The sequence below is a fragment of the Rousettus aegyptiacus genome, unplaced genomic scaffold, assembly GCF_014176215.1.
Source record: "Rousettus aegyptiacus isolate mRouAeg1 unplaced genomic scaffold, mRouAeg1.p scaffold_m13_p_10, whole genome shotgun sequence".
Taxonomy (NCBI): domain Eukaryota; kingdom Metazoa; phylum Chordata; class Mammalia; order Chiroptera; family Pteropodidae; genus Rousettus; species Rousettus aegyptiacus.
Window position 1 is genome coordinate 24,308,668 of NW_023416285.1, and position 144,179 is coordinate 24,452,846.

Here is a 144,179-nt window from a genome sequence, read left to right on the forward strand (position 1 = left end):
ATCAGACATGTAAAAGTGTTCTGGAGCAGAAATTTTATCTTAATCTTTTTAATCATCACTTCTATAATCTTTACTGCATCAGAGCAGTTTTAGGGTGATGAATCATATCATTCATCATTTTTAGGATGATGATTAAGCTTCATAAGATACTGGACAACTTTAATGTATACATATACACACATATAAAGATTTAAAAATATATAGCTTGGGGAATGTGTGTGGTAAGGAAGACAGAGAAAGGGGTGTGCGTGTGTGTGTGTGTGTGTGTGTGTGTGTGTGTGTGTGTAGGGGACACATATATGACAGAAGTTTCCAGGTTACAATTGTCAGGACCAAGGATTATTTTACTGGGTAAAGATTATAATGTCCGGTCCTCAAAATTATTTTACACTCTAAAAAATTTTACTATTTTCAATATACAGTAAAATATACTGCATCAAAGTATACTATGAACAAAGTTGTTTTTCCATTTTTATAGTTAGAGATAAGAAAACTTGAGAATGCTAGTCAACTCAAAAACAACCACAAAGAAGTATTAACCCAATAAGACTTAGATTAAAGTCATAGACCAAACAAATTATAATTATTTTTATTTCTGCTAATCGTTGACCAATAAGCCTCATATATTTTGTATTAATTTTTTGGTGGTAAAATATATCTTAGATCACTTACCCCATCCACTCCCACTTTCCAGCTGCTACCACAAACAAGAAACACGTCATCAGAAATAGTGGGAAGAGTGGCATTACCTTTGATGAGACCACTACAAAGTATTTAATAATTCTTATAGATCAGAAAAACTGTTTTGCCTTACTATGCTAAAAAATGAACAAACAAATACATACATGAACAAACAAAAAAGTAAACATGGACACTGGAGTGGCGGGGAGGGACAATGGAGTGGGTTTTGCAGTCCCATAGGGCTTTCAAAAAGAGCCCAGAGAAATCACTGGGCATCACCTTGCTGTTTCTTAGAAGGAACTCCAGGGAGGATGATGTGACTGAGGATTCAAAAAAATCGAGGGGGAAGATGATTGGAAGCTTACAAAATGTGAGAGAGAAGACAATATCTTTGGTCGGCTTAGGGACTATAATGGTCATTTAAAAAATTACCTCCACCCCCAAAAACGATGGTTCAATATTATTTTCACAACCTTCGATATACTTTTATATTTTTACTTTATTTTATGTATGATCTTTTAAAAATATAACTATAAGTGATGCAGAAGACAATTTACCGAGTACTTTTTATGAGCCAGACACTGTGCTAAGCGCTCTTCATATATTATCTCAACCAGTTCTCACAACAGCCCTGTAGAGTAGAAGCTGTTTTTTCATATTTGACTGATGAGAAAACCGATGCTCAGAAGTAAGTTGCCTTAGGCTGCCTGGTTAATGAGTAGCAGAGTCAGGCCTAGCACAGGGCTTAAATCATGCACAGTCTAGCAAGAGGTTTGTTCTCCCAACCACTAAACAAACTGCCACTGTGAAATAATTGCTAGCCTTCTGTATCATTTTCTGCTGATATCATGAGAAAACGCAGTTCATAAAATAAAAGGAAAATATATTAAAAGTGCTTTGAAAAATAATATCGACTAGTTAGTTTATGAGATGAAGTGTTCAAAAAATTATTATATTGATTGAACCAAAGGTAAAGTACTCTTTCACATGTGTTTCAAGGCATATCTTTTAGACTAAAGCAATTGCATAACTTCTTAAGGTATTTTGAAATGCAACATTTTAGAAATGATAACAAAAGGAACAAACTCTTGCTGCTACTAAAGAAAGGATATGCATACACACACATTTATCAGTTGGCATACAATCAAGTGATCTTTTTTGGTCTTGTATATTATGACTTGCTCCCCCCTCCCATTGTCCCTTTTTGAGGCTAACTCTAGATTTCAGCTTAGACATCCCTACACTGGAAAAGGCCTCGCTGAACATCTCGGCATTGCATTAGGGGAAGGTGCCCCCGCTGTGTGCTTCCATTGCCACACCGAAGCACGTAACACACTTCCATGAACAGAACACTTTTGAAAATTATAGGCCAGTTATTTTGTAGGATGTCTCTCAATGTGTGTGTGTGTGTGTGTGTGTGTGTGTGTGTGTGTGTGTGATATTTTCATGTGGTCAGATTCAGGTTACATACGATATTCAGAAACATCACAGAAGTGACGCTGTGTTCTTAGGCACATGATGTCCAGTTATTTAATATTTGGTGATGTTACATTGATGACCTGATTAAGGTGGTTTCTGCTAGCTTCTCTATTGAATTATTACACTTCTCCCCATTGTAGTTAGTATTTCATAAGCTGTTTTATGGTGAGGAACTGAAGCCTTCTGCCAAAAGCCACGTAGGTGAGTTGGAAGCAGATTCTCCAGCTCTTCAAATGACAGCAGCCCTGGACCACAGCTTGACTGCAACTTAAGTTGCTCCCAGATTCCTGACCCTCAAAACTGTATGAGAAAACAAATGTTTATTGTTTTAAGTTTTGGAGTAATTTGTTAAATTGCAGTAGATAACTAATACACTATATATCTATTTCCTCTCTTTCCAAAGGCTTGGTCACTTTTTATCTGTTATAGTCTGTCTCCTCCTTCTTTGCACCAAGAGGTTTATCCTCCTCTCTTTTTTACATTTATTTTAATAGCATTTGAGGGAAAATAGAGATAAGCAAATGTATTCAATGGACATTTTTCACCACAAGTTTAAGGAAGTGAATCTTAAGCACAGATTTGAGGGAGGAAAATGATAGGACGTAGCAGTGCTATGTAAGAAAAACATTTGAGACAGAAAAATATGATAAACACCGAGAGTCAGGCAGAGGAAAACATTTATAGAACGTAACAAGGAAGGGAAAAATATTTTTATTTCATGTTTAATAAATCTAATTCTAATTTTAAAGGTGTAATTTTGAGAATTATGCACTAAGAAGGCTGCGGCATACCAGGCATCGCAGGCACCCGCCCCGACTGCAACTGGCCTGCCAAGAACACGTCAGACGTACTTCTTTTGTCTGCTCAGCACCACTGTTCTTCTTCCAGAAACAGCACTGTCCTCCTTTTGTAGGAACTGCTCCTCTCCTTACTGAAACTGTGCTGCTCTATTGGAGACTGCCAGTTATAGAACCGGTCTCTTTGTTCACGTGAGGAAATATTTGACCTAGGCTGGCCCTTCGGTCCTTTCCTGGGAATTTTAAAATGAAATTTAGAGAAGAAAAGTAGTCTTTTTCAAGGTGAAGAGATGAGATGTCAAAAGCCTGTTCTTCTGGGAAGAAGGTTGCAGTCTCTAGTAAGAGAGAAATCTGACTCAGAGAGAAGCACTGATGAGAGTTGGATGGAAAGAGGATCCTGGTCGTATCCCCATCCCTGTGATCCTTGAGATCCATTTAAACCTATGTTCTTCTTGAGAGTTCGGTATTCAAGTCAGTATAGTTCCTGTTTTCCTCAAGGTAGTTCAAATGAAGTTTTTGTTACTTGCAAACAGAAGAATTCTTGCTTCAAAAGTGTCCCTGTGGCAGGTCCAAGATGGTGGCATGGAAGCTCATTCCCTCCCCAAAAAAACATCAAATGTACAGCTATATTTAGAGCAATTCCTCTTGAGAGACCACTGAGAGTCATTTTGAAAAGCTTTGGCATATCAAACTAGAGAGAGGGAGGGAGAGAAAGAGGAAGAGAAAAAGTGGAAGGGGGCAGGCATTGTAGAGAAGGCTGAGAATAGTGTAAGCTCTCTGGAAGCTGAGAGGACTATCCAGAGGAACTGTTGAGCACCACTGTTTATATTTCCCTTGCGCTTGGATAGCAGACTGGAGCTCTATGCAGGTCCTGCGGCCAATCTGCAGGGCTGCTGGAGCATATCCCTAGACATACCTCTCAGAACTAGATTCAGCAGAAAGAGGAGGGATCTATAGTGCATGAACACTCCAAGACTGATCAAGCAGGTAGGCGGGGCACTGCTGTATGTACCCACTGGGCTACATGTGAAAGCAGGGCTCCGTTGCCTGTTGAGAGTGCAGAATTAGCAATATGCTGTGGTACTTCATGTAGAGCTGCCTGATCAGGAGAAAGTTTGAAGCTAGTAAAGCACTGCCATATTTATATATCTGGCAACTCTGCCCACACTAGGCAACCCCACTGGGAGCAGAAGGGCAAGCAAGCTTGCACACTGCCCTGCCTAGAACCTATTCCTGGACAGGCAGCACACCAGGCTTGGCAGGTACCCACCCCAACTACAACTGGCCTGCCAAAACCATCAGCACACAGTCTCCACAGAGGCCACTTTTTAAGACTGGGAGAGATAGCTACTTCATCTAACTCAAAGGGAGAAATAGAGAAAGTAAAAAAAAAAAAAAAAAAAGTGTGTGTGTGTGTGGAGGGTATGGGGAAATAGAAGAATATGTCTTAAATGAACAACCTCTGAGAAAAGCCCAGCTGAAACAGATAAGAAATTTGCCTGATAAAAAATTCAAAGAAATGGTCATAAGGTTGCTCAACAAACTTGAGAATAGAATAAAGGAAGTCAGAGAGAAATTCAACAAAGAGTTAGAAAATGTAAAAAAGAACCAATAAGAAATGAAGAATACAACAATTGAGTGAAGAATTGTTTGAAGGAATTGATGGCAAATTAGTTAATAAAGAAGATTTGTGACCTGAAAGACAAAATTGTAGAAATCACCCAATCAGAAAGAAAAATAAAGAAAAAGAATTAAAAATAATTTTAAAAAAAATTAAAAAAGAAAAAAAAAACCTCTAGGATATCATCAAGTGCTCTAACATTCACATTTATTCAGGGATTCCAGCAAGAGGAGAGAAAGAAACGGGCAGAAAGTATATTTGAAAAAATAAAAGCTGAAAACTTTCCTAATCTGGGGAAGGAAACAGACATCCAGGTCCAGGAAACATGGAGAGTTCCAAACAAAAAAATGAACGCAAACAAGCCCACACAAAGACATATTGTAGTTAAAATGGCAAAACCAAGGATAAAGAAACAATCTTGAAGGCAGCAAGAAGGAAGCAACAAATCGCATACAAGGGAAATCCCATAAGGCTATCAGCTGATGTCTCAGTAGCAACTATAGGGGCCAGAAGAGAGTGACAGGAAATATTTAAACTGCTGAAGGGTAGAAACTTACAACGTGGAATCCTATATCCAGCAAGGTTATCATTCAGAATTGAAGGAGAGATACAAGACTTTCCCAGACAAGCGAAAATCACCACTAAATCAGCTTTATAAGAAATGTTAAATAGTCTTCTTTATGCAGAAGAGAAAAGGTTATGATCAAAGAAGAGGACATAACGATTGTACATCTCTATCAATCAAAGAAGAAGCTGTAACAATTGTAAATATCTATGCACTCAAGTATATAAAGCAAATATGGACATAAAGATGGAAATTAACAGTAAGTACTACAGTGGTAGCTGGGAATTTTAATATCTCACTTACTTCAATGGATATATTGTTCAGAGAGAAAATTAATAAGGAAATAATGGCCTTAAATGCCACATTAGAACAAATTGTCTTAAAATATATTTATAAAACGTTTTATCTTAAAATTGCAGATTACACATTTTTCTCAAGTGCACATGGAAAATTTTCCAAGTTAGGGGACATATTAGACCACAAAAAAAGCTTCAACAAATTCAAGAAGATTGATATTATATCAAACATATTTTCTGTCCATAATGGCATGAAACCAGAAATTAACTACATCAAGAAAACTGGAGGAAAAAAACCACAAATATATGAAGATTAAACAACATGCTTCTACACAACCAAAGAAGAAATCAAGGAGGAAGTAAAAAACTACCCTGAGACCAATAAAAATGAAAATACAACTTAAAATTTATGAGATGGAGCAAAGTAGTTCTAAGAAAGTTTACAGCTATACGTCTCAAGAAGCAGAAAAAATTTTAAATAAACAATCTAACTTTGTGCCTAACGGAACTAGAAAAACAAGACAAAACAAAAAAACAAATAAAACCCAAAGTAGAAGGAAGGAAATAATAAAGACCAGAGTGGAAATAAACAAAATAAAGACAAAAAATAATAGAAAAGATCAATAAAACTAAGAGCTAGTTCTTTGAAATGATACATAAAGTTTACAAACTTCTAGCAAGACTCATCAAGAAGAAGAGAGAGCCCAAATAAATAAAATCAGAAATGAAAGACGAGAGAATGTAACTGATACCACAGAAACACAAGGGACCGTTAAAGAATATTATTAGTAATCATATACCAACAAATTGAACAGTCTAAATGGAATGGATAAATTTCTAAAAACATAGAACTTTCCAAGACTAAACCAGTAAGAAACAGAGAATCTGAACCGTCTGATTACCAGCAATGGAATTGAGCAGTAATCAAAAAACTACCAACAAACTAAAGTCCAAGACAAGTTAGTTTCACTGGCGAATTCTATAAAACATATAAAGAAAAATTAACACCTATCCTTCTTAAACTATTCTTAAAACCCATTCTACAAGACCAGCATTACTCCAATACCAAAACCAGACAAAGACACTATAAAAGAGAGAGAGAGCATTACAGCCAATATCCTTGATGAACATCAATGCAGTAATTCTCAAAAAATACTAGCAAACCAAATTCAACAATACATGAAAAGGATAATACACCATGATCAAGTGGGGTTTGTACCAGGGATGTAAGTGTAGTTCAACATCCACAAAACAATTAATATGACTCATCACATCAACAAAACCAAGAGTAAAAATCACATAAGCATCTTAATATATACAGGAAAAGCATTTGACAAAATTCAACATCCATTTTGAACTTAGTAGATATAGAAGGAACTTACCTCAGCATGATAAAGCTTACATATGACAGGCCCACAGCTAGCATCACACTCAATGGCAAAAAGCTGCAAGCTTTCCTCAAAGATCAGGGACAATATGAGGATGCCCACTTTCACGACTGCTTTTCAGTATAGTATTGGAAGTCCTAGCCACAGCAATCAGACAAGAAAAAAAATAAATAAAAGTCATTCAAATTGGAAATGAAGAAGTAAAAGTGTCACTATTTGCAGATGATATAATACTATAATATAGAAAACCCTAAAGAATCCGACAAAAAATTAACAAATGAATTCGGTAAAGTAGCAAGACACAAAATTAATATACAAAAATTCATTGAATTTCTATATATTAATAATGAATAATTAGAATGCAAATTTAAGAAAATAATCTCATTTAAGATTGCATCAAAATGAATAAATTAGCCAAGGATGTGAAATACCTATACTCTGAAAATTATAAGACATTGGAAAAAGAAATTGAAGACAGAAATAAATGCAAGGATATATGATGGGCATGTATCAGAAGGATTAATATTGTTAAAATGACCATACTACCCAGACAATCTACAGATTCAATGCAATTCTTATCAAAACACCAGTGCCATTCTTCTCAGAACTAGAACAAATAATCCTAAAGCTTATATAAAGTCCAAAAGAACATGAACAACCAAAGCAATCTTGAGAAAGAAGAACAAGCCTGGAAGTATCATGCTTCCTGTTTTCAAACTATATTACAAAGCTATAATAATTGAAACAATATGATACTGGCATAAAAACAGACACATAGATCCATGGAACAGAATAAAGAGTCCAGAAATAAACCCTCATGTATATGATCAATTTTTCTATGACAAAGGAGGCAAGAATATACAATGGAGAAATAACAGTCTACTCAACACGTAGTGTTGGGGAAACTGGACAGATATATGCAAAAAAAAAAAGAAATTGAGCCACTCTCTTACACTATATGCAAAAATAAACCCAAAATGGATTAAAGATTTAAATGTGAGGTCTGAAATCATAAAACACCTAGAAGAAAACATGGGTAGCAAACTATTTGACATCAGTCTTAGTAATATCTTTTTGGATATGGCCCCTCAAGCAAGGGCAACAAAAACAAAAATAAATAAATAAATAAATAAATAAATAAATAAATAAATAAGGCTTTCCCAAAGTAAAAAGCTTCTATACAGAGAAGGAAACCATCAACAAAACTGAAAGACAGTCTAGCAAATGGGAGAATATATTTGCAAATAATATTTTCAATTAAAGGTTGATATCCAAAATGTATTAGGAACTCATATAATTTCATAACAAAAAATAAACAATTGGATCAAAAATAAACAGAAGACATAAAGAGACCTTTCCCTACAGATGTCCAACAGACATATGAAAAGATGCTCAACATCACTAATCATCAGAGGAATACAAGTCAAAATCACAATGATATACTATCTTACACCAGTCAGAATAGCTATTATCGAAAAATCAAATAACACATGTTAGTAAGGATATAGAGAAAAGGGAACCCTTGTATACTCTTAATAGGACTGTAAATTGGTGTAGTTACTATGAAAAGCAGTATTAAGATCCCTCAAAATACCAAAAATAAATATCCTATAACCTAGCAATTCTACTTCTGAATATTTATCCCAAAACAAAAACACTAATTTGAAAAGACTTATGAACCCCAATATTCATCACATCATTATTTATAACAGCCAGGATATGGAAGCAACCTAGGTGTCCATCAGTGGATAAATGGATAAAAAGGATGTGATTATATACACACATACACATACCCCATATGTGTATGTGTGTGTGTGTGTATTTATATATATATATATATTTATATACATATATATATAAATACACACACACACACACATATAGACTCACACTCTATATATATATTTTTGTACTATACACATACATACACACACACACCATGGAACAAAACTAGCAATAAAAAAGAATGAAATATTGCCATTTGCAGGAACACGAATGGACCTAGAGGGTGTTATGCTAAGTGAAATAAGTCAGGTGGAGAAAGAAAGGCAAATATCATATGGTTTCACTTACGTATGGAATCTAAAACAAAACAAAACAAAACAAAACAAAAACAGACTCATAGAAACAGAGATTAAACTGGTGGCCATCGGCAGGGAGGGCTGTGGGGGATGGGTAAAAAAGGTGAAAGGGAATATATTCAATATTGTGATAAGTTTGCACGGTGACAGGTGATTGATTATTAGACTTAGTGTGGTGACTGCATTTTAAGTATATAGATGTCAAATCACTATATTGTACACTTGAAACTATTATATTATAATATACCAAATATACTTAAATTTTTTTAAAAAGTGTCCTCTCCCCCACCTTCATACTCTTCTCCCCTGGGGAGAGCAGCAGAAAGTGCGTTTGGAGCCATGATCTGAGATAATCTTTTGGGATCCTTAGATGCTTCAGTATAAGTTGAAAAATATCTTCTAGTGGCCCTCTGCTAACATTGCCTGGGAAGTAGTGAGGGAGTGAAGGCGAGTTGTGTACATAAATACACACACACACCCACACGCACCTGTTAAGCTCTCTTTTTTTTTTTTTTTTGCCAACACGATAATATTTATTGAAGGTCTATTATATTTCAGGCACTTTCACAAACATCTGTCCTGCATTAGTCCAAGAAACTAGATTTTCATACTGTTCCTCCTAATTATAGATGATATAATACTTTTCAGATAAAAAATATTAAATATTTGTCTTTATGAAATAGGAAAGTTATGAGTAAAGACTCTCATTCCGTGCACCTTTTCATACCTTCTTCAGGTTTAACTGTCGTAAGAAAATACTGCTGTCGTAATAAAAGTTTATCCCAAGAAACTTGAAATAAGATTCCAAATGAAAATGCTATTTTAGTACTATGTGAATGGCCTGTTTCTAAAGACATTTTGAGAAAGATTATAAAACATGAACAAAAAAATCCAAATCAAACTATAATTAAATGGCGTGACTTGCCTTGAAATCCTAGCTTTATTCATATAACTTTGTGTCCTCCAAAGAAACTGACTGAAACAAGTCAGCCCAAAGCTATACAAACAGACTTAAGTTGGGGAGAGCTGCCGTGATAAAGGCCTTAATTCCACCTTTGATTGTTACTTTGAAACTTGGACAAGTAGTGTTTGTCCAGTAATTTCTCATGTGTTTTTTCCCCCCTTGGTCTTCCACGGGGAAAATAGTTACAACAGCTTAGAGCTCTCTTCTGAAGAAATTTCCACACTGGCAAAGGCACCAACTTTTCCCTTTCCCAGTGGGTGGTCTGACACAGAAACTCCCCAGTGGCTGAGAATCTGGAGCCTGGCTGGGCCTCCCATTAGCTGCAGTATTTAAACATTTTTATTTGTAATTTAAGATGTGAACTGTTAGAATTTTAAAAAGCTATTTAGATTTTTTTTTCATTAGAAAATTATAAGGAATTTCCAGTATATTCTGTAGAGTTAAGACTGCTAGTTTATGTCAAAAATTAAATTTCTTCTTGCTTACTTTTAAAAAACGTGGTATCTGGAATCCTTATTTTGCTCTTCCATTTTTATCCTCTCTTCTATACCTTCCTAATGTTTTTCCTTAATTGTTAAATACACATAAAATGTGATCCATGTTTTTACTTCTAAATCATTTATTTAATAAAAAGTTATTGAACAGTGTTGCAAGACTCTGTGCTAAGAACACTAGAGGATAAAAACAGAATAATAATTCATTAACATAAGTATTTTTTATACTCAACGTCTCATTGAATTATGACAACAAATCTATGAAATAGATACTGCTTTCCCATTTTACAGATGAGGACACTGAGGTGCCAAGAGATTATTTAACTTACTCAAGATCATCTAACTAGAAACTGATAAAGTTTAATTTAAAACTGGGGTCATTTGACTTTCAAAGGTTTTTCTCTTAACACGTGAGCTGTGTTCCTGCTCACGACCCCCAAACGAATGTACAATACTTATCTAACTCATTTCATGATGGTTCCAACTCAGAAACAACTACCTTTAAGTAAAGGAGATGGAATAATACAACCGGTGTTCTCAGGAAGTTTAAAACATAAAAGAGAGAGAGAGAGAGAGAGAGAGAGAGAGAAGTCATGTAGGCATATAACTAAAACCTACGTTAGAATTCAGTGAGTACCTGAGGAGTGCTAGAAGTACCTTGGATGTTCAGAAAAAAAAAAAAAGAGAGAATACTTCTGGCTAGGGGGATAAGATGTCATATTTGAGAGGGTTTTTTTTGTTTTTGTTTTTTTGTTTTTGTTTTTTCAGGTTTTTTTTTTTTTTTTGGCTTTGAAAGATGGACAGGGTTTTAATAGAAGTGGAGGGAGAACATTTTAGGCAGAGGAAAAAGTACAACAGAGACTCAATGGTAGATGTGGGATGAATTTGGTGAAATGAGAATAATCCAGTGGGGAAAAGTAGTGGAAGATAAGGCTAGATTGCTGAATTGTAACTAGACTGTGGCAAACTTTGAAAGCTAGATAAGAAGTTTTGAGTTCATTGCATAGACTCTGAGTGGATCAAAGAAAGATTTTGAGCCATATAATGAATGAATATATGCTGTGCTGTAGCAAGTCAATGTGGGCAAGGATGTGTAACCAAACTGAAACACGAAGTAAAATAAAAAGTTTAAAATGGGGTATAGTAGAGAGAAAAGAGGAGAGATAGAGCTGAAAATGATTGTCAAAAGACTATAATGGGTGAGAAGGTTTATGAAAAGAAAATATTCAGATAAATTTCAAATTTTTGAGTTTATGTGACTGACTGATGAGGCTATTAACCAAAATAGGGAAATACCAGTCATTTGAAGGCATTCTGAATTGGGTGAACAAGAAAATCAATCATGGCAAAGCAGATAGTGAGAAATATAGTTTTAGAATCCCAATATCAGGAATTCCGAATTTTCCTGGTAGAGACTTCACCTACTGACATATTCAACCAAGACTGATCTTATTAAGAAGTCAAGCTGAAGGCAATTTATTATGGTTTGTAAGGCAGCCAAGAGCTTGCCCCAAATTTTTCATGTATTTGTCAACTGTATCAGAAAATCCACACCCTTAGGTCCCTAATATGGATTTAGGCATTGACAACGAAAGGTCCCTAAATGTTATTGGATTGTTTAACTTCTTCCTAATTAAAATAAATCAAATTTTGATTAGATAGATGAAGATGATAAAGGATTTCCCTCTTGAAACACTGGGGGAAGATTCAGTAGGGTTTCAGTATGAGCAAGAAGAACTGGGTACCAAAAAAGTTGGGGGAGGCCATTCATAATCTGTCAATAAATTATTAACCTATTCACCAATTTAAAAATATTTTTTAATGATTTACTGGGCATAGGGCATCTTGCGAAGTCCAATGGGAGAAAACAACAATGACAAAAACATTGTTTCTATTCTTAAGGAATTTAGTAGGCAAAGGATAAGGAATTTATCTTGCCTCATAATTTTTCCAAATACTGGTATTTTGTGTACAGCCCTAGCAATTTCGTTATATGTTTCAGGTTATGGTTATTCTATTCCTAACCGACCATTATGTGTCTGATGTAGGGGTGGGAGAGCAGATATCTTATTTCTTTAGTTCACAGGTCTGCAGATCACGGAATTATTCTAAGGAGCGGTGCTCAAGGAACCACATCCAGAAAGCCTCATTCACATCTGAGCCTCGTTGAGGATTCTAGACATTGAGATTATGTTGTAATGGGATGATGCTTTTGGTGGCCTTCAGAAAGTGTAAGTATACTTTACATGTGGGAAAGAGGTTAGATAGATAGAGGATAGACTCTAGTGCTAGCCTCCAACATGGCCCCTAAATAATCCCTGCTTCCTGGTATTCATGTTCCTGTGTAGTCTCCAGGCTAGATAGGGCTGACCCGTATAACCAAAGGTATATTATGAGAATAGCAATGTGTGGCTTCCAAGATTGAAACATAAAAGATATTGTGGTTTCTGCCTTGCTCTTAGATCCCTCACTCTTGGGGAAGTCAGCTGTCACATCATGTTAAAAGGATACTCAAGCAGCCTTCAGGACAGGTCAGTATCCTAAGGAAGTGAGCTAGCATGAACTCAATGGCCATATAAGTGAGCCATCTCAGAAGCAGATCTCCTGCCTCAGCTGAGCTTTTAAAGAAGTGGCCCTAGCTGAGATTTTAACTGTAACTTCATGAGAGACACTGAACCAGAATCACCCAACTAAGCTGCTCCCAAATTCTTGAGTCACAGAAATTGTGTAAGATAGTACATATTTGTTGTTTTCAGTCACTAAGTTTTGGGGAAATTTTTAATGCAGCAACAGATAACTAACAGTAAATTACAACCTCAGTATAAAGCAACGGTATGAAATGACTACTTAAAAATGTTACCCATTTTTTTTTGACTGCATCAGCTGAATAAAGGTTCTATATTAACTATAGTAATAGCCCACTTCTAGACTTACATCGATTTAAGATATTGTATATAGTTTGGGTCATATACTTTGAAAGACATTGGCAAAGACATCTAGAGCACTAAAGGACAATCAGGATAGTGAAGACTTAACAAAATATAACATGAAGAGTGCATGAGAACAACTGGTAATGTTTAACCTCGAGTAGACTTAGGAGTGACACGGCATCTGTACATGTGTTTAAAGAAGTAGCACAAGAAAGATGTATCCTAGATATCCTACGTTCTTTAAAAGGGGAGAACAAATCTAGAACAAAAGCTTAAAGAAGTTATTAGAATGATTTATAAGATTTAAAGTCAACTTGCATATCACAAAGAACAAAAAAGGTAAGCATAAATCACTTGCTCCACTGGGAATCATTTCATTATCTATTGTTCGAAGTTCACATAGGGTCCATTATGTGACATACATGTAAGTGGTAAGCTTTCGATCAGCTAAACAAAGTCATATGATTGTTGATGACAGAGTTGGAAAAAGAACGGACTATTCTTAACTCTTAATTCTCAAGGTAATATAATTTTGGGTGTCTCTTAGAGATATAGTATTTTTTTCTTAAATATTAAAGTAAAATTGCACAGAAGGTGAATTGATGTCCTCATCCTCAAACATAACTTAGGAATTATTATTAGGATAATATTTTAAATTATAAAAACAATAATATATCTACAGCACTTTACATATTAGATAATTGTCTAATGCAATAATATTTCTTTAAACAGAAATGTGGAAAACAAAACCATAGTCTTTTACCAATTATCTCCTAAGTTATAAAAGAATCTTCTCAGTTTTCCCATCTACAAATTAATATTTATGTTGAGCATATATGAGAGTCATGCAGACATTGATCTGTTATCTACTGTACATTGAAGGTGAAGACCTTGATAAGCATAAACTATTTTTAAAAACTATTTTCACTTTTCAAATTATAACAGTAATCGTACTTTCACTGGAATAATGTACATTTAGGAAGTCAACTGTAAGTGGAAGTAAACTTTTTTTTTTCTTCACATTACAAAGGCTCAGGGTTTTGAGCTCTTACCCAGGAATGTTAAAGCCCATTCTTAAATTGCTTTCTTAGAAAAACCTTATGTTCAAGAACTTTTCTTATCATTGCTCCCTCAGACTAAGCCTACCAAATTATTTTTCTATTATCATTATTTTTATTTTATATTATCAGTACAGATAAAGTAGAAAAATATATAAGGCACAGTATTCATGAATGCATCAACAGTCAAACAAAGATATTTGCCTTTCAAGTATCCTCAGTTAATATGCCAAGATTATCAGATTGTAGTTCAAAGTTCTTAAATTCTTTGCTTTATAACTGAGGAAGAATGTCTGCTTTTTTCACTTCTTACAAAATATTTTCCTAGCTTATGAGCCTCCACCAGTCCCTGGGATCAACCAGGATTAACATTTATAAACTGCAAATACACAAAAAGCCAAAGGCCAAGGCTTTCCAAATAGGTATAAATTTGTTTTCCTTATGGTGGTAAAGTGAGGTAATCTGAATTATCATTAAGGAGAATGGAGAACACTCATTTTCAACATATATTACAATTAAATCTGGTTTCTTTAAAAACTGAATTGGTCTGGGTTTAGAATCTGACAAACTTCTGATAATGATGGGAGTACCTACTTTTCATATTGGATGGCTATTTATGTGTGACAATGTTAAATATTTAAAATACTGAAAAATTAATGTATTTCGTTTCCTTCTCAGAAAGGCTTAGGGCTTTTAAATTCTAAAGCCACTGTTAGACTAACTGCATTTAAAGATTTAGTTATAAGGACATTATAATATAAACTAAGTAAACATTGCCAGAATATCTTTTAATATAGAGTACATTTTTTTATTGTTATGTATTTATCTTCTATGATGGGAGCTAAAATCATACAATTTTAAAAAATAAAATTTTAACTGTAGAATGAATTTCTATTTCTTCAACTGTTTCTACAAATTATATGCCATATCAAAATATCTAATTGTTATTGGTATGTAGAATACTTACGAAAGTTTAATACTCTTTTTCTCTAAGCCATAGTTTAAAGTAGGTTTTTCACAGTGTTTGACTTTAAAGAAAATTAATCATCCTCACAATGTATAATCCTTAGCATTAATATATTTCAATTATGGTTCTTCCTTTGTGGCTCTAGTATTTAATTCATAGAATAACATTTGAAATGACACAGTGCAACAAGGAATATGCAACTTCATTTTAGAATATTTTAGAATACAACTTCATAGACACTTGGACACATTATTATAGTTTATAAAAGTCTATGGTTAATTAAGTACTTGATGACACTGTAGAAATACATACTATTTTAGATGGTGTAATAGGAAAGAAGAGAGATTCAGTGTGGAATACCCTGACCATTACTGGGGAGTCACTTATCTTCTTTCTTCATTTTTAAGTGAACACAAGATCAAAACACTAAATTCAATAACACAAATATTCAGACTGCATTCTTTTGAGAAGTACTTTAGGGAAAAGAGTTTGGAGAATGCAGTTTGGAAGACATCTGGTGCACCAACATCTAAATAAATAGTAGTAAATACTTGTTTCAGAGCTGCCGGAATTGACAATTTATACTCTAAACATGTCTCATGTATTGGAAGATTCTAAAACTTTTCCTTAAACTCTGAGCTGGTTTCCCAGTGTTTAAAAATAAAAGTAGCAATGTCCCTCTTTTTAAGTAAAAGATTTGAGAAAGCTTTTTAAATACATAGGGTTTTCTTTAAGTAATTAAATTATTAAGAAAATTTTTTATTTTAAAAAGATCACAAAATTGTGAACTAAAATGGGCTTTATTTATCTTATACCCTCAGATCCTAACAGTATCCAGCACCAGGTAGAAATTCACTAAATATGTGTTAAATGAAGTATTTCATAAATAAAACTATAATTTAAAGTGTAGCATCTTTGGTATTATTAAATCTGGAATTAATTCAATTAATTAATTCAAACTTAATATAATTAGGCATACTTGTATAAATACTATTTATTAATTTCATAGTAATTTTTGCTTAAAAATATTTTTCTAAGATCTCAAGTATTAAATATGTCAAACAGGATGCAAATCTAAATGAATTGAGGTTATTCACCAACAACTAAAAAACAGAAATGTATAGTAGAAATGTGAATAGGTCTGAACATCTGTCACTTATGTTACTAACTGGAATAAGTATCTTTATTCAATTGAATCTGGAGTTTATTTGCATTTATATCAGACACTGGGAATCTAGCTATTGTTCCTGTGATTGTTGCTGAACTTTTAATGGATTAGATGCTGTGCCAATTTTAATAGGCAGTGATTTTTTTGTCTAAAAGTACAAATGTGTGAAAATTAAAACAAAATAGAAATGCTGATAGATCTTCAGCTTGAGTATTACTACCTTGGACTTATTCTATCCTGTGTTTTCAAGCTTTCTTTTCTCCTCAGATGCTTTAAAGAAAACCTCTACACAACTCTTGAAATAACAGTACATCTTCAGTGAGATCTCTCTCATGTATTCTGCATATTTTTACTCCCAAATTATGTTAAATGTCCAGATCCACAGACTACTAAATATATAGAGCTAAGTACGGTAATGCTAATTTGCTAAACAGAATTGCTCCCTCTAGTGAATTCACAATATTACTTCACTTTTTGGCACTGCTGCACTAAGTAATTTAATAAAGAACATAAATGATGATGACTATTAGGTTGATGATAGTGGTCTGGCTTACTTTTGTGATATTACATTTTAACGTTTTCTGTGCTTGAATATACAGAAGTTTGTAATGACTGATAAGAGCTGCTTGCTGAATATTTTAGAACACTACACTGAAAAAGAAATTAATTTCTAAAACTCTTCAGAAAACTTTTGAAACCCATTTGGTACCATGTTATTTTGAGGGCTATGGTCATGTCGACATTAGCAAAGTAAAGTGGGCTGATTAAAGCAATTCTCCTAATAATGAAAAGTGTTATGGTGGAAATAAATTTAACTGCAAATCTAATTCTTTGCTCTGGTTGCCATATACCTCCGAAGAATCAGACATTATTAATCTTACTTCTCTTTTCTGGTCAGAAATGCTATGCAACAATGATACAGATATAAAAATATTTTGAATTATTTGGAGTTTTATTTACATTTCTATTATAATACCTGAATATAATGTAAAATACTGGGGGTGCTGTGAAAACAAGAGCATGATTTAGTTCTTAATTGTTAATGCAGACCTGGCCTTAAAATAACTCATTTTAAATCGCAGAAAGTGAAATTAAAATTGAGAAGTCTTACAGGCAATTACATTTATACAACTGATTAATTTAAATATGGCAATAATAACAGGCAAAACAAAACGAAATCAATCAGGAGACTCACTCTTTCTTCAAAGCAGGATTCCATTTTCTGTGAAATTTAAATTATCTGGATAATTGTTTCTGTACTCAACCACTTTGCCTGAATAGGCAAAGCCTTTTTTACAATGCAATCTCAGTGAATATAGCAGATGGCATGAGTTACCAATCTCATCAAGTTATTGTTTTTCTGTATCAATAATAATAGAGTAACTCCACCTTCCAAAAGCTCAGCAAATATTAATTCATCATTGTAGCACTCATGAGGAGGTAGGAAATTTTAATAAACATAATTAAATACAGTCTAGATTAACTTATTTGAAAGCGCCTGTGAAAGACAGAAACTCAAAAAAATTAAATGATTATATTAATTATGTGAAAGAAGGTAATATTGTTTTATGATTCATTCGCCCTTGGAAGTAAGTTCAGGAGGAACTCGTGGGACTAAGGGGCCTGCCAAGGTTTAAAAATTGTTTCCACCCTCCTTTCTCAAGTGAAGGAACAATTAGCAATATTTCCATGGAGACGTGACTAAGTCCAGGCAAGGGACAGCGTGCTGGCACATCTCCCGCCAACCGGCCTCCCGGGGTCCTTGGGCTGCTCCTCGCACACCCGCGCGCCTGCAGCCCCACTCGGCCGCTCCCCGGTCCACGTGCTGGGATCCTGGGCCAGAGCCCAGTTAGGTCCTGCTCCGGGTTCCCGTCACCTCTACGCCTGTCCCGAGGCTTCTTCCCTCCCCTCCAAGCCGGATTGCGCCATTTAGACTGACAGACTCGGCGCTCCTTCCCTGGGCTTGTCTGGGTGCATCGCTGGCTCCTGATTCGGAGGCGGAGCGCTTTCTGACCTGGAGAAGACAGACAGGAGCAGGAGGCCGCACCCTGCGCGGAGGCGGGCTGGGGGCTACTGGGCTATAGGGGCGGTCCTGGCGGGCGGAGGCGCCACTCCAGACAGGCATCCGAAGAAGAAGCGGATCAGGCCATCGTCTGAGGCTCCAGAGAACAGGGAAGGGAGGTCACACACCGGGAAGGCGCGCCAGGTTTGCGCACTCACCATTCCACACGTTCCCAAATGGTGGCGCCTGATTAAAAGTCGAGGGTCAGACGAGGATCTGTCAAACTCCGTGCGTAGCCTCCCTCGGGCAGTGATTTGTGTCTTACCCTGGAGTCCCCCAGTTTATGTCACAGCTCTCAGCGACTTTTGCCAAGTCCTTAGCACTTCCGTTTGTGGAAACTTTAAAAAACATCTGCCCCTGGATATTCATAGAGTTTCTGTAGACGGCGCGTGGTGTGGGCATCGTTTGTACCATAGCAGCAGAGCTGTCATTATAGGCAAACCTTACAACCCAGCAGCATTCAAGTTTTATCCACAGGTAACATCAATGTCTTTGTAGCAATAATTGACTAATTAAATAGATGAATAATTATGTATTCATCTTTAATTTCATAAACAGAAACCCAGAATTTGGATGAGTATACTATAGTTCGAAGGAAGGAGAAACACAGGGGCATAAAGCAAAATATTTATCTGGTATGCTCCCAGCCTTTCTCTGGCACTGTTGGAGAAAGGGACCTCTTTTGAAAAGATAAAATGAGATTCAGATAAACTCACTATTTCTCGGGTGGAGGAGATATTTCTAGAGCGGAGGAGATATTTCTACTTTCCTCACAATATTTTTACTTTTGGTCACTCATTCAGAGAGATAGAAAAAACTAAGTGAGAACTGGACTTCATCAAACCTATCTCTCTTCATTTAGGTTTTCGTCAGTTTATTTCTTATAATAAAATACTCCCCTCCGCTCCCCCATCCAGATAATAGCTCATTCTCTGTCTACAAAGAATTCGAGGTGGTTTTAAAACTATACATATTAAAAAGAATACAAATAAAATATAAGTATTAAGAACACTTTAGGTGTGGTGAAATTATGCATAATTGCTGAAGTTGGTTAGTAAATTTGGCTCTGAGTTTCCTTAGATAAAATATACTTTCTTCTCAGAGCAAATACAGTCATGAGGCACTTAATAAGAGGGATATATTCTGAGAAATCCTTTGTTAGGCTACTGTATTATTGCAGAAACATAGAATGTACGTACACAACCTACACGGTACAGCCTGCTACACACCTGGGCTATATGACGTAGTCTATTGCTCTTAGGCTGCAAACCTGTACAGGACATTACTATACTGAATACTGTAGGCAACTGCAACACAATGGTAAGTATTTGGGTATCTAAACATATCTAAGCATAGAAAAGGTACAGTAAAAATACAGTATAAAAGATAAACAGTACACCTATATGGGGGGGTGAATGGAGCCTACAGGACTGGAAGTCGCTCTGGGTGGATCACTGAGTGAGTGGTGAGTGAATGTGAAGGCCTAGGACATTACTGTACACTACTGTAGATGTGATAAACACTGTACACATAGGCTACACTAAATTTATAAAACAACATGAGATTAAATCAAGCACAAGAGAAAACGATGCAATCAATAGACATGGTAAACAGGAAATGTATAGGGCTGCTGCTGGCATAACATCGCATTACTGTTTTACAGCAAGTTTTTTTTTTTAATAAGTAGAAAAAATACACTCTAAAATACTAATAAAAAGTATAGTAAATGAATGGTAGTTACCAAAGGAAAGGAGGGAGCGGGGAGGGCAAATTGGGTAGAGGGGGTCAAATATATGGTAACTCGAGGAACCTAGACCAGGTGGGGAGCACAACATAGAGTACACAGAAGTCAAATTATAATGCCGTATACCCGAAAATTATATAATGGTGTTAATCAGTGTTTCTCCAATAAACGTAATTTTTTAATTAAGAAAAAAGCATAGTAAATACATAAACTAGTTACATAGTTACTCATATTATCGAGTATTACCTACTGTACATAATTGAATGTGTTGTACTTTTATATGACTGGCAGCACAGTAGGTTTGTTTACACCAGCATCACCACAAGCAGGTGAGTGATGCTTTGCACTGTGACTTTAAGGCAGCTCTGACATCATTAGGCAACAGGAAATTTTCAACTCCATTATAATCTTATGGCACCACTGTCATATAAGATTGACCAAAAGATTGTTATGGAGTATATGACTGCAGTAAAAAAAAAAAAAAAAAAAAAAAGTCGAAGGCATTTTGGTTTTTGCAAGGCCATTTTGTAAAATCCTTAACCTGCCACTAGAGGCTGCTCTTAATTCTTAATATGTGAGGATTAATCTAGAGAAGAGAGTTTTTTTTCTCACAGCCAGTGAAGAACTGGAAATTACTTTGAAAATTTCATTGCTTTGCTATTCACATTTTGATATATTTTCCCCATTAACAGTCCATTGCTCTATTTTTATTATTATTTTTGGTTCATATCAGTTCTGTTTGATATTTTGTTGATGGTATCCCAATAGAAGATGATGGCTTATGCCATCTTTGGCTTATGCCTTTTACTTCAGCACTGTATGCAGACCTTGAGTGTTTTTGGTTGCTGTTACTGAATTTCTTTTCTTTTCTTTTCTTTCTTTTTTTTTTTTGCAATTAGAAAGAAAACCTACTTTTTATTACTTCTTAAGTCACAATTCATGACCGAAACTCATTGTCTATCACCTTTCTTATTAATCATCACAGTGAATTAAATGGTTGTTCTCTTTTACCCACTCTCTTTTTAATAAAATAAGGGATATTCAGAAAAGACTTTTCAAATAGACAAGATATAATTAGATCTTAAATAAGCAAATACTGAATCTTTACAGGGTAAAGATTTATGAAAAGTTCTAACAGTTGATAAAGGCTTTACCCCTTATCAAAAGGCATATTGCATTCAAAATATTTTAATATCTGATAGACAATACCCACCCCTTAAGTTTGTATGAAAAGTATTAATCTGCAACATGAGACAAAGTAAATATTCAACCTTCTACATAATATACAAGACCTACCCTTTTTGACTTTTAGGTCTCATTTTAACTTACAAAGGGGATGAATTCTAACATTTATTGAGCTCCTGCTATGTGCCAATTACTGTCCTAGTTGTTTTATGTATAGTTCTCTCATTTTATCCTTACAACAGTCTCGTGATGCAAATAGCACCTTTTTAAAATGATGAAATAGGCTCAGTGAAGTTAAAAGTAACATTTTCAGGACCCAACAGCCATCAAAGGGTGAAGCTGAGATCAGATCTGGTCTGGCTGATGCCATCCTCTTTCTAAGATTCATCACACTCGAAGAATTTTAGCAAGAACAAGGGTACTGTTAAGGAATAATTCATGCATCTGATAAATAGTTATTGAATTTTATTTTCATAAGCTAAATTCCATACTCATTCATATTTCCTTAGGTTTTATCTAATGTCTTTTTCCTGTGGCAGGATTTCATCCAAGATACTACACAACATGTAATCATTATGTGTCTTTAGGCTCCTCTTGGTTGCAACAGTTTCTCAGACTTTCATTGTTTTTGATGACTTTGACAGTTTTGAGCACTGGTCAGGTATTTTGTAAAATGCCCCTCATTTGCAATTTGTCCAATGTTTTTTCTCACGATTAGATTGGAGTTATGGGTTTGGGGAGGATGACTACAGAGGAGAAATGGCATCTCATCACATCATATCAAGAGTACATACTACCAGTATGATTTATCATGGATGTTGACCTGGAGCACCTGGCTAAGGTAGTGTTTGTCAGGTTCTCCACTGTAGAGTTGCCCTTTTGTCTCCCTTTCCACATGGTATTCTCTGGAAGAAAGCCATTGTGCAGGCCCCACTTGAGATAGGGGAGCTGTGCTCCCCCTCCTTGAAGGTGCAGTATCTACATCGATTATGTGGAGTTCTGCACAGGAGATTTGTGTATTCATTCTCATTTATTTCCAGCTCCAGTCTTAGAATTAACCATTTTCCCAAGGAGTCGTGGTTTCTTTCATTGGAGAATAATATTAGAAACCAAAATATGGATGCTAACTGTGCTCGTTGCTTCTAGTTTTTGTCAACTGACAGAGCAAGGACATATATATGTCTACACTGATCTCTATATACACATATCTGTAAATATCTCTATATGTAACCATCTGTGACTATATTAAACTAAACATGAGCTCACATTGATGCCTCCGTTACAACATGGACTATTCTAGCCTCCTTCCCTTACTTATCTCTAACCTCTCATTTCAATTGTGTTATACCTGGATCCCACTATCTGCCATCTATTCGCTTAATTGTTCGGTTGTACCATATGTGCATAGTGGTTTTAGAATTGTTAATCAGAACTTCTTTGGAAAGTAACTTTATTACCTAAAATACAGTGCTTATGTATCATTTCTTCTGCCCTTAGTCTTACAGGCTCCACTAATTTTCACAGTTACAGAGGTCAGCACCTTTTCCTCCATCCCATTCAGTAAGATGATAAATAACTTTGTAAAAAAGTTAAATCGCTTTGATCACATTCTTTATTCTGGGTCCTCTGACCCCTAAATGAGTATTTTTTTCAAATTTTCACTTGTTAATGTTTATTCTTTGTGCTGTAAAATTCAGTGGGTTTTGACAAATGCAAGAGATTGGACTTTAGTTACAGATTTGGAGGCATCCCTCTGTATATGAGAGTTAAAGCCATCCAGGAATGGAGCCCTAGTGGGTAGCATGTGGAATGAAAAACAGGAAGAGAAAGCACAGAATCCTGGGAACCATCAATGTTTAAGGGTCAGATAGAAGAAGACAAAACAAACAAACAAACAAAGAGTAAAAAAGAGTGGTTGGAGATGTATGAGAAACAGCTCTAAAGAAGCCAGGGGAGAAAAATGTCAAGAAGGAGAGTGTCAAAGGCTGAATCGCGACCCTTTCTCCAAGTTCATATATTGAAGTCTTAATTGGCTCCCTTCTCTCTCTCCATACCTTGGAATGTGGGTTTATTTGGAGATAAAGTCTTTACAGAGGTAATCAAGTTACAAAGAGATCATTAGGGTAGGCCCCAATTTAATATGACTATTTTCAGCATATTATTTTCTGTTCAATAAATTTTACTGATTCTGTTATGACTTTGTTAAATTAACATTTGCTACGTGGAACACAGGGTGCCGGATAGTGAGTTGCAGTTCAACAACAGACAACCAGAGAAAGTGAAATAAGGAAGTCTGTTACTCACTGGTCCTGGCGGAAATACATGGTGGCACACCTCGAGGGGCCACATGGGGAGGTCAGGGTAGAGTGAAGACTCAGAGGGAGGCGAGACCTGGAGAACATGCTTTCGTTAGGTCCCTGGGTACAGTGTTTTGGGGTTCCCCAGCTAAGGCCGAATGGGCCAATTCAAACTAAAAGGATGAGGTTTTGGTAAGCCCCACAGGGGTCTCACCTAAGGGCTACACAAAGAAAAAGTCCTGGGGAGCGGGGAAGACTGTTGATCACAAGGGCTGTTGTGAAGTCATATCAGGAACTTAACATTTACTTGCGACTCTGCAGAGTGTTATCTAGCGTATATGTTTGCATGAGCGGGCTAGTGTCAGATTAAGGCTCCCACAGGCCACTTGGCCAAAGAAAATGGATGCCAAGGCAGCAATACCATGGAATAGCTTAGCTAAACATTATTGACAGTTCTCTTAATTGCCTATATGATAAAGTCCTCATGTTAACTATTAAGACTTCAAGTATTCTAGACCCTACTGCATCACTTCACGTTTGCTTTTCACCATTGTGAGCCTGCATTCTGATGCTACTCCCTCACTCTTCCCTACATATATCCAGTTAATAAAAAACTCCAGTCTTTCCCCCACTTCATTGTATCCCTCTAGCTATATGTTACTAATCCTTCAAGGTAAAGAATTAGGCCAGCTCTTCAAATTACTATTTAAGGTCAATTTCTGTTATTAAAATATCACTTGAAAGCTAATGATGTATTTTCACTTACCATTGTACACTTCAAGATATATTTCCAGAGGCAAATAGTGGAAAATCAGGAATTTCCAAATAATGCTAGTCGAACAATCCAGCTTTTATCTAACATCTCCACATGACGTATGTTAACTGATGTGGCTGGGCAAATACAGCTTTGTGCAGCCCCGGGAGGAACTCCGGATCGGTGCCGAGTTTCCGTGCATCAACGATCTGTGTGCCTCCTTGCCCTCAGCTGAAATCTCAAACAACTTAGAGAAAAATAGAGTTATTACCAGTAACAACTAGATTGAAAGACATAGTTTCAATGTGCAGTAATAATAATGAACCCAAAGAATTAGGTTGGCTCTGCACCCTGTCACAGGCCCCTGGCAACTTCATGCTCACCTTCCTTCCCCACAGGGAGCCCGCATGGCTTAAGTTTACTGAAAGCAGATCTGAACATGTGCTTTCTGAACAAGCAGACTCCTGCAAGAGGCAAGAAAGGGAGGATTGACTCATGTATGCCCAGTTCCTATTGCTAAATATGACAGAAGTGAGTAAGGGGGAGGAAAACAACAGTGGTTTAACCCTGTTAGAAGGTACTTTCACACTGAAGGACATAGGAATGGGGAACAAACTGATTCCTAACATTTGAGGAAGAAGAAGAGGAAAGATCCTGCCAGAGGAGTTTCCTAGGAATTCCTAGTACTTGCATTAATATTATGGAAAACTCCAAGAAGGAATCTTTCTCTTCTACCATCTTTGAAATAACCCAAAGATCACTCTAATTCTTTCTTTTTAGAGTTTTAAAAAATTTTATTAAACTTATTGGGGTGACACTGGTTAATAAAATTGTATAGGTTTCAATTATATCATTCTATAATACATCATCTGTATATTGCATTGTGTATTCACCATCCAGATTAGATTCTGATATAGGAAACTCTGAGGACTCGATCACAAAACTGTTAGAAAGAATGAACAGACATAGTAAGGTTGCAAGATACAAAATCAATGTACAAAAATTCATTGCATTTCTATACACTAACAACGAAATGTCAGAAAAATAAATGAAACAAAAACAATTCATTTTGCAATTGCAACAAAAAGAATAAAATATGTAGGAATAAATTTAACAAAGGATGTGAAGGACCTATACACTGAAAACTATAAGACATTATTAAAATCAATTGAAGATACAAAGAAATGGAGAGATATTTCGTGTTCATAGGTTGAAAGAATCAAGACGCTAATTCTTGAGTTTACTTTATAGACACCTATACCCTTGCGTGAATATTCATAATTTCCTGTTATTGACAATGTCTGGTTTGAAAAAGATTGGGAGTGGACAAAACAAGGCTGATGAGAACTATGGCTGTATCCATGAGGTACATAGCATGAAATCACTGTCTGCATCAGAACTTGTATACTTAAATCTTTTCCCTTATTGCCTGAAAATCAAGCTCTCTCCCAAAATATGAAAATAGAAATATTCAAATGCAAAAATCTCAGTGTGGCAATCAGAATCAGGATTTAGTGTAGATTCTGGGGCAGTTATATGAAACACGAATTCAGTAAATGAGGTTAAAAGATCAAATCTTGGTTGACCACTGGGACTCTTAGCTTTATAAACTGAGGCCAACCCCTCAAAATGTTGTAGAGCCCGTGTTGCTCTGTCCCACTCATATTATGACTGCACATTTGATTTTGAAAGTTTAAGTTAAAATTTGATACTTTATGTATAGTCATTGACTAATCCTAGCCTAATCTGGAGTGCAGTTTATCACTTTACATTCAAGAGAGAGAGAGAGAAAAAACAGTACTTATCCAAAATTACCTGTCTATGGTTTACCAGGCATTTTGTCTAAATTTTTATAGCTTCCTTTTTGATAAACTTCAAATTTGGACTTTTCTGAAAAATCAGAGCATGGATTCCCCTTATTATCTTGTTGTGGATAAATCTTTTAGGAAGAGCTTACATTTGTTTGAGATTTTATTGATCTTTAGACCGAGATCTTTAATTCCTTGGATAGGAATCAGTTATACCACTCAGGGATAATCATTGTTATTATGTTGACATAGATCCTTCTAATTATATTACATCTTCAATTTATCTTAAAGTGTTAACTACAAAGATATATTGACTAAAGTTATAGATTTTATGATATTTTATCAAGTGGTTTTATTTCTTTTCCCTAAGGGATGGATGGTGGCTGATGGCTAAGGAAGAACCTTGGCAATATTTTCTTAAAATCTTTTACAGGCTAAAACAACTGGAGCCATGTTCTACATCCTATAATTTTGGGACCTTAATAATCAGCCTATGAGATAAGATAGATGGATGCAAAATCATTTATCTGGGAAAATCTTGCTTTGAACAATGCTTCAACTTTTTGAGTGAATTTCCATTCAGACAGTTGCTTCTCAACTTTCATAAGAATTTGTTAGCATATCCCTCAGTTTATCTGACTATTAAAGTAACAAGGAAGAAATTCACTGCTATTATCTCACTGTTATCTCTAACTTATCAATACTCATTTAAAAATAGTATTTTTGAGAGATCATCTAAAGAACATAGCCTATTTCATTTGTCTAAATATTCTAAAATTTAACTTTAGTTGAGCCAGATATCAATTAGCTGTATACTTGGACACTATTATCTTAGCTTTCTTAGAACTGATTTTGAATTTAGCAAGGTGACCTCAACAATTGCAATTTTAGTGAAATAGTGGGAATGAAAGCCCAGTTAGAATGGGCTCAAAAAAGAAACTTTAGATAAGCATAAACAACTCTTTGTCTTTTATTCTCTGATAAAAGAAACTGCTAGATTCTAGCACAGGTAGATCTTGTCCATAACAAATGCTTTACAAAATTAGTTGAACAAATAAGTGAATATCTCTAGGTACACTCATATAAGGATTTATCTAAAAGGGATCCCTAATGGTGAAATTATGAGATCTGATGGCCTACCATGCAAAATCTAATTGTTTCTGCTAAATTTTTCTCTAAAACGTTAGCATAAACAACTGTTTAGATCAATTTTGCAGTAAAAAGAAGAAAACTGGAAAAAGAAACAGGGTTAAGTGGGTTTTTTTTGTTTTTATTTTTTTAATTTTGGGGGAAATAATAACATATTTCTCTGATGATGCAAAGAATCCAGTAGAGAAGGAAACACCAGTGATGTAGGAGAGAATGTACTTAGCAGTGCAATGCTTTGTGAAGTTGAATAAAGGCGGGACCTAGTGCATTGGCCTTAGCTTGCGGCTTAACCACAATAGTAAAGAAGGTAGAGGATACGGGTGTGAATGCTGGTATTTTATTCCAGGGTATGGGAATATCGTAATTTATTTATCGTCATAGGTTTTTTACTTTGAGGAGCTACGCAGTAAAAATCCTTTCATCCTTCCATATTTAATGCAGAATCTGTAGAATAAATCTCTAGAAATTGTATTGCTGGGTCAAAGGAAAAGTATATTTTAAATTGTAATATATATTGCCAAATCCTGATCCAAAAAGCTATTTCGGCCCACACTGTCACCAATAGTAGCGAGAGGACCATTTCCCCATCCCCTCACCAACAGTGAATTTTACCATTCTCCTTAATTTTGGTTATCTGGTGCGTAAAAATAATATCACCTTATTTTTATTTCCTCTCTCTCTCTTTCTCAGTCTCTCTGCCCTCCCTCTCCACTCATTAACTTTTAAAAACATCTTTATTGAGACAAATTTACATACCATAAAATTCACCCATTTAGAGGGTCAATTAAATTATTTTCAAGATTCATCTACATTGTAGCATGTATCAGAACCTCATTCCTTATAAATACTATTCCATTATATCAATATACCATTTTTTTTCTAACAGTAAGGTATATATATATTATGCGTGTTCACCTCGCATAGTTAGATTTTTCTGTCACCACATATTTGATTCCTTTTACCCCATCTACTTCCCTCCTGCCCCTACTGCCTACCCTCTGGTAACTACTAGTCTATAGTCCATGTCCATGAGTCTCTGTTTGTCCTGTTCATTTGTTGCTTTTAGGTTTATATTTCACATATAAGTGATACCATGTGATTTTCAACTTTTTCTGTCTGGCTTATTTTCCATAGCATGATTATCTCACTGTCCATCCATGTTGTTGCAAATGGCAGTATTTCATCTCTTCTATGGCTGAGTAATATTCCATTGTACCACAGCTTCTTTAGCCAATCATCTATCATAGGACACTTCAGTTGCTTCCATGTTTGGGCCACTGTGAATAATGCTGCTATAAACATCGGTGCGAAATATCTTTTTGGATATGGGTTTTCAAGTCTTTAGGGGTAAATACTCAGTAGAGGGATTGCTGGATCATATGGTAGATCAATTCTTAGTTTTTTGAGGAACCTTCATATTGTTTTCCATAGTGGGGTGCCAATTTGCAGTCCTACCAACAGTGTATGAGGGTTCCTTTTTCTTCGCATCCTCTCCAACATTTGTTATTACTTGTCCTATTAATTATAGCTGTTCTAACAGGTACAAGATGGTATCTCATTGTGGTTTTGATTTGCATTTCCCTAATAGCTAACGATGTCGAGCATCTTTTCAAATATCTGTTGGCCATTTGTAGATCTTCTTGGGAGAAGTATCTGTTTTGGTCCTCTGCCCATTTTTTTATTGGATCATTTATTTATTTTTTTATTATTGAGTCATATGAGTTCCTTGTATATTTTGGATATTAACCCCTTATTGTAGGCATTGCTTGCAAATATATTTTCCCATCAATATACCATATTTTAAAATCCTTTCATCATTTGGGCTGTTACTATTTTTATTGTAAATAATGCTGCTATGAACATCTGTGCACAAGTTTTTGCATGGGTATATGTTTTTATTTCTCTTGGATATATACCTAGGAGTAAAATTGCTGAGTCATAATATAACTCTATGTCTAATATTTTGAAAAACTGCCAAAATGTTTTCCAAAGCACTTGCATCATTTTACATTCCCACCAGCAATGTATGAAGGTTCCAATTTCCTCATGTCCTTGCCAATAGTTATTATCGTCTTTTTTGTTGTTGCCATCAAAGCGTATGTAGAGCGGTAACTCATTGTAGTTTTAATTTGCATTTCATTAATGGCTAGTGATGCTGAGCATTTCTTCATGTGCTTATTGGTTATTTTTATATCTGTGGAGGAATATCTATTCAAATCTTTTGCTTATTTTTAAATTATGTTACCTTTTTATTATTGAGTTGTAAATGTTCTTTATATAGTCTGCACACTAGTATCTGATCAGCTGTACGATTTGCAAATATCTTCTTTTCTGCAAGTTGTCCTTTTACTTTCTTGATAGTATCATTTGCAGCACAACGGTTTTTAATTTTGATGTAGCCTGATTTATCTATTTTGTTGTAGTAGTTGCTTGTGTTTTTTGTGTCATAGCTAAGAAATTACTATGTAATCAAAGGTCACAAAAATTATACCTATGTTTTCTTCTAAGAGTTTTGTTGTTTTAGCTCTTAGGGCTATAATTCACTTTCAGTTAATTTTCATGTATGGTATAATAAAGGGGTCTACATTTATTTATTTTTTTGCATATGGATAATCAATTATCCCAGCACCACTTGTTGAAGACTATTTTTTCCCCCATTTAATTGTCTTGGCACATTCGTCAAAAATCAAAAGACCATAAATGTAAGGATTTATTTCTGAAAATCAAGTCTATTTTATTGACTATATGTCTATCCTTACGTAAGTAGCACATTGTATTGATTACAATAGCTGTGTAGTAAGTCTTAAAATCAAGAAATGTGAGTTCTCTAACTTTGTTCTCATTTTTAAAGATTTTTTTGGCTATTCTGTGTCCCTTACATTTACATATGAATTTTATGATCAGGTTGTCAATTTCTGCAAAATAACAAGCTGGGGTTTCATAGAGATTATGTTGAATCATTAGGTCAATTGGGGGAGTAGTGCTATTTTAACAATATAAAGTTTTATAATCTATTAATCTGAGGTATTGTTCCATCTATTTAAATCTTTAATTTTTTTAAAAGTTATATAGTTTTAGCTGAACAAGTCTTTGGACTTCTTTTGTTAAATTTATTCCAAAGTATTTTATCCTTTTAGGTGGTCTTTCAGTGGAATTGATTTTGTCTTTTTCAAAGTTTTTATTGCTAATATATAAAACCACAATTAATATTGTATATTAACAGTGTATCTTGGAACCTTCCTGAACTTATTTAGTAGTTCTAACAGTGTGTGTGTGTGTGTGTGTGTGTGTGTGTGTGTGTATTCCTTGCAATTTTCTATATTTAAGATCATGTCATCTGATAACAAAGATCATTTTACTTTTTACTTTTTAATGTGGGTGCCTTTCATGTATTATTTTTTCTTGCCTAAATGCCCTTATTAGAATGTTCAGTACAATGTTAAGTGACTAAAGAGAACATCCCTGTTCCTGATCTTAGCAGGAAAGCATTCAATCTTTTACCTATAATTGTGATAATTGTTCTTGTTTCACAGATGCCTTTTATCAAGTTGAAAAAGTTCTCTTATATTCCTAGCTTGTCAAATGCTTTATTATGAAAGAGTATTAGATTTTGTTAAATGTTTCTTCTGTGTGTATGGGATTTATTATGTGATTTTTGTTCTTATTCTGTTAATATCGTGTATTACATTGATTACTTTTCATACATCATAACAACCTTACATTTCTGGATAAATTCACCTGGCACTTGGTCATGGTTTCTGGTATTTTCTCTATCTTGCTGAATTTGGTTTGCTAGTATTTTGTTGAGAACCTTTGTGTCTATACTCAAAAGGGATATTGGTTTGTAGTTTTAGGAGTTTTTTTTCCTTGTGTTTTTGCCTGGTTTTGGTAGCAGAGTAATAATGAATCCATAGAATGAATTGGGAAGTCCTCCTTCTTCTTTTTTTCACAAGAGTTCGTGAGCAATATGTGCTATTTTTTCTTTAAATGTTTGGTAAAATTCACTAAGAAAGTCATCTGGTCCTGGGCTTTTCTTTGTGGAAATTTTTTTTTCATTACTAAGTTAATATCTTTACTTGTTATAGGATTATTCAGGTTGTCTATTTCTTCTTGCATCTGTTTGAAAGCTTTTATTTTTCTAGAAATTTGTTCATTTCATCTAAGTTATCTAATTTGTTTTGGCATACAGTTGCATAGTGTTCTCAAACAATCCTTTTTATCTCTGTAAGACTGGTAGTGATACCCCTCGTTCATTCCCGATTTTGGTAATTTAAGTTTGCTCACTCTTTTCTATTGGTCCATCTAGTTAAAGGCTTGTCAATTTTGTTATCGTTTTCAAAGAAACCCATTCTTGGTTTAATTAATTTCTTCCATTATTTTTCTATTCTCTATGTCATTTGTTTCTGCTTTAATCTGTACCACTTCTTTTCTTCCAGTTTTTTTTCGGTTTAGTTTGCTCTTGTTTTTCTAGTTTTTCAAGATGGAAGCTTTAGTTATTGATGTGAGAACTTTATTCTTTTTAATATAGACGTTCATTGCTATGAATTTCCTCTAAGAACTGCTTTTGCTGCATCCCATAGTTTTGGTGTATTGTTTTTGTTTTCATTCATCTAAAGGTACTATATAAATTCCCTTATGATTTCTCCTGTGATTTATTAGTTATTTGTGAGTGTGTAGTTTAATTAGTACATACTTATGAATTTCCCAAATATCTTTTTGTTTTTAATTTTTAATATAATTCCATTACAGTTGGAGAACGCATTTTATATTATTTTAATTTCTTTGAGTTTATGAAGCTTGTTTTATGTCCTAACATATGGTCAATCCTAGAGTATATTGCCTGTGCACTTAAGAAGAATGTGTATTATATTGTTGTTGGGTGCAGTGTTCTATACATGTTGGGGGCATTCTCTTTCAGTAATCATCATTTTTTTTGGGGGGGGATGGGCTATAAACAACAGAAATTTATTTTCCTCAGTTATAGAGGCTGGAAAGTCCAGGATCAAAGCACAAGCAGATTTAGTGTCTGAGGAGGGCCCACTTTCTTCATCATGGATGACCATTTTCTAGCTGTGTCCTCACAAGGCAGAAGCCATCAATAATCATCATTTTTGATGTAAATAAGGAAGTATTAATGGATAAAAATAAAGACAATAACTGTTTGAGAGGAATACTGACTATGCAAGTTACAAGTACAGAAAGCAAGAGTTATAAGTATTCCCTAAAAACTATGTTGCCATCACCCTCACCTCTGGACCCTCTCCTTTCTTAGATTATAAGATCATGTTCTTTTAGTTAGACAAGTTTGTATCATTATAGAAAAAGGGTAAGAATTCAAGGGTATAGAACAAGATTTTGCAGTTGACCACCTTTATCTTTCTCAAAGAAAAGTAACACACTATAAATTAAACAAAACTGATACCTGTCATAAAATTAAAATTTTCCTTAGGAATTTAAAAATACATAATATAATATGACACATGGTTAAATCAACAAATCAATATTTTTTAGGCTATGTGTTTTATCCCTCTTTATTAAAATTGGTTTTTTTTCTTCATGTAGCTTATCTTCTCCCCTATTTATTCTCAGGTTTTTTTTGGAGGGTGGAGGTAGAGGGGGGACAGGGTGGGAACACATTGCCTCTCTTTAGTGCCTTCAGTTGCTTAGGTTTGGTTATTCCTGAATCAAGTTTATTATATTCTCCAAACTAGTGTCTTAAGTGGGGACTGAGGGATTATCTTAATAGCAACAATAACAGCATCTGCCAAAAGTTCAGAAATAGCTGAGGTAAAACCAATGAATCATAGGAGTAGTAATTAGTAAAAGGTTATTGTGCATACACCAAAAAAAATAGTTCACGAACTGGGAGCACTCAAACCAAAACTTGGACCGAGGCTCGGGGCTATGCTGTTATAAAGCAGCTTACACAGTGACAAGGGAGTGTCTGTTTATTTTTCACAGTGACTGGTTACAATAGAAAAATTTTCTTACATGGTAGGGAATTGGTTAGTGATTGTTTCATATCAACCTTGAGTAACATTTTGTTTAGTTTATGATTTCCAGGGGTAAAAACAAGAAATGACCCAGGTCAAGTTAATCTTGAAAAATAAGATAAATGAATCTCTGCTTATATGGCTAAACTGATTTTATCTGCGCCAATGTTTTTAAGATTGATCTCCATCTATTTTTTTATTTTAAAACATCTAATGTTTGTTGAGTGGTTATTTCCCGCTCATGCATCTTTCACATGCATTTTTGCATTTAATTCTCACAACTAACCATTGAGGTAGTTATTATTTTTATTCCTACTTTATGGATGGGGAAACTGAAGAATAGAGAGACTAAAGGTGCTAAACTACCAAGTAGCTGAAATTCAAACCCAGATCACTCTAAGTTTAAACTGTGAGTTTCAGCTCTAACACAGTGGTTAAGAGCATAGGTTCTGGTGATAAACTGCCTATGTTCAAATCCTGGCTGGTGCTAGATAATACTTTTATGGCTTGGGCAACTTCTCTAACTTCTGTCTCAGTTTCTCCATTTGCAAAATAGGGATATTAACAGTACCACCTCATGGGGTTTTTGTAAAGTTTTAATATTAAAGATTAATGTGTGTGGAATGCTAAGTATTTAGAACAGTGCTTGGTAAACACAAAAGTGCTTATTATTATTGTTGTTGTTATTTAGCAATGTTTTTGAAAGCTCCGTTGGTAATTCTACTCCCCTTCCTTTTGTTCCCTCCTTATCCCTAATCTCCTTTGAGAATTACTATTCTAGATTATTCTTCTCATCTCATATTTATCTGTTTTTGGACTAAACATCACCAGCATGGCGGGCCAACTATAGGAATACCACTGCCTTCAACCCAACTATACGTTTCTACTTCCCAAATTTCTCCGCCTGTCACTTTTACATTCATGGTTTAATTATTTAAACTTCTAGTTTCTGTGGGTCCATAGCAAAGATCTGAAATCTAGGCACAGGGTGAGTAGAGGGAAGGCAGTGATAGTGGCCCTATTCTCGCTACATGACCTTGCTGATCTTTCCTTCCAGTTATGTTTTTGAAGTTGATGGTTTTACTGTGGTTTAATTTTTGAAAACAACACACTAATTTTTCTTGCCTCTGTGAAAACTGTGACAAAATTAAGTCAGTATAGTAGTAAAATGTCTTAGCGCAGGTGTTCCTATTGACCATCAGCCTTTTAAAAACCAGATACTGTTTGAGAAGGGCTAATGGGCTCGTGGAGTTATTACGTCAAAGTGTGCACAGCTCTTCTTCACATGGGGTAAAGAGAACTAACCCATTCATTCTAATTTTAGTGCTTAAAACAAAATGAAATAGAATGACCCATAGACAAATTGGAATCTGTTTTACTGTCTCCCTCAAACTTGTATTTTTCTTTAAAAAACTCATTTATTACGTGAAGCAGAAGGATATCATCCCACTTCTTTATTTGTACACTTGAAACAATACATAGACTTCAAGTGTTGGTTTTGATTGTGGTTAATTTGAAGTTACAGTGTAAATCCCCATGAGCATAGTGGAGTTTTCCTCATGATTTGTAGTGTTAACGTGTTTTTTTTCTTCTGAAGCAATTTAAAATAGTATTTTTAAAGTTTCGGTCTGGAAATTTCTTTTTATCTTTTTATTTTTTTCTTGTCTACATTTGTATTTGTCACTTTAGCTGTGTGAACTGAGGAATGATAAAGGACAGCAATAAGAATGTTTACAAAGTTTGAGAGGATTTGATTAAGGCGCATTACTATGCAAATAAAGTCAAAGCTAAGATTTTGATTGTTTTCATATGCTTCAATTATTATCAAGTAAATCTTAAGTTATCTTATACTTCTGAAGGTTCCAAATAAACTTAGGTTTTCTACATACAGCAGATTGGAACATAGTAATTTATTGTCTTTTCTGCTTATTGAACTTAAATTGTGGATCTAATAGGCATCAAGCGCCATATTAACTATAACTAATGTTTTCAATCAAGTCACGAATATAAATTTGATCCACGCTATTCTGTATGGATTAGGATAGAGGTTTATACATAAAAGTTACTGTAAGAAGATGTAGCCTCAGGATATGCAGAGTCATGCTGGAGACGTCCATGTGTTTTCTCATTTTCACACTTAGATTGCTAGGTTAGTTCGAAGCTAAATTCTAATTCCATTTAGTTTTATAGAATAATCAGCCTTCGCTTTTTTCTGACCAGTTTCCAATTATTTAGTCTTTTCCCTCTAAAATCCATGGAGCAGAGTTAAGCACTATTTTTCCTCTGATTTCATAGCATATTCGAAGGAGCTTTGTGGGGAATGGAACAGGCTGCCACAGTACCAAGCATGAAACAAGGCAGGTTTCTTGAATCTTATCTTTGTCGTGCTAAATTATTTGAGAAACACTGCAGTCGTCATATTCAAGAGTAAAGTGACACTGAAAAACAATATATATTTCTCAAGGTAACCATTCAGATTTATTTTAAAAAGAACAGGAGAGTTTTCTTGTTGATTTTATAAGAGTAAAGGCAATAGTCAGCCATTTCTTTGGCTAATGCATGCGATCCTTGAGTAAAAGTTAAGCCTTGTTACTTTGGAAAGATTTAAAGGAATAAGACATATGTGAATAAAATGATATTAGATCTGTGTAATTCTAAATAATAAAATAAAGATTAAGATGGTAATATTGGTCGCTCAAGTACTGCTATTTAAACCTTGAAATCAATCAAGAGAAAAGATTAGTGGTGTTTCTTTGGTACTAAAAATGTAAAGTTAAGACCAAATTGTTCTATTTTCATAGATTAAAGGTACAAAGAACGATATTTAAAAACATTAAAATGGCTATTAAATTCTCTTGCTTGTAAAAAAATCTCCTATGAAGTACACTTAGAAGAAATCCCTGAGTACATTAACCACTCTATTAGTATCTTCCTTCATAAACAAAGATGAACAATTTTAAAGCTTTGCAAGACATAAAACATAATGCTTAGCAAAAGCAGTATCTGTGTATAAGATTCCCTCCACAGTGCTTATAAATTAGGTTATCAAATGCTTAATAGGAAAAACTACAGATTTACAAAATTAAAATATATTTGAACACATTAACCATTCCTAGTTAAATCAAAAAACCATTCTCTTATACTCTCTCTATTTTGTTTTAGCCACTCGATGTTGTTTTTCACTGTTTCCAGCACTTGCTGCCTAGGTTTTTCTCCTGCTCCAGCTTCTGGATATTTTTTGAAAAAGCTCTCCATCTGTAAAAGAGAGGGAAATAATTAAGAACGTCATTTTTAAGTCCAATTATTCTTCAAGAATTTCATTTACAGAAGTGGATTTGTTTCTTTCTTACCTAGAAATCCAGTATCACTACATGACATTGAGATACATCTCGGTGCATCACTTAGATTGAGCCTATCTCTCAGATTGGTCATAGCAACCCATGGCTTTTGGGTGCCTGGCAATGTGTCAAGCCAAAAGAGGCCCTGACATATTAAGGAAGGAGAGCAGCATGCTAGCAGCTGGCATGCCCATTCTAGTTACTGCCGGATTCTCTGTTTTCTGTACATTCCCCAGGGTGGTCCCTGGCAAATCTGGTCTGTGGAATGATGGCTGTGTTTAGCTTTTCACTTCCGGGGTCTAGAACATTTTAATATACTTGCAGTTCACTTATTAAGAACACATAAAAAAAAATCTGTTAAATTTGATTTTATCTTCCTACTTCCCTCCAAAACTCTCCCCTAAACTCAAGCATAGTATGACTTATTATTTACAAAAATAGGAACTATTTTGTTTCTTAACACACAGAAGAATGTTAACATTCCAATATCTAATACACAGATATCGAGCATTCATATAATGTGTCCATTATTAATATACGTTTTCTCCCCTCTAGGAATTCAGATATTTGAAACCTAAAAGATTTGGGTTTAGTTTTGAAATTCCAAAACTACAAATTCTGAAAAGAATTACATCTTGACCAACTTATTTCGGGGTATTATTTACCAGGAAAGGGGAGATATACTTTTCATGCATTGCTAACCCGAATGATCTCATGCAGACTTCTAAGCTCTCAAGACCTTGCTTTTCTCTTATCTTAAACTTTGTTTCTTGCTTACTTGAATTTTTTTCAGTTTAGAAAAAATAGGTGTGTATTTTATTTTTTAATTGTTAATTTTTTTTTTTGCTTTATTGAGATACAGTTGTCGAAAACTGTACACAGTTAAGGTGTACATCATGATGTTTTGATGTACAGGCGGCCCTTCATATCTGAGGGTTCTGTGTCTGAGGATTCGACCAAGCACAGGTCAGAAATAGTTTTTAAAAATGTTATGTTGTTGCTGACATGTCCTATGTAGTTAAGCCTACAATGATTCTATCTATACTGAACATGTACAGATTTTTTTTTCATCTTTTTTTATTACAGGGATACATTTAATTAGATATAATAATTATTTCTTTCTTTTTGTGTTCTGCGATCTGAATAGAGAAAATACCATTTCCGTTTTTTTGGAAAAGTTTAGTTTTGTTCCTTCTAAGACACATTTAGAGAGGTGTTATCTTCATACCTCCCAGAGCTGTAGTTCAGTGTTGAATGGCTCTGCTATTGTGACAATCCGGCCAAGGTATCTGTCATTGATTGTGTATCTAAAGAGAAATTTAGAGGAGTAAAAAGGAATATAAGTACACAGCACTTTAAATCTTTTCTCGATGCAAACATTTCCTTTTTATTTTGTGGGGGTTTTTTAAAAGTAATTTTCAAAGTAAGCATAACATTTAATCTAAAATAATTCTATTCAGGAGAAATTCTTAGCAAACTCTGCACTTCTTTTTGTAGATAGATTCACACCACTTTCCTGAACGTGGTAGACAGCTTGTTTTATTCCTGAAATCAACTCTCCTTTCATCTGCACACACGAAAACCCAGCTACGGCCTACATTTCTCGGCCTCCTTCATAGCTAGGTGGAGACAGGTGACCCAGTTCTTATCATTGGAACAGGAGCAGAAGTGGTATGTTCAACTTCTGCCTCTTCACTTAAGAAAATTGCTTGCCTTAGATTTCTTTTTTTTTATTCCCTACTCTTTCTCCAAGCTTTAATCACAGATAGGATGAGGCTCTAGGTTTAAAGCTGCAAAACCATCTAACAACTAGGAATACTCCCTTAAAGAGACTAACCTGAGTGAGAAATAATTACTTATATCTTTCTGGCTGCTGCATGTCTATGTTTCTGTTATAGCAGAAAAGCTCTATCACCTTTATGCTAATGCTGTACGCATCTTCCTGCAGACACAGAAATTTGAATATAAGCTATTTATCTTGCTTTCAAAAAGCTTTGTTAGCTACTTGTATTTTTGGGTTATGATCTGTATCAGCCTAGCTAAGTAAAGACACCTGAAGCTAAGTGCAAAGATAGAATATCATCTACATCCTTGTCCCTTTTGTATTTTCTCTCTTAAAGGGCAAGAATCAGAAGTTTCCTTATAGGCCATAACACCAATGATTGGTGATAGGTAAACATCTCATCACTACTAATCACAGTGCAAGAAAAACGACCGTGAAGATATATATAAAATGTAAGCTGTTGGAAGTTTGGGGAAGGATGAAAGAAAATATATCGATAGATAAAGGAGTCAACAAGCAGTAGGAGAAATTTTACATTTAAAATTATCACATAGCAAAGGCAGAAACCATAAAAATAAAAACTGATAAAGTTTATTGCACAAGCATTTTGAAAAGTTTCATACTAAAAACAGCCATAAAATTAAGTTGAAATTTTTTACTTTGTTTTAAAAAGAACAAATATTTTCATTATATAAAAAATCTTTCCAATTAGTGAGAGGGAGAAATATGCAAACATGAAATTTGCAAAATAATGAATTGGTAGTTTGCAGAAGAAATAGAAAGAGAATATACCAATGGGAAGAAGATAAAAAGTTCTAATAATTAACCATAATCTTCAGTGCGCTAGGTCCAATGCTTACTCTTATCACCGACACCACTGAATTTAAATCCACCGTGTCTCTCATCTTTTATGTCTTAGAAGTCTCAAGCAATCACTTTCCCTTACTTCATCTCATATCAGCCAATGTCCAAAAATCTAAGATTCTGAGGCATCTATTCTCAACACTGTCCCTACGATATGTGTACCTCCTTGCCTCTCTGACTTAGCTCCCTAGATCTTCCCACTTTCTTGAACCGTTCAATCTAGTGCTCTGGAACCATCCTTTTACAGGGAACACCACTTCTCACTTGGGGAATATTTATTTTCCCACCTTGTTCATAGCACCAGGTCAGAAATGGAATAAGTGTGCCAAGTCCCACCAATGCTGCTTCCAGACCATTATTCCTCCACTCTCTATAAAGACCTATATTCCTTCGTGTTATTTGTCCTTACCTCGTTTATGATGCACTCTGGCACCTGACTCCTAGTTTTTCTCTCTACTCCAAGTCATTCCATTCTGTGAGGTGATTTTGAGGTGCACATGGGTAATTAATATAACATCTTGGCTCTTTAGTTTTTTTGACCTCCTTATTTCCAGTCATATTTTCCTCACTCTACCTCTGCCACCAATTCCCATGGTTATACCTCACGATTATCCATAAGTACTCTTCCTATAAAATGATTTGCTTATGCACCCTCCATGATGTAATTTACCTTTTAGTTTCCACTCTGTGGTCACTAGGTAGCCAAGTTCTCCCAAGGGAGATCATCCAACTTTCCCCATAATGTCTCACTTTAAATTCATGGATATTATTCTTAAATAAGCTCTCTAACTTGGCAATCATTGTACATTTTCCTGAGAAACTCATTTGCTTCCTCTTTGAATTGTTTTTTTTTTTTTCCAAATGTTTTCATTCTCTTTCAACCTCCAAACACTCCCCCTCTTTCCTTCCTCCCTACTTCCTTGCTTTCACTTCACCGAGAAAATACATAGTAACTCCTATATCTTTTAGCTTACAAACATACAAATGTACCTATTTTCCTTCTATCACCTGTACTGTGATTCCTATTTCTCTCCATTTTCTTCAAAGCTTAATTTAAAGAAATATTTTTTCTCTTACATATTAAATTTTCATTCTTCACTGGATATTTCTTATTAGCCTTTAAATATGTTAAACATTAAAATTTTATTCCATATCAAAAAAAAAAACATTTCCCTCAATCTGTTATATCTCTTAATTTCTTTTCTCTCACCTCCTCATTCATAGTCAAACTTTTCAAGATATTTCTCTGTAGTTCTTGCTTCCATCTCCTCACCACTGGCTCATTTATTGATTTGTTTTAATTTGGTTTCTGCCTCCCATCACTCCACTGAAAAACTCTTTCTAGAATTACAATAGCTTTTATGCCAATAAATCAAATGGGCATTTTTAGTCTTCAGTGTACTCAAACCTTAAGTAGTGTTTGACAAGGGATTTATAACCTTTAGACAATCTTTGTTTTAACATCTCAAGAGACTCAAAGGCATCATATATAGCAAAAGAAACTTAACATTCTCCTTCTCAAAATTATGGCATTATTCTTGACAGCTCACTTTTATCTCCCATTTCTAATCTACCATCTATTTCTAAATGTTGTTCTTATGTCCTTATCTCCATCATTACATCCATAGTCTAATCTACCACTACCTTTTGCAAGACTACTGCGATAGCTCTCTAATCGCTTTCCCCAAATTCGCTTTGGCCACCATCTGTGCTGTATCTCAGCACCAGAGATTTCTTTTCAAAGTAAAATCGAGCATTTCATTTTCTTACTTAAAACTCTTTAGTGGCTTATTGCTCTTAGAACAAAAGCCCAAATCTTAATGTGACTCTGCAAAGCTTGGCTCTTACCTTTCCTCTTTTCTGATAGTAAGCATTCAGCCAGGAATGCTTCACTTCCTGTTTACCTAATTAACTCCTACCTTTCTTTCAGAATTCAGCTTAACCATCATTTTCTTAGGGAAGCCCTTAACCCTCCAACTTCTCTTGACTTGGATAGTTTTTCACCTACACACTTTCAATGTGCTCCAAATTCTTCTATTTGAAATTATTACAGTGTTAAGTATACACATATTCATGTGATTCTTTACTTAATAACGGTTTCCTTTGCTAGACTCTAAGCTCCATGAGCACAAGGAACCAGATTTGTTTCCCTTTACTATCGTATCTTCAAAGCCAAGCACAATGCCTAGCATACAGTAGATGCTCCATGAGATTTACTAGATGAAAAAATTATAATTTAAAACGAGATACCAGTTTTGACATACTCAATTAGCAAGAATATTTTTAAATAACAGCATTTGCAAAGGTTGGAAACATAGGCAAAGTTATTAGTAAAATTTTTTCTGGGCGACAATTCTGCAACATTCATCAGAAACCCTAAAAATGAAATCATCCTTTAACAGAACAGTATTACTTCCAGTATTATTTGTATTTTAAGGAAATTCTCAAGGAATTTCAAAGAATAAAGTGATTCAGTTTCAAAGATATCTATCAATACATCATTTATATAGTGGCACATTTGGAACAATTCTATTGTCTAACAGATGGAGACTGGCTAAATAAATTAAGATGTATCTACACATTGGAACGTAGGTGAGCTTTAAAAATAACATTGAAGAAGCACACTTGAAGACATGAAAAGATGTCCACAATATAGGATGATCTGAGAAAGAAAGATTATAAAACCAAATGTATAATATGATTCTATTTCTGTAAATAAATTGCCATAAAAAATGACTTAAGAAAAAACAAGAGTGTGACAACAGGGGTTATTTCTAGAAAATAGGATTATGGGAGATTTTTGTATCCTTATTTTTGCTTATCCGCATTTTGTGCAAAACAATAATACTTTTATAATAAGAAAATGGGGATTTAAAAAAGGAAATCGCAGTAAGTTGCTGTAATTATATTCTACAGATTCAAAGAAAATCAGCTAATTACAGGTAAGAAAACAATTTTTCTCAATGCCCTTCTATAATTTCTATAATTTTCCTCTTCTATTTTGTTATTAAGGACTAAAAATTAAAGGATATATTTGGGAACTAGCAATGAATAAATTGAATAAAGACTGCAACTACCTGTATAAACACTAGAAGTGTAAGAACAAAATATGTTCATACCTAAGAAACCAGTAGTAGCACATAAAGTTTAGAGCTGAAGGGGAAATATGCTATATATTTATCACATTCATAACTTTTAAAACAAAAATAAGATTTAATTATATCTTAAACATTTTAAAAAGCGATTATGTGAAAATAATCCTGGACTTAATAGTTACATAAGTATGGTTATGTTTCCCAAAATAAATAATTTCGATGAACACAAAGTATTTATTAAATTATTTTGTTTATGAAGTATTGTTTAAATAGTTCCAGTCATGTCCCATTGACTTAATTTTTTCAGCCATAGTCATAAATTAAAACCAAACTTTATCACATCACACTACTAATTTATGAGGTTCATCCAACTTCACAGTTTTATCTATTAGTTTACTGAAATTAAATAGAAGCAAAGAAATATTTCTGAAATATCTTTGGAACTTTGTGGTTAACTCTCAACTGGAAAAGACATTAGTGGTGTTGCCATCAGTTGTCATAAAAATCACATGATAAAAGTTTTATTAAAAAAAGCAGCTTATTCATTTTAGGATGACAATAAATTATTCAGAAATAGAGGTAGTAAAACCACTCATTCTGAAGTCTAGAAAATTTTCAAGAGTTTGGAAATATTTGGATAAAGCTTGGCTCATTTCTATTTAATGTGTCTTATCCAATTTTAATGTGAAAATTCTCTTTATTTAAACTAACCATAATTGATATTGGACATTGTTTGTTTTCTTGTGTGTATGTTGAATATATCATTATTACATAATTTTATGTTTGAAGTTATTTAAAATAATACCTCATGAGAATTAGATCATTAGACTATGAAGAAATATTAAAAGCCTTGGGTGAGGGTTTTGGAACTAGCACTGGAATTAGTTTATCAATTTATTTTTCTTGAAAAAATTTAGTATTATGTCTAATAGATTTATTTTAAGGCCAGATGTTTATGACTTATGACAAGGTAAGACCTGTTTTTTTCCTGCTTCTTAAATTTTAAAGAGGAATAAAAATGAACTAGTTTTTAAAAATGAAAAATGCATCAGTTGTAATAAATTACATTAGAGCTATTCAAATAAGTCTTGAGAAATAGGCTATTTCAGGGGTTTCCAACCCCTGGGCCATGGACCGGTACCAGTCAGTGGCCTTTTCGGAACAGGGTCACACAGCAGGAGGTGAGCGGCAGGCAAGTGAATGAAGCTTCACCTGTATTTGCAGCAGCTCCCCAGCATTAGCAACACTGACTCAGATTATCAGGCATTAGATTCTCATAGGAGCACCAGTCCCTGCTGCCAAAAAAGTTGGGGACCACTGCTGCTCTATTTAATAAACAATAAAGGAATGACCATTTTATTATGCAAAATTAACATTTTTTACTTATCTTTTCACACAATGCAAAAATAACCATTGCTCTTCATCTATATAGGTTTCCTGCAGCGTGTACCAAAAAAAATCATTTTATATTCTTTTCAAATTAAAACAAACCACACAGTATTTGTCATTAAGTATGTATCTTTTAAAATGGAAGGTATTATCTTGCAGAATATGAACTGTTAACCCCACATTTCAACATATTCTGAATAGGTAGATTTATTCATTCTAAAGCAAGCATTTTATTGAAACCATTATAAACAGATGAACAAAGCATCATACCCACACTTGGACACACACACACACGTGCCAATTAATCTTCATGGAGGTGGATGAGCAGTTACACTCAATTGTTGCAAGAGTAGAAAAGGTAAAAATTTATCAAAAATAAGCAAAAGCAATGGAAAATATTTTGGCTGAGAGCTAGAGACATAGTCTAGATCTCAGAAGAATGAGAAATGTGAATCAACATATTGGCACTCTGGTGAATTGTAGAGTAGAAAAGAGAATAGAAATAAAAGTTATCATCATAATTAGTATTTCTGATAAGATAATTAACTAGGTAGTGCTGACAGGAAGACAGAAGAAATTAGGAAGGGATAACAGAGGTTATCCCTGGGTTGGAGATTACAGATGGTAAGTGTCTTTTGCTCAGTATTTTCACATTTGTTTGGCATTTATAACCTATATTATATTTTATACCCTGTCCAAGAAACATCTTTTTAATGAAAATAAGTATTAAATTTAGAGGATTGGGACCAAGAATAGCAATATTTTTTCTGTATGAGACCGAAGAAATAAGAAATTTGGGAAAGCATCCCTTTAATTAATTTACTATTTCCCATTTTAAAATTGTTATTGCCTGGGAAACACAGTTCTTTTTTAAGAGCTTTGCAAAATACCTAAAGTTTAATGATCTGGTCAAGAGAGATAAAATTTATTATCCATATAAGTTCAATAAGCTATAGGGCTAAAATTTGAACCCAAGTCCAGGAATTCTCATTTAGTTTTCATTAAATATTAATTGGGAACTAAAAATGTGCCTGGAATTATGCTAGGTGCTTGCATAACAGGCAGAATTATATTAACTTATTTTAATCAAACTAAAAATAATGTGATTTAGGCATTTCTTCAGATCTCAGAATTCTATAGATCAGGTAGAAATGATACTTTCCAAAATAAGAAATTATGCTGAAAATTAATTAGTATACTGCTTCCCTGGAAGGAAAATACCATGATCCTTTAACTTGTATAAAATGTCATTTCCTATATTGTACTGATGTCAGAAGAAGTACAGTAAAGAGAAAAAGAAAGAACTTGTAGATAGTATCCAACAAAGAGAACAGCAAACCATTCATTATCTGATCATCCCACCTGTTGACTAAATATTCCCAGTTGAGCTGTATCCAATTCCAGGCCATGGTCTTGCCATAGCTGTTATATGAGATATATCGGATGACTGTAAACACATCTTGAGTTTTAATAAGGTTTGAGTCTTTGAGCAAATCCAAATACCTAAGACAAGCCAAAAATTCAAAATGAATTTTAATGTTCACCCTTAGTTAAATTCTAATAGAACATAGCTTTCATTCTTATAATTCGATTCTTGATGCACCAATCAACAAAGTTAGTTAAATATGACAAATGGTAAAACACAATTTAATTTTTTTCAAAAATATTTAACCTTTTTTTTAAACCTATGATTTTGAGGATTACCGAAATATAAACTACAGAAACATTAAATATTGAATTATTTTGAAAGTACTAAAAACAATAAACATCACATTTTTAATATGAATTAAATAAGAAATTGTATCTATTAGATAGAAACACTTTACCAATTTAGCTATGATCCCACTGAACTATAAAAAGGGAGCCAAAAGTTAAGGAAAAGTATTTATACTCATTTTATTATGGAATAACAGTTAAGTCTTATTTGTTCTTCACAAGATTGTAATAAACAACCTTCCAATGTAACCTCTATGGTTAGATTAGTTGTGTATAATTGTAGTATAATGCAAATAAATCCAACTCAATAGATTAAGTAGCCAAATCAATAAATTTTTATTAAATTTATGCCCTGGCTGTATCTAGAGGGAATATTTCAACATGCTCTAGACCATTCAACTTCCAGAAATGCACTAGAGTGGTGGGCCACTGAATTTGTGTGCAATTTATCTTTTACCTCTGGTCCATGTCGTAGGAAGGCATCTAAGCATTTTTTAATTTTCTTATCAGATATAATTAGCACAATGCCATCCAGGTAATGGATTAATGTGATGTTTTGTGGACTGTCAAGATGATCAAGTTCTTGGTAGTCTATCTTAGGGAAGTGAGCAGAACTGACAGATAGCCTTGAGGTAAGATGGTGAAGGTGTATTGTTGGTCCTGCCAGGTGAAAACAAACTATTTCTGGTAGTCCTTACAAATTGCTTACTGCATTGTAATTTATAATTTACATTCTGCCTCTCCCATGCACCTATGAGTTTCTCAAGGATAGATATCATGTCTTATTCATTTTTAGTCCCCAAATCTAGATACTTACACATAGAAAAGATATTATAAGTATTGATTAAATGAATGAAGTAAATAACTCAAAGACCATAACTAAGAAAAAAAACTAATTAAGTCAGAAGTTAGGTGATTTGGGTCATATGTGAGAGTGGGAGCAGATTCATAGATGAGCTTCAAGCAGGCTATACCTTTTGAATGGACTGTAAATGCACTTTATGTGTGTATATGAGTGTGCGCATATTGTGGCAGACACTCCTCTACTGACAGAGACCAGTTTTGTTCAGGTGTTGGATCAAGGTATCTTTGATCCTAGAGAAGGTAGACTCTTATCTCAGCTTCAGAGTATCATGATTGACCCAAATCAGTAAAAGGAATTTAAGTTCCTCCAAGTCCACAAATGATCAAGTGGTAGACTCATGTGATCAAGTGTGACCAGTTCTGGATTATGAGGGAAAGTGGAGGGAACTGACCTCTTAACATAACATACAGCACCCTGTGAGGAGGGACTCTTTGCTCCTGTCTTCCTTCCACTGAACACATATGTATGAAGAAAAAAATGTTTGGAGCTCAGGAAGTCATGAGACATCTAATATGTAGAGATGACAAAACAGAAAGAGCAGGAGCCCAGGCCTTAGATAAAAATGTTGAACCACTGCACACAACTGAAAAGTGTCTACCTCCAGCATTTTTTCATATGAGATTACATGTCTTTATTATTTAGGCCACTATTACATAGATACTTTGTTTCTGGCATGAAAAATAATTTTTAATAGATTTTCTGGAAATATATCATACTTTAATTAGCATCTACAAGAGACTGAAACCATCAAATACCATTTATAGACACGAAAAAAAAAAGAGTTCCAACTTACCTTGACAAAAGAGTAATGTTCTTCACTGATGCTAATCCATACAGCAGTTTTTCTTTTTCTTGAGCTAATGAAGTTTTCTGGTATTGATCAAGAGTGTAGTTCCAAGAAGTCTCATTGCCAGAGGTCTGCATTCCATACCTGTATACCAGGAGCCTGAGATTTACAGGAATCCTAGAAGAATAAACAGTGCTTCAGATATGTTAAGTTTTCATTTCGCAGTTTAAAATCTTCTAGAAAAGAAAACATGGTGGACAGTTACCTTACAGTCCCACTTAGCCACTGCTGAAATAACTCAGAAGCGTTGCCCAAGGCTTCTTTGTCTCCCATTTTGCATGCAAGCCCTAGCACTGAGGTACGGAGTAACCTTAGGAAACAAACACACACAAAGCTGGGTCTTGAACACTTTTCAACACATTTTAGAACACACAAACAGATATTAAATTAATATTAGTTTTAAAAATGTAAAAAATAACTTTGTGAGGTGGTCTCCAGTATCATCCCACGTCAGATCATCTGCAGTGGGTTTCACTTGATCTCTGAAGTATTCCTGAAATAAAAAAATCATGTTCGATGAGTAATAATCCATTATTTATCAGTAGTCTCTCATTTATTATAATCTACAGCCCCTTCTGTTGCAATCATTTTTTTCTACTAGTTCAGAGAACTTTGAGCCTGTCCTCAGGAAAGGGATATATTCAGTTCTCAGCACATTGCAATTTAGTTTCAATCCTGAAGCTAAAACCATTCTGATCAGTCTCCAATGTTTTATAAAACGTTGGGTAAGCCTCTTATAACTTCCACTTCTTACTTAGCATTTTTGAGAAATAGAATAACACCTGACATACTTATGGCACTAATGAGATTGTTCAGGTATTTATGAAATATTAATAATGATAACTAATATTTGTATATTGCCTTTGGATTTACAAAGGACATTTATATTACATGCTCCTCACTATCCCATTACCATAGGCAACCAAGTGCTCACATTCCTATCACATAAAGAAAATTAAGACTCACAAATATTAAATCATTTGTCCAAGTTCTTTCATTTACTAAGTGGAAGAGCTAGACATTTGAACCTAGAATTTGTTTAAAATTACAAATGTCTTCCCAAAGTGCTACAGAAAGTAAAGTATTTAAAATGACTACCTTGTACTAAAATCTCAGTGTGGAAATAACAGCAGTAACAATAATGTTATTGTTGAAATAACATGAAATATAATATGTTTTGGTAAGAATAAATTCATTTTGACTTGGATAAGTCCATTATAAAAAGGATCTACTTAGAATCTAGGGTTTAAAATGTAGTTTTATAAAGAAATATGTATTTTTTATTATTTTATATTAGTTTCAGTTAATTTATGAAGTGATCCCCCCGATTACTGTAGCACTACACACAGCCATTACAATAATATCTACTATATTCACTATTCTGTACTCTACAGTCCTGTGACTGTTTTGTAACTACTAATTTGTACTTCGCCATCCCTTTACCTTTTTCACCCAGCCCTGCAACCCCAAAATGTTGTCCATTTTAAAGAAAACATTAATCTTTGTATGCTTTTTAACACTAAAATATACCTTCAGGCGGTATACTGAACCAGAAATACTGGCACGTTCCAAGTCATTGCACTTTCCTGCAATTGTGTCTCCCAGCAGCAACTTCTCTCAGAAACCTTTCTAGTCTGCTAATGACTAAACATTTACTTTCCTAAGATATATTATTAACATCACCTCAATCATAGGGTATAGCTCTGTATCATCTTCAAACATGCTAATGATATAGGTTATAGCTGAAATGACTCTCTGCCATGGTAAAAAGTCCTTTTCCATTTTAAGATATTTGGTCAAGTTCAGAGCCACTTTATAATCTAGCAGTTGAGCTCTAAGAAAGAAAAAAAAACACGGTTAATTAAAAAACATAGATTAGTTTTCATTTAACAGAAAGAACTAATATGGGGATTATAGAATTCAATGTTAATGAGAACTTTATATTATGTGATTAAGAAAATGCACGGATTGCTGAAGTCCAATCAAAGGGGTTTGTTCACAATGCTTTCAAATATTCAATAGTAAAGAGAAAGAACATAAAGATGTGCATTTGAAAAATCACTGTGGCAAAATTGTTTAGCTATTTGGTTAATATCGATAAATAGAAATGTTTAAATTTTAGATTCATAAGCTAATTATGACAGACAAATATACCATTACAAAAGCATCTTATTTGCACTTGGTATAAAGAAAACATATGAATAACAGTACTCGCAAATCATAAATGCTTAAAATATTCCAACTGAACTTCTTTCCCATTTAAGTATTTCCTTTTTTATACATTTCCCAATAATATGACTAAATAAAAAGGGGGTTTGTTCCTCCAGAAATTCTAAAGTTACTATTGAGATTTCAGTGTTAAAATAATCCAATTTCTTCCTTCCTAGAAGAGAATCTAGAGCTTTTTGAAATTATGTTCTCAGAAATCTGTGATACTTCAAATTTTAGCCCAGGTTTTAGAAGGAATTTTAGATAGGAATCCTTTTTTCCCCAATTACATTTTGAAAGTTTAAAGACTATATTTTAAATTATCGAATTAGTAACACTGCTGCACTGAGTGCTATTATGTTTGACGTAATTTTGTGAGTGAAGAATAATGTAATTATATATTGACTTCTCCCCTAAGAGTTTTGTTAGAGGATGAACTAGTATTGGAGAAATAAATAAGAATAAAAATTTTTGACATTATATGATTTTTACTAATGAGATATGATACAGAGTTTTCTTTTCAGTTCAGAGAACCAATTTTTCCTTTTTCTTAGTTCCTGATCAATTTAGAAGGGTTTATATGTTGGAGCATTCAGCCTTCCTTAATAAAAGTATAAATAATATTGAGAAATGAAGTGTTTTATTGAGTATGTTTAAGTAAAAAAATATTAGAATATTGTGTTGACATTTGAAACTTTATTTATTCAAAAATCTTTCATTTATATAGTGAGAACCTAAGTTGAAAGACTTACACCATAGAATTTTTCTATAATTCATACTGTAGAGAGGACGAGGGCTAAAACTTAAAGAAAGTTCCTACCAAATTCAACGAAGAGGAAAAAAGAGGTCCTATGAGGGAATTCTTACTCTCCTATCTTGGGCTGAGGCATGCAGAAAGTTTGGGAAACCTAGTAACAAAAGATTCTTTTTTGCTTCCTTGTGTTTGACCCAGAAAAACAGCTCAGTCCTTGTTGGAGAAGCCCCAGTTAAGTACAGTGTCTTACTAACATGGCTCCTGAATGGGGCAGTGGAACAGTTAAAAGAGACGCCTACATGGATGGAACTGACCCCACACGCTCATGTCCTGCAAAGCCTTCAGGTGGTGTGGAGAGTTTTGGAAAGTCCTCATATATCTGGTCTCTCAAAGTTAATTTGTCAATTAAGTTCAGATTTCTGGCCTAAAAAGTGTCTTTGCAATCAACTAGATCCCTTTTGATTTTCTCCCATTTCCCGACTTCTTCCTTCTTTTAAAAGGTTGTCCATGAAGAGGTGGGAAAGTTGCTTATCCAGTTCTGTGTTATCCTCTGGTCACCTCTGCAAACACCTATAACGTGGTAAAACTGGTATACCTATGAGCTGCAATCTTGGCATGGCTGATGTTCACCTGGTAGTCTTCTTTTGCTAACCTGGTCCTCACCTTGGATATATCGTTGGAGCCACCGATCCCTGAAACCTGGCTGGAATCCTGTTCGTATTTTTAGCTTAGGTGGTCTTTTAAGCTATCCTCTGTGCCATTCTTCCTTCACCCGGGGACGCCTGCTCCCACCCATGGACTTGTTAGCCAGCACTCTCTGCTTCACCTTATGTTATTCTTCACCCCAATCCTGGCTTTAACACAACGTGGGCTGCAGAGCACAGCATTAGTCAGCTACTGAAAAGGACAAAACCTACTGTTATCAGTGTACAACAAGTAATTCTTTCTGTCTCCGTTTTGGCAAGGCAGAAAAGCTCCTACACTCCACAGTAAGATGCAGGCCCACCAAATCAAGGCTAACGTGGTCAAGGACAGGTTTTGTGACCCTTAGCTGATAACCCACCATCATCCTAATAAAGATACTAGAACAGCTAAGTGGGAGAGATGGACATTTTAGAAGAGGGCTTTTGGAAGTGCCATCGGTGTACACTGTGAGGGCTTTTCCCCTCACATCAAACCTAGGCAAGAGGCTTTTACTGGGACAACTTGAAGAATTTTACCTGAGTATCCTGGAGCTTGAAGGCATAGTTGTCTGGTGTCTGATGCCTTGAGAAATTTAAAGGATGAGAGGCCATGGCTGGCTAGAGTTCTGACCTCAGAGTGAAGAGATGAGACTGCCTGGGGTGGCCTGCCTTTCTAGACATTGTTGGGGGAGAGGATACATGAATGCTTGCTATGCACCAGAAGTGGGTCAGAAGTGTTTGCTTGCCCCTCAAGGGAAAATAAACGTGAAAACACCACACGAGGAAAAGAGTCAGTGTTAAACATCTACAAGGTTCAGAGAGGACCCAAAGTGGACAACACATCAGGGTCTTGGCTGCCCTCACTTGCTCTCCTTGCTTTAAAGCTGGAGGAACCAGAGGCAGCGTAGTGAGTGAAAAGTAGAAGTTCTTAGCAGGGAATGGAGAAGAAATCAAGCACATTCCCACTGCAGGTGGCCGGCCTGTAGCTGGCCCGAGTCGGGGGCTGGGAGAAACTTTAAATAGAGTTGAAAACTGTGATGGTTTCCCTGAGCTGGGCATATCATTGAACAGAGCCTGTTTGGGAGACTGGGTGTACTTTTACTCCTTATGTTAACAAAATGTGTCCAGCTGGACATTCCATCCAGGGCAGTAAGAGTACCAGCTCCTCAGATTTGGGGACAGGGGAATTAAAAATACATTTATTTTTAGATGGGCCTGTTTAGTGCTTCTTATGAAACACAATGGTTACCTTTCTATTTGAACGCCTGAGTAGAACTGTGTAAATCCTGCTCTGACCACAGGCACTTATTTAGCTACACATATCTTCTTTTTTTCCCCTAAAGTTTCAGAGTGGTCTAGGCTCGTCTCTAACCAACACTGGTGGAGTTTGTTCCTCTCTGAGTCCCATTTTTCTCATGTTGTTGCAGAAGGAAATATCTCAGGTTATATCTCAGGTATTTTCCAGATTGGTTGTTGTGTGATTCTGCTTATTTTTTGGTTTTTCAATTTGTTTCTCTTTCTTTCTGCAGCTCTTCAAAATGTTATGGGGCTATGGCCAAGGAGCTGAGCAAATGCGAGAGTCTTTCACTTGCGAGAGTTATTTGCTTTATACACAGTTCCTCAGAGAGAAATGTTCAAGAGGCTTTTTTTCACTTCTCGAAGCAAAAAGAACTGTGCATTGTGTTGTGATGGGAATTAAGCTATAAAGAGATTACAGTTCTGTGTCGTTTTTAACAGCCAAGATACTAAGCTTTGGAAAAGGTCGTTATGCACTCGCAGGAGAGTTTTTCCCGAGGAAAATTCTAAGTGGTTTTAGTATGTTTTAAAATATTGATCATCTTCTTTCACCACTTAATTTCCCAAGTCTATACAGAATAAGTGCTCAGTCAATATTTATTAAATGAGTGACTAACATACTGTTACATAAGGAAAATACAGTAGTTGCCCCTTATCCACAAGGGATATGTTCCAAGACCCTCAGCGGATGCCTGAAACTGCGGATAGTACCTAACCTGAAATATACTATGTTTTTTCCTACACATACATATTTGTGATAAAATTTAATTTCTAAATTAGACACAATAAGATATTAACAATAATAACTAATAATAAAATAGAACAATTGTAATACACTGTAATAAAAGTTATGTGAATGTGGCATTTTTAAGTGAAATAAGGGGTACTTGAATACAAGCAGTGTGATACTGCGACAGTTGATCTGTTAACCGAGATGGCTACTCAGGGACTCATGAGTAGGTAGCGCACATAGTGTGGAGATGCTGGATAATTCACTTCCTGAGCAGGATGAAGTGGGACCGTGCAAGATTTCATCCTGCCACTCAGAACAGCAGTTTCAAACTTATGAATAATTGTTTGTTTCTGGAATTTTCCACCTAATATTTTCAGACTGCAGATGATTTCAGGTAACTGAAACTGAGGAAAGCAAAACCACAAATAAGGGGAAACATTACAATTAATCTGTTATAGATCCGGGAAATTAAACTTGGAGATTCCCTAAAGCAAACCATATTGTTTATTACCTACAAAGGGAAGCTAGATTACAAATTCAGAAGAGGTTTTTGTGATGTAATACAATTTACTGAGCACATATTATAGGCCAGACAATGTTTTGGGTGCTTTATGTGCATTAGCTCATTTATTCCTCGAGAGTCTTATAAGGTCATCTCCATCTTACTAATAAGGAAATTGACCCAGAGAGAGGTTAAAAATCTTACTAAAGGTTATACAGAGTCAAAATTTAATCTGGGTTGAGAACTTGTTTTTTAACCCTATAAATTCTCTCCTTAAAAAGTGTCAAGAAGGTTTTTTGACTTTTAGTAGCCTACCTAGGAAGTCTGTGTAAAACAGTTCTCCCATTAGTGCTATTATGCTATCCTTCTAGCCATATATGCAGCTCATATTTAATGATCATCTTCTACTATGGGCCAGGCACAGTCAAGAGCTGGGGAAGAAATGAATAGGACCATGATCTGGGTGCCTATGTTCATGAAACTTACAGTTTGGTGGGTGAGCTGAAGAGTTAGTAAACAATGACAATATAATATTGTGGGGATGTACAGGGTCCCATAAAAGGGATACCGACCCAGATGAGGAACCATTGGAAGTACATTGTCTCATTCTTGGTACATTGTTTATATCTATGATAAGGCCACTACACAGCCAGCAAAACAAGTTTGCTGTGTCCCTAGCTCCTACAAAAGTGCCAGAAATTTAATACCTGTTGAATTACTGGTGTTAGACTACCTGAAAAAAAATACCTATGGTTACTACTCTTCCATTTCCTCCAATGTTTGGGTTAACTGCAGGCCATGAAAAAAAAAATAGCCAAGTTTCTTAAGTAATATCTTATTTCTGATCAATTCTAGAGCACCATGTTTCATTCTTCTTACCTCAATGATCTAAAGATCTCTAGCCATAAAAGTCTTATAATGGGCTTCAGCTCCCAGAACTGAGTTCATGAAACACATTGTTTGTCTTTTTATTAAATTAAAATTATGAAGGTGAATTTTTAAACATTTGTAAATGTCACTAATTAGTTCAAGGACTCTGATATAGACAAACCGTAATCACTGACAAACCGTAATCACTGTCAATAGGGTAGGTGAGTTTTTGTGAGTACATTAAGAGCTAATGTCAGTACTTTGGCTATATGGTTCTTATGAACTTTTATAAAAAAGTTAAAGAAAACAATGTTATAAACAGGGACTTTGAATATTTTAAACTAAAATGAATTAATTCTTAAATTTTGTCATAATTCATTAAAAAATTTATGACTAAATACACAGTAGTTTAAATGCTCTATCTCATTCCAAAACCCACCTTGCCAAGGCAAAGGCATCATCAATAAGACTTGCCCGATCAGCAGAAGAAAATGCCTGGGAAGAGGAAGAAAAAGAGGTAGGAAACGTGATTATTAATGCAAAACGTGATTATTAAAGGAAAAATTAATGTCATTAAGATGCTGTTCTTAGAACAAAAATAAAATAATTCACAGTTATTGCTACTCTTACCCTCTGATCAGAGGAAAGTATGAAAGCTATCTGGTCCCAAGTTGTTTCTTCATAATTTACACGATAAAACCCGATGTGATCTGGGTTTATTTTGAGAAAAACATTTCCATCAGGATTAGAAGAGCTCAAAGTGATTCCTGTGATAGTAAATAAACTCCGATGAGAAACATATTTGCATATACTGTAAACACAGAGAAATTAGACCGAGGGGGTAAAAAGAAAAGAAATATTAGCTCAAAGAGTCAAGTTTGATTTGGATCCAAATCCCCAAAGCCTAATTTTTATTTAGTTGCCCAACTTAAGAATATCACTATAGTATATAAGCCAAAAAAGAAATGTCATGTAAATAAGAATCCTGTAATTTGTGACTTATATTTCTTACTGGCCAAAGCTTGCCAAATGGTTAAATAATTTTGTGCTTATCAATCCTTCAGTAAAAGAAAACAATGCCTAAAAATAGTGCAGTCCATGCCTTCTAGGGGAAGTTCATGCATTCCTGATCATGATGGATTCATTACATAAAAAATATTTGCTGAGGCAGCCTGAGAGGGGAGATGAAAGTGTAAACATTTAAAAGAATACTTTGTTTATTAAATCAACATTCAAATCGATGGAAATGGCTATTGCTAAGTAGAATAATGATTTGAGAATCAGTAACACTTTAAAAATGTCAAGAAGGCTTGCAATAGAGCTGAAATCCAAACATGACATTCTTTATTTTATAATCTCTTTCATACTTGCTCTTCCAATTTTATTTATCATCGTAAAGTCTCCTACTTCCTTATTTCGATTGATTGCATCAATGCTTTTCCATCACTGCATTTACCAAGTGAAATTTCTTTCTAAAGTAGCATCCACTATTTATATAAGGCTCTAGTAAATACATTTTATAAGTTCAACATTGAAGGAACAGAGATAGGTTTTAGGGGAAAAAAAAACAAAACTTAAAATAATACCTGTGCTCTGACATGACCAGATTCATTAGGATGACTCTTATACATTTTAATTTATATATTATTTTGTTTGCATGGACAATTTAAATAAAAGTGTGGAAATATTTATTATATTTGAGAAATTGCAAATAGTTTAATATAGTGACAGTGTATGATATGATATTGGAAAACGAGAGATGAGGTTGGAAATAAGGGCTGGGGCTTCAGTGCGAAGAGCCACATGTCATGTTAAAGAATCCATCTGCTGAGGATGGTAAGATGGAGAAGATTTTTAAGCAGGGAAAAAACATGTTCAAATCTGTTTTCTAGAAAGATAATTTTGATAGTGATGTGGGAGACATATTGGAAGGAGATTCTAGAGTTCACTGCAATAACCTAGGTCAAGAGAAACTGAGGGCTTACATTCAGATGGAGATGATGAAAATACAAAGGAGATGATGTATTCGAGAGACACATCACAGGTAAAATCAACACAATTCTTTTTCTGACTTGATGTGGACAGTTAGAGAAGGGGGAAATGGCTTGCATGACTGGATGAATAATAGTCATCTTTAAGAAGAGAGGGAAATCAGTCAGTACGGGAGAAAAGATGATTTAAATTTTGGAAGTGTTTGCAAGGTTTGTAAGATATCCAGGACACAGTAGTTTTTTATAATATATTTGTACGTTCTTCAACAAGACCATATGTTTTTTAGGACCATTCAGAGGAGGTACTTGACAAATTATAAACCTTTACCTCACTCACGTAGTATTTATCTTTCTTCGTCATTCTCCCATAGACAAGTTGTTAAAAGGAAGCTAATCTTTTGGCAAGTGTACACTTTGAATGCTTGTATCAGGAGGAGAGCCTCTGGCTACGCACAGAGCCATGTGTTATAGGAAAAGAGCACGAACGTTCAAATCTGACAGATCTAGGATAAAAATCCTCACTCTGTGACTTACTAGCTGTTTGAGCTCAGCCAAATCTCTTGACCTCTCTGTGTCCCAGTTCAGTATAAGGGAAATAGGGATAAAAACCCCTCACAGGGCTATTGTGAAGGGGTTTTTAGGTAATTAAATAAGATAATATAGATAAAGTGTTGGTCATATAGTTATGTGTCCAACAGATGGAAGCTATCTCCATTATTATGAAAGGGAATAGGCCGCCAGTTCTATAAATAGTGAAGCAAATATAAATAACATTGAGAAGTTCCTGGCAATCCATCTAAATACTGAAGTATTTTAGTGTGCTTTATATATACCTAGTTAAGCCTGTCTAGAGTTACTGTGATTTTTCTCACTTTATAGATGAGGAAGTTGAGATCCAGGAAATTAATAGTTAGAGACTTTCCAAGTTCATGCTTCTTTCAGAACAGTTGTCAACTGCAAAAATACTCTTGGGTTGTTTGGTTACATAATGAAGTAAGTAGGACTAAAACCTTGATGCCCATTCCAGATAGAGAATAGAAGTAACATATTTTTATCTTCTGTGTGTGTGCACGTGTGTGTGTGTGTATCTTTCAATATATTCACACTCACAAACACACAATACACATAATGGAAATTTATTGATTTTATGATTAGTAATCTTTTTCATTTTGAAATATAAACATCTTTTTCTTTTATATATGAAAATGTAAATTTCATGGTCACACAATACTCTATCACTCCATCTATAAATTGCTTTGTTTTGTTTCTTGCTAATTTTATGGACAAAGTATTGAATGAATTATTTCCGAGTAAGTGCTCTTTCTAGAAAATTGTAATTTTTTTTCTTTTATTATTTTTTTTGATGGTAGAGAAGACAGATAATTACCTTTTAAAAATTTTATCCATAGGCTATTTAATTTCAAACCAAATAGATTTCAGTAACAGAGCACACATAAGAGTTCTCTAATATATTTTACATAAATAATTATAACAAACTTTAGACAACGAATCAGCTTCTGATAGCCTGAGATTCCTAGGGCAGGAAACATTTTCTTTGGTGATAAAAATGCTGTGTTGCATTAATCCTTATGTGAATTATTTTTCAGTGTGAAATGACAGCTTCTATCTTGCTAAATTTTGTGTATTAATAGTAAAAAGTTGAAGGGTACTTTTTACTAATGACACACAAATCACACTTGCAGAGAGCTATAAACTTCAAGTAGGATGCACTGTCAGGATTTTGGGTCAAGGAAGAAAATTTCAATCTCTGAAACTAAGACTAATGCGAAACATTGTAAAATGGATTGGTTATCCATTTGTGGTAACGTACTCAATAAATTATTTATTCAAGAAAGTATTAATGATTGTATCCCACCTAAAACTCAGCACATGGCCTGGAGGATCTCTCAGAAAAAAAAAGTCAGTATTAATATGTAATATATAATAAACGGGAATCTGAAAAAATGCAATCTGACTACCATGATGAAGGATTATCATTGGTAGTGGTTTTGGTGATTAGGAAGAAATAATTGGGAAGGAGATTTGGATAGTGAAGACCTGTCAATGTGTCTCCGGTCTTCCCAGGGAAATAGGAACCCAAGTATGTTCCAGATCTTTTAAGAGATCAGCTCTTACAGAGAACAATGTATGTGGCAGAGACTTATTAGTTCTTTACCACACTATTCCCTTTTCCTCCTGGGTACACAGATACACTGTTATTTATTAACTTCCCTTGTAGTTAGGTGGCAATATATAATTGAAAACTGGCCATAAATATGGGCAAAAGTAATAAATGCTCTTCTAGCCTGACCTCTCCATTATCTTCCTCTGTTTTCTGTACAGATGCAAAAGATTCAGAAAGGGGAGTCCAAGATTCAGGGGGTAGTACACCCATAAAAATAAAGAAGACAAGATTTCCAAGTAATTATTTGGAGAAGAACCTCCCTGGGAGAGATGGCATGTCAAGAACACTTCCATTGTTGGATGAACGAGAAATTTTCATTGCATGGAGATACTATTGATAATTTCTAAATGCAATAGATTCCCAGTTGATGCAATATATAAGGCTATCCAAACTTGATGACATCTCTGAAATAATCCATCTACCTTAACTCTCTCTTTATTCTAATTAAGTAAACTTTCTTCCTGGAAACAGATAACCTAATTAGCTGACGTGAACATCCTGGTTCACCTTGGCCTGTATATTTTTCTTTGTGTAAATTAACAAATTAACATTCTTATATGTTTGGTTTATGTGAGTAAATCTTCCAAGACTTGGTTGACCAGGGCGGAATTAATGAAACTGAGCTTCTAATCCTGCAAAACTGAATTCATAATGATTCAATTAAAATTCAAACATTCCACATGGTTCAACTTGAAAGAATGAAGTCTCTCACTCTCTGTTATTAAATTTACAAATAGATCTCCATCATTATTTTGATATAAGACATTTAATTATACTATCAAATTTTAGTGGTAGTTAGAATTTGGCTATCTAAACCATCCAGAATGGATCCTGAAATCTGAAAGCATTAGGAAGACAATCATCACAAAGTCTGTACCCTTTCTTATGTCCTAGACCCTATGTGTTTGGGAATGCCTATTTTAATATATTATATTTTAGAAAGATTAGTTATTTGATATCATGTGATAAGTTTCAATTCTTCTAAATGTTAGAGAGAGGCAGATTAAAAACAAAAAGGTGGTGTACTACTAAACGTAGATGCACTGTCAACAGCCAAAATGGTGGCTGATACTAAAGATAGAGGCATAATTAAAGTATACACAGGTAACCTCTAAAAGCACAGCTTTTATGGGGGCAAATAAGCCTTAACTATGCAATGACTTACTAAACTCTTTGTAAGTCTTAGGATGTGCACAGCACCTTGTTGGGAGTAGGGTAGACAGTGGACAAAAACTGTGATGTGTAGTTTCTATCTTCAAGGAGCTTATAATATACTTAAAAAAAAAAAAAAGACAGAGCATGTTAAGCTTAAACAATGATACTGTTTAAAATATAAAGTAATAGTAAATAAAACTGACAGTATAAAATATACTATGGATGGCAAGAGAAGAAATTTCTTAGGGCAAGTTAGAATAGCCAGTGATAAAGATCTTCGTTTGTTATAAATTATATGTTTAATTTTTTTTTAATGTTTAAAATATTACATACAGAACAAATGTAAATAAAAGACCCAGGGGGAAGTCCCACCAGTGCCTGGGAAATTTCTAACTGATGAATCATCAAAGAAACCAAGGGGAGGGAGGTAAGGCTGGTAACCTGAGCTGATCGCTCATTCAATACACTCAGGACTTGATGTCATCTGCGCTCTGAGATGAGAGTTGAAGATGTTCCCAAACAGGAAACTGGGAACTTAGCGCATAGCCTAAGAATGGAGCAGGCACTTTGAAGTAGAAAGGGATGTCTAATTTGCTTTTGGCTAAGTGACCAGTCATGATTCTGAAGTTTCAGATAAAAATAGATTTGTCATCAAAGCTCTGTGGACATTAGAGCTCATTCATTCATTCAATAAACAATTACTAGGTACCTGAAGGAGATAGAGTTAACCACAAACAACAACAACAAAATAAGCTCCATTTTCTCAAGGAATATTCTCTGGGGAGGGGAGAGACAGGTAAGTCAAGAGTTATAGGGGGAAAAAAAGTATCCACTGTAATGACAGAGGTGCTGTGAGAGCCCTGAGCTCACATGCTGCCATTTTCCATGGTAGGGGGCTTTTAGCCTCCTTAACTCCAAGCTTAGATTTCTTCTTATAATCTTCCCTGAACCCTCAAATCTGAGCCAGCGCTTCTCCAATGAGCACCCTTATTTATTCCCACACGAGGCACTTATTAAAATTGCCTGCTGACCGTCTGTACCCTCTCTGGACAGTAATCCACAAGGTAAGGATTGTGCTTTTCCCCCCTCACCATTGTGGCCATACTTCCCCCGGTGTCTGGTGCATAAGTTAGTTCTCAATAAGCACTTACCTGAAGAGCTAGTTAATTTTTGAATTAATTAAGGATTAAATTTGTTATTCAAATATTCTGTCTAATATCTACATAATACAGATAAGAAAAATGTTTATGGTGTTAACTCTTGAAATTTATTTTATAAAGCATTTAAACTTCAGTTATCTGGAAAATTCACTCATGGAAAACTCATTACATAAAAATGCTGGGTAAATTGTGTTAGTGTAGATGTATTATTCGTACTTTTAAATTTGTAAACAGCAAATTGGGTAGGTTCTTACAACCATCAATTAACCAATGGTGACCAACAGGGAAAATATGTGATAATAGTTAAGCCAAACTTACTGAAAATCTCCCAGTTTATCAGTGCTGTTACACATTTTTAAAGGTGTATTTTTTTTCTATCTTCTCCATTTTCCTTTAGCAAATGTGCTTATGAGTAAGAAAATGCTCAGAGGACAGATTGGAGTAGATAGAGCTTTGTATCCAAACACAACAAGACAGAATGACATTGATCTGAGAATTCTGGAAGAATTCAGGAGAATTGTTGAACACAATAATTAAAAATAATTGTTAGCATAAATGACCAAGAGAAAGTTTTGTAAAAGCAACAGAAAGGGGTCTTACTTTGGCAATAACAAAGGTGGTAGAGATTACAGTAAAAGTAAAAAAAACACCAAAGAGTTTATAATAAAATTTTAAAACTCCAAAAGTGAAAAAGTCCTCCTGGATCCACACAAAACCTTATATACAAATATTTGTAGCAGCATTATTCATAATAGCCAAAAGGTAGAAACTATCCAAATGCCCATCAACGGTTAAATAAACAAAAGGTATTATATTAATATGATCTGAAAAGAATTTGGCAATAAAAAGGAATGAAATACTGGCACATGCTATAGAATGGATGTACCTTAAAAACATTATACTATGCGACATCCAGGATAGGAAAAACTTGAAATGTCACTTAGTATAATGTTTTATATGAAATGTCCAGAACAGGTTAACAGCTAAAGGATATGAAGTTTCTTTCTGAGGTGATTAAAATTCTCTAAAGTTGACTGTGGTGATGGTTACACACATCTGTGAATATAATAAGAGCCATTGGACTATACGCTTTAAATGGGTAAATTGCACAGCATGTGAATCAAACATCAATAAAAGCTGTCTTAAAAATAATCTACTGGAAATAGGGTAAAAATTTACTTGCTGGGGTAATATTACTAATTAGTATTTCAAAACGTTTTGCAGGAGCAAATAGGCATATGTAAATAAAGGACTTTTACTCTTAGGAAGCCACAGGTGAAAGTTCATGCCAAATGCTCTTCTGAAGCCAAGTCCTCATGAGATAGAGTGAAGAAGAGCCTCTTTTGTCTTAGATAAAAATGGTTTTGAAACACAAAACAAATACAATGGTTAAAGGATGAAAAGCAGAATTCTTCTGGAATGGGTGCTAAAAATGGCTTATTTATTATTTTTGAGTGATTTTAGGAGAGAACATACGACAAGGTCTCCTTGTTTTTAATACAACTAAAATTTTTCAAGAAATAAAAAGACAAATCAATGAAGATAGAATACAGAAATACATTTCAAATCAATTTAAGTGACTAGAACAGTCACAGCTGAATTTAACACAGGCAAGTGCCAAGTAATTCATTTAAAGAGATAGGTGGATACAGGTACAGATAGTGCCTTGAGCTGTTGGTGACAAGTTACAAATTAGAAAAGATAATTCAGAGTACTTAAATATTCTAATATGCTGATTTGGGAAATAATAGGTCTATGGTAACGACAGCATTTTTAAAATCAGGCTTATCACATAACATTTTAAGAAATTCAATGGCTTACTAATTTAATTTAAAGGAAGGAAGGAAGGAAAGTAGGAAGGAAGGAAGGAAGGAAGGAAGGAAGGAAGGAAGGAAGGAAGGAGGGAGGGAGGGAGGGAGGGAGGGAAGGAAAGAAGAAAACTTATAGATTGATCCTCCAGTGCTTTGGTATGTGACTCTTCTCCTTTGGAAATGGTTATTTATTACTGTGTCAGTCATGGTAAATCATTAAAAAGAATACTTCAAGGTAGAAAATTTCCACTGTTGTAGACAGGAATTTGTACTCATCAATAAATTATTTAAGAGATCTTTTTTAGCTAAAATTCCCTTTATAAGTTCCAGCTTTACTGTTATTTCTTTACATTTATATCAATGTGGTATATTAATCCAAAGAAGAAATAAATCAGTTAATGATATTTACCTCCTGTTTCTGACCTGTTGTAGAATGTAACGCTTGACACATTATCTTCAGTCCATTTAACTGGAATATTCCATGTGTAACTAAATTTTTTTAAAATAAAAATTTAACTTTTATTACTAAAAAATAAAAACATATGCAAAGTAAAAATAATTAAAAACCAACAATCATATTTCTTCATAAGTGATCATCCAGTGTATAGCACACAATTAATACAGTTAACACAACACTCTTTAGTAATGAAGATAAGCCCTGTAACTGCTTTCAATTTCTATACATCTTTACGATTTGGAACTTTGTATCAAAAAATTAGCCGAGGATGAAGATTATTTAAAAAAAATGCCTTGAGGCTTTGGAACAAAGATATTGCATAAATCTAACACATTATATGATAATATTGAGCATTCTCACACAGACTTGCACATACTCTAATATGCTATGGTTTCTGTCAAGGAACACAAAGCAGTCTTAGAATTTAGAAGACAAGCTTAAAATGCTGTAAAGGATACAACACATTTTAGAAACAATATTGAAATTATACCACCACCATCATCTCTTAAATTTTCCCATGCTCTTTAAACATCTCCTATTTAGAATCATGTGAACTGGCATGCTGCAAAGGAAATATCATCGGGCAAACATGTTTCAGAGGTTTTTATCATTTGCTTTAGCTACTTAGTATTTTTTTTTTGTGGAGCAAAGGGAAAAGGTTAGGTTTATATTTTGATGCAATATATATTTAACATTTTAGCCTTGAAATCTCATGAAAGAGGTTTTAAATGACTTTATGATTGTTTTTTTATATCATCTCCTATCAGTCAGAAAATACAGGAGATCTAGGAAGAAGAATTTGTTTTGAGGTTTGGGTTTCAACTAAAAGTTTTTTCTTCCTTCATCTACGATTGTTCAAGTCTCTAACAGGGTGAGAGAATGATATTTCCTGCTTTCAAGATATAAGACAATTTATATAACTCAGGGAGAATATATTTTGTCATCTACATGAAAGAAGTAATCTTTTGTTTTATAACTATTGAAATGTTAAGATTGAGCTTTTACTAGCTCTCTTGGAGGATATTATTGCAGTGAAACTTATTTGGTTTTAAGTTTTATAGAACCAATACATTATTGTTTCTTGGGTCCTGTAACAGACATTGTCAGTGCTCCATCCTCATCCCCTTGAGTCTCTTTGTCATTTTTGTACCCCACCTCTGGCCAAATTCCATTATTCTTTCCCTGCCAATACCCCACACTTGGGGCTCTCTATTAAAGGACAACCCTCTGGCTCCTGAGCAAGAAAAACCAAATATCCCTGGGAATTTGCATACTTGTATGCTGCGCTTAGCCAGTGATGGATGGGCATGAGAATCCCTCGCCTCATCTGTCAGGACCACTCTGAAGGATAGTCTCTAGATGCTGTCTTCTGTAGGACCTGCTTGCTATTGCACCTTTGCTGCTTGATTTCCCTACTTCCCAATCTCCTACCAGTTTTTCCTAGAAACACTTCCTAATGGGTCACTTTTACTTGAATAATCACCTCAGGATCAGCTTTTAAGGAAGATAACCTAAAAGTGATCTCTGTAGCTTCTCAACAGACATTTCCCCATCTGTAATAATAAAACACTCTAAAGTACTTTAAATAGAGCCAGCTACTTAGTAAATGCTCAATAAGCATTGCATATTATCCGTATAATGCTCTTTTAAACCCTGGTGCCCTCATACACAGTGTGGTTTCTGTTTTGAACGTCCTCAACAGCCAACCCCCTACACCAACTGACTCAGCTTAAATATCACTTTTTCCAGAAAGTCCTCCGTAGCCCTAGCTGCCCCACCACACCTTCTGACCCATCCATTAATTAAGGCTCAGCCTGTCAGTGGACACATATAACAGGAGAGAATAATTACTGTGAAACTTCCAAATGGAAGCTTGTTTCGCAAGAGAGGAATACTTATAAATTTTAATATCTGAAAGCTCCAGCAGTATTAAATTCATCCAATCTAATTTGCTAGAACATAAAACAGTAACTAACTATAAAGAAAACAGATTATGGTTATTAAATGAAACACTTTCTGAAACATCTTCTTCACACCCTATAATTCTCCTTCCTCATGTTATTCTAATTGCTACTGAATAATTGATCTGTGATGATTTATATATGTGACTATAAAATAAGGTCAATGAGATGATTAACAAATAGACAAAGCGGGTGAAGGGTCTTCTCAGTGGAGATCAAGCAGTGACGACTAGAGGCCACCTGGAGTGGAGGTTAGTACAAAATTCTCTACCCCAAATGTGTTAAGAAATTGAAAGAAGTGATAATAAAAATTAGCATGAGTGAAATTGGAATGATGTCCAGGGGACAAGCACCACCCTGTATTGATCCCATGTAGCCAGGATCCAGTCTAGGAGAGGGCTCAGCTGGGTAACGGGGGCTGGGGTGCTAACCCCAAAGGGGTACACCCAGGGGCTGAAGGACCTGAGATCCTGATTTTGTTTTCTTCAGTTGGGAGATGTTGTCATTTTAGAAACATATATAAAAATAACCATTTAGTTGTACAGAAATAGATATAGTATTAAGACTTTCGTACAAGTTGCATTTATACAAGCGTAATAAGTTTCTAAATCATCTGTTGTTTTACACATATTTTGTTAGCTTTTACAACATTTGAAATGTTTTAAAAATCTGGCGAATTATAGAAAATGACATATTTGATTTGTAATTTTAACTAAAATTATTAGAATATCTTAATTCAGTAATCACATTTGAATGTCTAGAAGAGTCTGCTTTTTAGTTTGATTCTTAATGTCTTTAAAATACCCAAGAAATTTGACGTACTATATTTATGAATTTTCATTGGTTAGATTCATAAAAGTATATAAGAAGGTTTTTTAAAATAAGTTTATAAATCTGTATCTTTAGATGTTGTATATTGAAATTACAAATGAAATTTAATAAAATCTTAAGTAGTGATGTCCAAAAGTTTCTTATAAATGACATATGCAAAAGGATTTAATTAATTGGATTTGTAATAGCTGTATAAATGCTTAGGAGAATTTCATTTTTGTAAGTAGTAAATAAAAATATCTTTAATCAAAAACTAGAAAAACTCCTGTTGAAAAGCCAGTTTCCTTCTCCGCCCTTCCCACAGGCCAGCACTTCTCAGAAGCATCTCCTTTTAAATGCCCCTGATTTTAGTTATTTTGGTCTAGCCCTGTAACTCTAAATATCTCTATTTTTTTAAAGATAGTATTTATTAACTCATCGATGAGAGAGCATGATTTAGTTACTTATTTACTGTCTTGTCCATTCTTCTTCTGACAGCCAAAATTTAATAAAGTAAAATTATTATTAGACTTTCTATAGGTTACAATTGTTCCTTTAAATAATATACTCATACTGCTATTTTTGTTTCATAAATACTAGTATTGCTACTCTCTCCTAATATAAAAGGAGGATATCCTGTGGAGTGTTGATAATTAACCAGCTTTGGGCTGGAGATATGTCTTATTTGCTGATTTCTATTAATTCACATTATGACCAATTTCAAACTACCACCAAGATGTCACTGAGTCAGGATTAGAACCAGGTCCAGCCCACGACCGAATTAGCATTCCAGCACTTCTTCCACATTTTCTCCCTCTTCCAGCTCCTTTCTTCTGTCAGCTGTTTTTTTTCTTGTTACAATGGTGATTGCTTATATTTACAATCTTTGCCACCATATGAAAATATTTGTTATCCATCAGTCAATTATAAAAGTTAAAAGCCAATAAATAACATTTATGAAATTATACTATATACAGAATGCTGGCCAAGAAGTGCGTTGGAGTTATATTTCCTTCTCTATGGACTGATTTTATGCCCACCCCCCGGGTCGCTTAAATAAAATCCCCCCTCCGCAAAACCCTAACGTAAGGATCAAATGGAATCCTTTTTCTTAGACTTTATCAATGGCATAAAATCATTCTACCTGCATCATATTTTTGAATCATAATTTTTACATAAAGCTTTTTATTATGGTTTTTCTCATTTTCTTCTTTCTAGTTGATCAAACTGATGGGCCTTCAACGCATTCTCAAATTTTTTCATCCTCTCAATCACTCTTTCCTGGAGATTGCCCAGTCATCTGCTCTTACTCACAGCGCCGTGAGCCCACTGGGTTGCTGTCAGCCTGCATTTCCTTTCATGGCTTTCCTAGGTTGGATGCACTATTCCCTGGATTCCATCTCTTCCTCTTTTTTTGATTTATTCATATTTTTATCTGCCCCTCCTCCAACCCCCTTTGAGTGTAGCCTTAGTAATTTTCTAAGTAGTACTATGCAGAAAGCATTTTCTGGCATTGCATGCCTGAAAACGTCTTTTCTGTGCTTTTATATTTGATTTAGTTCCACTGGGTAGAGAGTGAGAGGTTGAAAATATTTTTTGCTTCATCCTTTTAGATGATTGCTCCATTTATTTATGTATTTATTTTTCATTCAATTGCTGTGGAGAATACTAACACCACACTAACTCATGTATTCTTGTTTTCTGAAATTTCATGAGGATGTAGCTAGATATGTTTTTTATTTTTTCCTTTTGTACTGTGCATTCAATGAGGCCTTTGCATTGGAATCCTTATGTCCTTTATTATTTTTTGATATACTTTGCCCCTCAGGTTTCTCTATTTTCTTTATTGCAAGACTTCTATTAGTTGGCTACTATACTTTCTATATTTGTCTTCTCTTTCAAATTTGCCAGTTTTATGTGTCCGCCTTGTAGTTTTAGAGAATTCCCCAAATTTATTTCTAGTTGCTCTATTGAATTTTTGCAACCAAAAATTTAACCTTCCAGAGATCTTTTGTGTTCTCAGTTTTTCCTTTTAGTGATATTCTGCTCTTAATTAACGGGTATAATAGCTTCTTTGATCTCTGAATCTATTTCATAAATTTATTTTCTATTTCCTCAATTATGTTTCTCATAGAGACAGGTATTTTGTTTGTTCTTATAGGACTTTACCTTTTATGCTTTTAGATTTTTTTCCACGTGTTTTGTGTTCCTTGGTTGTCCATTTATATTTGAAAAAGAACTAAATTGATTACTCTTGGCGTCTCGTATGTAATCGCTCTACTGTTGAGACCAGAGGTGTATTTTTGAACAGGAAGCCTGATTGGGGCTCTGCGCATGCACGAGAGGAGCTGGTAGCTCCACCCATCCATCCTGCAAATGCCATAATGAAAAAAGTTTTTTCTAGGTGTCCCAACCAAAGGAAAATCCTTACCTCTCCTCTACTGTTTAGGTCAATTTTTTTAGGAAAAAAAACAAACAAACAAACAAAAAAAAAAAACAAAAAAAAACGACAACTCTTTGTCTTGGGTCTTTGCCAGACTTTTGAGAGCTCTGTATAGAGGACAGGATGGTAGTAGATGAAAGGAAAGTGGAGGGGGAGATCTGAATGGCACAATGTTATGAGTCTAGACTTCAAATTAATTGTCCTGTTTTCAGCCTCACGTCTCACTCTTGCCCTCCACTCTTCATACTAACAATGAGGCAAGAGCCTGTCCAGGGATAGGGAAGGTCAGCTTTCACGTCTACTGCAAGTCTTTTATTGGCTGCACCTTCCTCAATTTGTTTGTTTTTTTTTAGTCAATATTTCTCGTCTGCTTTTCTTCTTCCAGAATTTTATAATGCATATAGCCCCTTCCTTTATTTTCTTTGCATTTATTAGTTTATTTCTTTTAGCACTTATATTCCTTTTTTCAATCATTTCTGGGAAGAATAGGACTTGGATGCATGTGCTCAGTTTACCATTTCGAAGTGGAGACCAGTGAGCTATTTTTGGATGCTTTTGTTTCCCTAAAGATGCCACTCTTTTGTATTATCACCCCTCAGTCATATACTGAAGAGTAGGCACTAAGCAAATGGCCAGTATTGACATCAAATTTCCACTTTCTCTTGAAATGCATTCTTGATCCTTACCCAAGAGCTGAATGTGGCAGAGAAGAATTCGCTTTTGAATCTAACAGAAAGCGTTTCTGTGTGATGTTCCTTATATTTTTCACATTAAGTACAGGATAACCCATCTGTATGGTCCAGGTGTCCATTACTTCTTTCACTGGTAGATTACTTGCCTGAGATTGTAAAAAACATGGAGAATAATTAACAAGTAAGGGAAAATAAAAGGATAATCAGATTTTTAAAAATTGATAAATCATTTGTTAATCAAAAAAACATAATTGGTGATATACTCTTCTTTACCTCTTCAAGTGCTCCCCAAAAATCTGAAGTTCTTGCATTCTTAAATTTGTATTTTTCCAAGTAAATCTATGAGAGATAACAAGTATTTTAGGTGTTCATGTTTGCTTTTCTTATACTTCTACAACAGGAACTGAACCTTTAAACATATTTCACTCTAATGTATAATATAGAAAGTGTACCTAAAATGAAAAAAACAAATGATATGCAAAACATTTTGTAACCTATAAAAACACTATAATAAGGAATAGTTTTTCTTGTTGATGATATAGTTTGTTCTTCTTCTTCTTCTTTTTTTGTCTAATGGAATTGCAAACAAAAGAGTTTAATTTTTTTAGGACAAACAATATAAGATACTTAAGGGGAGTCAAGTATTTAGCAAACAGTCCATAACATTTTTGATCCACTATGAAGAGAGATTCATAATTCTGTGATCTTCACTTAGTGGTATTAACCTGTCCACTACTGCCTGCATCCCCTACTTTATGGTGGTGTTTTCTTATCTCAGACACTAAATGATCCCATCATACATGATTGATTGAGATGATATACAAAGATAAAATGAGTGAGCTTGGCTCTCAGCCCAGGCTGTGCAAACTTTTTCAAATAAAAGCTATATAGTAAAGATTTTAAGCATTGTGGGCCATTTAATTTCTGTCACAACTACTCAACTCTGCCTTCATAGCAGAAAAGCAGTCGTAAATAATATGTAAATGAATGAGCATGGCTGTGTTTGTGCACATTAATATTCAAATTCCTTATAACTTTCGTGTGCCATGAAATAGTCTTTAGATTTTTTCGAACATTTAAAAATTTAGAAATGATTTTGTCTGCAGACCTTACAAAAGTGAGCGATGAGCTGGATTTGGCCTGCAGGCATTAGTTTGCATAGCTCTGCTCTAAAGAAATGAATATATAACCTTTTGAATGATAATGATGAAGAAGATGATGATGATGAAGAAGAAGAAATTGTGGAAATTGTTCATTTTAAAGAATAAAGTCTTCACTCTTCTAATGCTTTTAAAATACAAATTTTGAACTAGAAGTCTTCCTCTTTTGACAATTCTGTTCATGATGAATCTTTACGTACGAGTTTTCAGCTATAATGTGATATATCTTTAGAGAAAAATCCCACTTTTCTCCTAATTTCATCACTGGGTACCACTGGTGGTTCTCTGGGAACCTTCCAAAGCTCCTGCTACATCACTCCTCTGTTACTTTCCAGAATTGCTCCATTTAAAATGTTGATGTCTTTGGTAGTTATAGAAGCTTAAGTATTCTTCCAGCCTTCAAAGAAAAGAACTAGTGGTCGACTGTGCAAGTATCATTTTCCCTCTGAGTTGCTGTAGTTTTCGGGAGGTGCTATACCTAACTGACATTATCTTCTAAATTCCTCTTCTTTTCCGGCATAGAGAGATAAAACAATATTAGCAGGATTGCTCCATGAAACCCGAAGGAATGTGCAGGCCAGTGTGGAATGCTACTTTCGAATTTGTTCTTTTGGTTAGTTCACCACTCAGCACTGCCACTGGAGGGCAGGCAAAGGAAAGGAGAAGAAATGAAAGACACTATGCCAATTTCAAGTATTCATTCCAGAGTTTGCACAAATCTTTCATTCTCTCTTAATAAAATAATTGGATACTTGGAATAGTAATAATTACAACTATAGCTACTTGTTAATGACAATCTCTAGTGAATAATAGCTTCTTAAAATTAATTTAGAGGCATTTATTAGTATATTTACAATGTCTTGAGCTTAGAAATGAGCAATTGTAGAACTGGAAGAGACCTTAAATATTATTTAATACAACGCTCACATTTTGAGGGCGAAGGAAACTAGTGCCTAGAGGGGTGAAGAGATTTGCCTGAGATTACCTTAAAGAGGATTCTAAATACTGAACGAGTTTGTGGGGGTTTCATCACTATTGTTGTTGTTACTGTTTTTTAAATTGCATTTTGTTGCTTCTCTTGAGCAAGAGGTTAAATAGACATTTATATAAACAGTATATTAAAAGGTACTCATTTTATTTTGTCTAAATTAGTATTTCTGAATATTCTATATTAAAGAAGTTTCTTTCTTCACCTCGAATAATCACAGTTCCAGTCATAATTTCACCATGACTTAGGTCAGCCAATGACATCCCTCATTAGTTGGTATTGTTGAACACAAAAAGATAGAAACAATGTCTCTATTACTAGTACTGCAGGAAGGGAAATGGCAATCTTTCCTGTCTTATAAGGGATACTACTGATCCTAGGAGAAAAAGAAAGGATGGATATATTTCTCAGCTTCTATTTCATGACTATATTCATGTGTTCATGACATTGTCACGAACACCCATTATCTATTTTGACTTTTTATGTATGAACACAGCCTTAAAGATTTTCCAGTTCATAGTTTGGCTCTTATTTCCCTTCACTCTGTACCTGCTTTGCTGTCTGCAATGGGGTTTGGGGAAAGGTAATGACATGAAAGAAAACAGATAGCTGGCCATCCCCAGATTTAGCATCATACCAGATTAGCTAATAAAGAGTCCCTTTGGGCAGATAGTAAGTATGTCCAAGGGGAAGATCTTGAACAATGTCATGGCTTGTGGTGATAACTCAAAGAAGGATCCTGTCCCAATTCTTGAACTGTATGTGAAAGAATGTTCCAGTTGGTTTGAGAGCTTATTGAATGTGGCCTATATTGATCATATACTATTTTCAGAGATCAGCTAGTATTTGAAAATTGAAGGAAAAGAGTTAATGTTTCAGTGCTTTTTTAAAAAATTTATTCCAGAGCACTACTATAGTATGAAAAATTAATATCTATTTTTTCTAGTTCAGCTTCTAGTACTACCAATAGTCACAATAAGGGTGAAAGAAGACTGCTTTAACTTGAGAAAAATGTTCATTTTAGACAAGACTGGATTTTTTAATTAATTATGCCACAGATACTGGGCTAAAAGAAATGCAAGAGTATTATTGAATTATTCACTTTTAAAGACTTTGATATGTCTCTAAAAATGTTAATATGGAAAATCTTTTCATTTGAAGATAGCTTTGAAGATTCCAGAAATGTGTTATTCATTAGTCTAATTTAGAATGAAAACTATATAAACTAAATTTTAATTTTCTAAAATAATTTTTTAGGCAAGGCAACCCTTGGTTGACCTCACAGATTGCAAAGACCCTGTCAGTTTACCATCCCTAATTTTTTTTATTTTTTACGCCTATAGCACCTGGTCTTCCTAGGTAGTCTCCCATCCAAGTACTAACCAGGCCCAACCCTACTTAGCTTCTGAGATTAGATGGGATCAGGCTTGTTCAGGGTGGCATAGCCATAGATGGAGTTTAATTTTTAAAAAGGAATTGTCTGTTTATTTCTATATTCTATAGTATTTATCATAGTCTATTCACTCATTCATTCAAGAAACATTTTGACTCTCCTAATGTGTGTAATGCCTTCTTCTAGGCATTGGAGTATATGCAAGGACATGGAGAACAGAGTTCCTCACTAAAGCTGCTTACAGTCAGAGAAGATATGATAAAATTTGAATTTGAAGCTGGTAGGAAACTTAGAAGATGTTCTAATGTACATCTAAGAAGAAGCACACAGTTTCTCCTTTTTTACCTAATGTCCACACAGAATACTTTATTAATGGACAAAAGGAAGAAGAAGTACTAATGTACTCCCTGAACATTTACTAAATTCTGGCCTTATTTCTTACTTCCATAGTCACCTAGGAATTTTAGTATTGAGTAGAAGGGGACTGTTTCCTTTTGGAGTAGCATAGAAAGTATTAAATGCCACATAAGCAGACTTGGTGGTAGTGAGAATTGCAGGACTGACAGACAGGCACTGTCCTGGGAAGTCACTGTACCTCTACTCTTTGGAAAGAATGGCAGGGGCACTGCTCTGACCTGTGTTCACTTCATGAGCTGAACGCCATCAGCACTGCTCTGCCTAACTACCTGGGCTGTCAGAGCAGGGAGGATGGAGACAGAAGGCAAAGAAGAGGAAGACAGTTCCACCTCTAGGCTGCAACGGGCCCACCTGCAGACAGGACACTTGGGAGAGACGCACTGTCACTACTTTGATAATATAAGACCCCTAGAGAATTGGCTTACTGTCTGCTAGAAGAATAAAAATTAAACCAAAACAACTACTGGGAGTAATAAGCTTAAGTGGAATATGTGAAATACTTTAGAATGTTTGTGGTTATTTCCTTTTCCCAAAGGAAAAAGGCCCTCTTTAGCCGCCGACTCCATCATAATAGGAATGTTTATATTAATCATTTTTCAAATCCAGTAATAAGGAAATAGTCTTTTTACAAGCTGTAAGAGAAGATTTGAGTAGATAGATTTAAATATTTATATCATGTTGCTATATACTGAGTTGTTTTCCCCGGAAATTAATACATCGAAGTGTTTTTTTAAAGGCCTTTGGGAGGCCTTTAGTTTTAGATGAGGTCCTGAGGTCAAGACTCTTACTGATGTATCCTTATAAGAAGAGACACAAGATCTGATTCTCTCTCTCCCCTTCCTTCTCTTCCTCCCTCCCTCTCTCCCTCCCTCCCTCTCTCCCTCCCTCTCCTCCCACTTCTCTCTCTCTCTCTCTCCCTCCCTCCCTCTCTCCCTCCCTCTCCTCCCACTTCTCTCTCTCTCTCTCTCTCTCTCTCTCTCTCTCTCTCTCTCTCTCTCTCCCCCTTCCCATATAGGAGGACACAGAAAGAAGGCAGTCATCTGCAAACCAGGAAGACAGCCCTCACCAAAATCTGGATTTGCCAGCACCTTACTCTGTTTAAAATTCTCCATGAAATGTCTGCCAAATGGTAATCACTGATACAATATAGGCACTTAACTGGATGTGCATTCTCTTTTTAATGCTTTGCTATGTTATCTATCCCTAAGTAGAGTAAAAGTAAAAAGGGAATTGTCCTTAATTAATCACATATCTTACAACTCGTCAGCCACGTATCAGTGTAGTTTTAATACTGTTAAAAGTAATAAATCATACCTGACATCCTTTTTGAAATTTCTCTGGTGTTATCCAGTCTTCAAGCATTCTCAGAAGAGAGGCTCCCTAGGATGGGAAAGAACAGCAAATTAAACTAATAAAAGACACGTAAAGGACAAATGTCAGTAATCACTATTGTAAGTATGTCATTTTCATATTTGTGAGCTTTCCTGTAAATGGTTTTGCTAAATTACATGGTTATAGCTCTATGATTTTATGATAAAAATACCACTTGGCACACTATCTATTCCTGTGCTTTTAAAATAACTTAAATGTAAAGGAAAATTGATCAAAAGGCCTGCATTTTAGTGACTTGAGGTTCAAGTAATTATTGCACTTCATCAAATGAACCAGCAGGTGGGGCTTTCCTCATGAAAGAGGCAGTAATGTTTAAACGATGATGTTCTTTTATGAATAAGAAAAGTAGTTTCAAGATCAATTTTGGGGTACTTATTATGTATGTTTTAATACTTAAAAATATATTTTATAGCAGGAAATAGGTATTAGAGGAATTATCTGGTCAAATAGTTTAATACAGATACATAATTTAGGCATAAAATCTTTCTCTTCAAAAGTGGTTTGTTTATCTCATTGGGTTTCCTCTAGTCTGAAGAATCTGATGAATACCTCTACTCTACATTCTTTTTTCATGTTATGAGATTACTATTAAAATTTCCTATTAATAGAATTTTCAGTCAACTTTCATGTAGCTGATCAGAAAAATATTTAGGTTAGTAATTTTACTATAATTTATTAAGTACTATAAATTCTTTTTGTACCTAGTAGAAGGATTAGAAACATCTATTTATTTCTGGCCTAATATCTTAAACCCAAAGGGTATCTGGGACTCAGGAAAAAAAAAAAACTGATTCAACAAATATAAACTTCTCCCCGGATTAGAAACTTTCATTCTAACAGGAAGATGAAAAGAGTTGTTGACAGTATAAAAGAAAAATAAATAAAAGAAGCCTGAAAAAAATGCCATGGGAATAATATGAGAAGAAAAGAATAAAAATATGATGCTATGAATTTCAAATTAATATATAAAGGCCTTTTTTTCACTAAAGCCAATTTTATCTAGTATTTACTTTAATAATTATAATATTTTAATATAAAACTTTAGGTATCACCTAGAATAACAAAATGTATTAGTTTGCAGTGGCTTTTGAGTGAGTTAACATAGTGGGTAAACTCTGAGAAGCTGAGTTGTAAAAGGACAAAACTATGTCGTATACGTTTAGAGATGTTGTGAAAGAAAATGGGTAACATAAACTTAGGGCACTATGGATTTTCCATAACTTTCCATAAAATTATAATGGATAAAAATGCCCCATTTACAACATACTAACAAAGGCATGTTTAAACCTTATTTTTTTTAAAAAAAGAAAAGTAATTCCTTTAAACCGAGTTGGATTCAAATACTTATTAGAAGTATTAAAGCATTCTACTAGAAAAGGTGCCCACATATATGGCATTGTTCTTTGACCACGTGGACAGAAAAAGATTTATTGTCTTTTTTTTTTTTAATTGGCAAAAATTATGACAACACATTCTTTTGGCGGGAATAAAGAAACTTCCATACTTCTCTGGTGGGAATATAAATCGAGAAAATCCTTTTGGAGAAAAGTTTGGTAATATTTAACAGAAATATTTAACTTTTTAAAAAGAAATTTATTTATTTTAATTAGTATCAAGTATACGAACAATCCCCATAATTACTCCTTCTATCCTCTGATCTTCCACCTAGCCAATCTATTATTACTAACTGCATTCCCTATGCAGTGCTCCTCATCCTCGTGACCATCTATCAACTACTAATTTGTACTGCTTTAACCCTTCACCCCATGCTCCCAGCTCCCAACCCCCCTTCCCTCTGTCCGTCACCAAATTGTCCATTATATTTGTGAGTCTGTTTTTGATTAGTTTGTTCTTTTTGCTGATTTACTGTCTTTGAAAAAAATCAAACGTAACAATTTAAAATTTGATGCTTAAAGTTTGACTGTCCAATGGTCAGAATGAGAGCTGTTACAAACAAAAGCGGAAAGAAAAAATTTTGTAAATCTGTTTCAAAATCCTGAGACAAAGATGAGCATTTGTCAGTTCCCCGGAAGAGTAGAAATTATGGAATTCAGCTCTCAGAATAAGTTCCCAAAGCCCATTAGCATAGTCCAACCAATCTTACCATATTTAGGTATCTACTAAAAGAAAAGCCACTCAACAAGAAGATGTTCAAAACAATACCATATTTTCCCCACCTTGCTATAGGATATTCCGTCAAAAACAGATGTTATTTCCGCAGGGGTGGTCACAGTGACAATTATTGGGTGTGACGACATCAAAGAATCTTCCTCTTGTACAGGTAGTACATCTTCAAGTAATAGCTGGTCCCGCTGAAATGACAGAACGAACCAAAAAAAAAAGAACACTTTATGCCAGTTTATATTTCAAAATATCATGTATATAACACAAATTGTGGGGAAATAGATATAAATGACTCAAATTATTTAAAACAAGCACTAAGTGTTCAAATTAATTGTATTTTACACTAGTTGGTATATACCGATTCTACCCCTTTCTACGGTTTATAACTCCTTTGATTTGCCTCTATATTACAGACCAAGAAGACACGTGCATCTGTGAATTCAGACTTTCAGACACATGCCAAACTTTTCAAGCCCTGTTTCCATATCTGTGCAATGAGAGCGAGGATATCACCTCAAAGATTAGTTCTGAGATTTAAGTGAAGAGGCATGTTGATTTGCCAAAAATTTATGTTCAGGTTTTTAAAAAAATGTTTTGGGAACCAATCATTGGAGTTTGGATGATTCATAATTAACTGAAGAAAACATTAATCTTTGTGTTAGTTCTAATAAATAATCATTGTCTCATTCCAGCCCTAAATTTTCTCTAGCAAAATAGCGTAGTTGAGAGGTCTAGCTCTATAATCAGACTTCCTTGGTTCAAAGCTCAGTTTTTCCATGTTCTATACATATAAGTTTAAGTCCCCTCACCTGTTAAATAGGGGTAATGATGGCATCTACTTTTTAGAATTGTACAGATGATTCAATTAATAAATGCATGGTAAGCAGTTGGTAGAGCACCTGACATAGAGTAAAAACCTAATACAGCTGCCATTATTATTTTGATTCTTGATGAGTTAGATATTGAAATCAAACTCTGTTAAATCATTACTAATAAAAAATCTTTATTGGTCTTATTTATTTAAAAATATTAGTTTTTACATTTTCTAATTTTGTGATTTCCTTTTATAATAAACAAGGCATTATTAGTAAGTGATAACTGCCAGTCAAGGTGATTTTGACTTGGACTTTAATTTCTGTCACTCTAAAACTTTAAGTATATAGACAGAATCCTCTTCTCAGTATCAGGAAATTTGACTCTAGTCTTGGTTGTGCTACCAATTGTCTGTGTGACAACGGAAAGTTATATTATCTTTCTGGGCATCAGATTTGAAATAAGGCTTCACTATTGTTGTACTTACTAAGCTCCTTTAAAATAAAATGCATCTTTATTTATCTGTCCCCTCCACCTACAAGACTAAACTGATAACTTCTTAAGAGCAGAGTTCTTTAAATTCAATTTTGGGTACGTTATAGTGTTCACTGAATGAAGCATGAATAAATAAATGAATAAAGAATAGATGGGTTGAATCATGTCATTTAATTTCATTTAAGAACTGCATACTAAATTCTTCTGGAATTTAATTGATGTTTTTGAAAAACTGAAATTGTAATGTTAAAATATTATATATTACATTATATAATAATATTAAAATGTTTTACAGTTACATCTTGATACAAGAAGGATATCAAGTTACTTTATAAAATAAAGGAAAATTTTTTTCATTTGTATAGCTTAATGTTAATAAATTATGAAATCAGTAATTATCAGCATAGATTAGTAGTTCTCGACTAGGGTGAATTTTGTCCCCATGGGGCATCTGGAAATAGGGGGAGACACTTTTAGTTTCACAACTAGGGTGGGAGGGTTACTGGCATCTAGTAGATAGATAGAAGCCCAGGATGCTGGTAAACATCCTACAATACGCAAGACAACGGCCAGCAACAAAGAATTATCTGGCCCAAAATGTCAATTGTTCCATGGTTAAAAACCTCGATGTATATTAAATTTGTAAAGAAACAGTTGTTGCGAATTAACTTTTTTATTTTTAAAGATGTGGAAACCGCAATGGCTTCAAGCATTTAACAATGTCTTTTTATTCTGTTCTGTACAGTAGAGGGCAGTAGTCTATACAGTTGTCTTTCACACATCTACACACTTAAACTTTCATATATACAAAATGATAAGAATACTTATACTATATACATATAAATTAAAAAATAAAAACAGGTCTAGCTTTTTTGGGGGTAAAAATTTGTAGAATTCATAGAGGACTCTGTTCTAGGCCTCTCAGGGACCTATGGTATGATAATAGTAATTATGAGTACATTTGGGGAGCTTTAAGCTTACAAGATAGAGAACAACATTCTTCTTTCATAGAGGAGAAAACTGACTCGGAGAGGATATATAACTTGCTCAAGGTCACACTCCCTGTAAAGAATCTGAGAAATGATTCATCCAGAGTTTGAACTTGAGTCTAACTACTAAGTTTATTCTCTTATCTCTTTACCACACTATTTCAGCAACCTGTGTAGGCATTTAGAAAATTAGACTTAGGTATTTTTCGAAGAGTTAGCACTACGGATACTTTCCTAAACACAGAGTTGGTATTGTCCAAACTCGCTTTTTTTTTTTTTTTTTTGCCTTCCTTGACACATGTTCTTCAGTGATTCTATTAAGGATCCCCTCAATCCTGGTGGTCAGATCCCCCCAGGCCTTGGGCATAGGCTCTAAGCAAGGTACAGTTCAGTGGAGCTAGCTGGCTCTACACCATTCCCACAATGGAATTCCCAATTCACTGCTTCACTTGGCCCCAAACTCGGAATCATGGTTCAAAGGCTTTAATCTGCTTTGCATGAGAAAAATAGGATGTGGGGCTTATATATTTAGTACTTACCATTTGCCATTCTACTTCTGCATGGTTTACTCCCAAGAACTCAAAGAAGGAAGCAAATCCTTCATTTAGCCACAAGTCTTCCCACCAATCCATGGTCACAAGATTTCCAAACCACTGAAATTATAATCAAGAAAGTGATAGTTAAATTCTTATGCCTTTGGTAGAGATACCTAGAAAATTTCAATACATGCATTTGTTCATGTAAATTTTGTCACCTGACACAGAAGTGGCTGGATTTGTACTTAGCATTTATTTCCTGCTTTATTTCTCCTAGTTTTAAATGACATTAAATTCTCCTTAGTTTCTTGCCTTTATTTAGGTATTCCTGGGAATATTTAAAGTTATAAGAAGACTGCCTGTGTATTTACTGAAGGCAAAACAATATCTCTTAAAAGTTTCTTTACGGTAAAATGTTTCCTAGCACTAAGAAATCAAACAGGATTTCTAAATTAGTTATTTTTTATTTGTTAAATTATAATTCTTTCAATTATTCTTATATTAAAAATAACCTTTTAAAACAAGCTAATCTGATACTAAGATTCTATACCTGATGCACAAGTTCATGGGAAACCACAGTGGCCACCCTTTGCTTATTTGATGAGGCTGATTCCTCAGGATCATAAAGCAGGTTTGTTTCTCTGAATGTGATAAGTCCCCAGTTCTCCATAGCCCCAGTGCCAAAGTCTGGAATAGCAATTTCATCTATGGAAAAAGAAAGAGTCCAGTGAGAAATACATTCTTTCCATTTGTTCATGACCTTTCTTACCAAATTAAGTTCTTTGTATGAAAGTTTTTTAAAAAGTCTAAAAATAATCTATTCATGCAAACTTTTCAGTCTTAATGCATTCAAAATTTCCATGGACTTTTTCCTGTTGGTTCCAGATATAAATGTGTCTTTTATTTTTTTAATGGAAATTTTACTAATTACACATTTTTACTCATGGCAATGCTCTTTTCAAGTCCTCTATAATTTTATGTCTTTTGTTTCTCTCTGTATTTCATTTTATTTAGCTTTCTAATTTTTTAAAACAATTTTCACTTAGAGCAGAACATCTGTTTTGGAGATAAGCTGTAAAGAATTAAGAGAATGAAGTTTTCAAATGAGAACTTAAAAGAACAGAGCTTCCAAGTGCACAGAAATATATTTCTAATCAAGGTCACAGAATATAAATTCTACTTTTCCCATAATTCTGTACAATTTCGTCAACCTGATTCTGTACTAATTAAGTAGCTTACCATTCACTTGTATGTATTAAGTTAGCTAGATTAACATGGAATTGACTACATTATCTCTAAATTCCCTTCCAGGTCCAAAATGTTGAATTCTCCCATGACTTACTGTTCCTTATTTTTGCCAGAGCCTATAACCTTAGACACACTAACGGGAAGAGGCTGTGTTGATCAGTTCTGTGTTAAATCTCAAAACAGAAAATACTCAGCTTGATTTCTGGACACATAACAGCTTCTCTAGACAATGAACTATAATAAGAATGTAATTTCTTTACTATTACATAGAATTTGAATGAGGCACATAAATAAAAATAAATTTCATCTAACATATAAGAAAAGGCCCTTTCTGGTTAAAACAAAGATTCTTAAAGTTTTTTATAAAAGAATGAAAATCAACATATCTTAAATAATGGTCAAGGTTATAGCAGTAGTTACCATTTCATGCTATCTTCATTCTTAGATTTGGTTATTTTGTCACAAGAATACCAATTAAAGAATGAAGACGTATTCCCCACAAGGGCCAATATTTTCCATAATGTTATGGAATGAAATTTGTACCTACTCCTTGAAAAAAAGGAACTTTTTGTAATCTAATTTCTTTACTGAGTACTGACATTATAATAAACTCCAGTGCATTTAATTCTGGGGGCTATAATAAATGAAGAAGCCATTTCTAAGAAAAGTCTAAGATAGTCTATTCTCAAAGGGTTGAAATGCATATAAAAAATATGAAGAAGAAGAAGGAGGAGGAGGACAAGGTGGAAGAGAAGTAATTGTAGTAGTTGTAGTAGCAGTAGTAGTCATCATTATAGTAGTTTAGCAGTAGTTTTACTAGAAGTAATAGTGGTGGTGGTGATGGTAGTAGCAGTAGCTGTAGTAGTAGTAGTTGTAGTCATTGTAATAGTAGAAATAGTAGCAGCGATAGTGGTAGTGGTGGTGGTAGTAGTTGTAGTAGTAATAGTAGTTGTAATAATAGTAGTAGTCACTATAGTAGTAGTAGTAGCAGAGAGGGAAAAAGGAAGTGAGGAGAGTAAAAAAATAAATTATAAGATTTCCCTTCACAAGTTATCTTGGGTGTCATAAGATAAAGCAAAAAAAGACTTTAAAATTGATATGCTTAACATTTTATTAAACATTATTCTTATTTTGATGAAAAGGTATTCCTCTTCCTGTTTCTTTCTCTAATAGTTGTTAAGCAATCAAAAAAAAAAAAAATTAGAGCCACTGCCACTGAAGAGAAAACGGGGCATCTACAAACTTGCAAACTTGCTCAGAACCACAGCCATTCCCATGCAGAGAAGTTGGCCTTCTAGTTGCTTTGCATCGAAAATTTATCAAAGTAAGGGCAGAAGCAGAAATGTATTTTGAGAATATCATGCTAAATGAAATAAGTCAAATGAAAAGAGTCAAGAACCATGTTTTCACTCATATGTGGGCTATAAAACTGAAAGTAACAAACAAATAAAACAAACAAACAAAACCTCATAGACACAGACCACAGTTTAGTGGTTAGCAGAGGGAAAGGAGGGGAGAGGTAGATATGGGTAAAGGGGGTCAAATATATAGTGACAGAAGGAGATTTGACTTTGAGTGGTGAACATACAATGCAGTATACAGGTGATTATTATAGAATTGTACACTTGAAACCTATATAATTTTATTTAACAAAGTCACTCCAATAAATTTAATAAAAAAAATAAAATCACAAAAAAAGTCAGTTGTTGGTTGTTTTCCTGTTGCCTTGATTTCATCCCTACAGACATCAATATGGATGTTCCATTTAAAGTCTTACTAATACCACTCACGCGTACTAATAACACATTTCTGCTATTGATAGAAATGTCACATACAGACCATTTTGATTATAACCCTATTTTTATTTTAAAATAAAACTGCCCCCTCCACATCAGAAAAAAAATATTTATGAAAGGAACACCAGTGTTTCATTTTAACTGCTGGAGAATCTAGAATTAGTCTTCTACAATAGCAGAAAGACTGGAGGCACATGGGACTCTGACATTACCATTTATTCCTATTATTTCCCTACTAACTGGTGGTAGGGAGACAATTTAAGCTATTAGGTTGGGTACTGATCTGTGTTGATATTTCTGGCTCCATAATTATCGACATTTGCAGTTTTATGCACATACAGTACTTTAATCTTTATTTAGAAATAAAAGACTATATTTATTAGGTAAGAACAGAGTATAGACATTATTCTTGGAGGAATCCAGAATAGATTTTTTCCATGTCTAGTAAGTATTAGACACATATTGTAGTCATACAAAAAAAGACTCAGGGATGAGTATTACCTAAGAGTGATAAAACTGGAGAAAGTGAATTAACTTAGGTGAAAACAAAGGAAATATTTAAAATAAGAAACTAAAAAGTGATTCTCACCTAATTTAGGAAGAGCATAATCCACACCAAAGTATTCTTCAAAATAATCAAATGCAATTTTAGTTATGTTTGCAGCATATTCAGCTGTGTGATTTTGTTCTGGCTGGACATATATAGTGAGCTATTAAACAAAAACAAAAATTTAGTAAAAATTATTCTTCATTTGATAAAATACAAAAAGTATGATACATGAAATAATGGAAAGAAGGTAGGTTTTGGAGCCAGGTAAGTCTAATTTGAATCTCAGTTCTGCATGGTCCTAGACAAATCGTTTCATATTTCTGAGACTCATTTGTAAAAGAAAATAATGCTGTATAACTCATTGAGTGATTTCAATAACTAGAAATAATGTAAGACACAGTAGTTGGCACACTGTTCAATATATTTTTTAAATGTTATTGCTTCTTTCTATTTAGAACCTACATTGTATTTTTAGTATATATGTATGTATGTATGTATGTATGTAGTATGTATCTGCCTATCATTTATCTATCTATCTATCTATCTATCTATCTATCTATCTATCTATCTATCTATTTCTGTATAATTGGTGTTTGAGGAAATCAATCATGATTTTTCTCATCTAAAGAGCCCTTGGATACATGTTTATACTTATGCTATTCTATCCAAATTACCCTTTTGAAATTTTAACTGTTCTATTCCCAGAGTCTAAAATACAATGATTCAAAATTTTCCTGAGAGGGAGGCATCTTGATAAGCTACATCAATTCTGTAAGCCCCCAGGATATTATTTGTTCCTTATGACATCATTTATAAATCAAACCAAGTAATTTTAAGCATGTGTGACCAAAAATAGCCAAAACAATATTGAAAGAGAGAAAACAAAGTTGGAGGACTGACACTACTTGATTTCAAGACTTATTCTAAAACTCCGATAATCTAGACGAGGTATTAGCAAAAGAACACACATAGGTCAATACAACACAGTAGAGAGACCATAAATGCAATCAACTTATCTTTGACAAAGGAATAAAGGTAATACAATGAGCAAGACAGTCTTTTTAAAATGATACTGAAATGACTTAACATCCATATGCAATCAATCAATCAATCAATCAATCTGTATACGAATCCTCTACTTTTCACAAAAAAAAAATTAACTCAAAATGGATCATAGACCTGAACGTAAAATATGAAACTATGAAACTCTTAAAAGATAACCTAGGACAAAACCCAGATGGCCTTGGATGTGAAGATGACTTCTTAGATACAGCATCAAAGGTATGATCCATGAAAGTAGTGATTGGTAATCTGGACTTCATTAAAAACTTCTGTTCTGTGAAAAACAATGTCAAGAGAATGAGAAGACAAGCCAGACTGGGAGAAAATATTTTCCAAGGACACTTTTGTTATCCAAAATACACAAAGAACCCTTAAAATTCAACAAATAGAAAACAAACAACCTGATTAAAAAATACCTTGAAAAAATATGGGCCAAAGACCTCAACAGATACTTCACCAAAGAAGATATACAGATGGCAAATAAGTACATGAAAAGATACTCTACATCATATGTCATCAGTGAGATAAAAATAAAAACAACAATGAAATACCACTACACACCTATTAGAATGGCCAAAATATGGAACACTGACAATATCAAATGCTGGTGAGGATGTGGAGCTATTGGAACTTTCCTATATTGCTTTTGGAAATGTAAAATTAAACTAAACTTAAAAAATGGCTTAAAAAAAAGTATTTAAAAAACCTTTGTGAAGACTTCAAATAAATTAAACTTGCTGTGTTTAAGACCTGAGGCAAAACTCTCAAAGCAAAAGATGTGTTCATCTGGGAAGTTCCAGACCATATACCTGACCAAAACACGTGACTCACCATCTAAAAAAGAAAAAAAAATATGTCTACTTTCCTCCTTTTTTATTCTAAATGCATTGTTGGTTTCAGTATTCATTTAGGCACACATCTTGAGCCACTCTTTCTTAGAAGTAAAGAACAATGGAGAGATCCAATAATTTAAAGGACTAGTTCTGAAAAGGCACCCCTTTACTTATGGTCAGCTCTAGCTCACTGTTCTCACATCCACTGGGTAATTGACATTTTGTTTTATTTGCAAAAAATAATGCAAATGAAGATGTGATCATCTTTATCTCCAAAGGCAACACAACTCACTCAATTATCATCCTAATGTTCTTTGAGTTTCTTGTTTTTTATTTTTTTATTAGCCATAAATGGTGACACATTTCCTCACTACCTTTCTGTCTTTTTTTGTGAACAATGAAATGCATTTTCCTAGAAGTTAAGTGAAACTAAAGATCTGGCTGGTGGCCACCCAACAGAGCAAAGGTAATTGTCCCATGTGAAATCAAAATTGTCATGTTCATATAGGATTGCCCTGTTGTAAACTGAAAGTCTCAGAATTTTTCATCTGTCAACTCATTAGTGTGTCAAAACTCCCTCAGAATTTCTACCACATCTCTTCCTTACCATTAAAAACTTCAGCAAGGGCAGTTCCTCTTGACTAACTCCACCGTTTTCTACACACACTGTACTTGTGTGCTGCTCATAATGTGTGGAGAATGAAACAGGGTTGAAAAAGAAAAAGAGATAGCAGTGAAGCCTCCCACCCTAAGTAGAGCAATGAAAAGGAGAAAGACCATATGCTCTTTCTACCAATATTTTCTTGTTTCCCACACAGGTAGATTGACTCCCCTTAAGCAGAATGCTTCTGAGACAATATAATCTTGTTTTTTCTTACTCTACATATTTCTGTTGACAGCAACAAGAAGGTAGTGTCCTTAAAAAGGATTGATAGTAATGTAAATTCAATACAAATAAAAATAGTACCTTCCTTTTTAGTTTCTGAGAACTGCAACCTCACAGCAGTTAATTCTGTCTTTATAGTCTGGCCAGTCCACAGATCACCTGTGAGCTTCAATCCTTACCTTGAAGGATCATAGATCATATTTTATGACCATTGATTTTATCAACTGAGCTAAGCAATCAAAGAATATATAGATACAGCCCATTAACCTCATAACGTAATTAGCCAAAACATATCTATGAGTGTGTCCTATCTGCCGTACGTCATAAGCATATTTTTAAAGTTTCAACCAACATGCCAAAATTGTCTACTATTTGAATCTTCAAAACAGTTATGTGGCATCCATTCAACAACAGAACATCTGTGATGTTGAGATTTTAAAAAAATATTCTCATCTCTGTTAGTACCTTCACTGGTCCTCACTCAGTCTTTCTGCTCTCTGGCCTCACCTTCAGCAGAGGCTCCATCTGCAACCCCCTCTCCTTTATGTGGGCTTTGGAGAGGGGGCTAATTCTCTTTCATCATCTGCTAAGCCTCATTCCTTTTGTCCATGACAATGTTCAGTAAATTGCCCTTGAATTGCTATGACTTTTTAGTAACAATCATTGTCTTTCTAGTTTACATGCTTGCTTTACTGAGGTGAATTTTTTAAAGGATATGACTAGTCATATTAAATAGCATAGAGTGAGGAGGGAGATATAAATATATGTTCTTTTTTCTTCTTCCTTTCTAAAAGAGTCATGTATGCCTTTATTATTCACGGGCTCCATTAAGGTTAAATGTAAAGTTTATACATAAGCTTCATATATAAAATTTATATATAAATATGAATTTTGTAAGACTTTGAGAACCTAACTTGTATGCATATATTTAGTTTTTAAAAAACAGTTAAGTTTCTGACCTCGGAAGCCAAGCAGGGTCGGGCCTAGTTAGTACTTGGATGAGAGACCACCTAGGAAGACCAGGTGCTGTAGGTGTGAAAAATACAAAAATAATGGATTGTAAGCTGACAAGGTCCTTGCAATTTGTGAGGTCAACCAAGGGTTGCCTCATCTAAAAACAAAGTAAAAAAAAAAATAAAAATAAAATAAAAACAGTTAAGTTCCCTAAGCAAACTAAATTACTGAGATATACCACTGTTGGATACTATTAGTCAAATCTCAAAGCACTGAATCTATTGAGCTCCTACTGCCAGTTGTATAAGTCTGCGCTTTCTAAAGCCTATCTTCACCTGATTGTTCTTTGGGGAGGCATGACACATCTACTTTATCATTGTTCTTGCTGCTTTTCTCTTATCATATCGGAGCCTACTGTAAAGAATGGTGTTAGAGTTCTTAATATTCTTTCATCCATTCAAGTGTCTCCAGGAATTTGAGAGATGGGATTTAAGTCCACGATAACTTATTACTGATTAGTTACTTTTGTGTCCCCTGGACAATAATGATTAGACCCACTGGGTCTTCCTCCCTTAGGACAACCTAATGAAGCCATGTACTACTCTCTATACAATCGATGATTATTATGTTTCTGAAACCAAACCAAGTAGAAAGCTCAGCAGTGTGTGGATGAAAAGGGGGCCACATACTAAACCTGACAAGCTCTGGGAGGCCTGCATGGTGGGCCTTACAAACTTACAGACCAAAAGTAACCACATAGGATGGTCTGAATATAAAAATCTTTAACTAAAAATGAGTCATGGCAGGTATTCATGTCCTAGGCCTATAGCTTTCTTGACAGAGGTCAATCTTTCTCTTGAGTGAGACTGTATATTGTCTTTTTGCATCTAAAATAACATAACTTTGACATGTCAGAGTAATTTCCTTTTCCAGACTCCTCAGGGCATAACACCACATTAGAGGACAAGCTCACAGAACCCCTCATGGTTATCTTGTTCCCCAAATACCATCTCCATGTGCTATAAACGTTAATTATTAACTACCCTATACCCACCAATGTAAAAGAAATACGTGTCTCTCCATTTTATTTTTTATCCAATCCCAGAGATTTTTGCTCTCTGCCTTCTCCCACCCCCTTAATCTACCACCAATGAATGGATTTCGTGTAGCCTTCTCACCCCTCCTCCTTTTATTTTAATGTATAAAATAAGCTGCAAATCTGCCATTCTCTGGAGCCTTTTCTCAATCTATCAAAATTTTGCTTCTCAGCAATTGTCATCAGTTTGGTTCAAATAAATTCATAACAATTATCTACAGGTTTGGACATTTCTTTCATTGACACGTATAATCATTATGATTAGTTTTTAGCTTTACTGAGTAATTAAAAATTTCCAAGTAATATGATAAGCTTTTTCCATGCAATGTCTTCCTCTATACACCAATTCTTTGACTCTGATACATTTACCCCAATCCTTTCATTAGTCCAATTTCCAAAACTATAAAATTTAAAGAACTATAAAAATCACAAAACTTTTTATATGTTCAAAACAAACTAATTTGGTAGTATCATCTAACCTGAACTGATATAATCTTTATTTTTCTTGCTATGAAAATTTTGCTGCAGAAATATTATTGTTTGATTATAAGTTATTGCCCAAGATCCCACTGTAGTTACTCAATAATACAGAGTACTTGTATCATATTACTTTTCACAAATATGAAAATTTCTGAATGCTAACATTTAACTAGTCATAAGGATTTTAAATAAGGTCGTAGACTCTATTTAAAATTTTAGTTCGAAGAGCTTTAAAAATTAACTTTCTCATTGTATACATGAAAAAAAATGAAGTCTAAGGCAGAACTGACACAAGAATTCAGTACAAAAGCTGTTTGTTTTTATTATGTCACACTTCCTCTTTTCTCTGTTCCTAAGACTGAAACCTGATTTCCCTAGCTGCAAAATAGAGATAACAACTGTACCTATGTCATAGAATTCCTGCAAGCATTAACTAAGCTAATGCCTAAGCAGTGCTTGACATGTAAGAGCTTTATGTGCCCCAACAAGAGCGTTGGTATCATTAGAATAATACATCAAATTATTAACCTCTGTGATTTTCTCTGTCCACACTTCCACATATGTGAGTGATCTCCACATTGTGGTATCCACTTTACCATTAGGAACACAGAGAGAAAAAGGAAAAGTTAAGTTTTTGACTTCCAAAATAAGCTTTTCATGCCCACACAATAAATTTGAAAGCCAAAACCATTTGATTTGCAAGAGCCTTTTTTTGGAAAGGCTTTTTTGCAATGAAAACAGAAGGCCGGGAAAAAAGCAAACCTCAGAGTTTATGTTGTAAGGATAGTTTGGAAAGAGAATGGAGGGAAGTCCAGACAGCTCTGTCTCAGAAAACTAGATGAAAGTCATCTAGGCCAGGAGAAGGCTAGTAAAGTGGATGGGGCAAGAATCCAGAAGGGCATGTTAGTGTCTGAGACGAAGGCGGCGCTGAACTTGGAAAGACCATGTGATCAGAAAAGAATCAACTCAAACAGACTGCCAGCTACCACTGCTACCGTCACCCCCGTCAGAAGCTACGAGAGCCTGCAAGGTTCCCACCCTCACCTGGGAGCACTGCCTGTCAGCTATGCCCGGGTTGACATCCTTATTGTGCTCATCTGCTGAGCATCTTCTGTTAACAAAGGTGACCATCCATCCAGGTTTGCCCAGGAATGTCCCAAGTCTGTTGCTTACCTGTTCACACCTCATGTCATGTCATATTTAATAACACTTCATTATATTTTATAGATGTTAAAATGTATGGTCACTCTACCTATCGACAACGGCCTCCCTTTCCGCTGCCAATCATCCAGCAGAATTAGCATATATTCATCGCTTGAAGTTTTGCAGAGTCTCATCTGAACTGCTCCAAATAGACAAACCCCTTTAAATGGCCTAGGATATTGCAAGGTCCCTAAAACTGAAGGTGAGGTCTATAGTATTCAAAGGGATGATATGAACACCAAAGACCTGAAAACACACCTGGGTGACACTGGACAGCAGGGACCACCTCTACCTCACATCTCAATTAAGGTACAGATATCTTAGGATATTTCATTCCCTTAGCAACTTCCTTGTGCACATAGTAGGTGCTCAATAAAGATAGATAAAACAATTTGTACTTAAGGTACACATTGGTATTACTGAACATAACATCAATGTGTTTAATTTTATAAGTTTACGTTCCTCAAAATGTTTTTCCAGCAGTGGGAAGAAAGTTGAGGTGGAGTAATACTTGGTAAAAAGGAATAGTGGAACATCAGTTTTTTTGTTTTCCAAGTTTTCCTTGTGACTATGATGTATTTTTTCCAAATTATAGTTTGCCCTTTACCCATAGATAAATTATAAATACACAAAATGTTGGTTTGAAGTTTGGGTGACTAAGAACTATTTTTCCGCTGTAACTATGAATGTTGCAAACATGTTCAGAACTTTGAGTTCAGAACTCAGCTGCTATAAAATACTATTTGAGAAGAAACCCAGGATTGTCATTTAGGCTATCTAAAGCATTTCTTGGCAGCTTACTTTTCATTTAAATCAAAACTTGTTTGATGCTCGGTGATATTATTACTACGTTAGAATTATTTTTTAAAAATAAAAAATAAACATTTAAAAAATATAATTTATCTCATAGAAATTTCTACTATTGTTATCAGTGTTTTCATTTTTAAAATTTAAATAAAGAATAAGAACCATTAGTAATCTTCTATGGCTTCCTGAATTAAATATATTCCTTCAGAGAAGATTAAAGCCCTTGATTGAGAATAACCTTTCCAGTAAAAAAAAAAAAAAAGAATTAAAAGACTTATAAAATGTTATAAAAACCAAACTCATTCTGAAAACTTATCAAAACCATATCAAAAATGTATTTTTAAAATAATAAAATAAGCCTATGTCAAGAATAGCTCTGCAGGAAGTAGAAAATTCCCTTTAGAACAAATAAGTGTTGCTGCAGGCAAGATCCACTGGTGAATGTGACAGTGACCGATCAAAACTTTAAGGAGAAATAGGATATTTACATAACCTTTAATTATCTCTCGCCATGTGTTTATTAACTACTGAGGTGGCTATAACATATTTCCACAAAATCTTTGATAGTCCTCCCTCCAGGAGGTGGAGCTTAACTCCTTTCCCCTTGCATGTGTGCTGTGCTTCATGACTGCTTCCAACAGAGTATGGAGAAGAAAAATAGTGATTTACAGTGGAGAAACCTAGCAGACATTGCCTCAACCAGTCGATCAAAGTTAGCATTACCAATATTAAGTCATCTTACTAGCATACACCCCCTGACATATGATGACAAGGGTACCCCACCTATGCAATATTTTCCCCACAAATCTGAACTTTGGTCTAGTCATGAGAAAACATCAGACAAACCCAAACTGAAGGATATTCTACAAAATATCTAACCAGTGCTCTTCAAAAGTGTCAAGATAAACAAACAAACGAACGAACAAACAAGGAAAGACTGAGAAAATGTCACAGAAGAGAGGAATTTACGGGGACCTCATGACCAGTACAATGCGGTATCATCTACTGGATCTTGCCACAGAAGAAACATATTAGTTGAAAAAAACTGGTGAAATCCAAATGAAAGCTATAGTCTACTTAATAGTTTTGTACAAATATTAATTCCTTGGTTTTGATGAATGTATGATAAATAATTAAGTAAATGGTTAATATGGGAAAAGTTGGGTGAAACTTACAAGGGGATTCTCTGTTTTATCTTTGCAAGTCTTCTGTAAATCTAAAATTATTTCAAAATAAGTTTAAAAATAGAACTGAATATTAAAACAATGATTTTTTTTTTTTTTTGCTAATTGGACTATTTTCATGTTAGGGAATGCATAAATTCAAAAACCTAAAACAGCTCTAAAAAATAAAATGTATAAAAACAAAATCCATGACATACATATTTTCTGCCCTCGACCAATTGTTCTAATCTAGACAAACAGTGAAATAAGATAGAAGCAAGTAAGAAGACACAGGAAAGTAGGAACGATTCATTCACAGATTTAATTCTAGGTGGAACTATTCAAGAATCATCCTAAGGCTTTTTGGAAGAAGGCACAATAGAATCTCTCTTAATGAGTTACTAGAATTAATATGGTTATAGTATAAACCTAATTAAATGGATACTTTGAACCAGCATTCTCTTAGTGAGCAATTCTTCCCAACTTCCTTCTCTTATGATGAAAGCCAAGAGTTGAAATAATCTCCAGCAAGGTAACTGCTTCTTTTAGCACATCCTTCTTTGCAGAAGACAGTATCAAATGCCCCAAAGAAATTCAAGGCTTAATTAGAACTTACTGTTTCTTGGGAACTGGATCACCCTTGCCATTTAATTTGTCCTAACTTTGTTTCCTAGGATGCTATGCAAAGGAAAATTCTGGCAAAGTTACTGAGGACATAGTTCAACTATATCTCAGCATCACGAAGCTAATAACTTAAAATGATTTTATATATGGCGATATGGGAAATTTTTTGTTTTTCTACCTGCTTTTTTTCTTCCAAATTATCTTTAATGCATGTGTATTAAATCTATAACTTTAAAAACTTAAAAATATATTTGTAACCTGTATTGTTCTGGATTAGAAAATCAACTGCAGAATATCCCTTTGGGAGACTTTGAGCTGAACTAAGTTAATAACATGTCTGTTGGGGATATTGTTTCCCATGATATGACTCCTGCAAGAGCAAGAGAAGCACATTTTATTAATTCAAGAATTATTTCACATAACTGGAAAGTCATATAATCTGTCCACATTTTGTACAGTTCAGGGTTTTTTGTTTTTGTTTTTCAGGGATAAAAGTCAGTGATTTACTTTATTTACTTTAAAATCTTTAACCAATCAACTAAAGCTGAAAAAGCCCTCAGGGGTAGATTTCTTGCCATCAACATGACTAGTCAGACATCAATGGGTGGCCTTAATTGTTGCTTAAATTACTGAAACACTTTACATTAACTCTGTTTTTTTTTGTCAGGATTGAATCAAAATGTAATACAACTAACATTCGAAAAAAGAAATATGCAGAGTTAAAAGTCTTCTTAGCTACCTTCCAAACTCAGTTACCTTTTTTCTTAACAATTTTTCAGACCAGGTCCTCCAATATAATTTTTTCTCATGAGCAATGAAGACATTTTAACATAATGAATGGTTCAACTACTAATATCAGCTATTCTTTCTCCAAGTAAACAATTAAGAACATAGCCCTTGATTCTGTGTTTATTGATATAAAGAACTCTTGCCGGAAGAGTGAAGATACCCAAAAGAGTTTAATCAGGGTATTATAGATTCTTGAATCACGTGGTATAATCGGATTATGAATAGCCATGATTAATGTTCCAGAATAATACTGTCAGAAGCAGAGTGATTAGGAATGGTCTTTTGATTCATGAAATTTCTACTAAAATATTGTTGTATTTGACAACAGCTACCTAGCTTCATATTTTTTAACTGACAAAGAAATAGAGGAGGTCACCGCGGTGCAGTAAAGTGAAGTTTGGATGTATCTCCACTGCTCCTGACATACAGAAGTAGCAGATGCAATTGAAAAAAACTGAAAACCTACAAGATATATCAAGATTTTAAACAATATTTGTATCTCCACAGAGTTGAAAAAAAACACAAAGCAATGGGCAGGAACTGAAGTACAGGCTTATTAGACTATGGTTTGGGAAGAAGTAGAAACACATTCCGGGGGTCAGAGCCAGGTCATGCTTTGGAAATCACGTTTTTAAACTCTGACTACTGTTTCTGATTATTTTTTCATAGCTTTCTGATTTTATTTTATAGTGATCATATCTTCTTAAATCTGAGTGTAATAATTGAAGGTTATGTGTATAAATATTTAATTTTTATGGCTTTTTAAAAATAATTATCTTTTGTTTCCTCGATTATCACCATTCACCCCCACTATGCCTAGGATTTTCTCTTTTATGTTGCTTGTTTTCCTCATATACCTGCTCGTCTTGGGTTGTCTGTTCAGTTCTAAGACTGTAGTCATGTGAGGCTGGTGTGGGTTCCCTCTGATGTCACATTGAAGTAGACTTACATAGGCTGTGTTTTTGATTGTTTGTTTTGTTTTGTAATTCTTTCTGGAGTGGGAAACTGTACTGGGAGCATTTGTGCTTGGCTGTCAGCTGCTAGATTTTAGTTTAGAGTGAATGGGTAGGAAGCCAGGCAGGGAACTTCCTAAATGTCAAACAGGTGGAATTTACCATGATTTGTCATTCACACTAAATGCCTTAAGGTTCTCCCATAAAGTTCTGTTCAACTTTGAGGAAAACAGCCCCACAGGTTTTTGCAAAAGAAAAAAACTCTGGTTGCCTGTCTTATAGATGGGGCAGAGAATACGGCACCTACTTTGCTCAGCTCCATGTTTCACTTTCACTGAATTCTCCTGACTCAGAGTTTCTGGTAAGTGTCTAAAGAGAGTTTGACTTTCTGTTCCTCTCTTGTCAAATAGATGATCATAAGGTAATATATTATGACAGTGTTATCTTTGTTTCCCACCCAACTGAGGAAAACCTTATTGATTTATGATAGAATGTTAAACACTCAGCTTTGATAGAAGAACCACTTAAAAAATATTTACTTCTTAAAAGATATTTAAGGATCTTTTGCCAAACTATGTTTTCCATTATGCCATTCCGAATCTTCTGTATAGTAAAGTCCACCATTAAAGCTCAGCTAACTGGTACAGGCTCTAATGACTCACCCAGTCAGTATAGCTATATAGTAATATTATCTCCAAGCCAATGGGTGCCCTTTGGCACATATGAAGGTCACAGCAAAGCAACACATGTGATAAAGGAAAGGCAAAAGTTGGATGGGTCATCATGATATATAGCCCCTTTAAGAAGATCTTTCAAAGTCTCTTTGAAAAATAGACATTCAGTTACAGGAAGCATACTGAAACCAAAGGTTTAGGATATCCCAGTATCAACCCCTACTATACCCACGTTAAGGTAAATTTTCCTGAAAGTGAGGTTCACAGGAAATAGAGGAATCCATCCCTTCCTTCCAGTGATTGGTGAAGAGGCAAAAATATTTTCAGAACATCATCTTTCAGTATTTGGAAGGAATTTGGAATTTGAGTCTTTACCACTTGCCAGCTGGGTGATCTTGAACGAATTACTTAAAGTCATTACATTTTAATTCCCTTATCTTTAAAATAGAAGTAATGATTTCTTCCTTATAAAATTTTATTGCAAAGATTGTGAGATTTTATACATAGTTACATATACACACATATGTAATATGTAGCACAGAGGCGGAACAACAGATTAAGCAAAATTGGGGCCTCCAAAATGAGAAAAAAAGATTAGGTAAAAGTGTGTGGCTTTTCAAAAGAATATTATTGAATTATTCATCTTGATAAAAATAAGTGTAGTATTTATATTTGCTTACACTTAAAAATATGCTTTTTTGACACTTTGTTGTCTTATTTTGAATTGCATATAGAAATGGCACCACAAATCTCTCAGTGCTTAGTCACTCGAAGGATATCGATCTACCGCTGGTTTCCTCCTCCCTCTCTGGACTGTCCAGGACCCCACCCAAACATATATACTCATCAATTTTACTAAATGAGACATGCCCTGATATTTTAACATATTCGTCATGATGTACTTAGGAGCTAGCTTTTCATTTATAATGAATTTTCCATGACAATAATTTGAGGCTATGCATGTCTATGTCTGTTGTGTTTGTTTATTGTTCATCTATATCCTTTGAGCTTACATTTTTCTATATTGTTCAGTGTACCACCAAGCTCACAGAGCCTGGTAACTAACGGGCTTTTCTAGTCTGTTGTATGAAAAAAAAAAATTGACTATTCAAAAAAGTAGATTAGTCACAAATGCATAGGTGTAAAAATATAATGTGACTCACAGGTATTCCCCTACTTGATGTTCTCTTTACGGAGTAAAATTGATGCACAGCAAAGCACACCAGGTAAGTGCTCATGGGGACAGACTTCTCGAAAGTCGTTCTAGTCCATTTATCATCCACTGATTCTTCTTTCTATTGAAAACAAAATATAACTTTTTATTTATCAAAAGGTCAATCATATACAAGACAAATGATTGTTTCAAACTTAGTTTCTAGTAAGATGTTCTTTGTCAAAGCTTAGAGATAAAAAGAAATGGTGATGTCACAAAGACTAAAGGGAAGTTTATTTTATTTTTAATACTGTGATAGAGTGATTAAGCTATACATTGTATAAAGTTTCTGAGGGAGAAATACAATTTCAAATGCAATAGAAACTGGAAGGGACTTTATATATCTTTCTACATGAAACACACAATCCTGACCATAATATTCGAGGAGATACTATGTGAAGACTAGGCTAATGTTCAAGGCCTTGCACAGGGAAAGAACTAAGTAGGTATTTGCTGATTTGACCATGTGCAGGAGAGCAATAGCTGTACCAGGCATAGCAGGATGTTGGGTTCCCTGTTCCACCTCTGGTTGTCTACATCAAAACCCAAGGTATGGCCAGTAAGTTCATTGCCATAGTTACCACAAAGAGAAAGGATTCTATTGTTTGATGCAGTTACTGACTCCATCTGTCTGGTTTTCTGTCCATTCCAGCTTTGCTTTTCTCACTGCCAATCACCAGTCTTAATATTTCATCTATGAAAACATGTCCAACTCCTGCTACTTATTGTTTAAACATTTCCACATACCCTGCAGCCACCCAGTAAGTCGCACTACAGTGAGAAGCTTTAAAAGGGGATTAAGCGAGGGAGGCTGCACTAGAATTGATGCATTGTTGACAAGACAAGCATGTATGCGCATGTTGCTTGTAGGGGAGTGTTGGAGCTCCAGCAAAATAAAAGACGCTGCAATTGAAAAAAAAATGTACTGGTATTAGTTTTGATCTAATGATGTGGAATATTCTCCTTTTTCCAGAAATATACTGTGCAAAAGGGAAAGATTTAATGGGGAGGTCTTAAGCAGAAGTCAGTAAAGTTTGCATTCCTTCTCCTCGCGCCTTCACTGTCCCCCCTCCATGCCAGACATTCTGATGGCATTTTACCCTGACCTAGTCTTCTGGATTGGTGTGTCATACTTTACCTTTTCCTCACTCTTATCCAATCAAAACTCAATTTCTAAGGTGCCTGACACCAGAAGCAAACAAGTTGATAAACTAATTCGCACTGAGTTTATATTCACATAAAAACCAATAGCTGACGGCAGTTTACTTTTTAATCTTCTTAAGATTTGTTTTCTTTTGTTCTTGCCTTTTTGGAGGAATGTTTATAATTAAAAGGGATAAGTTTTAGTGATATTTCAGATAGCAGGTCAGAAAGATGGGAGATATAATTTTGGCAGAGTGTCCTTCTGATACCAGTAAGTGAGAATTATATCTAAAGAAAGCCTGACCTTTTCATATGTCAAACGTTCAACGTATAACAAACCTCAATTTTGAGGTAATGGCACTTTAGTTAACTACATTATCCATTATGGGAATGAGAAGCAGTAACAGAGGAAAGAGTCTTAAGTTGACAATTGTACAGACAGAGATTATTGTAACCTATTATTTTTTAAAATTTAATGAGCATGTTTCATTAACCAGAAAGTCTACAGATGTGTTGTTCCTTGGAGCTGGCTTGTGGACCTAATATTTAAATGACAATATTTTACAGTATTTCTATCTTAAAAACTGGGTTTCTATTCACATAAAAACCAAGAATACCGATGAAGCCCTCAAATATCTTTAAGTCTGTAATAAATTTGCCATTAATTTTTCCTGACTGGGGATTCTTTCCATTAATCAGAGCCTAGCCGATGTATAGCTAATGTATTCTCTCTTGCTTAGAAAACTCGGCATGGCTTATTGACTGGACTATGATCTCTTGAGTTAAAGACTTTTAGGACTCAAAGGAAAGAGACTGCCAAAATGTATTTTGAAACCTCTAAACAAACTATTAGAGCACATTTAATTTTAGAATTCAGTGAGGTTCTCTCACAGCAAATTGGATAATTTACCTGATATTTTAAACAGACTATTTGCATAAACAAAAAATTTGAAAAATACTCACCTCCACAGGCATATTTGAAAGTGCCTGATAGTCTTTGGGGTGGACGATAGATATTGTATAAGTTGCCTTTTTGTTGGGTTCATCAAAACAAGGGAAGGATTTCCTGGCATCTGTTGGTTCATGATCAGTGGCTGCTATGCTCCTTGGAAACAAACAAACACACAAACAAAACACATGTGGCCTCTTCGGACAGCCCCTCTGTTTCTATTCCTATAGAAAAAAATCAACTGTGTAATAATAACCATTGCATGTCTTCAAATGAGTTTCCATTCAAAGATTATCAAATAGTTGTTGACGTTTTTTCTGGAATTTTTAGGTTAACAAATAAATGAAAATCTGGAAACCCTTCAGATATTCTCTATGAATATTTAGATATTTTGATGCCATACTTAAAACTATGTAAACTGTAGATGAGTAAAACTAAACACAATTATGAGCTATCACTCTCTTCATCTCAAAGCTGATGAACAAGAAGTAGATAAACAAAGGCAACTCAAGAGCTCGTCTCTAACTGCCCTTGTGAGAGTGAGCAGCTGTGTTCTGTCACACAGTAGTGGAGCATATTCCAGTCCCAGCTCCTGTCCCTAATGGCACATTCTTTCTTGTTTATGTTACACCAGAGAACAAGGCCCAGTTTCATTTCCATGCAAAGTCAGTGCTCTGAGTAACCTCCTAGGTGAAGCAATCTTTGGCCCTGTCTAAAACCCATTTTTGAGAAGAGACAACATTTTTTTATGGCTCTAACTAGGCATATGCTATGTAAGAGGAAAAGTTAATGTTTAATGTTTCCATCATTTCAAAGTGGACATATTTGTTCTGAGTAACTGCTCAAAAAACCTATGAATATGTACTTTTTACACGTAGTCATATTACAGTAAGATAGTTTTATTGTATAGTTGTTCGTTAGAAGAGTAAACAAAGTAAAAAATATAAAGGAACAGAAAAGTAACGAAGATGTGTATATTTGTCAAAACTCATTGAACTGTGCTCATTAAATTTATGCATTTAATGCATATATAAATTTTTTTACCTAAAAATAACTAAATCAATATTGAGCTCTACTAAGTAGTTTTGTGTTGCTGTGGTATGGGTTAACAATTCAGAAACAGTCTTTTCTGTATGCTGGGTTTGAGCAAATAAAAAAAAAATAGAAAGCAGGTTTCTCACTATTGGGGAAGAGAATTATAAAATTGTAAAGAGGGAAGATTTAAATGTACCTTGGTATTAAATTGCAATTTCAGGTTTGGTATAAATGTAATGATTTTTCATATAGTTATATGTAGATGGATATAAAAACACACAGAGAAACATGTATTTTCTAGCTTTGTCTGCTGACAGGACTAAATGCAATGACAAATTTGTAGCAATGAGCACAGCTAGTTCCCAGAGGACCATTTGTGAATACCACTTTCCACTAAAAGGAACCAAAATGGCTGATTCCAGTAGTAGGTCAGGAAAAGTTCAAGATGATCCTGGAACATCTTGCTGTGCCAAAAAAGTAAGGAAGTTCTCAAAGATTCATGAGAATAAGTAAAAAGGACCAAGAGTCCATTTGAGAGGACTACCACTAGCCAAATCTGGTTAACTGGAACATCAAAATAAACAATGAGATTACAACTCCTTGAATAAAATGAGAAGCCACGAATCCTTATGCCTGTAAAAAAACAAAAAATGAATAAATAAATAAGTGGAGTAGAAGAGAAAGCTCTTCTTTGCAATAGATTGTCTACTAATAATTTTAGGAGGAATGATGATTTAAAAATCATCAGTGGGGTACCAAAACAAATGGATGAAAATTTGATGAGGAAATGAATATCTGAATAGTTTCGAAGGATCTGTCCAAAATTACTTACAAAGGGAAAAGTTGTAATTTTACAATGGAGAAACCCGTCAGATATCACCTTAAGCAAGAGATCAAAGATAATAACACAATTAATAATAACATAAGCCAACATGATGCGTCGTCTCCTGATGCGGTCTCCTGAGAAGGGAGCAGCATCACTTCTGTGAAATTCTCAACAAGAAGGCTAAACTTGCATTTTTACATCATCAGGAAAGTCAGACAAACAAAATTGAAGGAGGTTCTTAAAATAAGAGGCCTATGCTCTTCACAAACATCAAGATTGTGGAAGACAAAGAAAGCAGAATGGACCAGTCCAGTTTAAAGAGGTCTAAAAAGGCATGACACTAAATGCATTACATGAATCCCGACTGACTTCCGGATTGTCAAAAAAATTTTTCTTTCTCTCTTTAAGCCAAGAGTTTCAAGAAAATTTAATATAAATTCACTCATTTTATATTTAAGTTCATGAGTCACAGCCATATTATGTCCCTAGTAAAAATTCTGAAAAGCTGCAGACAAGGCCCACCTCCACAACAGTGTCTGCCCATGAGTTCACATTCGCTTTCCAACCCCAAATAGAAAAGCCCGACCCAGCACCCTCTGGGAAAATCAACATTTGATTCAAAGACACGTTGTTCGGTGATGATTATTAAGGTTCCAGCCGCACCATCTGCTCACTAGAAAGTCTGAGGGGAAGCAGGCAGCTAGGAAGACAGAATCTTCCTCTCACAAAAAAAGCAATCGACCTCCAAGCAAGAGATGGGTGACTTGGTACCACTAAAGGACATTTTTGGGTTAACTGATGAAATTTGATTATGACTATGGATTAGATAATTGTATTATATCAATGTTAAATTTCCTGGTCTTGGTGGCAGTACTGGTGGTTATGTTGGAGAATGTCCTTGTACTTAAGAAATTTATACTGAATGTTAAGAGGTAAAGTTCAATATACTTAGAGAGAAAAAGAGACACATGGATGGGGCAGAAGGGGTAGGAGGAGTGGGTGGTGTGGGAGGAGTGGGACAAAATGTAAACAATTGATGAATCTGGATGAAGTGTTTCTAGGAGTTCCTTGTACTATCCTTGTAACTTTTCTGTAAGTTTGAAATTATTTCAGAATAAAGTTGCTCAAAAAGCCTCAGCCAAGAACTTATTACTCTTCAATAGAGTAATTACTGATGAGTGTTTGTGATAGTAACAATTTAACTAGTGAACCAGAGTTTCTAACACCATGCAGATTGCAGTGAATTGCAAATACGTCAGAATATAAAGAAATCTGTACATCTTCTTGAGGTACTAAGGTTTTATAACAGGCTGCACCAAGCTCCAACCCCATGTTTAGTCAGCTGCCTTTTTTCTTCTGAATTCTTCTGGCTTCTGATTTCTTCCAGAGGCAGAGGGAAAAGAAAAAGTCACTCTGCAAGAATGTAGCAGACTACTCACATCTCAGAAATAAGCCAGCTAACCAATTTGGGAATATAAGTGTGCGTGTGGGGTGAGGGTGAGCAGGGAGTGGAATTTCACGTTCCTAAGCAATAGCAATGGGGTAGGTTTTCAAATAGTCTTTTCGGGTCTCTGCTCTATGCCTGAGCACCCAAGAAAGAGAAGAATTCTCAGTCCTTTTCTCATCTCTCTTTAAAAGAGGCAATGCTTGATTATAGATAAAAATTGCCTTCCTAAATTAGAGCATTTCTGAAAGTGCAGAGATATTTTGGAAATGGAATATAACAGCATTGGAGGTGTCTCTGTGCGATGTGTTTACTGGTCCTGTCGGTGAAAGTCAATCACTGCAAACCCACTCAACTACAGTGATCTGGACATATATTGGCGTAGGTAAAGTGACACTCAACAACCAGAAGAGCTACAAAATGTGTGTAATTTTTTAAAGTGTAGAGCCAAACGGATTATGGGGAAAATCTTTTTCTAAGAGTAAAACTTCCTAAATTCTAATCTTGCTTCAGCCTCTTCAGTGTGATCTTGCACAGATTACAAAACCTACGATTCTTAGTGCCGTCATCTGTAAAAGCTGGTTACCAAAGCACATCCGTCCTCTTTACAGGGTTATGGGGGAGAAAAGGGGTAGGGCGCGTGTAGCAATATATTTGAAACTCTCTTAAAATGTACATAGTGGGATTGGGATACACTTCATTCTATTTTCTTAAACTCTAGAAGGCTAACTAAGCTTTCTGGTATAGCATTTTCCACAACCAACAGACTTCGAAATTCGTTCATCAGACAGAAATATCTATACTGGAATAAAATTAATTTTTAAAAACGTGCATGTAAATACTATAAGCAATATAACAATTTTTAAATGGTAACTTGTTATTTTTCTCATGAACTCCTGAATAACTCAAAAACTCTTGTTTATACATGCTAAATTCTACTGAAAGTTACCAAAGTTTTGGAAATATATGCAAATTCGAAAACAACAGATATGAGATAACAGTATAAAACAACATTAGATTGCAACTTCTTTGCAGAGGTTTTATTCAGTGATTAAAACTTTTTTCTTTTCAAAATCAGATGAATTGTGTTGCAAATTAATGGGAAAAGCCTGGCTAATAGCACAGTATGTTCAGGAGTGACTCTTGGGTATATCCCAAGAATAATTAGAATGCCAGGCAACTGTGATGAGGTAAACCACTTTTTCACAAAGACCTCTCTATGTCATGTTAGTAAGTCACTTTGAGGCCCAGCACATTACAAATATAACTCTATGTAGCTTATTAATTTATAAAAAGGAAGAACATTCCTCTGACGTCTCTGAGTACATTACATCAAGGTGACTTTAGGGAAAGCTGAAGAGAGAAGAAGTGATATAGCAAGTCACAGGCAAGTTCACTTTAAATCAACTTAAAAAAAAGAAAACTACTTGATTATCTCATAAATCATCTGGCATACAGTTTCCAATCAAGATTCTCAGGCTATGTTCAGCATGTTAATAACTTAAGCCAGCAATATAAATAGCAAGGTCTGGGGGAAAATATTAAAGGGCTTCTGATGCAAGTGAGGCAGCCACAATTGCTAAGTGTTTGTGCAGACTGAAGAAAGGGTTCCAGAACTAAGGAGGGAAGCTAGCTATTCACTGCAAGATGACCCATTTAGCTTATTTAAATCCCAACATATTTTTGGTGGTTTGAATGAACCAGTTAATTATTTAACTTTATTTTCCAATTGCTTTTTTTTTTAATGTAGAAGACATTCAAGGGTCAAGTAAAATCTCTTTTTGTTTCCTTGCTTCTAAAAATAAAGGAAATTACTAAGTTTCCTGCAACAAGTGAACGAGACCAAAAAAAATCTATTCCTTTGTGATATTGGGTATATTGATAGCTTGACATACCAATCTAAGAATATAATAAATAAATTGACATACAACTAAAATTTCAATATCAAAACGAAATGAGTACACACATCCAGGAATGTGAGAATATACTATATCCACTTAGCCAAGACTATCTCACTGATTTCTTTTTTGCCATGTTTTCACTTAACTCCTAAATCTTTATCACAAGTCCTAACTTTGTGCTTCAGACTTATTTATCCAAATGCCTACTAGACATCTTTTCCTAGATGTCTGACAGACATTCAACACATTGAATCCTGAACTTATGACCTTCCCTTCTAACCCTGGTTCTCCTCTCTTCTATTTCCAATACCAATTAAATAAATGTGTGGACTATTATTTCTGAGCTCAGATATATGGGGCATCCTTGCCCTATTACTTTAACTGAACCTGCTGCATAATCAATCAGTTTGTCAATCCTGACTCCCTAACCTCCAGACAGTCTTCTCCACTGTGTCCTCTACTGTCGATCTTAAAATCCTTGTCTACCCAATCTTCTTCTCTTTCCTGGGTCATTGCAACATCTCCCATATACCCATGGATGGTCTTGGCTCTTTTCTTCACCATCTACATCTAAATAGCAAGCAGTCGATTAGTCCTTAATAGTGCCGCCCATCATTAGCTATCCTTCCTTTTATTTCTTATGGGTTTTTTTAGAGTTATCTCTAGCAAACCTCTTCATATAAATTTCTCCCACAAACTAATTTCTTCTCCCCACTTTGCTTTTCTGACTTTTCTCACTCTATAATGCCTTCTCTTTTTACCTGCTTTTGCCTTATCATTTGCCTATTGAAATCTCATCATGATATCAAAATTTAGCATTAATCCTACCAATGCCACAAAGAACACCCAGAAAACCCAAACTAGAAACCAGCTGTCTCCTTTTTAATTTCTTGTTGTAATTCCTGTCAATTCCAATAACTCTCAGACCTTAAAGTATGAGGACTGCATTCCTAAGTCAAAAAAAAAAAAAAAAATCTACCCACTCCTCTTCCCTTCAACAAGATGAGCAGAAAAGAAACCAGGGAAATCTTCCACCCTGACTGAGTGGAAGGTGGACACGTCATTGGTGGAAGTTGGACTCCTTCACGGGAAAGGGGCTGCGGCAATGCAGCAAGCGGGTTCCAGCTTGTGCCTGAGGACATCAGTTGTGTAAAGACCTGTATGAAAATGTTTCTATACATTCATTCAATAATATTTGAGTGCTCGCTGTGTGCTAGGCAGTGAATAAGAGAGACACAGCCTACTCTTAGAGATCCACGGTCACATAAGGTTGGGAAACAGCAACTATGGCAGTCCTGGACGGTCATAATGGACATTATCTTATAAAAGCCTCTGGAAAGTCCAACTATTAAACACACACACATACACACACACGCACACACACATCCCACATCGTTTTGTATTTAGTACTACTTCCCAAACTAATTTGACCCCAGAAGCCCTCCCTTGCTTTTGTTCTGGCAAAATCTATTAATATCCCATGCAATCAGGGCTCTGTGGGACATACTTTGAGAAATACTGTGTAAGAAGAGCAATTCAAATGTTAAGGAAGCTGAGCCTGGGAGAGAAGCAAATATCGTTATGCACTTTGGAGATGCGAGTAGAGAAGGCTCTGCCTGGGAGAAGAACAACTGAAAAGCGTTTGGGGTTGGGGGTTGGGTTCCGGTGGTGTGGGCAGAGACACATTCCAAAGGTTCCCATCCTCTCAAGTGGTTTTCCTCAGACTGTAAGGAACTGACCAGAGAGTAGGACTTTTAAGTTTCCCGAACTTTTTCCTCCTAAGCCTCACTGCAAATCTGTCCCCAGCAAGATGATGTGGATACTATTGCTAGGACGCCCTAAGCTGGCTCCATCTTCACCAATTCTCCTTTACCTCAGAATTTTGAGCACCGAATATTACAAAACTCGCTCTATAATGTGAAAGAACGGTGCTGCTCCAGTAAACTGACTCTTGTGGTCCTTATATGGACACTGTGGATGGGATCCCCTTGAGGCCTGCATTGTCAAAAGTTACAGGCTTGAAAAAAATGCACTTTTCTCATACGCTTGAAGTATTTCATAGCAAGAAAAACAAAGAGCATTCCTTTTAGCTTAAATGAAGTTATTAAGTATGTGCCAAAACTGTTCCAAAGCGTGTACGCAGTGCAGAACTGCCAGCATCCTGTGTAATATGAGAGCCTCGACCGCTACCAATGAAAATAGACAAATTCAGGAAACCAGTCTTCCCTGAGAACCTAACCCAGCACTGGCCTTCCTCGCCAATCTTTCAGTCGCTTAGTATTTTCAAACCAACAATTAAGATAGCCGAGTTTCAGAACATAAGCTCTCACGTTCATATTATATGGTAAGATTAACTGATGCAGTAAAATAATTCAAAGAATCAGAGTGAATAATACATATTTTAGTATACAGTGCTTTTAAAAAATATGTGAAATATGCAACAGACATTTATTAATGGAACTTTGTTCCATATTTTTTTGGCCTTCCTACAGTGTATAGAATTTTCATAAAATATTTTGATGGCTTTACTCAGATGAAATATCTATTGTTTTCACAATCTAAGAGCAGTTTTAAAGTCTTAGCAATAGTCATTTAAAAGTTTTCACTCCTTTTCACTTCACACTAATGAATTTTTAGAGTATCTTACAGGTGGATATTCTTCAAAATAGTATGCATTTTTTTCCAATGAAGTGCACTTTCAAAAATCATTTATCATTAGTAAGGCTTAGAGAAATAGGTACTTCCATTCATTGTTGATGGAAACATAATTTAGGACATACTCTTTGAAAGTCAGTTTGGAAACACGTATATGTGCATGCACACGTTACGTATCTTGTGTGCACGCACACACATATGCGCATGCATTCATATATGTGTAGTTTGGACTATTTTCTTAAGAATTTAAAATGTTATACATAGTTTTTTATAGGGATGTTCATTACACTTTAATAGGAGTTTAGAGGTAAAAAAGTAGGAGCAACTTAAATGCTCAAGTTTAATGGAAAAGTTGAATAAATTACATTATAGCCTACAATGAACTATCATATATCCATTAAATCCTTTTGTAGAAGAATACCAAATAACGTGTTACAATGCAGACATATCTTAAAAGCATACAATAGTATGTACAGCATAATAATGCCATGTTTATCTGTGTCCATAAAAAATACTAGAGGAATATCTGCTAAATATTAATAGCAACTCTACTTGAATGATAGACTTATAAATAGATTTTTATTTTTTCTTATATTGTTCCCTGTCTTCTAAGTTTTCTGCAGTGAATGTGTATTATTTATGGAAAAAAAACGTTACAAGTTTATGTATATATTCATATCCTTTGTACCCTAATATAAGGAAATAAACAAATGCACACTTAAAAATGTACTTACAACTATGCTCTTTTCTGACTTGTTTATAATAGTAAAATATTGGAAGCAACTCAAATGTCCAACATTAGAAAACTGGTTTTAACAAATAATGGTACATTCAGACAATAGAATATTACACAATCTTTAAAACCAGATTATTGAAAATATTTAAGAATGAAGAGAAACATAGAATGTTAAGTTAAAAAGGTATATAGATAGATACATAAACACAATATAATTACAATTTTGGTTGCCTAGAAAACTATTAGAATAACATTAATACATTAATAGGGTTACCACTAGATGGTGAAAACATTTGTAGGTTCTTTTGACTTTCCTTTGTTATAATTTTCTGTGCTTTCAAAATTTGTAATTTTTATAAACAAAAAAGTAAACAATAAAGTTTGTTTTATTACAAGTGATATTAAGATACACCATCTATATGAGCATGATCCTTCTAAAATTTTTTTTCAAACTAGCATCTCTACTCAATGTATTAATGTATTAGTGTACTGTATTATAGTCTTTGTGTCTATCTGACAAACAGGAAGAATTTTGACCAAAAGTTTGCTTTGCTCTTTAAGATACTTAAAACGACATAGAAAGGAATAGAAAGGAATGTTCAGTGGGTTGATCCCAGACTAACATTTCTGAACTGTGATACTAAGATTTCTTAATCATTTACCTGTTCAGAATATGCATAAGCAAAGGTCAAAGCAGTTTCAAGTTCAGTGATATCTCACGTGCCACACCCACAGTAGGAAGGTTTTTTGAGATCACTGAGAGTTTCTGTCTTTAACACAGCTTTAGTAATATAGCCTCTGATTGATTGTCAATGCAAGTAATCATTTTTGCTAGATTCAAGAAATGAAATTGTATGCACACTTCATCAACCCAGTACACACACACACACACACACACACACACACACTCTCCCTTGGAAGACTGTGGGAAGGAAAAATGTTATTATGTCCTATATTATTTAATACGTCTTTTATGTTACAAAAGGTAATGTTTTTTTCATTACTATTGAATGTTGCATAATGGGCAATGAGCCTGAAGATTTATCTATGTGCTGCCACCAATATGTGGACTCAATGAGTATTTATTGAGAGCTTATCCGTAAAACATGGCTCTGGCCATAGGAGATACAAGGACACAGTCCTGCCTCCCTTCCTACATGGAGACATAAAGAAAACGCCATAGAGTTTACATACTCTTTCAACATCTTTCTCTAATAAAATAGTAAAAATTATTATTGATGTGTACTGACTTTCACTTAAATTCAGCATAGTATCATTTTAAAGGTTCGGTTTAAAACTATTGCCCAAAAATATCACCAGTGAATTTTTTCAAATACGTATATTTTTAAAATTCGAGTTAGTTTATGTAAACGCTAAGGATAGGATTCAGTGTATCATGTTTTTTTTCCTAATGGAATACTCTGATTTTTTTTTTTTTTACTCCGTGCAGCTCACTCAATACTTTCAAGTTTTATGATAGCCTTTGAAAATATAACAGAGCAATAATTATTGCTTCCCAGACCAACAGACAGAACTGCCAACAAGTTTAGATAAAGATCAGGCCAATAAAATAATTAAAAGGTGGAAAAGAAATGGAAAGTAAATATGTGAGTTCAGGGGACATACAGCAAAAAATACAATACTTACTTGACTTGTCCTTTCTCTACGTAAGTCGTTCTATAAAACCCCACGAGTGAGCCATTCAACCAGCCAGCGAACTCCATGGTCAGGAGGTAGGGACCCTCGTCACCGTTGGGTGCGAGCTCTTCCGCTGCCTCCACCACCACATACTCCTGCTTTGTGTACTCGAAGCACCTCTGGATTTGCACCTGCGCCCCAGAGGGCCGCGTCAGCACCGGGAGCCGGCTGATCTTGGTCTCACGGAGGTGCAGCCACAGGTGCCGCGTGGCTGCGCTCACGTTGACGGAGATGGTCACACTGCCTGTATACGTGTCCTCCTCCATTATGGGCTTCACCTCCAGCTCGTAGTGCACCGGGTTGATGAAGTCCGGCAGCCTGAAATTTGTCCAAGCTCCACTTTCATCGTCACTGGCAGGGCAGACCCCCTGGTCCTGGGGAGGGCTTGCTGTGGGAGGATGCTGGGAAGGGACATTTTCCGCCGAGTCACAGGATCTGGTTAAGCCCACGGCAAGTCCTACTATTAATCCTACACCCACCACCACTGCGCAGATAATGGCCACATGTTTCGTTTTAATGCAGTATCTCTTAGAGCCTTCTCTGTCTTCAATGTTCATTTTTGTTTCCAAAGCCAAATGTTACACATGAAAGGATGTTAAATTTAACTAACGTCAGCAGACTTCCTTTTTAAATTGGAAAGAATGCTCTGGTTTGGCAGCCCGTTTTCACTTCTCCCATACCTCTCTCTGGCTTCTCGCGTCTTTGCCTCTCCCTGCAAGTTCCCACCAGCCACTCAAGGATGAATGTGGAACCGAGGGGTGGGACAGAAGAGAACTGAGCAGGAGGAAGAGGACTGACGAGAAAATTGTCACAGCTCCCTTATAAACAGTGCATCCCCACTCCACCCCTCTGGCGCTGGAGGGAGTTAAATATAAAACAGAGTTTAGCTTATCAGCCAACAGGAGGATGATCTTTTGCCAAAGCTCTGTCAGCAGCTTTTACAGGGAGAGGACGTTTGGGGAGGAGGTGTGCTTGCAATAGAGAAACTCAACCTTTGTCACCGGGTCTCTGGCTTCTTCCTGCCGTGCTTACAATCTTTCTCTTAACCAAACGGCTTCTTGAATTTCAGCCGTTTTATCGGGTAGCTTGTCATATTATGAATTTTCCTCATATTGTGTAAACATTCAGATCCCACCTTTTGCCAAAGTGGTGTCCTGGAAGTGGATGCTCAGAATGATACAAGAATTCAAAGACAACTTAGATACTCAGTAAAAATTTGTTGAATTGGTGGATTAGTAAAGCAAAACCAGGTAACCCGAAATGAATTCAGTGGATGCTGGATGAAAGCGAGGGGTGAACGTGAAGAAATTAGCCAAAGCAGAACTGGAACTGAAAAGCCTAGGAAAAAAAGAGAGAGAGAAGGGGAAAGGATTGAAAGGAGTACAGAGAAGATAAACTTGTTAGATGATCTTGTTAGGTTTGATAACTAAACTTAGTTAAATAAACTTGTCTCTGCAGTTTGCCTCCAAGTAAGATTGACTACTTTAGACTTTGATGTGGTAGATCATGTTTGGAGTAGGTTGTGATGCAAAAGAAGGCCTGTTTCAAGACTCATTACTTATGCAAACCTATTGCTTCTGAATGACAAGGCTATTGGGCCTCCTATGTACATGGGATGCTGTTGGCTCATCTGAAAAATAGAGACATCTCCAAAAATGTTGTCAATAATTAACACTACATTGTGATTATTTCATTGCCTCTTTACACTTATTAGTTAATCAGAGCCAATCTTATGGTTCAGGAAAATAACAAACTAAAAATATGGCAAGCTAGAGGCACAGCGAGGAAGCAGTATTACATAGGGAACAGAAAAGGTCAAAACCAGTTTCTCTCCATCTTGCCACACAGTCAGTATTATAAGCATGTCAATTCTATAAACCCCCATGGTCAGTCCAGGTATTTCCAAACTGTAAAGGTTTTGTTGGAATTGAAAAAGGAGAGTGCCTTTGCACATAACTTAGCCAACCATGAGCTCTACATACATATTTGTGATCCTGGTCAATTACATTTTATCTCCAATGCTTGCACTCTATTCTCCAACTTTTAAGGTCTCAGCAACTGTTTTTAAAAGGCTCAATCAGTTTTAAGACTAAGCAATCTCAACTAACTTTTTCCAAGAGCTGAAAATAGCTGCAGATATCAGGACAGATAATGTTCAGCATGTCACATCCAACTTTTATTGGTTGATAATGATGAATTTGTCTAAAGACTTGCTTAAAATAGGGCAGTGCATAGTAGGAAAGACAAGAAAGAGGAGTATGAGAAAGAAGGGCAAGAGGCAAAGAAAGAGGAGAGAAATGGAGAGAGAGGTAGGAGGATTTTTCTAAGATGAGCAGGAGAATAAACATTCAAACACATCCAGAAATAATTCAATAAAGAATACAAATTAATGAAAGAATAGGTTTATGTCTTCTCTATTCCTTGTTGTTTTCAGACTGACGTGAGGATCTTCCTGTGGGGTTATTTTTAGGACATACAGACTGTGCTCATAATCCCCTACCCCTATTGCCCATGGATGTCAGAGCTTCACAAGTCGTGAGCAAGAATCAAAGTTCTGTTATTTACTTGGATCACTCTGGGGAGAATGAGCTCACCTTACCTACCCCTCAAAAAGTGTCTCTAGATCACCATTCATTCATTCATTCATTCGACAAATATATATTGATTCAGTAAACATTTACCTTTCTTTTTCAAAAACGTATTTATTTTTAACTTTAAAAAATTTTCGATTATAGCTGACATAACAATATTTAGTTTCAGGTATACAACAAGGTGATTAAACATTTATATAATTTACTAAGTGATCACCCAGATAAGTTTCGTACCTATATGACATCATACATAGTTATTACAACATTATTGACTATATTTCTTATGTTGTACTGTTCATCCCCATGATTGTTTTTATAACTGGAAATTTGTACATTTTAATCCCTTCCCCTTTTTCACCCAGCCCCCACCTCCCCTTCCCTCTGACAACCATCAATTTATTCTCTGTATCTATGTTTGTTTCTGTTTTGTTTGTTTATTTATCGTTTTTCAAATTCATTCCTTTTTATAGTTGAGTAGAATTCCATTGTATATATGTTTCATTTCTTCTCTATCCATTTGTCTAGTAGTGGAAACTTAGGTTGCTTTCATATATTGGCTATTGTAAATAATGGTGTAACGAACAGAACATAGGGATACATATGTCTTTTTGAATTAGTGTTTTGGATTTCTTTGGATAAATACCCACATTTTTAATTGTTTGAGGAAGCTCCATCCTGATTTTCATAGTGGCCGCACCAATTTACAATCCCACTAATAGGGTGCAAAGATTCCTTTTTCTTCATACCCTCACCAATACTTGCTTATTGATTTATTGGAGATAATCATTTGACAGGTATGAGGTGATATCTTATTGTGGTTTTAATTTGCATTTCCCTGATGATTAATAATGTTGAACATCTTTTCTTATGTCTATTTGCCATTTGTATGTTCTCCTTGGAGAAATAGTCAGATCCTCTGCCCAGTTTTTAAACAGAATTTTTTTTTTCTTTTGGTGTTCAGGTGTATGAGTTTCTTATATATTTTGGATATTAAATCCCTATTGGATGTACCATTGTTGAATATCTTCTCTTTTCAGCAGGCTGTCTTGTCATTGTGTTGACAATTTCCTTTGCTGTGCAAAAACTCTTTAATTTCATGTAGTCATATTTGTTTATATATATTTTTTCTGTCGTTTCCCTCACCTGAAGAGACATATTAAAGAAATATTACTAAGAGTGAGGTCAAAGATTTACTGCCTATGTTTTCCTCTAAGAATTTTATGGTTTTGTGTCTTGCATTTGCCTTTAATCCATTTTTGGTTCATTCTTTTATATGGCATAAGAAAGCAATCCAGTCTCATTCTTTTGCATGTATCAGTCCAGTTTTCCCAATACCATTTATTAAAGAGACTCTCTTTATTGTATATTTTTGCCTCCTCTGTCACAGATTAATTGACCATATAGGCATGGGTTTATTTCTGGGTTCTGTATTCTGTTCCATTGATCCATGTGTCTGTTTTTATGCCAATCCCATGTTGTTCTGATTGCTACAGCCTTGTAGTATAGTTTCATATCAGGTAGCTTGATACCTCTGACTTTGTTCTTCTTTCTTAAGATTGTTTTGGCTGCTCAGTGTCATTTGTGTTTCCACATAAATTTTAGAATTATGTGTTCTAGTTCTGTGAAAAATGGCATTGGTAATTTTATAGGGATTGCAATGAATCTGTAAATTGTTTTGGGTCGTGTGGACATTTTAACCATGTTAATTTTTCCTAGGCATGAACACAGTATATCCTTTCATTTATTTGTATCTTCTTCAATTTCCTTTTTCAGTGTCTTAAAATTTTCCAAGTACAAGTATTTTTCCTCCTTGGTTAGATTTACTTCTAGGTATTTTATTTTTCTGATGCATTTGTAAATGGAATTGTTTCTTTAATTTCTCTTTTTAATAAAAAATGCTGGCCTCATAAAATGAGCTCCTTTTTAATTTTTTTTGGACTAGTTTGTGAAAAATATGTATTCCTTTTTTTTTTTTTTTTTTTTTTTTTTTTTTTTTGGAGTATTTGGTAAAATTCACCTGTGAAACCATCTGGTCCAGGACTTCCGTTTGTTGGTATTTTTTTAAAATAACAGATTCAATTTTGTTAGTCGTTTTTTGTCTGCTCTGATTTTCTGTTTCTTCTTCATTCATTCTTGGAAGATGGTGTATTTCTAGAAATTTATCCATTTCTCTTAGGTTGTCCAATTTGTTGTCATATAATTGTTTGTAATATTTTTGATATATTTTTTGTATTTCTATGGTATCAGTTGTCACTTATTCTCTTTCATTTCTGATTTTGTTTTTTCTTGATGGGCCTCATTAAATGTTTATCAATTTTGTTTATTTTTTCAAAGAACCAGTTTTTTATTTCATTTATCTTTTGTATTTTTTTTACTCTATTTTGTTTATTTCTACCTGATTTTTATTATTCCTTCTTTCTACTCACTTTGGGCTTTGTTTGATGGGTTTTTTTTTTCTAGTTCTTTTAAGTGTAAGCTTAGATTGTTTATTTGAGATCGTTTTATTTCTTGAAGTGGGCCTGTATTGCTGTGAATTTCTCTATTAGGACTGCTTTCGCTGTGTCCTATAGAGTTAGGGCTGTGTGTTTTCATTTTCATTTGTCTCAGTGTTTTTTGATTTCTTCCTTAATCTCATTGTTAACCTGTTCGTTGTTTAGTAACATGTTTTTTAGCTTCCATCTGTTTGTATTTTTTTTTTCTTATAATTGACTTCTGGTTTTATACCATTATGTTCAGAGACTATTAAGACTTGTTTTGTGGCATAACATGTGGTCTAGTAAAATGTTTCACGTGCACTCGAAAAAAATGTATATTCTAACTCTTTTAGGTAAAATATCCTAAAAATACCGATTAATCCCCTATTCCCCTATTGCTTCAGTGATTTCTGAGCAAGTGAGTCTTTGCTTTTGCCCTTTAATACCTGCAGTGTGTAGGTCTGCAGCAGCCTTTCATCTCACTCAGATGCATTCCCTTCTGTTTTTCACAGCCAGATGAGACCCTTCACTCCTCAGGGGGGACCCTCGCAGCTAAGATAATCTTTCTATTTCTAAACCACCACACCATGGGTGTGGCATCTGACACTCCCATCTTTACTCCTTATATCAGTCTCGATGTGGCTTCTTCTTTAAATCTTTAGTTGTAAGAATTCTGTTCAGCTAGTCTTCTTTATCCTCATAGGAATTCATTTATAGGTGGTTACCAATAATGGTTGTTCAGCACTTTAGCTGTAATTTTGATGTGGTCATGGGATGAGGAGAACACAGTGTTTACCTATTCTGCCATCTTGACCAGAGCCTAGTATTTAGTTTTCAACTAATATGTACTGAACAAGGAATTCTAAGATAAACTGAAATTGGGGCATTAAAGGAAATGTTAGTAGAAACTCTCAGAGACATGTATGTAAGCCTCTTCTCTGCTCTTAGTACATAGAGATTTTGAAAATATTCAGAAAAGTAAGGAAAACAAAATGAAAGAATTTATTACCCCTATAATTTTAAACTGCTTTTCTATTGCATTCTCTAGTGTGCAATAATATATTGGGAGACAGTAGCAGGATAGAAAAACAGCAGGAGAAAAATAATAGTGATAATATAGATTAGATTTCTATAGTTCTAAGAATATCAAAATTATCTTTATAAATTTTCTCTGTGCACTAAATGACGGTTCTACATTCTGTGTTATAAAACTTTCTAAAATGCTTAATTCACCCAATGTTTTCTCCCAGCCTTGGCAGTATCAAAATCTTGTCAATATTTTCTCTTTTTTCTCTTCCTTCCTATCTGCAGAAGTCTGCAAAAATAATTTTGGTGTGAAGAAAATATCTCACCCAATGTTCTTTTATCTCATAAAGAGTCCAAGTGAATTTTATACTAGCAATGATGATTTTGGATCATGTTCTCCACAAAAATTCTTATAGATCCATTCTTCATCTTAAATAATATTAATTATTTATTTCAGAGGAAATGCCTGTAATTTTCCAATTTTTATTTATTAACACCAGCTGTTTGGTTTGAAAATTTTTTATTACCACATAAATTTTAGCAAACAAGGTTATCTTTAATTTTTGTTTTCTTTGGAAGTAAAAACATTAACTCCATTAAGATGATTAAAGCCATCCATACGAGTAACGAGAATGTTATTTCTCCTATTCATGCAATCTTTTCTTGGCATCTCTTTTGTTTTCCATTTATCACTTTTTTAGTAGGCTTTTGTCATGAAGTAAAAAATAGTTGCCCCCAAAGAAAGCCATATCCTAATGTCTGGAATCTGTAAATGTTACCTTACATATTAAAAAAAAAAAAAATCTTTGCAGATGCAACTAAATTAAAGGTCTTGTGCTGGGGAGATTATCCTGGAATTATCGGTATTGAAGTGGGTCTTAAACACAATCTCATGTGTCATTGTGAAAGGAAGACACAGAGAGATTTTTGTGCACAGACACATAGGCAATGTGAAGACAAAGCAGAGAGAGAGATTTGAAAATGACCATCTTAAATACCGGAGTGATGAAGCCACAAAATAAGAAATGCTGGCAGGCACCAGAAGCTGGAAGAAGTAAGGAACAGATGCTCTGGAGTAAGGGTAGCCCTGCTGGCGCCTTGATGTTCAGCCCAGTGATACTGATTTTGGACCTCTGGCCTCCAGAAAGTGAAAGAATAAATTTCTGTCATTTTAAGCCACAATGCTAATGGTAATTTGTTACACCAACCATAGGAAACTAACATGGTAGTCTTTAGGTATTTATTCAACAAACATTTTTTGAGAACCACATTGTGCCAGGTGTTTCGACTGAGGGAAAAGCATTAAATAAAACCACTAATGAAAACAGTCTCTGAACAGAATAGTTTTTCTCAAGTAAAAAGAATGTTAGAATAAGATAGAATATTGGCTTTTCCACAAATAGTGTACTCTTTCCTTTCATTTACTTCTGATTTTTCTATAAATACACCTCAGAACACTGTTTTCGTTGTTCAGGATGTATATGGGTTTTACTCAAGGCTTTAAAGGACTTTCATGCATTTATTCCCAATTGCCTTCACCATGGGGTATTTGTTAACAGGTTTGATATATTATTTCTTAAATGAACAGAATGTATGTGTTTCTGTATAAGCATTATGACTCCCACTGAATTTATTTAAATGACTTATTAAATTTAGGTCTGGGGAAAAATTTATATTCACTTCTGATTTGGAAGCTTTAATTCTAGTTGCTTTTTTGTCAATAATGTTACAAATCTTGGGCAAAATATATTATTTCTTGTGCATATAGTCATTTTCTTCCATCTTCTGAATGTTTTCAATCCTCTATTTCTACTCTTGTCATTAATGGTAAGCTGGTGAATTATTTAAATTCTGCCTTTAGAGACTTTCCTTCGATTTCTTCATTTCTATTATTTTTAAAAGGGTTTTCAGGTAACTCTTTTATTCTTGATTTATCTAATATCTTTTTTATTTGGGCCTAAAAATGTTACATGCATATATTATAAGAGTCTTAGCTTGATTGCGTAAAATCTCTTCACTCAGGATTCAGACATGTGTGAAATCAATAGGTACAGCCTACCAGAAGTTGGAACATATAAAAATTTTACATGCCTTTTGAGAAAGAATTTATTTTGAAGTTTATGAGTCAAAGATGCTTTTAGTTCAAGTGAAGAAAACTTAGCTAGCTATGGCTTAATCTATAAGGACAGCTAATTCTTTCTCATAACACCGAATCTGGAGATAGAGAGTATCCTCATGGTTTGGCAGCTCAAAAAGGTCATGAAGAAAGTCATAGTATGTGCCTATCTATCCATTCCACCATATTTACTTGTGGTTTCAAGCTGGCTCTTACAGCTCCAGCTATGACAATCACTTTCAAAAGAAAGAAGTGAATGGTGAAAAGAAGAGTAAAAATTTTTCCTTAAGATTTCTTTCCTTTTCCCAGTGAAGAAAAGAATTGCCCAGAGGCCCTCAGCAGGCTTCCCTGACATTTCATTCAGCAGCCTTAACTCACGTAGTACTTCTGTAGCTTCACCCGATAGAGAGGAATGTGACAGAAATGACTGACAAAAGCAACTTTGATTCATCTCCAGAACAGCACACATTACTGCCACTAATAAATTTGGGGTATTTGTTAGCAAATAAGAAGGTGGAAGAGTCTGTTGGGTAGATAGGGAAGAGGGCTGTACATATCAAGGAGCACGAGCCTGGACTGAACATGTCTTATCAGCAGAAAGAGAAGGACAGATCTGAGAACACCAGAGAGTTTGTGTTCCTCATTGTTCTCCATCTACTGCCCCATCCTCCTCAGCACCTTTCCTGTCTCCTCACTTTCATGGTGTCATAACACTATGTAAAAATCCCCAGTAAGTCCCATTAGCTGATCGAATCAAGTTTTTGGCATGGTATTCAAAGCCTCACCTCCATTGTCTCCAGAAGGTTCCTAACCTCTCAAAATCAATTTTCGAATGCTACCCCCACGCCAAACTGGTCCACTGATTCTCTTGCAAACATATATTGCACAGTGCTATCATGATGCATTTGCTTGTCCTGATGCTCCTGCCCAGGTTTCTCTTCCTCTGCTTTTTAATCATTCTCAGGACCTAGTTTACCTCTGTTCTCAAGTAAACTTTCACTGCTCCAGACAGACCACAATGATTAATCCTTTGCTAAGCTCCTCTAAACATTTATACTCAATATCATTCATTCGTCATTTATCTTCAGACCAGTCCCCCTCTGGCCAATTATGTTGTGTATCAGTAAGGGTATTCCAACAGCCCAAACCATCTGCACCATATATCTGTGCTATATTACTTATTTGTCACCCAGACCATATCCAAAGTGAATATTTTTCTTAACTAACTCTCCCGGACAGCTCTCCTCCAAGCAATGGCTCAAGGGTTTAAGCTTTTTTCTGTTCATGGTTTTCCAATATATGGCTCCAAGGTTGCTGCACAAAAAGAAGAGAACATGAGGAAGTCACAGTGGATTTTTAATCACCTTGGACTGAAAGTCACACACATTACTTTCACTCACAACCATTGGCCAGAACCAGTCACACAAAGGGGTTGGGACACGCAGGCTTCAACAACTCTGTGTGTCTTTACTGGTCAATTAGCCTTGTCTGTCCTAGACTGACCTTCCCTCATTTTAGGATTTATTTTGCTGGTATAGTGCAGTGACTCACAAGAAGAATGTCCTAAGTAGAAAAAAACACTGCTGCTCCAGTTGCTGCTAAAATTTTTATAGAGGCCTAAGGCTATATCCAAGGCAAAGTGCCTTCTCTCTTCACACTTGTATAAACACTATTCAGCTACTTGCTCTATACGCTGATGCTTATTTCCCGTCATGGCTGCTTCGAATATTTACTTTAACTGGATTTTTCCTGAACAGACTTGTACTGTGAGGTGGATACACGTGAAGTGATTCACTCTAGGCTCTACATTGCTTCTAAGAATGGCTTAGGTACAGCAACTTCCTATTTTATTTCCCAAAATATCATTGTCTGCCCTTAAGCATACCATACAAACAAATATAAGTAAAGGTAATTGAATTCAAGTGGAAGGAAAAGGGAAGGAAATGGAATGAAACGGAACCAACCTTCATGGTCATACTTGATGCCAAATTTCTCTTATTTGCTATCTTTTTAATGCACCCAGCAATTCTATGACTTAGTTTTTAAGAGGCCCAGTTGCTACTTAGCCATATCTCACTGCCTCCAAATCTAATAGAAGGAAATTAGTACTATTTATGGGCTAGTCCAGACCCCTTTCATGAATAACTTTGTATTTTAGTTACATTATGAGTTACACAGGTCTAGTTCTTCCCATCTAGCTTAGGCAACATATCGCATTTATAATATTGTTTCTAAAAGGAAATGTGCTGTAAGATCCAAATATAAGACAGACTTGTTTATCTGGTCATCAGTCCTCTCAGTACACTGCGAGATCCTCCTCTCCAACACATTCTGAGCTGGGGTGGTCATTGCATTACTTTTTGGCCTCTAGGGCTGAAGGGTGCTCCTATCTGCTTGAGGTGTTCAGAAATTGGTCCTGAAATCTAAGCAGTGTAAGAATTGCCTAACTTATTAACTAAGTGATGGCAAATGTTCAAATAACGAAAGAACAAAAAAATAAGAACAGGAAGTATGATGCATTAATTCTGTTTAACAAACTAATTGTTATCTTATTTTTCAAATAAGTCATAGATTTGAGAAGCCGAGTGAGTTGTCATGATGTTTCATGTGTTTCAACTATAATATTGTAGTCATAAAATAACTGCGCCTACATCCACATCCAAAGAGTTAGCTATGTCGCTTGCCCGAGGTAATTTGGACAACAAATTCCAAACCATTCTGTGATTTCAGTTATAACACTTAACATTCTGTTCTGCATCTCTCTGAAGGCCAGCATTGTCAATTTCCCCTAAATGCTTATAAAGTTATTTGCATAATGCATGAGCATGTGTCATTTAATACAGAATCCCATATTTATTTTGTCGCCTTTTTTTTAGCAATAGAAACTCAATACTGCTGTCCCTAAAGCAACAGTGTCTGTACATGGCAATAAGATACATGGAGATTTATTTGACAATTTTATCAATTTGACTCATATAGGCATTCAAATCTGATAATTAAGGACAGAGTTACAGTTGAGTCCAAGGTAACTGTGAGCTTACTGGCAGTGATTGGCTAATTGCTCATGAAGCCTATTTGTTTTTCCTCCTGGACTCCCAGATTTGCAACATTTTCCAGCCTACTTTGCAGTGGAAATGCGACTCCAATTTAGCTAATGGAATGAGAAAAGAAGCGATATATTTTCTTCAGACCTGGTCTGTAAAAACCATCTGTGTCCTATGCTCTCTCTCCCTTTGCCTGCCAGCTAGATGTTGACACCCAGGGAAATCTGGGAAGCCACTCATTAAAGATGGAAGAGTCACAAGATGGCACGAGTCTGAGCTTCAAATGGCTACATCCCCTCCCTACCTCCACACCACCAATGGCTTCTTATGTGAGCAAGATAAATTCTATTACGTTAAAAGTATGACTTTAACATTATTTACCATACATATTAGTTTTATTTAATTGCTGAATTTTTACTTCGAGCAAGTAGTTATCTATCGAGGACAATTTTGCTCTCTTCTCAGGGCACATCTGAAAATATTTGGCAACATCTTTGGTCAAGACTTGGGAAGTAGAAAGGAGAAAGTTGCTTTTGGCATCTAGTGGGTGGAGGTCCGGAGTGCTGCTAAACACCCTACAGTGTACAGGACGGCTCCTCGTGATCTAGTCCAAGTGTTAGTAGTGCTGAGACTGAGATCCCTGCTCCTGGTTATATCTACACGGCAAAAATAAATATTAAATGTTTGGTTAGTTTCATTATATGCCTTATTTAGTAATTTCCTTTCTTGTTGTTGGTTAATTTAGGTTCTTGTTTTGGTGCTGTGATCCACCTATAGCTTTGGTCATCGATTGTCACTTGCGCAAAACTTTATAATCTCTAATATTTTTCTTTCTACCTCTATAGCTGTCTCACCACCATCTGTCTATTGCTAAATCTTGGCAATTTTCACAATACCTGGCAGAGAATAGGTGTTTAATAAAGGTTTAGTGAAGAAAGACTGAATGTAAATAAAAGCACAGAGGGGGGAAAAAAGTCATTCCTTGCCCTCGACTCCTCCCCCTGAGCTTGTATGGAACCATGTTGCTTTGGTTCTTCTCTTCCCATTCTGTCTTCTCAATGTCTCCTCCTCTCGTGGTCTAAATAAAGTTCATCCACAAGGCAGAAGTTTTCTCTCTCTCTTCCTCCATTGGACTCAACCATCACATATCCAGAGAACCCACAAATTTCATCACTAATCCAAATTTTCTCCTGAAATGCAAGGTCAAAACTATGCCAGTCTGTGTCCATCTGCTTGCATAGTCCACCATCACCTGCAATTCAGTTTGTCTAAAGGTAAGTAATATCACTCCCCACAAAAACACTGTACCTCCTCACTCCTTTTCATGTTTCATTTTCCCATCAGAGTTACAGTTCTCCCTTGGCACTAGCCAAGACCCTGTCCTCTCCTCACACACTGTTAGGTGGATCCTAGGTGCTTGGTAATTACAGCATCTCTTCCTCTCTCCTGGCACTTGGGCAGGTTGTATCGTGTAGCTTTAATTTGCCACTTTCTTGTTCAGATTTTAAGAATCCAGAGCAGCACAGGTTAATGGAAATAAAATATGAATCGTATATGTAACTTTCACTTTTTTCTAGTAACCCATTAAAAAATGAAAAAGAAATAGGTAAGACCAGTTTTAATAATATGTTTTATTTAATACGATATGTCCATTATGTCCAAAACATTATCATTTCACATATTCAAAATAAAAACATGTATTCGATATAAAAATTAATAAGATCTTTTACTTTTTTTTCATAGTATCAAAATCTAGTGTGTTGTATGCTTCTAGCACATCCTAATTTGGATGGGTCACTTCTCAGGTGCTCAGTACGCATGCATGGCTAGTGGCTACACTAGTGGACAGTGCAGCTCTAGAGCTTAGTAATTTTATCCCGCGTTTGTTTGTATTCATAGTCCTTGGTACAATGTCTGGCACACAAATGTGTTTGGCAAAAGAAAGTAACTTCACTTTCACAGAACTGGCTTTTTTCCTGTGTTCTACATGCTGCAGAACTTACGTTGTATACTTTCTTATACTTATTTATTTGATGCTTTGAATTCTTTTCTACTATCTTGACATAACATGTACCTTTTCCCCCATGTAGTATTTGAGATTAAAATCATTCATAGTGTTTTGTAATCCCTTTGTATCTCCCACACTGCATTGCATGATGTCAAATTCATAGAAGATACTATACACATAGAATCAGTAAATAAAACGATCAGATAATACTTAAGCTGTTTATTAGTATCTATTGCTTTCCTGAACTTTAATAACCATCCATTTCTAAATGTCGACCTATTACATTAAATTAATCAAAGAAAAGATATTATGCTGTCTAAAAAATACAAATCCATTTCCTGTCATCATTCCATACTTCTAGTTTATTAAGATAAGTTTAATTATTTATCTGGTTCCACCTTTTTGCACTTTTCCATAAATCATATTTTTCATGCTGACCTCCTATTTGTTCTGAGATTTCCATTCCATGTGTTATCCACCCCCTTCCAATCTTCTTTCTCGTTTTGCATCCAGCCTGCCCCTGCTGAGGCCCTCTTGCAGGTGTTATTAAACACTACCCCCTTCCTTGGAGATTATTTTTACAACATTGATTAAAGAACAGTCAAATAACAAATATACCTTACTAAGTTTTTATTGAAGACATAACATTCAGATACACGTGAATATAAAGCAAATGCTTCACATTTTAAAATCTAATTTTATTGTTTTTAATTTTTAAAAAAGGCTTTGTAGAATTTTTCAATATGAAGTTTTGTGTTACCTTCCTCATTCTCAAACAGTGTGGTATATCCAGCGGCAATGGTAATTTTTTAAAAAAATGTAAATAGTATCACTTCCCTGCTTAAAACTCTCAATGTCTTCCAAATGCAATTGAAACATTATTGAAAACTTTTCCATGGCCTGCAAGTACCAACAAAACGTCTTTTCTTTTTTATCCCCTCTTGAGCTTTCTTTCTGTTCCTTGAACACTACAGAGTCCCATTTCTTGGCTATTAAAACATTTTTGCAAGGCTGCCTGCCTCCTTTTCGCCACTCGCACCTGATCCCGAACGCCGCTTCCTCTGAGAGGACCTCAGTGGCTACCTTAGCTTCATCATCTCTGCCCTTCTCCTGCCTCCTTAGCGCGTTGTATCCTCACTGCCCAGAAGTGTGCCAGATACACATAGCGGGCACAAAATAAATACCTTGTTTGGCTTTGAGTCATGTACAGTAGCCGTGCTTTATTTGCTTCTAAAATTGTCTACAAGATCTGCTGCTCAGGATATAAGGAGCAACAGCTTCCATCTTCGAGTATAGAAAGTCTTTTCTCCCCGTTCTTCAGCCTGCCTTTATCACCATTCCCAAGCAATTGTGCCTTTTCAGGCCACCACCAGAAGAGCAATTGTCCTGATTACACTTTCATTTTCCAACTTTTGCCAACTTCCCAGAGAGATTCCTATTAGTTTCTGTAATGGAAAATCAGCCTCAATCAATTTATCTCCGTGTTGACTTTTGGTCTACAAACTATGATGCTATCATCAGGAGGGCTTGTGCTTTTAGTTGAACTGTCACTTACCTATCACGCCCATGTCCTAACCTTGAATCAGGTTAGGCAGTAGGACTTGGTATGAGTCTGTTTTAGAACTTAGGTCAAAATGGGAATTATGAGCATGATTTCATTAACACTATATGTAGCTAATTTTTCTAATTCATCCCCAAATTTTATTCAACCATAACTGCCTATGCCTTCACTGATTTAAAAATAAAAACAAATTTATCTTTCATAATAAGATGCAAATGTAAAGCTGCAGTGCCATTTAGATATAATCTAGTTTACAGATAAGAAAACTAAAACCTAGGGTGAGGCCAGGTAACCTTCCAAAGGTCCCTAAGCCAGGTGAAAGCATGGCCGCCACATTTAGACACCTGGCCCAAGGCTCTCTCCACTCTTAATTATAGAATTCACTGTTTTGCAACATTTAATCATGTCTCCTCTGTCACTGTGCCTGATACATAGCAGGCAATCAATAAAATTGAACACGAAGTTTTCAAAAAATATTTTTGCCTTTAGCGATTTGGCTTCAATTTGAAATAGTGATCATAATGTCTTAGCGATTTTCATTTATCTCTGTCTTTTGATGATGTAAAACACAAGCATGACTATTATAGGCAATGATTTATACAATATGAGTTACATGGTTATCTGACTCTCATGTACTTCGGTCTGTAGTCACCCTGCCTGATGAACACACCTGAGATGTGATCCATCTTGGTGTGCATAATACAGCATATCTCGTTCCACTTCTGATGTAAGTAGTGCAGTCATATTATTTCATTTATTTATTGGTAGTTATTTCTAAAAAGAAAGTAAGTTAAGATGGGATTCCTGGATTTAATGATCCATACTAGTTCTTCATGTAGAAATAGTTATAAATATTTGATTGGCACTGGAATAATAAAAAAACAATAATTTAACAGAGTTAGAAAAATATTTTCTAGTCTTCTCTTCATGCATTCATAGTATTTGAAAATTTATGTAAGTTCATAGTGGAATGAGACAAAAATTCAACTTGACATTAAAAGTCAGATAAAAACTACAAAGTCTGAGTCAAAAAAATACACTGGATGGGATTAATGGTAGCTTACACGGTGCAGAAGAAAAGATTAGTGAATTTGAAAGAATGACAACAGAAACTATCCAAAATTAATGAATCCAGGTACTCTGGATTCAGGTCAGGGATGGACATGGAAGCTCCTGAGGAAAAAAGTCTCTGTGAGGGTAGAAGGAGACAGAATTAGTGAGCAGACATTTTTCTTTGTGTAGTCAAAGGAAACTGTGAATTTGGGTCCACGGATGGCAGACACCAAAGTCTCTCTCGAATTAGTCATCCACTTGGTGGGATCAGAGGTGAGGCCTTCACACTTAAAGGGTTGCGGTCTGAGTGGCATTAAGAACTGTCACACTGGAAGCTCGGGCTAATTTTGATGCTAACATTAATGGCTATGGTAGTGACTGATCTTTCTCGCATCTTAAAGAACCACCGTGGTGACTGCAGCAACAACCATCCCCATGAAGGCAGCAGGAACATAATCTAATGATGGCTGTGATGAATGAAATAGTTCTTCGGGCTACACAGATGTCAGCTGCATTCACAGGCAAAAGTAATGTAACATGTTCTGGACACTCTGGTTCTCATAGCATTTGTAGAGTTTATCATTCTCAGAGGGGAACAATGTTCTGGTTCCAGCAGCAAGCCAAAGAGAAACATCGCTGATCTTTCACAAGTTAGCATTCTGAGGGATTCTGGAATATGTAAAAGGAGGGAGAAACTAGTGGAGAAGAGAGTATGATCTTCCTGTTAACGTAGGCATTAAGGGTTACACCTTGGGTTGCACGTAGCGGATAGTTAAGCACCAAACGGAATGTAAACACTTTATTTATGTAGAAGTCAAAGATATGTTTCTTATCTCTTTACATGTTAAAAAAATTTCTAGAGATAAGCACCAAAATGAAATGAGAATAGTCCTAGAACAGAGATTTTTGGAAATCCCACCCAGTTTAAAATTCACCTTCAGATTTCACTAAATTTCATGGAAGTTATTAAAATGAAATATGTAACCTATTCTATAACTCCTCCTCATCTATTACTACTATTCCTAATGGTTATAGCTAATACAATATGGTTTTTTTTTTTAATATGCCAAGAATTGTTTTACACACCAATTTAACTCAATAAATACAGTTCTCTTAAGAAGTCTCAAATCAAGTAATGATAAGTACTGAAGAGGTTGTGGGAAAAAGGATCCCATATACACTGCTGGTGAAATGTAAATTGGTACATCTGCTATGGAAAACAGTATGGAGTTTCCTCAAAAGTTAAGAATAAAATTACCATATGACCCAGCAATCCCTGTTCTGGGTATCTACCCCAGAAAATCCTAAAACATTTATCTGTAAAGATATATGCACCTTGATGTTCATTGCAGCGTTATTCATAGTGGCCAAGAAAAGAAAACAACAGAAGTGTCCTATGATGGATAAAGAAGATGTGCTATAATCCCTCTACTGGGTATTTACCCCAAAGACTTGAAACCTCATATCAGAAAAGATATTTGCACACCAATGTTCATAGCAGCACTATTCACAGTGGCCAGGACATGGAAGCAATCAAAGTGTCCTATGATAGATGATTGGCTAAAGAAGCTGTGGCACATGTATACAATGGAATATTACTCAGCTATAAGAAGAGATGAAATACAGCCATTCGTGACGACATGGATGGACCTCGAGATAATCATGTTAGATGAAATAAGCCAGACAGAAAAAGTGGAAAATCATATGATATCACTTATATGTGAGATATAAATCTAAAAGCAACAAATGAACAGGAAAAACAGAGATTCATGGACATGGACAATGGACTAGTGGTTACCAGAGGGTAGGGAGTAGGGGAAGAAGGGGGAAATAGATGAGGTAAAGGGGGTCAAATAAATATAGGGGGCTAAGGGGAAGGTGAAGTGGATAAAGGGGATCAAATATATGGTAGCTGAAGGAAACTGGACTTTGAGTGGTAAACACACAATAGAATATACAGATGTCAAATGATAATGTACGCCTGAAAATTATATAACTGTATTAACCAATGTTACCCCAATAAACTTAATTAAAAAAAAAGATGTGCTACATTTATACAATGGACTATTAGTCATAAGAAAAGATGAAATACTGCCATTTATGACAACGTGGATGGATCCTGAGATTTTCATGCTAAGCGATATAAGTCAGACAGTAAAGTTGAGAACCATATAATTTCATTCATATGTGGGATGTGAAAGTGAAAACAGCAAATAAACAAAACAAACAAAAAATCATAGACACAGACAACAGTATGGTGGTTACCAGAGGGAAAGTGGAGTGAGGGAGAGGAGGTAGGTAAAGGTAAAAAGGGTCAAATATATGGTGACGAAAGAAGATTTGAGTATGGGCGGTGAACACACAATGCAATATGCAGATGATGTATTATTGACCACACACTTGAAACCTGTATAATTTTATTAACCAATGTCACCCCAATAAGTTTAATAATAATAATAAAAGTAGTCTCAAATCGAGCCCTCTCTGTGCATAAAAATCATTAGAACATGAAACATGTCCTGTGGGGAAAATGTGAGGTATAGTAAAACTAATGCTGTCTGTATAAGATGTAATTTGATGTGGAATTAAAATTACTGAGCTGCAGATTTCACATGATGAAATTTTATTTAGATTGTCTTTTGCGAAAATGTCATTCAGGCACAGAGACATGCTTACACTTGAATGTAATGATGTAGGGCCTGCTACATAAAGGTAGTTGTAACTAAGTGTAAAGTACGTAACACATTAGGTTTATAAAAATGCTTTCCCCTGAAGTGCACATGAAAGAAATGAGACCATGAGAGAGTGGTGGGAGGAGATGGCACTAGTCGGAACAGAAGTGCCTACGCAGGCAAATCTCAAGGTTTCCAACAGTTTATTTTCAAGTAAATTTCTTTCCTGAATATGCAGTCTCTTCTGCTTCTTTACAATGGAAATTGTTTCTAATCTTTCTGTAAATTAAAAAAAATAATACCCATACCCTCAATTATGATTTATATAATTTCATATAGTCCAAAACAAAAATGTCAACTATGCCTTCCTTTGATCTGTTTTTTAAAAATACCATTCTCAATGTTTCTTTTGTACTCAAAGAATAACTTTTCGTGCGAATGGTTCCCAAAGCATGAGAATTAAAAACACGACTACTTAGTAAATATACTAACTTTTGAGAATGAACAGGTTTGGGTTCTTTGTGAGGTGCATTTTTAAAAGAAATACCTTTTCCGTGAGTGTTCTCAAATTATTATACTTTCAATACCAAATGTGTTTTATTATCATAAAATACTGTAGAATTAAAAGTAACTTTAAAAAATATTTTTATTCAAAAATGTAATTCTGAGATAATTGTATACTTTACCTATTGTTAGTCTATCCACACACACAGATCATGTTTAAAAAATCAGGCAATATAGTATTTAAGATTTAAGGGAAAACTAAGTATTCTGCATGCTTTTCTTATAGTTCTCCACAGGGTCAGAACCTATTAGAAAGATTACTTACTGACTAAGAAGGAAAATAATGATATGAAGTATTCACTCCTTTAGCTTATTTACTAAGATTCAACCCTAATGAACACTTGAAAAAATTTTCTTTGCCTGAATACTATATGTAACATTAGGAAAAATAAAAACGCTAACTTTGCCCTGAGAAATAACTTTCTCACTCATGGAAATATGTCCAAGAAAAGAAAACAAAAGCCATAATTATATTTCTCAATCATCTTTACTTTTAAAATATGAATACAAACTACTCTAAGAAATTATGCTTTAATCTCCAGGGAAAATAGTATATTGAAAATCACATGAAGGCAGCAAATTGTATTAGACAGGTAGTTCCCCAAAATGAAGTATTTCAAGTTTCAATACAAAAGATTTTTAGAATATCAAGATAAAAGTCAGCATCATGTTTTTCATGACAATAATTCCTTCTCTTATATATGAAAATATCATTTATCAGAATGAGAATCACCAGAAAAATGCTATTTCAAACTGTTGCTATTTGTATAATATGAAAAATAGTGTTATTTACATGGGAGTTTAGTGCCAATGTTTTGATCAAGTTTACATAGACATACATATCTATGCCAAACATGGCTGGGCGCTGAAGATACTATTGTGGGGATATCAGCTTAAATTTAATGGAACATAGGGCTTCTTGAACATATCTCAGTGAGTCAAAGGCTGAGCACTGGCGATGTAGACCCTCCAGGAGTCTATTTACATCTGTACCGAGCTACCTCTTTAAGAAAAATTCATCCTAAGGGAAGCCAGTAGGGACCCCGAGTGTGTTCTAGACCAGTAGTCAGCATCAGGAGGAAGAGGAGAACTTCTGGAGAAAGCAGTGTCTGCCATGACTCAGCTTGCTTACCTGGACTTTTGCCTGAGCCCACGGGGTAGAAGAGAGACGAAGAAGCCTGGCTCAGCTCTGCACCCTTGCTGACAGAGTGTGACATCCGCTGGCAACAGAAAAGTTTGCCAGCCCTGGCAGCACTGCCCCTGCTGGGTGTTAGTGAATACATTTGGGCTGGTGGCCATAGCACGGCAAGAAGTAGCATGAGCAGGACAGGCCAGCAGTGGAGCAGCAGAACTGTCAACAGCCAGTGCCTTCGCTTGGCTGATTCAGAGGTCATAACCATGGGAGAACGAAGACAGAACAGAAATGTTAGAGAAAAAAGTGTATATAACATAGCAGCTAAACATGCTATGTGCATGGGACACACACCTGCAAATCCCAGATAAAACTGGAGGACTTTGAAAGGGCCTAGAGGAACCCAAACAGTGAGTGGTATAGAGAAAACTGAGATGCAGCACAGACTATAGAAACAGACTGTCTGGGTTGAAATCCTGCCTCCACTGCTTGTCAGCTACTTTGGCAGCTTGATTTCTCAGTTTCCTCGTTAGTAGCGTTTGCCTACCTCATCGGGCTGTTTTGAGGAGGATGAAATAAAATCTTTCTCTCTGCACAGGAAACTTTCACAATTTTGCCTCATCAAGACTGTGCTAGAGCCAACTGTGCTAGTGAATCAGAATTTGAGATTTTCATGACCGGTATCCCTTCATAAGCACACATTATTTTTCTTCAAGCTGCTTTACTTAAATTTACTTTAATTTGAGCATTGCAAGGACTTTGATTACAAGGTAGGTCTAAAATAAGGCTTTGTTTATAATAACTCCTTTTACTTCTATTTTTTCATTAACATGTCTTTCGCTTCTCACTAAGTATTTTGGTAAGGATAAGGAAATTATAATTATCTACATGTATACCCCTGTCTATATCCCTATCTGTATTCATATCCATATCTCTGTCTCTCTTCTGTCTCTGTCTAGTCACACCGTGATAGATTGCTGGCAAGACGATTGCAGCAATTCTCCTGCACGAGGACGGCAAGATGAGAGACACAGTACCTTTTCCACTCTACCATGTTGCTATAGTAGTGCCTGTCAGCTGGGTTTAGGCCATTGCGGAGAGTGATGAACAATTTCAAGGTCCATCTGGACACCAACATCAGCCAAATTTGTCAGGGCAGTTTTCCTGCCCAGAGCAACAAACCCTGAGTTTTCTCTCCATTATTCCACTGAAAGGGGTTTCTATAACTGAAAGATTTGTTTATTATATTTGAATCACTTTTTTTTCAATTGTTTAGATAACACACGCTTACAAACTGCTAAAAATGAGCATTTTTTCATGGTGTGAAATGCAAAGTTAGAAAGAATTTTTTTAAAGATGTGAAATTTAGTGTAATGTGAGTTTATATAGTCAAAAATAGGAAGAACATTGTACAATAAAAGACCAAGCAATATACTTTATCAGTTACAGCTTAATTACCCAGCAATATCTGTTGATATTCTTTGGAGTTTACCTAATAACTACATTTTCATGACCTATGGAAATGCTGAAGACTTTGGTACAGTCACCTAAAATGCTTTTCAAAGATTTATTGTTCATTGCAAATTACACAGAATATTTTAGAGAATACAATTAGATGTGTACTTATAAGCATTTTAATCATGCCACAAGTATTTTTTATATTTAATAATAAAGTTGATTTATGTGTTTGTTTAAAATGTAAACAGACAAAAAAATCAAAATTACAGTGGTAGAAAAAATGTAGTAATACAATGAATTTCAGAGAAAAAAATTTAAAAAGAGAATTAATATTTATGAGTTAATATTTGACAGTTTGCTAGAAAATTGGCAATTCCACAGGGATTATTTTGTGGTCTTGGCTATTTATTCTCTGTACTACCTTTGGATAGTAAGAGCACTTCTTGAAATAAGAAAAAGGAGTTGGTTTTATTTCAAATAGCAGAGTTCTTATATTTGTAAATAAGCAATTATGGCTCAGGTTGGATACATTATTTTTAAATTCTTAATTTTGTTAGAGTTAGATGTTGGCTGAGACACAAAAATGTCAATTTAAATTTCCTGAGAAATGACAGATTGTTGTTCAAAAATATAACTTTTTTTTATTACAATGTCTCCAAATCTATTTTGAATGTTCATTTACTTGAATTCTTAAAAAGATGATGTGAATTGACAGTAAATTTTGAGTGGATAAAATAGTTTTATGTTTAAAAACAATATGGTCAATTAAAATAACTTACCAGCAAAACATATAACAATTCAGAATTAAAATTTTCATAAAGCGAGCAGATCACCTTCCCGATCAGATTCTTCTTAAAGAATAATAAAATTTATAAAATAAAGAGAACACCAATTATACCTGTCTGTACTAAGTGAAACAAGTTCAAGAAATGCTCTAATTATAGTGTTTACTTAACCTAACATTAACGTGGCCCAAAGTTCAGTGTGACATCCTTGAGGTCCTTGTGAATTTTGTCACCTTGGACTGTATCACAACAGATTGTTTTATCACCACATGTAAACCAGACAGTTCTGAATAAACCCGGCTTCCTTAAAAGACCCAAGATAACTTAACGAAATAAATACATCACATTCGGCTTTACAGATGAGGCAAAGAGCATTGTTTCTATAGAAAGGAGACTCCGATCACTTCTGGAGGAGAAAAAGAAAGATGGAATAGAAAATAAAATTGCTAATAAAGGAAAACAGGCCACTTATACTAGCTTACTTTTTAAAAAGAAGCCAAACTGAGAACATAGTCTAGAAACATAGTAAACTAGTGTGCTGAAAGGGGGGTGCTGGAATATGTGATCTTTCCCTCTTCTCTGGTTGTAACTTGGTCTGGTTAATTACATTTGAAGGCCACTCTCACAAAAGCCCAAAGTTTACTGCATATTTGTATATTTGCATACTATGCTCATTCACATATTGCCCTTGTCTTTTCTATAAAAACAGTATATGTTCATTACCAAAAAAAAAGAAAGAAAACAATTGTAGACAAGCAAAAGGAGAAATAGAAACTATATCTACGATACTACTTACTCACAGACCAATGTCTTCAATTTGGTGCACTCACTTGTAATGCCTATTCTTTTACTCTTTCATAAAAGTCCTTTATTTTCAAAATGCAGATATAAATATTCATTTTACATAAATATAATCATATCGACAAAAAATTTTTGTAAATTTTTTAATCTAATGATTATGTAAAGGCATCAAAATGTTGACAGAGACATGTATTTGGAGGCAACAACTATTAATACATGTTTTTCTTCTTTATATGGCACAAAAAAATGTTAACCTTTTTATAGCCGTTCTCAAAATTTCAGGAACTAAAGCAGATTTTGCTATTTTACCTATTTGCCTATTTCCATTAATGGCATGAGGTTGGGTTATATTCTAAATCTTCTTGTACATAATTTTCTTAATATAGATCTCATCATTCCCAATGTAGTTTTTATTCCATGAATATATAAAACTTCTATGTAGTATGCCAAAGTTCAAAAAAAGCAAAACAAAATCAATTTTCCAAGGGTGAGATAAAGTCTGAGGTTAGCAGTTTTGGATGATTGGGCAAGCCCAAACGCTCAATTTCTGTGCATGTAAGCCTTTTTGGTGTGGGTGTGTTTCTCAATTTCTATTTTCTTAAGCTATCAACCTAATTAGTTTGTTAGCTCCCCCTTCTCATAAACGTTGGATGCAGAAGGTTGGGAAGGGGTCACTGGGTGCCAACATCAGAGACAGTGGTTGAACAAAACAAGTCTCCCTGGAAATTATTATAACTTGATAAAGAAAAAGAAAAATTGAGAGGCAGGAGCCAGTAATTCGTTCAAATAACTAAAATAATATCACACATTTTAACATCAACACACTTGTAAATTAGTCTAGGTAGTATATACCTTTATTTAAAATAATAAAGATGTATTCTAGAATGCATTTAATGGACTTTGCCTAAAGTTAGCCCAAAGAATAAATATTGAAAGAATAACCACTGTGCTAGATTAACATTTCAAAGCGTCGCTCCACTTGATTACACGGGTGTTCTGTGATCTCACCTCAACAATCTCCTCGAAATGAGCTTTTTTCCCCTCTGCCTTCACACAGTCTGTTTCTCTTCCTTTACCTTTTTTATTCCTTTTAATTAGCATACTAACTCTTTCCTTTTTTCACTTCTGAACTCATAGGATTTCTCTTTACTTCTTCATCAGCCACTTTGTCATCTATTCCCAACCACGTGGCTTCACATTGGTCCACTCCACTGAGGAACCCGCACAGTTGAAGATCACAAACTACTTCTCGGTTGGATTCTTTACTCTCAGATCTCATGCTTTGAGTTTTCTGCTACAACTGACTTCTTGATACCAGGTTTTTTTTTTTTTTTCTAACATTCTCTTCCCTTGATGCCAGGAGTTAGAAACTGGTGGCCTACTCAGCTCAAATTGTTTTTTCTTGTTTTGTTTTGTTTTTTTTTTCCCCCCCCTAGTGTGGGGTTGAGGAGAAGGAGTCAGCAGGCTGTTCTAGCAAAAGCTGTATTTATTCATTTCAGGAACTCAAAAGTTCACATGATCCTCACCTGCCACATGACACATCACTGCTGGACCACAGAGATATGCACATGTAACCGCGGCACCACACCGTCATGATTCTCCAGTGACTTCTTTTTCTCTGTTTCCCAAATATAATTTGCTAGCCACCTAGTTCTTTTCCTATCTATATATTAATCATCAACTTTATCATTCACTCTAGTAATGTCAAGTATTTTGTCTGTGTAATGGCCTTAACTTTGACATTCTTCTGCCTTAACTTTGCTATTGAAATTCGATTACAGATTGTCAACAGCTTTCTAAACATTTCCATTCCAATGTTTAATCATCTTCAAACTCAACATGTGTAAAAGCAAGTCTATGTTTTTCTACAATATACTGTTTTCCTTATAACTTCCATATTTTTATTAGAGGCATTATTATGTTTGCAGTTGTTCAAATTGAGACTCTGTCTTCTTTTGCATCTTCTTTGCTTATTGATCAATGCCTCATTAATTACTAAATTTGATGAATAAGTAAATGAAGCGTTAAAGCAATAGTTTGAGGCCATCCAGCTGGTTGGTGACAATGTTCTTGCATAAAATTTAAGTTTCTTGATGGTCAGATTTAGTATTCTTTTCTCTGAATCAGGCTGCCTTACATTGAGAAAATTTACTACATTTATGAAAACATCTCTAACCCAAGAAAATTTAGTAAGCAATATTTTCCTGAATATCAATGTAAATTTAGGATTCTAAAAGAGTTAATAAAACTGACAAAAATAAGCATTTAACTAAAAAGCTGTATATTCACTATTAGATTTACAAAGGAAAGATAAATTTTATTTTAAAAAATTAGTTCTGAAAAAGTTTGATTTGTGTCTAAAGAGACTCAAAGGGTGTAATGATGATGAGGATAATGACTCTAGCTAGCATTTCTCGATATCAGATGTCATTTAATCTTTATAGCAACCCTACGAGGTATGTCTGTACTGTTGTTATCCCTGTTTTATTGCCAGGGAAATGGAGGTTTATAGACATTAAGTAACTTGGACAAGGTCACATAATTAAAAGCTTTGGAGCCAAAGTTACAACCCAGGTCACTTAGCCTGATTCCAAACTCTCTCTGTGTTCTCAAATGAATGTATTCCTCTGCCAAATCAATTCCACATAATTTTGGCTCTCCCAGAAATTTGCTCTTTGTAGCATTGTTCCTTACATTTTTAATGCCAGTACATCTTTTCAATAGACTCAGTTTCTAAAGTACAGCGTTAATGCTTTCCAGGAATTGGAAAAAGCAGGAAAGACTTGGAGTCACTCTTTAGCATCCTGCAGGATACAGGAAAGAGCAAACACCTCTAAAGCAAACTGCTTTGTGCCCAGAGAGGTGCTGAGAATGCCTTGTTATTTATTCCCAGTAGAGAGACCACTTCTCTACTGCGAAAATTAATTTAGGGAATATGTTTGCAAAAAGATCATATGCATGAGGAGAGAAGCTGTGAATGTTCTTGCAGCTCTTTTTTCCTAGTATTTTTTACATTCGGTTCAAACCCACATGTTAGCTCAGGCAATGACTTGCTCTTGAGCAGTGGTACCAGCTGTCAGGTTCGTCGGCTCATCTCTTCTCTCATGTCTTTCTCATTTTCAGTAGCTCATTTGATTTCTTTCCTGAGTTCCTGTCCCCATCTTACAACCACGAACCTATTGATAAAGAGACTCCACTTAAAACACTTCTCATCTTTCAGTCAATTAAAGTATTATAGGGTGTGGCTCCATAGTGTAGTGGTTAGCACGTCTGCTTTACACACAGAAGGTCCTGGGTTCACACCCCAGGTGGAGCTGTGGACCATACCTCGGGTGCACCAGGCCTAGGGTGCCCACCTCCAGCATGTGCGAGAAGATGCCCCACCTTCAGAGATCATCTGTAGGGCAGGGATGGAAGGGGGGGGGGAATTAAAGAAGGGGGAAAAAATTTTATAGATCTATATCTATATATATCTATATCTATAGATACAGATATATATATTTTTTAAATAGACTATGAAACTCAACACAGTATAGGGAGCAGTGGGCTAAAGTAACGAATTTTCACACTTGGTTTCTATTCCATTTGATACTTACTTATCCACTCTAGACCTCCATTTCCATATTTATATAAAAAAGAATCGACTAGATCTCTATAGCTACTCCTATCGGAAGAAATTTCTGTTTTTTATAGTAATAATAATAATACCTATCATTTTATGGAGCATTTTAACTTTTCCAAACATTGCGTGCCTACTTTTTATTATCTCATTTAATCTTCACAACAACCTTACGAGCTGTGTATTAATATTAGTACTATCCTATCAATTTAGGGAAACGAGGCCTAAAGGAATTAAATAACTTCCTGAAAGGCACTCACCAGTAAGTGGTTTCCATCGATACTGAGGCTCCACACGAGCATTCAGTTTTCTTCTCCTTTCGTGTTCTGGTCAGACTTGGTTTCTCCAGCCCCCTCACCGCCTTTCTCCAAGTTAGGCACGGCCACGTAAATTACTAGGGTCAATGAAATGTGGACTTAAGGTAAGCGATATGTAGCATTCTGAACAAAAGTCTGAGGAGTCGGTGCGAAATTTGCCACAGCTCTTTTTCCACCTGCCATCGGTGTTTTCGACATGGATGTCAGCCCTGTCTGCTTGCGTTCTGGAGTGAGGACAATACAGACGAGGAATCCCAGTCAAGCCAAAAAGTGGGCAAAAGTGTGAGCGAAAAACAAATCTTTGTCTGTCTTGTGGTTGTTTACCATGGCGGTCACTGATTCTAAAACCCGCAAGCGTGCCCACTGTTATGGGCTGAATTCTGTCTGGCCCTCCTGCCGCCAAGTTCATATACTGAAGCCCTAACCCTCGATACTTCGGCCCGTGAGCGTATTTGGGAATGAGGCCTAAAATAATGATTAAGTTAATTTTTAAAGATTAAGGTAAAATGAGGCCATTACGGCGGGCCCTAATCCAATCTGACTGGTGTCCTTATAAGACAAAGACATTTGAATACTAAAGAGACACTGCACAGAGGAAAGTCCACGTGAGGACCCAGTGAGACAACGGCCACCTACCTGCAGGCCGAGGAGAGAGGCCCCGGGAGAAACCAAACCTGCTGACACTTTGACCGTGGACTTCTATCCTCCAAAACTGTAATAAAAGAGATTTCTGTTGTTTAAGACACCTAGCCTGTCGTATTTTGCTATGGCGATCTTAGCGAGCTAACACAAGCACTGTGCTCTGTTTTTTTTCCTAGAAAGATAGCGCTTGCTAATTGCTGAGTCATCGAGACTCTAAGAGGCAAAATGTCATAACTAAACATTTCAAAGTTAATTCGCACTGCAATCTATAGGTTTTTCCATATGCTTTTCTTTAAAATAAAAAGCATTACAGCTGGAAGCTATACAAAGCATTGTTAATGTTATCTTTTATTAGATACTGTTACTAGGTCTGCATTTGAGTCCTGAAGTCTAAAAATGTATCTTTTCTAATTTCAGGGGTAAATATTTGGGCATCGCACATTGCCAAAAGTCTAATTAATGCAGTTAGCATCCATGTAATGTAAAATTTAGTAAACAACAAAAGACTCTTACAGTTATGATTGCCATAGCTCTGAATACCATAATTCCCTACTGCTCTAAATTTGGAATATATATTTCTTAAGATAAACTAACACTTTTAAAGTGATCTACAATATTTTCACATCAATAAAAACTAAAGAAAATTAAAAACAACATAATAGTTTCAACATTTAGAAGAATTTCTTTGAATACATAATAATTCTCTAGATCTTCAGAAACTTACATGATTAGAACAAGACATTCTCTAGAGTCTACTCTCTGGAAGGCATAGTTTTCTGTCCTTATGGAGTGCTTTGAGCATAATCAGAAACCTTTCATAGATGAGCACTACAAGAAATGTAAAGGCTAATACGCAATTTAAGATGGCCACTGTGAGCTTTACCTCCAGTGTTCCTTCAGTGATTCCATTATATTATATAGCAAAAAGAATTTTGCAGATGTGACTATGGTTACTAATTGTTATAGGTTGAATTGTGTCCTTTAAAAAGATGCTGACGTCCTCACCCCCAGTATCTGTGAATGTGATCTCATTTGGAAATAGGATCTTTGAAGATCATCAAGGTAAGATGAGGTCATTAGGGTGGGACCTAATCTAATGTGACTTGTGTTCTTATTAAAAGGGGTAAATGTGGACAGAGGCAGAGACTCATGAAGGAAAGATAATGTGAAGAAATAGAGAAAATGCCTCTACAAGCCAAGTTATTCCTGAAGCCACCAGCAGCTGGGGGAATGGCATGGAACAGACTCTCCCTCGCAGCCCTTGGAAGGATTCAACCCCACTGATGCTTTGAGTTTATACTTCTAGCTTTCAGAACTGGGAGATGATACTTTTCTGTTGTGTAAACTACCTAATTTCTGGTACTTTGCTATGCTAGCCCTCGCAAATTAATGCACTATCCATTTGAATTTGTATCGAACAAAAGGAAGATTATTAAAATGGACATCATCTAATCACACGAGCTCTTTAAAAGTGAGAGTTTTCTTCAGCAAAAGAGAAAATCAGGGAGACTCTGAGCATAAGAAGGATTTGATGCACTATTACAGCCTCTGAGATGGAGGGGGGGCCACTTGGCAAGTAACTGAGGGAGGCCTGCAGGAGCTGAGAGCAGTCAGGCTGACAGCAGGCAAAAAAAAAAAAAAAAAAAAGGAAATTCAGTCCAACAACTTGCAAGAAACCAAATTCTGCCAACAACCTGAATAAGCCTGTAAGTGGGTTCTTTCCCAGAGCCTGCAGATATAAGAGCTGATCCTAGACAACACTTTGATTTTTGCCTTTGATTCCCTGAGCAAGAGCACACAGGTGAGTCCGTGCAGACTTCTAACCTATAAACCGTGAGATAAGAAGTGGATTTCATTTTAAGTTGCAGGTTGGGGTGACTCATTATGCAGCCATAGAGCAAACATGCCACAGCTAGCAAATATTGAGTGCTTTCTTCACCAGGCACTATTGTAAGTGTTTTATAGTAAAAGGAAAAAAAAAATTACAGTATTGCCACGGAACCATTATTGTCCCATGGCAATAAAGATAAATTCACAAGGGGAAATTATGTAACATCTGAGGAACAAGAGTCGTGTAACAATCAACGGAACCTCCTATTCAACGGAAAGCGGAACCAGTGGAACGGACAGAATGAGAATTTTCAATAAGTATAATAAATTTCTTTATAAAGATAAGAAATAATGTTGAGAACATGAAGCAGGAACAAGCAATTATGAAAAAGAACCACTTAGCAATGTTGAATATCAAAATAATATATAACCTTTGAAATAAAGCATAGTAATGGCAAAAGAAATCAAGTTTTCTGGCCCAAAAGCCTCGGTACTACTTGCAGCCCCCGTAACAGTGAATTGTCAGATGCATGGAAGTAACTCGTCAGAAGCTTTCGAAATGCTATAAAAGAAACCAGAAAAAATACTTTGAAGGAGTATAAAATGAAATTTTTAAACAATATTATCTCTTAAGAATAAGAATTCTTAAAATAGGAATTAGGAAGCATATTTCATTTATTCTTCCCCCTCCCCCGGATATTCCACTGTATTATTGAGACTAAATAAGCCTATGAGGTATGTGGGAAAATTCCCAGCAAAACTTTAAAATAGCTTTGTTCACAAACAAGCCTGATTTCACCTCAATTACTATGTGAACTTGTGATTGCCACACCTCAGGAATAATGTAATGGAGATTGGAAAGTCAGAGGAAGGAAAATAAAATAATCTATCGGGCCGAAGGGGTCATCCGAGAACATAGCCTGGTGAATTTGGGACCGTTCACTCTCACGTCATTTCCAGACTCTGCTGTCCTTCTTTCCACAGCTCCTGTCCTAGGACTGCGGGTCGGCGGGGGGAAATGCTGGCTTAACTCCTACTCGACTGATTTTCCTCCGGTTGAAGGACGGACCATCCAGGCTCCAAGACAAAGAGTGCTTAGTAACATGTCCCAGGGCCACTGTGACCAAGGAGACAAAGAACTGAGAGCCAACAGAAGGTCGAAGTCAAAGCTAGGAGCTTGTTAAGAAGCAAGCCAGCTCGAAGGCACAAAGTCGGGCGACCGGTGAACTAGGTAGGCTAAAATAAAGTGACAGGAGAGTCCAGTAGGAAGTGGTGTGGAGAGTGTCCCTCGATGGAGTGCACACCTCCGCGCAATCTTCGCGACAGACTCGCTCAGAGACGTTTAGACGATGAGAGCGACCTGCAGTTTGGCCCCTGAACCAAAGCTCGGTGGTTTCAACGTTACTTCCTGTGATAAATTTTTCTGATATTGACTCTCAACCTGCCTAGAAAGGAAAGTTATCTCTTATTCTTATATTTTAAATCACGATGCTCTACTAGTCTTATTTGGAAGTTTAAGACCATTTGCCACACTCTTGGGACACCATACTTACCTGTTCCCACCCAGCTGGGTGGGACTCTTATCTTCCTCTGCTGTCAGCAGGCCACCTCATCCTGTTGCAGTTGACTGGGATGTGCTAAAGACCAGAAATGTGACAAGAACATTCAAGGACGAGAGAGGGCATTGTCACAATCTACAAACACAAATAGCATGAGTAACACACATTGTTTGTCACATTCTGAATACAGACACTCTTAGAATCATAAAAGTGATTATTTAGATCAAATAAAGTACTATTTTTTACTTAAAGTAATTATATAAAAACTACTGGTAGAAACTTTACCAGAGCCAGAGGCAATGGCTCATTACGAAAAGTGATTTATGAAGGATCTGAGAAAACCAGTGTACTCAATCTCCTTAATAGATTATTAAATAGAATTAGGGTTTCTTAGTATTATATAAGGTTAATGTCCTGACAGACAACTGTGTTTGGACTTGTGTTGACCTTGTTTTGGAGAGGCGGGGTGTCTTAACACTTATTTTCCCTTCCTAAGAGCCCCCTATTTTCTCTGGGGTAATTATTTCTCCCAGGTATAAGCAGCCTCGGTGCTGCTGTGTTCAGGGTTTCCGCCGTCCCCTCTCCAAGAAGCACAGAATTCCAACTGAGCTAATAGAAATCTCTTTCCTGGGAAGCTGAATTACAAAGCAAATTGAATTAAAATGATGACAACTTTTGAAGCTGTTTATGCTAAAGTAGAGTCCAGAGTATGTTCTGCTGCCTAGATTTCTGGGGACTATTCAAAGTCCTGTCTTGGTTCTTCGTCTGGTCCTACCTAGCTCACTAGCTTCCCATCACTCTGTGAGTTACCTGCTGTGATAATCTTACAGGTTCTTGTTAATTACAACACCAAAATCTCAGTAGATATGCCCTCTGCACTCTGTTAAGGCACAGCTACATGAATTACTAAGTTTTGAATCCAACAAACCTGAGAACTGATGTCTGCCCTTCCACTAACTTGTCCTGTGATTCTGAAAACCTTGCTTAGCTTCCTTACCTGTAGAATAAGGAGCGAAACCTTCCTTCTGGGTTGTTGGAATTATGTGAGCATTTCTGGGAAAGTTCCTAGTATACATAGAAAGAAAGTCTGTGATTTCCATGTCAAAGTGATCCATTGATAATGAAAAATTGGACCTTGGTGATTTGGTCAATGATGACAAGATGGAATATTGGACAATCATTTAAAATCAAAGATTCTGTACAGAAGGTTACGCTTAATATAATCAAAATACATTTCCCTCTATTACTGTGCTAGTCAGTGTTCAGAATTAGTTATTCACAGGTACATTAATTCTGGCAACATTTTTTTTCTTTGTTGGCAATAAAGGTGTTAGAAAACTTCCCATATGAATATTTACAAAGAGCTTGCTCTAAAATTATGTCTGCACACTTATTAAATTCTTGGCAGATTTAAACTGCATCTGTTTACAATAAAATGAAAATCATTTACTGCTTTTCACAAATGTTACTTTCATTCTGAAATAAGGACTAGACAGCTCCAGTTTACTGAAGACAGAGATTTTGTCCTGGGAAGTAACAGCAGACAGAACTGGCCTTTTCCAGAAACAACTAGAACCGTGACTCAAGGATTTTACTTTCTCTGCATTTCCAATGAGTTGTGTTAGCTAATACGCTGCAGAGGCTTCATGCTATGCATGAATTCTTGGCAGAAACAAGGGAAGCAAGAAAGCAGGGTGACTTACTCTTTTGAAATTGAAGATTAAAAAGTTTTGCATGGGTGCAACAGTATGTTTTTAAAATAAAATAACAATAAAGAAAAACATCCTATAATGTGTTCCACTCCATGCTAGACGATTTACAGCAGTGCGTCTAAGGAAATCCAGTTGCCATTGCCCGATGCCCACTTTTACCCCATCAAGGAGCAAAACATTAGCCTTCTTTACCTATGAGCAACCTGGATTGAGCAGCTCACTCATTTTTGGAAATCTGTGTAAACTGAATATTCCACGAGTCCTAGCCAGAGGAGAAAAATGATGGAACAATGACTACTTTGGGGCAACATTTTTCAAAGTGTCGAATGGGATCATTCTTCAATCAAATCATTTGAGATTATAAAAAACGTGTGTGTCTGAGATTCAGCCTTGAATCAAGGTGAGACCTTAAGAGACGCTTCAGCTGAGCTGATGTTTAAGAAACATCTTGCTGATCCAATTTATCTTTCAGTCAAGAAGAGAAAACTAGAAGAAAATGCACTTCACAAACAATTATAGATCCTGTTTTATGTTAGCTAAAACAAGAAAGAGAGAGAATTCTGGACAAATAGAGAATGTGGGAGAAATTCTTATTAATGGCAAAGATGTTATGTTTTACCTTAATACCACAACTCTCTAAACTAACAATCATTAACTGGCCACTGGAATCCAGCATGGGCTATTTTCCCTCCACAAATATTATTGGTCAGCACGGTGATTTTTGAAATTTAAGTTATTAGCTAGCATTTTAAAATTGGGAATATAACATAGAAATCAAGCTATCTAGTCCTTTCTGAAAAATCGTATTGGCAATGATCGGCTGTCACCGAGTGGCAGCCGCCCTCACTTTAGACACGCAGTTGGAGGGCATTTTGTGACACCTCCCACGTTCTTTTTCCCCAGCCAACCAAGGCGTCAGCTGACGTTCATCCTTTAGCTTCTTCTGGTGTTTTTGCCGCTGTTCAATTAAGAAGAAAGCTAAACGTTTTCACTTTGAGGGTTGTCAATCATTACCTTCCTGGCTCTGATGACTGGAACCATTGAGTTTGAAAACTCCCCAGCAGTGACGATGGAAACCCTGATCCCAGTAGACTTGACCTCACTGTTGGGAAAATCTAGGAACTGTATCTGGAGGAGGATGTGAGGTCAAGATAGGTTTTTTTTTTTCCTTTTTTAAATGATAGGAGATAATAACATCAGTATGCTGACGAAAATTATCTAACTGAGAGGAAAATTTTGATGATGCAGGAAAAATGAGTCAATAATTGGAGAGATATTTTTAAGATGAGAGTTGAACTTGGAGATATTGGACTTAGAGAAGAGGTAGGGCATTCAAGGTGAAGAGAGAAAGCGCATGGGTGGAGAACAGAGGCTGGTAGACGTCGGAATGAGAACATTGATTGCCTTAATATTTCCAGTGAAATCAGAACTAAGTTTATCACCTGAAATTGTGGACATGGCAGCAAATATTGGAAGACTGGGGAGAGAAAAAGAGGAGGAGAAGAGAATTGTCTAGGAAAGTAAAGAATGACTAGATTAGCAAATGTAATAGGGTTGCTCAGAGGTTTCCTTCTTGCTTTGTAATAAGTAGATTTATTTTTATAAGTGCATCTCTGAAAACTAGTTTAGTTGAACTTCATAAATATATAGTACCCTGACCACTTTTAATTTATAAACATTTTGTAATTTTCCTTAATTAGTTTTTAAAAATATATTTCTAAGTTTTACAAAGATATAGTTTTGTTAGATTGTTTTGGTTTTGGATTTCTTTTTGTTATTGATTTTATTATATTAAAATTTATTATATTTTCTGCTTTTGGGACTTTGTCGAGATTTTTTTTGTGGCCCAATACAATGTCAAGGTTTAAAATGTTCAAGGTATAGTTGAAAAGATATATGTGCTAACTTATTGTGATATACTAATATAGATTTTTGTGTTAAAACTATGTAGCTCTTAGGTTAAAATTTTTAAGGTTAGTATTTAAAAATATTTTAAGTTTAGTATTCAAATTTTTAAACATTGCTTTTTTTTAATTTACTTGGTCTATCGATTCTGAGAGAACTGTGTGTATGACTGGTTTTGTTCGGTTATCCTTGTATTTCCATCAGCTTTTGCTTTATTTCAATACTGTGCATTTGAAGGCATAAAATATCATGACCGTTTTATCTTTCGGGAATGATTCTTTATTATAAAATGTTGCTTATTTCCTTTTAATGCTTTTGACTTCGATTCTATTTGGTATATTAGGACTATTTCTATAACTTTTTTATTATTGTTATTATTACTTCCACCTGATATATCTCTTGTCAATCTTTATTATCTACTTTTCAGAGTTATTTCATTGTGACAGTATCTTCTTACTCTAAGAGTGTTTCTCTTTTAATATCACTGATTATTAACAGTTCTGGATTTTGATAACCATTTTGCTTTCTCACTACTATTTTTAAATTTTTTTCTCTTTCCATACTTTTGTTAGATAGACTTAGTTGTTTATTTCATATATATTCCATATTTAAAATATGCACATACACTACATCTATTCTTCTAATGGTTAACCTTACTTACAAAACATTTTAATTTGATTTTTGTCCAAGTTTACTTTGGCCCAGTTACCTAATCCCTTTGAGCCTCAGTTCCATAATCTGTAAAACTAGAAGAAGAGTATTTTGTCTGACATTAGGTACTATTACTACCCTGTATGCTGGAGTCCAAGCCACTGTAATCTCTCACTAGGATATTGCGAAAGCTCCTGAATGCCCACCTGGTCTCACTGCTGCCCCCTCCAGTCTACATCCAGCCCCTCAGCCATCAGGTCATTCTCCACGACTCTGAGTGGTTTCTTCATTTCATTCAAAGTAAAAGCCCCAGTCCTAGCCAGATCTGGTACCTCGCTGCCTCTCTGCCCTCCTGCCCTAGTACTCTCCCCACACTGAGCAGCCACACAGGCCTCCTGGTACCCCTCAGTCACACAAGGCGGTTTCTACCTCGTGCACCTTGGCACTGGCTCTACACCTTGCCTGGGGTGCTCTTCTCCAGGTACCCACGGGGCTGTTTTTTTACTAAAACGTCACCCTCCTAGTCAGGCCTCTCTTTGACATTC

At 35.2% G+C, this 144,179-nt stretch overlaps 1 protein-coding gene and 1 pseudogene across 1 annotated transcript; both read right to left on the bottom strand.

Annotated features, from left to right (window-relative positions):
- Nucleotides 1-35,932: 35,932 nt before the first annotated feature.
- On the bottom strand, nt 35,933-108,972 carry LOC107508816 (glutamyl aminopeptidase). The gene is made up of 20 exons (XM_016140824.2): nt 108,064-108,972; nt 97,834-97,975; nt 95,678-95,809; nt 83,030-83,150; nt 79,947-80,101; nt 79,400-79,513; nt 76,617-76,751; nt 74,362-74,427; nt 69,363-69,428; nt 69,084-69,235; nt 63,136-63,215; nt 55,055-55,191; nt 54,864-54,919; nt 49,062-49,212; nt 47,798-47,871; nt 47,584-47,688; nt 47,325-47,495; nt 45,313-45,453; nt 38,048-38,126; nt 35,933-36,736 (listed from the first exon to the last, which is right to left on the bottom strand). The coding sequence occupies exons 1-20, from the start codon at nt 108,669-108,671 to the stop codon at nt 36,584-36,586; spliced, it is 2,838 nt and encodes a 945-aa protein (XP_015996310.2). The 5' UTR covers nt 108,672-108,972; the 3' UTR covers nt 35,933-36,583.
- On the bottom strand, nt 72,572-72,690 carry LOC118608798 (annotated as a pseudogene).
- Nucleotides 108,973-144,179: the final 35,207 nt, after the last annotated feature.

Coding starts and splice junctions, on each gene's coding strand:
- LOC107508816 (XM_016140824.2), bottom strand. CDS start 108,671: ATGAACATTGAAGACAGAGAAGGCTCTAAGAGATACTGCATTAAAACG. Junction 83,151..95,677: donor CATCAAGTAGGGGAATACCT/GTGAGTCACATT, acceptor TTTGTTTAATAG/CTCACTATATATGTCCAGCC. Junction 76,752..79,399: donor CAGAAGTAGAATGGCAAATG/GTAAGTACTAAA, acceptor CTGTCATTTCAG/CGGGACCAGCTATTACTTGA.